The sequence below is a fragment of the Rattus rattus genome, chromosome 1 (assembly GCF_011064425.1).
Source record: "Rattus rattus isolate New Zealand chromosome 1, Rrattus_CSIRO_v1, whole genome shotgun sequence".
NCBI lineage: Eukaryota > Metazoa > Chordata > Mammalia > Rodentia > Muridae > Rattus > Rattus rattus.
This window is the reverse complement of record NC_046154.1, coordinates 39107093-39247361: the sequence shown is the minus strand read 5'-3', so window position 1 is coordinate 39247361 and position 140269 is coordinate 39107093. Positions and strand designations below refer to the sequence as shown.

The window sequence follows — 140269 nt, the reverse complement described above, 5'->3', positions numbered from 1 at the left end:
AGCTTGTGGAGGATTCCTTCTGGGGTGCTTGGCCTCTTCCTGTCAGGGGTAGCCCTCTATTTTCCAAACATTTCCCACCAGTTCTGGTTCCATAATGTTCCCCATGTTCAGATTCTCCTCTGTAGGCTAAGGCTCACTATTTAACCCCTCACTGGATTATCACAATAGCTTTCTAAGTATGACCTTCAAGTGAGCCTCCATATTCTCTGAAAACTTCTGGAGGGAGTGTTTGAGTTAGAGGCTTTAATATTTCTGTTATTAAAGACAGATGTGGTGACACACACCTTTAATCCCACCAAAAAATAAATTAAGCATAATGACACACCCTTAATCCCAGCACTTGGAAGGCAGAGGCAAGCCAGTCTCTGAGCTTGAGGCTACTCCGGTCAACATAACCCAGAATAGGAGGTTATGTTGACCTAGAGACCGCGTCTCAAAATAAATAAAATTGTTAAATTTTAAAAAATGGCATGGTGACTCATACCTTTTAATCCCAGCACTCTGGAAGCAGAGGCAGGTAGACCTGAGTCTGAGGCCAGCTTGGTCTACAGAACGAATTCCAAGGCAGCCAGGGCTACACAGAAGAACTACCTACCTTTCAACCTCCCCACTACCCTAACCACGCCCCCCACCCAAAAAATGCCAGTGGAGTCTGGCAAAGGAGTCCAATAAATAAATGTCCTCCCCAGCATTCCCACAGGACAATCGCTCTCAAAATCCCTGGTCTACCCAGAGTTCCAGGATAGCCAGGGCTCACAGAGACGCCATCTTTAAACTCCTTCCCCAAAAAAAAAAAAAAAGGAAGGAAAGAAGGAAAGATGGAAGGAAGGAAGGAAAAAAGTAATCTACTCTATTAGTGGAGTTTGGCAAAGGGATCCAATTAGTAAGATTTTCCTCCCCACCCTTCCCATGGTACATAGATTTCTCTCTCTAAACTTCAGCTGAACCCTTCCACCTTCACCACCCAACACAGGCTCTAACGCTTGCTTTAAAAACACACTTGATTAACTAACAAGCCTCCCTTTGACTTGGGCCCCCTTCCCCTCCACCTTCAATCCATTCTCCACCAACACCTGCACCACCCTAGGATGGGCCCCAGACTCACCATGGGAGACTGGTGCATAGCCTGCTGCTCATTGTCCTGCTCCATGTCGGCTGAGTCCCAAGTTCAGAACAAACCGGGAGATTAGCCTGGCGCCACACACACCGTCACAGGCGTGGATCCCAACACCGCTACGCCATAATCCCACAATGGCTGCGTGGAGCTTTTATTTGCCCCTGAGCGGCTGGGCGGAGTCAAGGCCACACCCACCCAATGCCTCCCAGCCCATCATCCATCCAGTTCCACAACTTTACTGGACTTTACCACTTTTTAAAGACACTGTGTCTGCCCTTCTCCACCTAGACCCTCTAACCTACAGTTTTGAGCAACTGTTTGACCCAAACGGGTTTTGGGGAAACCGCGATCTGAGACTTCAGTCAAGACAGCCTCTTTAATCTCAGTGGAGAAACAGAAGATTTGATGACAGAGGCAGGGCGGGTACACAAGCCTCTGCAGACAAAAGAGACGCCATAATCCCTCCAGACTAACGCAGTAGGTTTTCATAGGGCAGGATCGATGGTTCCCGCTAAGGATGAGCACCTCTGTCCTTTCTCCACGCAAAGTGAAGCCCGGATGCCCACACCATACAATTTAGGCATCCCACAGTATTAACCATACCTTGTGTGTGGGCACTGATTCTCTGTAACTCCAGTTCTAGGAGATTGGACACCCTCTTCTGATTGCCTTGGGGACCAGGCATGAACACAGTGACCATGCATACATGCAAAATACTCATCATAAAAATAAATGTTAAAAAAAAGATTTCTGGAGAGGAATAAGCCAAACAGACAGATCTCTGAGTTCAAGACCACCCTGACCTATATATTGAGTTCCTGAATGGCCAGACCACATCGCAAAATTAAAATTAAAATTAAGTTAGTGATATGCTTTTGAATCGGCATAGTGGCACACAGCTGTAATCCCAGTGTAAAGACAGGAGGATGCTGAGTGTGGGAAGTCTGTGCAGTGAGGACAGTGACACTGTCTGTGCAGTGAGGACAGTAACACTGTGCAGTGAGGACAGTAAGACTCTGTCCCTGCAAAAACAAACAAAAAAACAAGCAAACCATTAGCAAAACAAAAAGGGGTGTGTGTTCATGTGTGTGTGTGTGTGTGTGTGTGTGTGTGTGTGTGAATGACTGTCCTTGGTTAGTGTGTGACATCCTAAGATAACAAGCAGAAGGTTGTGCTTTACTGGGTTGATGGGGGAGAGGGGACTGTGGGGGACACTTCTGAGTCCTGGGAGGTGGCTGGTGCCCTTCCCCTTTGCAGGGAACACTTACAGAGAGGCACTCTGTAGGAATGGACTCATTTGTCTATGCGGCATCCAATCGGGAAGCAAATCAGGACGGAATGAAGAAATCAGACCTGAAGCTGTGAGGATGGATAGAGAGGGAGGGGGCTCAGGCCACACATCTAAGCCAGGCTTGACCTGTGGGAGACGATCAGTGACAGGCAGCCAGACAGAGAGGAGCTTTAAGCAACGACAGGTTTTCCTCACTGACCCTGTTCTTGTTTGTTTCAAGACTTGGTTTTTCTGTGTAGCCCTGGCTGTCTTGGAACTTACTCTGTAGACCAGGCTGGCCTCCAACTCAGAGATCCACCACCTGCCTCTACCTCTGTAGTGCTGGGATTAAAGGTGTGTACTGGGGTTGGGGATTTAGCTCAGTGGTAGATAGCAAGCGCAAGGCCCTGGGTTCGGTCCCCAGCTCCGAAAAAAAAAAAAAGGTGTGTACCACCAGGCTCTGGCAAGTTGTTCCCACCCCAGCCTCCACTCCCTAGAGACTCTCACTTTGTAACCTAAGCTGGCCCCAGACACCCTCCTATGACCTGTGGCTTGAATTATTTGTCTGATCAAATCATTTAAACTGGGTTGCTGCTGTTGCTGTTATCTGTGTTTTAAAGGCTCGTGCCTTCAGTCCTATGCCCTTGGGGAAGAAAAGGAGCCTTTTGTGAGCAAGACTGGGGGTTTTTAGTCTGTCACGTGATTAGGGAGTGAACAAGGAAACCACAGCCCTTTGAGGAAATAAGCATCTTATTGGGGACACCCAGCACATTCTCTGCCTTTCTGGGAGTACGAAAATTAAGGACCTCTGTTTTCACTGGTTTAGCAAGACTAATGAGGACTATATAAATCCAATTTTGCCCTCCAAAAGACAAAGAAGCTAAACTTCTAACACAAGTGGGATAAACAAAATGAAATCATTTCTTGTAGAAGGTGCTAGCGGGATATGTTTGGTTTTTTATTTTGTTTTGTTTTGAGTCAGGTGTGGTGGTACTCGCCTGAATTTCAGCCCTTGGGAGTCAGAGATCTCTGAGTCTGAGGCCAGGTCTACAGAGTGAGTTCCGGGGCAGCTAGAGAGCTACATGGCGAGAGCCTATCTACAAAATCAAAGCAAAAAACAAAACTTTTTCTCTTAGTTTTTAGTCTCTTAGACATTTTGTGGCTGCCTCCTGAGTGCTGGAATTAAAGCTGTGGGCCACCACTGCCCAGCCGAATCCCTTTTTCTTTGCTTTCCCTATTTTTTTGCCCTATTTTCCCTATTTTTCCTGAAAATTGAGGGATTTTCTGTCATGATCACATTTAAAAAAAAAAAGACTTTGAGAAAAGACAGAGAACCATGAAGTAGAGCTGGAGAGAAGGCTGGACGATTAAGAAATGCTGATCCTGCAAGAGCAGTGTGTGCTCTGGGCCACCAGGCCATCCCTCTAGCCCCACTCTCATGTTTTCCAACTGTGCGTGCATTTGTGCATGCGTGTGCGTGTGCGTGTGTGTGCGTGTACAGGTGTCCTCAGAGGCCAGAAAAAGGAGTCAGGTCCCGTGGAGCTGGACTTCCACATGGCTGTGAACCACTCTATGTGGTGTGGGACACGGAACTCAAGGCCTCTGAGTTCCGCTCCTAAGCCCTGAGCCATCGCCAGAGCCTCCACTTCTATTTTCAGGACAAAACTAGCATTGGGAATTATTTCATGACTGTTTACACAGATTCTTCCCCTGTATCATCTCATTTCTGTCAGTGAACCCTCATGAATCCAACCATTGTTTTCCTTTTAATATTTTATAGTTGCTGACAACGATGCACTGAATAACTTCGTACGTACTGTGTCTTCTCGGATGTGGGATAATAATCCTGCACATAGTGTGTCTTCTATACATGGGATCGCAAACTTGCACACAGTGTGTCCTCTAGACACGGGATAATAACCTTGCACTTCTGTATATTACCTATATCCATGAAGGTGAAACACTTATACACATAAAATAAAATAAAATAATAACTGGTTTCTCACCTGCTTGACTTTGCATCCTGTTGGAGAAGATGAGGACACATCTTGGAGTTCTCATTCTAACTTCGCTTTCCAGGTACCACTAGGCTCACTCAATCTGTAAAATCCTCTTATTTCCAGATCTTCCCTTCCCGCCCTGCAGTGGTTTGAACAGAACAACTCCCACAGCCCCGTGTTAGAACACTCAGTCCCCGGTTGTAGAACTGTTTGGGACGGATTAGGAAGTGTGGCCTTGTTGGTGGAGGTGTGTGACTGAGGGTGGACTTTGAGGTTCAAAAGCCCTCTCTAGGCCCAAGGGTTTCTCACCCCACCCCCACTTCAACTTCCTTTCTTTCTTTCTTTTTCTTTTTTGCCCCGTGCCCCCTCCACTTCGACTTTCTAATTCAAGTTCTTAGCTACTTCTCCACTACCACACCCGCCTGCCTCCATCTCCTTCGGGGCCTGGAATCCACGCCACCCTGCTCCAGTCTCAGGAGCTGGAGTGTGCACGAGTTTGGGCCTTGACAGGAGAAGCAGCTCATGGTCATTTCTTTTATTTTTCTCCTCTAGTGTGTTCAATGGTCCCTTCCTTTGAAGATGCGGGTTTGTGTTTTTAATATTTGCGTTTCTATTTCAAGAGGTCTTTTTCTGAGTGTTTGTTTTATTTTTGTTTGTTTGTCTTGGGGTTGGGGATTTAGCTCAATGGTAGAGAAGGCCCTAGGTTCGGTCCCCAGCTCCGAAAAAAAAAAAAAAAAAAAAAAAGTACAGTCTTTCTACATAACCCTAACCGTCTTGGAACTTACTGTGTGGATCAGGCTGGCTTCAAACTCACAGAGTCCATCACCAACTTGGCTCTCAAGAGGTTCTTCTGAAATTTTTTTCTTTTTATATTTATTTTACTTTATGTGTATGAATGCTTTGCTTACATGTCTGTGCACCGCGTGCATGCCTAGTGCAGACAGAGATGAAAAGAGGGGGTTTGGGAGCCGCCGTGGTTTCTGGGAAGCAAACCCAGGTCCTCTGGAAGAGGAACAAGTGTTCGTAACCCCTAAGTCCTCTCCAGTCACCTCCTGAAACAACCTACTTCAAGAGTTTTGGTTGGTTTTGCAGCAGGATCTCAGGTAGCCCAGGCTGGCTCAAGGCTCCCTGTATAGCTGGAGGTGACCTTGTCTGCTTCTGTCCTCCAAGTTCTTGTATCTCAGGGTGGCCCCACTATATCCAGCTTCTCTTTGGCACCCCAGATGTTTGAAGACAGTCCAGCGTGGTGAGTTGTGCCACCTCCCTTGGCAGTGCGCCTGTGGTGGGCTGTGGAAATGTTCTTCACATTTTGGGCTATTTTGAGTCTCGTTTTCTGTTTTCTTTCAGAAATTCTGATTTCATCCATTTTCATCATTTTTAAAACTTTCTAAAAAATATTTATTTACATACCTAAGTACACTGTAGCTGTCTTCAGACACTCTAGAAGAGGGCATCAGATCCCATTACAGATGGTTGTGAACCACCTTGTGGTTGCTGGGAATTGAACTCAGGACCTCTGGAAGAGCAGTCAGTGCTCTTAACCACTGAACCATCTCTCCAGCTGCCTTAAAACTTTTTTTTTAAGTTTTTTTTCGTACAATATTTTCGGATTATGGTTCCCTTCCCCCAACTCTTCCCAGCTCTTCCCCACCTCCCCGCCCCCTACCTACATCCACAGCTTTTCTTGCTCTCCTTAGAAAATAAGCAGGCATCTAACAAGAAAATAAAAACAAACAAACAAACTTCGATGGAACAAAACAAACAACAGAAAGAAAATTAAAAAGAGTCAAAGAAGCACATGTAGACACAGAGATGCACTTTTACATCCAGAGATCCCACAAAAACTCAAAACCTTCAGAACTATAACACATAAGCAAGGCTTTTAAAAGTATCCAGACAAAGCATTATTGTTTGGAAATAGCTTCTGGGTTGCAGATGAGGCTTGTGTCTGCTTCTCTAAGCTCTGGGCCCTAGACCAGTGCAGACCCTTGATTTTGCAAGTTTTTAGAATTAGGGTTGTGTCTTAGTCAGGGTTTCTATTCCTGCACAAACATCATGACCAAGAAGCAAATTGGGGAGGAAAGGGTTTATTCAGCTTATTTCCACCAATTGCTGTTTCATCACCAAAGGAAGTCAGGACTGGAACTCAAGCTCATCAGGAAGCAGGAGCTGATGCAGAGGCCATGGAGGGATGTTACTTACTGGCTTGCTTCCTCTGGTTTGCTAAGCTTGCTCTCTTATAGAACCCAGCCCAGGGACGGCACCACCCACAATGGGCTGGGCCCTCCCCTCTTGATCACTAGTTGAGAAAATGCCTTACAGCTGGGTCTCATGGAGACATTTTCTCAATTCAAGCTCCTTTTTTGTGATAACTCCAGCTGGGTCAAGTTGACACATAAAACCAGCTAGTACAGGTTGTTTCCAAGATTCTTAGTTCAATGGTGCCCCCTTCCGTCCAGATTGTAAAGTACAGCTTTTGAATGCTGCCAAGGGCTCTCAAGGTTTGACAGTTTAGGCTACTTTTGTAACAATACAAAAATGCCATTCTCCCTCTTTCTCATTTTCTCCTCCCCTCATCCTTAATCTGTCTTCCTTCCCTCAGTCCCTTCCCCCTCCTTCTCCTCCATCTCCTTCTCTCCCTCCTCTTCCTCTCCCGCCTCCTCCTCTTTGGTTTTGGTGTTTTTTTTCCCTGAAACAAGGCCTTTTTTTTTTCTTTTTTTTTTTTTTTTGGAGCTGGGGATCGAACCCAGGGCCTTGCGCTTGCTAGGCAAGTGCTCTACCACTGAGCCAAATCCCCAACCCCTAGGCCTTTTTCTAAAATTACTTCTTATGTGTATGTCTGTGAGTGCAGTGTATACACCATATGTATATGGTTGTCCATGGAGGCCAGAAGAGACCATCAGACCCAGTTACAGGTTGTGAGCTGTTGTTGTACAGTTATATTAAATGGCTTTCTTTTACCCCGCTAGGATCCGGCACTATAGTGCCCCAAGATATCTGCTAGATATCTTGCCAGAACTACACATCCCAACTCCGTGGCAGCCCAGTGCCTCTAGCCACCCCACACTCTCTTACTCTTAAATCACTACAAGAGCTGGAGAGATGGATGGCTCAGCGGTTAAGAGCACTGACTGAAAAAAAATAAAAAATAAAAAAATAAAAAAAAAAGAGCACTGACTGCTCTTCCAGAGGTCCTGAGTTCAATTCCCAGCAACCACAATCATCTGTAATGGGATCTGATGCCCTCTTCTGGTGTGTCTGAAGACAGCTACAATGTACTCATACAAATAAAATAAATCTTAAAATAATAATAATAATAGCTCGAGAACATTAATTTAAAAAAACATTGCTACAAGAAAGAACACACAACAACCTCTGATCCAATTGATAAGATATAATCGCCCACCTAAACATACAAAGGCCGGGACACATCCATCCCTTAGGAACATTCATAACAACCTGTAAAAGTACAGCGTGGAATCTTAATGTCAGCTTCCATGATGTCCCACAGCTACTCTGCCCTCTCCTCTCTCCTCCTCTTCCCTTAAACTTTTCTCCCACCCATCCTTCCTTCTCGTCCAATGACAGGCTTCTTTCTATCCTGTACCAGCCCTCACCTGTGTTTTACAAATTTAATGGGGAGAAGGTTCTGAGGAAGTCACCTGAGTCCTGAGTAGTGATGGGGCAGCAGAATTAGCATCAAAATACAGATAACTCCAGGGCAAACGACAACAGTGAGCTACCTGGTGTGGGTGCTGAGACCAACCCCAGTCCTCAGTAAGAGTAGGAAATAATTCTATACCTCTGGGCCATCACTCCAGTCCCTTCAGGGTCCTTTCAATCTCTCCCTGTGCTGTTCTGATTTGCCAGAATTCCCTCTGTTAGAGATGGTTCCCTCTTTCACATTCATTTATCAATATCAGAATGGATGGATAGATAGATAGATAGATAGATAGATAGATAGATAGATAGATAGATAGACAGACAGACAGACAGACAGATAGATGACATACAAATATTTTTCCCGGATTTCAACACAGGGTTTCACTGTGTATCCCTGGCTATATTGGCACTCACTCTGTCGCCCAGGATGAGCTGAAACTCAGAGATCAGCCTGCCTTTGCCTCCAAGTGCTGCCATTAAAGGTATGCACCACTGTGCCCAACTAGGTTTTGTTGTTGGTTTGGTTTAGTGTGGTTTGGTTTTTAATGACAGCCTTTTACTATGTGGCCTAGGTTAACCCCACATGCGTGGCTGAAGCAGGAGGCTAGTCTGGGCTATATAGTGAGTTTCAGACCAACCTGAATGAGGCCTTATTCAGTATACAGTATACAGTATGAGGCCTTATTCCCCAGTCCTAGAAAGAATTGTGGGCTCGTGAGACTGCAAACCAGTCGATACCTATTGTTCTTTTTCTCCTGCTGTAACATGGAGGCCGGCTTAAAAACCTTCTGAAGCAAAGTGGACATGACAGTGATTCAACAAATTTTTCTTAGCGCTGTGTGTGTGTGTGTGAGTGTTTTGCCTACATGTATATCTATGCACCACGTGCATGCCTGGAACCTGTGGAGATCAGAAGAGGGAACTGGGGTTACACATGATTGTGAGCCATCTGTATGCTGAGACCCTCACCAGGGTCCTCTGCAAGAGCAGCAAGTGCCTTTAACTACAGAGCCATCTCTCCAAGTCCCCATTTTATTTTTCATTCAGGTATTTGTGTGTCTGGATACCGCATGTGTGTAAGTTTCTTCAGAGGCCAATAAAAGTAAGTCAGATCCCTTAGAGCTCAAGTTTGAGCCTCATGCCAAGGGTGCTGTGGCCTAGACTCTGGTCCACTGCAGGATTAGTACTCTTGCTTAAATGTTGTTTTTGTTTTGTTTTGGGGGGCAGGGTCTCTCTACATAGCTCTGGCTTTCCTGGAACTCATTACCTCGACAAGGCTAGCTTTTAACTAACAGAGATTTGCCCCGCCTGCCTCTTGCGTGCTGGGATAAAGGTATCTGGCACCCCAGCCAGCTTCTCTGACTTTGGTTTCTATCTTAGGTATGTGGGTGTTTTGTGGGTGCTCACATGAACTCAATACCTGCAAGCAACCAGAAGATGTAAGATTCCCCCCGGGACTGGAATTACAACCCATTGTTAGCCATCATGTAGGACTGGGCGTGGAACTTGGGTCCCTCTCTCATGCCCACTTTTAAAAATGAATAATTTAGCCAGGTGGCGGTGGTGGCATGTGCCTCTAATCCCAGCATTTGGGAGGCAGAGGCAGGAGGATCTCTATGAGTTTGAGACCATCTTGGTCTACAGAGCAAGTTCCAAGACAGCCATGGCTACACGGAGAAACCCCGTCTTCAAAAAACAAAAACCAGGGATTGGGGATTTAGCTCAGTGGTAGAGCGTTTGCCTAGCAAGCGCAAGGCCCTGGGTTTGGTCCCCAGCTCTGAAAAAAAAGAAAAAAAAAAAAAAAACCAACAGCAAAAAGGAGTAATTTTATTTGTTTAGTGTGTGTAGGTCAGAGGAGTTGGTTTTCTCCACTCACCATGTGAGTCCTCAGAGGGTGAACTCCGGTCTTCAGGCTCAGCAGCAAACACCTTTACCTCAAGATCTATCTTTAATGAAATTTTTTTACAGCTTAAACATGAAGGTTTTAGAGAGAAAGAGTTGCTCAGAGGTAAACACATGGGAGAGGGGTATGGGCTTCTCTAAAACAGAGCCTCTCCCCTCTCTCCCCCTCCTCACCACTCTCCTTTCTTCTTTCTTCTTATTCTTCCTTCCTTTTCCTTCTTCCTTCCTTCTTTTCTTCTTTTCTTCTTCTTTCCTCCTTCTCCTCTCCCTCCTACTCCTCCTCATCACCATCATCCTCATCCTCCTCCTCTTCCTCCTTTCCCTCCTCCTCCTCTTCCTCCTCCACTCCCTTCTCTCCCTCCTCCTCTCCTCCTCCCTCCTTCCTCCTCTCTCCCCCTCCTCTCCCTCCTCCTCCCCTCCCTCCTCCTCCTCTTCCTCTTGCTCCCCCTCCTCATCACCATCATCCTCTTCCTCCTCTCCCTCCTCTCCCTCCTCCTCCTCCGGCTGGCTCACTGAGTTACCTGTCTAGCTTTGAACTCATTATGCAGCCCCGTCAGGTCTTGAATTCTCTCTCCTCTTTCCTCAGCTGCACCACTTTGCATGTGTGAGTGGATTCTGAGGCAGGAGAGCAGTCTCACCTGTCATTACACAGAGACTGTCTCCTCTGCTGTTTTGAGATAGAATCTTAAACTGGGACCTAGGCCTTGCCAGGTAAGCTGGACTAGCTGGCCAGTGAGCCTCAGGAATCCTCACGTTCATCCTCTCTCGTGCTGGGGTCTAACATGGGGCAGGCCACCAAACCCAGCTTCTTATAAGGTTACTGGGGACCAGATGAGTCCTCATGCTTGTGTGACAAGCACTTTACAACCTCCTCCAGTGCCTGTATCTTCTTGATCTTGATTTCCAACTTGCAAAACTAGGAGGGAATGGCTATCTGCTCATCAGCCGTTCTTCAGAGTTCAGACTAGCAGTCCTCACTGACTAACGATACCCCCACACCCCAGCCACCATCAAGCACAGCAAATGCGTTCACTCCCCTAGCTGAGTCTCGGCGGACGTTACTTGCTTGGTAAAACTGAAACTCCAGTGAAACCCAATTCTTTCTCTCTGTCTGGGGGTCTCTGTGGCCATGACAGCTAGCAGAGTGCTGATCCACGGAGGGAACAGAAAAGGCAGTTTGGTTGGACATGACTCAGTACCAGTGTTGGTTCAAACTGAGAGTCTGACCCGGAGAAGAGTAGTTTAGTAATATTCAAGAAGAACACCGTTTGGTGAAAACATTGCGGTGATAAATCAGCTCAATCTGGTGTACACAATAAAGCATTCAGAACTCTCCTTGAGGAACAAAGGAAGCCAAATAAGGATCGGACGTTACAGCAGAGAAACTCCTTGTTAAGTACGTGTGACATCATCCATAAAGCTGGGTTCCACGGGTTGACTGAGGAAAAACAAGGGTCTGGGGGAGGGGCCAGGGTGGTTTCTGCTCCTCAGCACAAAAGTCATCAGGCTAGAAAACGTGTCCACTCACAACCTACCAGGTAGATAAAAGGTACTACATTGCTTCCCTTGAAGAAACAACCCTGAGTGGTAACATTTCAGGTTCCCCTAGCATGTCCGTGCCTCTTGCATGTACGTATGTATGTATGTATGTATGTATGTATGTATGTATGTGTATTTGTGTGCATGTGTGTATGAGTCTATGTGTGTATGTGTGTGTATATATGTGTATGTGTGTATGTATGTGTATGTGTGTATATGTGTGTGTGTGTGTGTGTATGTGTGTATATGTGTGTATGTGTGTATGTGTATGTGTGTGTGTATGTATGTGTGTGTATGTGTGTGTATGTGTGTGTATGTGTGTGTGTATGTATGTGTGTGTGTATGTGTGTATGTGTGTGTATGCATGTATGTGTGTATGTATATGTGTGTATGTGTGTCTCTGTGTATGTGTGTATATGTGTGTATATTGTGTATGTGTATGTGTGTATAAATGTGTGTATGTGTGTATGTATGTGTGTATGTGTATGTGTGTATGTGTGTGTATGTATGTATATGTGTGTGTGTGTCTGTGTCTGTGCACACACAGCATGCATCTGTCTAACTCTCCAGCTATCCAGGTAGCTAGCTAGCCATTTTGGTATTCTGAGGTAGAATCTTACATACCCTGGGCTAGCCTTGAACTTACTTTGTAGCAAAGAATAACCTTAACATTTCTACTACATTTTAAATTATTTGTGCATGTATGTATCATGGGCATGCTCATGGCACAGCATGCGTGAAGGTCTGAGGACAGTTTGGGGGAGTCAGTTCTCGCCTTCCACCTGTGTGCCCTGTGGATTGAATTCACGTTGTCAGGTTTGGTAGGAAACACCTTTCTCTGCTGAGCCATCTCACAGATTTTAAACTCCTGATCCTCCATCCACGCCAGGTTCCAGTGAGCACCACCATGTCCATCTTGGAAACCCAGTTCTGCCCGTCTGCATCCGTGCCGCAGAGGAAGGGTGAAGAAAGCCTTGACTGCTATCCTTTAAACTCATGATGCTCACCCTGTTCACGCTTAACTCCTTAGACTCCACATCTTTTCTAGTCCATTTGCTCTCCTCACCTCTGTTCCTTCCTAACTCTCCGCTGATGGTCGCTCTTCTTTCTTCACAGGCCACACACAGGCCCTCAGTCCTCAGCTCTCCAGGAATACACCTCACTCCTCCCTTGTAGTTTCCCCAGCCTCCTACATAACTGAGACCCACTGTCTAGGGAGTAAAGATGCCGTCTTGGGCTGAGGTGTAGCTCAGTGGCAGAGTGCTTTCCTGGAATATGGAAGGTTCTAGATTTAATCCTCAATACCAAAATACTAAGTAAATTATAGTTTTCTCTGTGTGTGTGTGTGTGTGTGTGTGTGTGTGTGTGTGTGTGTGGAGTGCTATGTGGGGAGGGAGTGCTCTCCAGTGGCTTGTTAGTGTTTATGTGTATGTGTGCACACACACATGTGTTCCTGAAGATGACAGAGGTCAACCACGGATGTCACATCACCCTCAGCACTGTCATCCATCTCCATTGAGATAGATCTTCTGTGGGCCTGGACCTCAAGAATTAGGCTCAGCTGGCCAGCCAAAGGCCCTCTAATCTCTGTTTCCTAGGAATCACAAGTGTGCACATCCATACCTGTCTTTTATAGGATGCTAGGGATTGAAGTCAGGTCCTTGCCTAGGATCTGAGACAGGAGGATGGCAAGTTTCAGACCAGAGTCAACCCTGGTCTCTCTCTCTCTCTCTCTCTCTCCTCCCTCCCTCCCTCCCTCCCTCCCTCCCCTCCCTCCCTTTTACAAGATGATTACCCTATGTGAACATGACACAATGATACAAGGATCAGAATCTGGGTCTGACAACAGCAGCCTGGAATCCCAGAACCTAGGGTGCTAAGGAAGGAGGGTGCTAAGGTCTGAGGCTAGTCTGAGCTTCACACAAGTTCTAGGCTAGCCTGGTCTAAATAATGAAATCTTCCTTATATTTACAAAAAAAATAGTATCAAAGCACTGTACAGCAACTCATAAATACTATAATTTTTTTACTTAAATTTTGTTTTGAGACAGGATCCTGGCTGCCCTGGAATTCACTGTGTAGACCAGGCTGGCCTTTAACTCACAGAGATCTACCTGACTCTATCTCCCAAATGCTGAGAGTAAAGATGTGCACCACCACACCTGGCCTTATTTATTTTTTAACTTATTTATTTTTAAACACCATGTCAACTTGCCCATAAAAACAAATAGCTTAGCTTCTACCACAAAGGATATCTGTAAATATTTAGGTCATTTATTTGCAAGAATAGAAATGTTCAATTGATTATGGGTTCATAATTAATGTGTGTGCTTACAACAGAAAAACTTATCAAACCATCATTAATCAGAAACTTCACTTTCTGGTTTTGGCTACTTTATTCCATTTGTTTGTTAGTTTGGATTTGTTTTGTTTTAAACAGGATCCCTTGTAGCCCAGGATAGCCATGAACTCTTAAGAATCACTCTGCTTTGACTTACATATATTGGTGGGTGAGAGAGCCCACGGGTAAAGGTGGCCACAGAGGTAAAGCGGGGAGTATCCTATCCCCTGGAGCTGGAGTTTCAGGTTTTGAGATGCAGTGTGTTAGGAACCAAACTAGGGTCCTCTGCAAAAGCAGCGGCTGCTTCTTAACTCCCGAGTCATCTCTCCAGTTCCTACCTTGAATTCTGGATCCCCCGGCCTCCACCTCTCGAGTGCAGGCATAGCAAGTCTACACCACCACACCCAGCTCAAATGTTTAAAGACAGCAAGTGTGTGAGTCCCTCCGCACACTGAGGAGACCAAACGTTACCTCAGTCCTTCCGCCGTAGCACTGTCCCTTCTGAATGTGCCAGTCTGGCTTGAGGTCTCATTTCTAAGGTGTGGGAAACATGCCACTCCAGACTGAAAAGCCTCATCCACTCCAGAGAGAAAATGTTAGCTAAAAGATTTCAAAGAGATCCAAAATGGCTGAGGGGGCCTTTGTCTGATCAGTTCTATGTGGCTTTTGTGAGTCAGGAAAATCAAGGCTGGAGAGACATTGTCCTCCTGTTCATAAGAAAAGTTGCATCTCTGCTAGATCAGCTCCCCTGACTGCAGTGGCTCTCCTCTGGGGACATTTTTAAATCTAGGCCACAAAGAAATTGTTTTGACTGCTACTGGTATAGGACCATAAGCCCTTCCCCACCTCGCCCCCACCCCTCTCCCCCTTCCCCTCCAGCCCCACCCCAGAAACGTGCCACTATTCCTAGTGTCATTTCCAATACCTCCATTAAAAGGCTTTAATGTTTCATTCCAAATGGATTAGTTCCTGTGACTAATGGCCAATCTAATGATAATGAATGTTGTGTTAATCCTCGCAATATTTCCCTGAGTTCAATACATCACGGTATCTCAATCTTTCGCTCTTCGGCTGCTCAATTACCCCGTTAGGCTGTTGGTGGTCTTTTATTGGGACTTATTTCATCTGTGGTCCATGAGCTTACTTTGGGCTCCGAGGAATTGGCCTGGCTTGTGTGATGAGGAGGATATTATTTTGGTTGTGCATCACTTCCAGTCTCTCCCCTAAGCCACATTACGGGATCCCAGAGAACCGGCGGAATGCGAAAGCTTTGGACATTAACTCTCCCCACAGATGATACCGCCGGGTCCATTAAGAAAACGTATCTAACGTCTTAGAACAAGGCGATGATGTCACACAGAATAGTGTTCTCGAAGATCCTGTAAAAGAAAAAGACTTCTGCCACTGGCAGTGTGGCTCACTGGATATTTCAAACAGCCCTCCTGCTTAAAAACACACTGACACTAAGTTTAGACATATAAATATTCACAGACTTTATTAGGGCCACGAGAAACTCAGAGAACGTCTAAGAGCCTAAAACAGAGCACCCGAAACGAAAGCTGAGACCAGTGTGGTCTTGGAGGAAATGCTGGTTAGTACAGGTCCTAGTGTGTGAGAACTGGTCTCCACAGACTGTGAGACCAAAGAAAGAGACAGGCAGATCTGGGATCACATAGAGTACAGTTAGCTGGGGGCAGGCATGGGGGTCACCTACCTGTTATCTGAGTCAGAATGAGGAGCAGACAAACCGGTTAGGAGGACCTTGCCTAAGTTGCAAGGTACCAGGTTTATCTTAAACTGATACAAAGAGTCAGCATGTTCATGCAGCCAGGGTCTGGGTGCAGCTCTACCCACTACTCTGATGGAGTTGTCTAGTTATGATCTGCTGGGAAACTATTCAAGATAAATAACCAGAGTTACATTAAGGAGGTCATGGCCGTTATGACACAAGATGGCTGCAGTCATGTCAAGTTGAATCCATACTGGCTCAAAGAAGGCAGAAGGAGCAGCTAGGGAGATGGTCCGGTCAGTAAAGAGCGTGCTGTGCTTGCACATGAGGACCTGCCTTCTGATCCTCATCAACCACATGAAAGGCTGGCTGTGGCGGCAGGGGACAGTGAGGGGAGATGGCATCCCGGGGCGCATTAACTGAATTGATGAGTTCCACATTCAGTGAGAGATTCTGCTTCAAAAGCCAAGGTGATCAGTGATCGAGCAAGACGCCTGCTGTCTCGGCCTCCACATAGGACACACATCATCATGGACCCAGGAGCTAAGGAGAGTGCTGACTGGTGACTAGGGACTTCATCCAGTGCAGACAGCACTGTGTGATTCCTCAGTGGATTTATAAAATATAAACCCATTAAAAAGTGTTTGTTCCAGTGCCAGGAAGATGGGTAAAGTCCCTTGCCACAAAAGTTTGTGAACATGCACATGTTCAAGACATGCACGCACGCACGCACACACACACACACACACACACACACACACACACACACACACACAGAGTACTGAAGACATACAGGCAGAGACAGGAAGAAAGGAGGAAGGGGAGAAAGGAAAAAGGAAGAAAATAAGCAGGAAGTCTGCCACACCAGGAAACAAATCATTGAGACACAATCAGCAGAGCACTTTACAGCAAAAGAAAATTTTAATATGAATATAATTCACCATAAACAGAAAAAAGCCTGTGTCTACTACAGTAAAAGCAGCTAGAAGCTTTGGTAAAAGGGCAGCACGCTTGGGTTGCAGCTCAGGGGCAGCGTTGTTACCTAACACGTATGAGACCATGCCCAGGTTCAACCCTCAGCACCACAGATTTTTCTTTCTTTCTTTTTTTTTTTTTTCCTTTTCTTTTATTGGACTTTTTCTTTATTTACATTTTGAATGTTATCCCCTCGGAAAAACTTTCATCCCATCCCCCAACCCCCTCCCCCGCCTCCATGGGGGTGCTCTCCCAACCACCCACCTACTCCCTCCCACCTCCCTGCAGTGGCATTCCCCTACACGGGAGCATCGAGTCTTCACAGAACCAAGGGCCCGACATGGCCATCCTCCTACATATGTGGCTAGAGCCATGGGTCCCACCATGTGTACTCTTTAGTTGGTGGTTTAGTCCCTGGGAGCTCTGGTGTGTCTGGTGTTGGTGGTTGATAATGTTGTTCTTTCTATGGGATTGCAAACCCCTCAGTTACCTCAGTCCTACCCCCCACCACCACTGCTGGAGCTGAGGATTGAACCCAGGGATTGCTAGGCAAGCGCTCTACCACTGAGCTAAATCCCCAACCCCCTCAGTCCTTTTGCTAACTCCTCCCGTGGGGACCCCATTCTCAGTCCAGTGGTCAGCTGTGAGCATCCGCCTCTGTATTTGTCAGGCTCTGGCAGACCTCTCAGGAGACAGCTGTATCAGGCTCCGGTCAGCATGCACCTCTTGGCATCCCCAGTAGTGACTGGGTTTGGTGGCTGCATGTAGAATGGATTCCCATGTGTGGCAGTCTCTGGAACAAAAGAAAAAAAATCCAATCCACATTTTGTTTTGCTTTTGTTTCATTTTCTTTTTTCTCTTCTTTCTCTTTTATCTGGCCTGGAACTCGAGGCCCTCTTTTGCCTTGGCTTCTCCAGGACTAGGAGTTACAGATGTGTCCCACCACACTTGGCTGCCAACATAGTTTGAAAAAGTAAAAACGCTGGACGGATAGCAAGCTCCAAGCTTTGTTATAAAATGGGACAACTCAGACACAGAGGCGGGGGCTGGAGAGTTAGCTCACTGGTTAAACGCACCGGCTGCTCTTTCAGCAGAACCTGGGTTCAAGTCCCAGCACCCACACGACAGCACACACTGTCTATGACTCCAGTCCCAGATCCAATGGCCTCATCCAGCTTCTGCAGGTACCAAGCCTTCATGTGGTGCACAGACAGGCAGACAATCGAGATACCCACTCACATAAAATAGAAATAAATAAACCTCAGAAAGCTATTTTAAAAGTACACGAAGGCCTTGGAATAGTTCTAGACAAGCAGAAAAGTGGGACGCCACATACGGACAGCCAAGAAGCATAGCGGAGCCTGTGCTCTCCTGATGGGTCAGAGGGTCGTCACTGTAGAGCAATGGGGTGAATGAGCTTTCCTATAAATGCTTCTGAGACAAGTGGCTGTCTATATGGACACCCGCTTCACGTCGGGTAGAAAATCTTTTCCCGCTGATTTGTCGGTCTCTAATAATGAGAAGAAAACATATCCAGAACTTGGGTGTGGGACATTGAATGACAATTGGGCCCAATGGCAGAAGCCCCTAACCCCAGCCACTTGGGTGACTGAATAAGGAGGACTGTGAATTCAAGTTCTGTATCCTGAGCTCAAGGCTAGCTTCGAGAGCTTAGTAATGGACCACCTTTTAAAAGACAGCATGAAGCAGGTGAGGGGTGGGGAGACTTAGGCTGTGGAGAAGCTTGCCTAACATGTGCAAGGCCCTGGGTCCAATCCCCACTACCATACAAGAGTTACAACTGCCGTTGTTATAGGGCCTCAGACCTTAGTAGGTTCTGAGACCCTAGCACAACTGATTCCATGGCGGAAATACCTACCATTCAGGCTGTAAAACTCAGCACGTGGACGGCAACACCTACCCAAGCTAAAACAAAGACCTAATCCATCAAAGTCCATAGTTATGAAAAAAAATCTCGGGGTTGGGGATTTAGCTCAGTGGTAGAGCGCTTGCCTAGCAAGCACAAGGCCCTGGGTTCAGTCCCCAGCTCCGAAAAAAAGAAAAGGAAAAAAAAAAAGAAAGAAAGAAAAAAAAATCTCTAAGTTGTACTAACCTTGCTCTTGGCTTCTGTCCTTCCGATTGCATTACCTAACGGTTCTTGCTAACTGACATTTGTTAAAGCAGGACATGGCTTTTGTGCTTCAAAGTTCACACTGAGAAAGGCTCAGTGCTACACTGGGATCCTGAACACCCAGCGGAGTTATCCTCTGGCTAATAAAGATTTTTGTATTGGCTTAAAGCCATGTCCGAGCAGTCTTCTCTGGTGACTACTCCCACAACACACTGTCTCTCCAAGCACAGAGTAGATTTTCAAAGCTAATATAGGACTGGCAAGACAGCTCAGACGCTAAAAATATCTGCTGCCAAAGCTGATGATCTGAGATCAAGGCTGGGACCTGCATGAAAGAACACAGATTTCTTAGAGAACTAGGCATGGTGGGTGTGCATGCATTTGTTGAGCGCCACTGGGGCACATTTTGCTGAGATTCATAAACATACTTCAGAAGACTTCAGGAAGCTATTTTTTATATCTGAAATAAGTTTTACAGATCTTGGCCCTGCCACCGGCCTTAGGACTAGGGGCCCCAAGCCTAGGAGATTGAGATAGTCTCTGAGGTGAAGCGTGATGATTTCCCAGAGCTTAACAAAAATGTGCCCTCAGTGGCGCTCCAACAACGTGTGTCGTCCAGGCTATCCACGCAGGATCAGTGCAAAAGTCCAGGTGCAGAGGGGCTCACTTGGGATCCCAGGACTGGGAAGGCAGAGGCAGGAGGGTCCCTGGTTCTTGTTGACAATCCAGTCTAGCCAATCAGCAAGCTCCAGGTTCAGTGAGAGACTTTGTCTCAGAAAGTAAGTAGGAGGGCTAGTGAGAGGCTCAGGAGGTAAAGGCCCTAACCTGACAGCCTGAGTTTGATCCTGGGAACTCACGGCAGCATGGCACTGTCGTACATGGTCAAATACGCCACAGGGTTTCTACTGTTGAGATTAAACACCATGACCGTAAGCATCTGGGAGAAGAAAGGGTTTATTTTACTTCCACATCACAATCCACCATCGAAGGAAGTCCGGACAGGAACTCAAGGCGGGAACCTAGAAGCAGGAGCTGATGCAGAGGCCAGAGAGGAGTGCTGCTCACTGGCTTGCTCCTCAGGCTCCTTCTGCTGCTTTCTCCCTGCATCCAGGACCACAGGACCACGGATGGCACCATTCACAGGGATCTGAGTCCTCTGCCCACAGGCCAGTGTGGTGTGAGCATGTTCTTGACTGAGGTTCCCTCGTCCCAAAAGACTCTACCTTGTGGCAAGTAGTCAAAAATAACCAGCATAAACATGAAGGGCGGGCAAGATAGTTCTGTGGGTAAAGGTATTTTTCATGCAAGAGTGGAAACTTGAGTTGGAGCCCAAGAACCCACATAAAGGTTCAAGGAGAAAACTGACTTACAAAGTTGACTTTTGACACATATACACACGTATCTACTGTAGCCTGCAGTCCCTCCAACACACACACACACACACACACACACACACAAATTACTATCTCTGGGATTTTTCTTTTCTTTTACAGATTTATTTATTATATGTAAAGTACACTGTAGCTGTCTTCAGACACACCAGAAGAGGCCATCAGATCCCGTTACAGATGGTTGTGAGCCACCATGTGGTTGCCAGGATTTGAACTCAGGACCTCTGGAAGAGCAGTCAGTGCTCTTAACCACTGAGCCATCTCTCCAGCCCAGGTTTTACTTTCAAGAGAGAGTTTCTCTTTGCGTAGCCCTGGTTGTCCTGAAACTCAGTTCTGTAGACAAAGCTGGCCTTGAACTCACAGAAAACCAACAGCTTCTGCCTTCTGATTGCTAGGATTAAAGGCATACACCATCACCACCCAGAAACAAACAAACGAACACACAAACGAATAAAGACTTATCAAGTAGAAGTTTAGACCTTAATTCGATTGACCATTGACACAGTGGTTCACTTCCTCCTCCTTCAAACACGTGTTTCCTCAGCTCCCATGAATACAGTCTCCCTCTGTTGCCTGGGTTGGAGCGCAGGTCTCACCTCAAGTGATCCTCTCGCCTTAGCCTCCTGAGTGCATGGCTGTGACTCCAGGAGCATTAGCCAGCCTGATCCCAGGCGTGACATTATGCTCTGTCTCCTCCTACGTGGTTATCTTTCCCTTCTCCAGCTCCTCTGTGTGGCTGGCTCCTTGGGTCTCCTTTGTTCTCCTTGTCTATCTTCTTGGTGCTGGCATCCAGCTCTGGTCTGGAACCTCACCGTCCCACTGCTGACTCAGCACAACTCCAGCCTGCCCCCCACCTCACCTGATTTCTCCTTTTCCTCTCTTTGTCCAGACGTAAGGTCTGACTATGTTCAAACGTAACCCCCTGCCTCTCCCTCCTTGGGCTGGGATTTCAGTTACGCACCACCACGCTTGGCTCTCTAGCTGGCTCTGTTTGGTTGGTTAGTTTGTTTGTTTATTTGTTTGTTTGTTGGCTTGCTTGCTTGTTTGTTTTTGTTCCACAAGACTCAGGTGTCCTGGGCCGACTTTTAGCTAACTCTACAGGTGAGGGCGATTTTGAACACCTGGTCCTCCTAACTCAGCCTCCACCTGCCCAGTCACACATGATTGATGTGGTAATGAGGGGGGTTCTAACCCAGGGCTTCGAGAATACTGAGCCAAGTGTTCTACCAACTGAACTCCACTCTCAACCCTTTCTAACCAGAGTCAACATCTCCGTGAACACATTCTAGACTGGCCCCTTAGCCTCCCACCCAAGCCTGCTCTTGCCAAAGGAGAAAGAGAAAAGCAGTAACTTTTTTTAAAATTTACTTTATTTATACGAGTACATTGTAGCTGTCTTCAGACACACCCGAAGAGGGCATCAGATCTCATTACAGATGGTTGTGAGCCACCATGTGGTTGCTGGGATTTGAACTCTAAACCTCTGGAAGAGCAGTCAACCCCCTTAATTTTTTTTTTTTAAACAGGCTTTCTGGAACTGTCTATGCAGACCAGACTGGCCTTGAACTCATAGAGCTCTATCAGCCTGCCTCTGCCTCCCAAATGCTGGGATTAATAATGTGCACCCCAACATCTGGCTAGTTTTGGTTTTGTTTTGTTTGTTTCTTTTGTTTCTAATAATGAAGGCTTTAGTATAGTGATAGGCTACAGAGCGGACATAGTATTGACAGATTCAAGAAAGAAAGACAGAGCCCAGGAAGCTGAGGAGCCCAGCTGTTGCCTCTCACCCACTCTCTAAGCCAGAGAGCAGCCATTGACCACAGCAGCCAATGGGAAATGCACCGGGGCATGCTGGGACATGAAGTCCGAATAGAGCAGCAGAGACTGACAGGACTAAGAGCAAAGGTTAGGCAGGCAGCTGGCACCTTTGAGGTTGGAATGTGGTGCCTTGACCCAGATCCACCCAAGCAGCTAGGAGGAAAAATAGCCTCCTTCCTTCCTACAGTATCCCCTAAGGTGAGGAGCAAGGAGAGACCCTACTGAGCCTCGTCTCTCCAGGGTCACCTCTCTAGGGGAAGTTCTTGTCCTCCCTATGTCCCTTCACTCTCAGTTAACCAAATGTTCCCTACTTACTGCTGGTGTGATGTGAGATCTAATGAGTATTGTCCTGAAGTGTCTCCTACCCAGGTCTACTTCAGCCTACGAGTCTGACACACGAGTCGACTGGCTTTGACCTGAGAAGGGAGTGAGCACAGAAATATAAAGTTCCTGCAGGAGTGAACAGACAGTATGTGCCTAGGGAGGGGAAACGCCTAAAATAACACGGCAAGGACAGAGGGGGCCACTGTGAATGGTTCTACCCTCTGGGTCAGGGCTCTTACCCGCACTAGTTAGCAGAGAAGTGGGTTCCTACTAAAGAGTCTGCTTAGTCATCTCTATCTCTGAGGCGCCTGGACTCCCTCACGTGTGGTAGCTCAGAGTGACGCAGAAGAAGATCTCACCAGAGTCTGCCCTCCATCTTACCCTTCACAGCCCCCACAATAGTGAGCCTAATACATTTCCATTCACTGGAAATTACCAGTCTTTCGTATTTGGCTTTAGGCAGAGGGAATTGAGGTTTCTTTCTCAGCCTTGATTTTAAGGCTAGGAACCCACTCAGTTACTGATGTCACTGGTGGTGACCCCAGAAGACCTCTGTAGAAGAGTTTGGGTGGCATTTGTGTTTGAAAGAGGGATGGGCAAGGGAACACACCGTTTTCACTCGGATTGTGTCTTTTCTTTTTATTTGTGCATGCGTGTGCCTGCACATGCATGTGTGTCCGTGCATGTGTGTCTGTGTCCGTGTGTCACATATGTTTGTCATGGTGCACACAAAGAGGTCAGAGATCAGCTTGCAGGAGTCATTTCTCTCCTTCCACGATGTGATTTCCAGGGATAGAACTTAGGTCCTCAGGCATGGTGGCAGGTCCCCTTACCCACTGAGCCATTCCGATGGACTGTTTCTCAAAGGCCTGACTGGAAAGTGGAAGTCTGTGACCTCGTTTTGGTGTCCCTCTGAAGTAAACAATTGTCAAAGCTGGGATTCTGACCTTGGAGACCTTTGCCAGCAGAGCACAGATTAAAACGTCCTGGTGTGTCCTCCTGTGAGGACGGAATGTTCTGCTCCAGAGTGAGACTATTTAGGAAAATCCACCCATCACCCAGTGAAACATACCCTCAGCACTTGCGATCAGAGCCAGGGAGGAGGGGAGGAGGGACAGTGATGAGAGTGAAGCCTCAGTTCCTTCTGCCTAAGTAACACAGAGGATGGGGGTCAGGGGTGGGGAACGATTGACCAGTAGGCTGGTGTACACAGTAAGATGAGGGCTTTGCAAGGAGCTCCGCCCTTCAAGCCACATCTTGCTGAAGCCAGTCAGACTGTAGGGAGATAAGGGACCTCCAGAAGACACAGCGAGGCCTTGGAGCACGTGTGTAATCCCTGCACTGAGGAGGTAGAAACAGGAGGAACAATAATTCAAGGCCAACCTCGAAGTAAATTTTGGGGACCGTCAGGGCCCTATGGCATCCTATCTCAAGATAAAATTTAATAAACCATAAACCTGGTGTGGTGGTTCAGTAACCCCAGCACTGAGGAGATAGACGTATGGGACGCCTCTAATGATGTCAGCCAGGTTTACATAATGAGTTCCACGTGAGTGTGTGGTATGCTCAGCTGTGGCCAGGATGGGAGACTCAACCTGAATTTCCACTGACAATGGAAAAACGGTATGTGTTTCGGGGGAGGGGACAATCCAGCCTTTAAAAGATGGGTTTTTGGGGTTGGGGATTTAGCTCAGTGGTAGAGCGCTTGCCTAGCAAGTTCAAGGCCCTGGGTTCAGTCCCCAGCTCCAAAAAAAAGAAAAGAAAAAAAAAGATGGGTTTTTATGATTTATGACAACACAAATAGAGGACATTGCTAAGTGAAATAAGACAGGCACAGGAAGACCAATACCATGTGGATTAAGTGTAGGAACTCACAAACTCAAAGTCATAAAAATGGAATGATAGTTGCCAAAGGCTGGGGCTGGAGGGGAATTGTTGGTCAAATAGGAGACAATTGCAGGTAGACAGGAAGCATGAGATCTGATGCACAGTGGGGTGACCACTGTGAATTTCAAAATAACTAAACAAGTACATTTCATGTGTCTTATTTGCAACAGTGATAAGCACGGAGAGAGGTTTCATCAGTTAAAAGCACAGACGCTCCTGCCATTCCCAGCTCCAGGTGAACCTACGTCCATTTCTGTGGGCACCTGCCCTCGGTTATACACACACATTTAAGAATAAAATAATAAGCTAGGTGGGGGCTGGAGAGATGGCTCAGTGGTTAAGAGCACTGGATGCTCTTCCAGAGAACACAGGCTCAATTCTCAGCACCCACATGGCAGCTCACAACTGTCTGTAGATCCAGTTCTAGGGGATCTGACATCCTCACACAGACATAGATGCAGGCGAAATGTCAATGCACCAAATAAATAAATAAATAAACAAATAGGGCTGGATTGTGGCATTTCATAAAGTGAAATAAATCAGTCTCAAAATAAAATAAAATAAAATAAATAATAAAAAAAGTGATGCCGGGGTTGGGGATTTAGCTCAGTGGTAGAGCGCTTGCCTAGGAAGCGCAAGGCCCTGGGTTCGGTCCCCAGCTCCGAAAAAAAGAACCAAAAAAAAAAAAAAGTGATGCCAGATGGATGTGGCAGTGTGCATCTGGAACCCAGCATTCCTACCATGAGTTGGAAGATCAGGCAGAAGGGTTGTCTGGAAGCTCACAGCCGGGCTAGCCTGGGGTATGTGTCTCAACAGAAATTGCCAGAGACTCAAAAAAGAAAGTGGGGCTAGCTATATGGCTCAGCTGGTAAGGCGCTTGCTGCCAAGCCTGACAACGTGAGCTTTGTTTCTTGAGACTCACATGGTGTATGGAAAGTTGTTCTGTGGCCTCCACATGCATGCTGTGCTATAGGCACCTGCACACATACACACACGAACATATATACACAGGCGCACTGATGGGAAACACTCTTAAAAGACTTACATTGGGGTGAGGGAGATTGTTTAGTGGCTCTCGTGGACCTGAGCTGCATTCTCAGCACAGCCCCTACATGACCTATCACAACTATCTGTAACTCATTTTAGGGGCTACAACACCCTCTTCTAACCTGAGGGCACTACGTGCACATGGTACATTTACATGTACACAAAGCACCCATACACATAAATTTAAAAAAAACATTGATACTGATTTGCTGGCATCTGCACAGCTTTGGGGTTGACCTGCCTGGGCAGCAGAGAATGAAGAAACGCAGACACACACAGACACACACAGACAAGCTGAGACTCTGAGAGGCACCAGCAGGGGTAACCTCAGCCCCTCCCTGATGGACAGCTGGAGGAGGGGGTGGGGCGGCTAGTCTCAGTAGAGGATCTCTGTAGGGGATGCAGTCTTCAGGGAGGAGACACTGTGGCTGACACTTTCTGTACGTACTGTACTGTTTTTAGCTAAAAACCAACCATTCACCAGCATCCCTCCTCCAACTCAGCCTTGCCCTTCCCATGAGTCAGAGGCACTGGCATCCTTGACCTTTGACATGGTAGTGCTCACTCATACAGGGGTCCATTTGCTCCCCACACTGATTAAAACCGCCAATGTAGAAAACAACACTTTTAAAAAATGCCCCTGGGGCAGGAGAAATGACTCAGTGGTTAAGAGCACAGCTGCTCTTCCAGAGGACCCAGGTTGTAGTCTCAGCACCCACATGGTGACTCACAGCTAACTCTGACTCAAATTCCTAGGGATCTCACGCCCTCTTCTGGCCCTCAAAGGTACTGCATAAACATGGTGCACAGACAGACATTCAGGCAAATGCTAAAACACATAAAATTAATAAAACCAGCCGGGCAGTGATGGTGTACACCTTTAATCCCAGCACTTGGGATGCAGAGACAGAGGCAGAGAGGCAGAGGCAGAGAGGCAGAGGCAGAGGCAGAGGCAGAGAGGCAGAGGCAGAGGCAGAGAGGCAGAGGCAGAGGCAGAGAGGCAGAGGCAGAGGCAGAGGCAGAGAGGCAGAGGCAGAGAGGCAGAGAAGCAGAGAGGCAGAAGCAGAGGCAGAGAGAGAGAGAGACAGAGGCAGAGGCAGAGAGAGGCAGAGGCAGAGGCAGAGAGAGGCAGAGGCAGAGGCAGAGAGACAGAGGCAGAGGCACAGGCACAGGCAGAGAGGCAGAGGGAGAGGCAGTGACAGAGACAGAGACAGAGAGGCAGAGGAAGAGAGACAGAGGCAGAGGCAGAGGCAGAGACAGAGGCAGAGGCAGAGAGACAGAGGCAGAGGCAGAGGCAGAGAGAGCAGAGGCAGAGGCAGAGACAGAGGCAGAGAGAGAGAGAGACAGAGAGAGAGAGGCAGAGAGAGAGAGGCAGAGGCAGAGAGAGAGAGAGGCAGAGAGAGAGAGAGAGACAGAGAGAGAGAGAGACAGAGGCAGAGGCAGAGAGGCAGAGGCAGAGAGAGAGAGAGAGGCAGAGGCAGAGAGGCAGAGAGGCAGAGGCAGAGAGAGAGAGAGAGGAGGCAGAGAGCAGAGAGAGAGACAGAGAGAGAGAGGAGAGAGAGCAGAGGCAGAGAGAGAGAGAGAGAGAGGCAGAGGCAGAGAGGCAGAGAGAGAGAGAGAGAGAGAGAGAGGCAGAGGGAGAGGGAGAGGGAGAGAGACAGAGGCAGAGGCAGAGGGAGAGAGACAGAGGGAGAGACAGGGAGAGGCAGAGAGGCAGAGAGGCAGAGGCAGAGAGGCAGAGGCAGAGGCAGAGAGGCAGAGGCAGAGGCAGAGAGGCAGAGGCAGAGGAAGGTGGATGTCTATAAATTTGAGACCAGCCTGGTCTACAGATTGAGTTCAAGTACAGCCAGGACTGCACAGAAACCCTGTCTCAAAAGAAAAAAAGCAAAACAAAAACCCCAAAATAAGTAAATCATAAAATGATAAAATTCCCCAGGTGTCACCCCCTCAAAGCAATCATTATCAACTAGAAATTGTATTCTCATTCTAGGTATGTTCCGCACACATTTATTTTCCATAGAAGGATATCCCGAAGCACTTCCCAATGTGCCATGTGCAGTAGTCTCTGGTAGGCCATGCATCTCAGCTGACGAGCAGACTTGGTTGACTTCAGCTGACTGGCAGACTTGGTATTTGGCTCACATCTGCTCTCCCATCTGTGACTTTGGCCTGGGCCCTTAGACAGCTCAGGAGCCAAATGTATTCATTCTCATTTCTGACATCTCCGTCAACTGAAGGCTACATGTAATACTTCAGAGTAAAATGTTATCGCGGCAGTTATTTAAAACCTGCTAAGTGTATGCAAAAAAAGCAACGAGGAAGGATTTTCAAATATGGATTTAGTCTTATTTTTTTGACATAGTTGTCACATAGCCTAGGTTGTTCTTGAACTCAATGTGTAGCCAAGGATGACCCTGAATATGTAGCCAAGGATGGTTCTGAATTCACCATCCTCCTTCCTCCAACTCCCAAGGGCTGGGCTTAGAGACCTGTGCCACCATGCCCAGCCCTCAAATACTTAAATACGAAAAACAGATTATAGTTTGCCACATTTTTTATTCTTATGCTGGAGATGAAATCGGGAACTTGAATATACTTGACAAGCACTAAACGCCCACAATTAAAATGATTTCTTATATTGTATGTGCATGACACGGTCGCCGCTCAACTTTACGTGGAGCTGGTTCTCTCCTTCCAGCTTTAAGTAAGTCCTGTGTGTGGAAGCCACGTTGTAAGAGAAAGTGTGTTAGCTAAGTATCTGTAGGGAGAGCTTTGGAGCTGAGGGTGTAGCACTGTAGCATAACACCTGCCTGGCATGTTCTGTAACCCTGGGCTGCAGTCCCGTTCCCAGCACTGCCAAACGATAAAACAAGACAATGGGGGCTGCAGAGAAGACTCGCAGGTTCAGAGCACTGGCTGCCCATCTGTAATATCAGTTCCAGGGGCTCCAACAGAGCATACGTGCACTCAGGCAAAACCTTCATATACATAAGGTAAAGTAAGAAAATGTAAAAGAAATTGTGTGAGTGTCACTGCCTTCAGACACACCAGAAGAAGGCACTGGATCCCATCACAGATGGTTGTGAGTCACCATGTGGTCGCTGGGAATTGAACTCTGGACCTCTGGAAGTGAAGTCAGTGCTCTTAACCACTGAAGCTATCTCTCCAGCACCCCCCCCAGAAGAAATTTTAAGCCAACAAAACTAAGCCTGTATATTGTCTTATAGCCAAGAACTTATTTGCAAGATCTCAAATAGTGCAAATTAAAACACTGGCATTATTGCATATCATAATTCTAATAGCCAGATAATTGCTTGAATAATGCTATTCATGAAAGTAATAAATACTCTCCATAGTTATATTGGTTCTGTTTATTACACCTAGGAAAAATAAAAATATAAGCCACACACCAAGGAGACATTTACAGTGTACTCAGTAAGGCATGAATTAGTCTATACAAACAGCACCCATAAAACAGTAAGAAAAGGGGAACTCATTCAGCAGAAACTTGATAAAAAACAATCTCAGAAAAGGGAACATGTACAATTGATGAAGTAATAAAATATTCACTTTTATTAATATCAGAGGAATGTAAATGAAGACTAGCCTAAAATACCACACAACGCACTCCATGAGTCAAAAATAACTCTAACAGGGTCTCTCTACCCAGCCCTGGCTGTCCTGGAACTGTGTAGACCAGGCTGGCCTCAAATTCACGGAGCTCCTTCTGTCTGTGCTGGGATTTAAGACTGGCTTTATTTTACTTACTTTTACGTTGGTTCTGGAGATGGAACTGAGGTTATTGGCCTCGAGTAGGAGGTGCCTTTACCACTGCGCCATCTTGATAGCCTCCGCATGTCTTTTAAATTAAAGTTTACTTAAGACTCTTTTTCACACTTGCTATATATAATTGCTTATTTAACAATACACTTGACTGGGTTTGTAAATCTTTGCTGTTTAGCCCACTATGCCTTACTGAGTTTTCAGCTGACTTTCAGCATTCGTTTTTACTTTTTTCCTTGTTTTGAGACAGGGTTTCTCTGTGTACCCCTGCGGGTCCTGGCACTCCCTCTGTAGAACCGGCTAGCCTTGAACTCAGAGAGCCTCCTGTCTCTGCCTCCCACGTGCTGGAATTTGAGGCACGCGCCACCATCACCTGACTCAATCTTGTTTGTTTTTTTTTGTTTGTTTGTTTGAGACAAGGTCTCACTACGTAACCCTGGCTAGCCTGGAACCCTCTATGTAGATTAGGCAGCCTTGATCTCACGTGATCCACCCGCCTCTGCCTCCTAAATTCTAAAATTGAAGGTATGCGCCCCTAGGTCCAACCTCTCATTCTTTTCATTGTTGGACTTGTTGGGCAGTTGGGCTGATATCCATCGGCTCATCTTGTCACGTTCTACCTTTTCCCATCCTGCTCTATGTCTCCCAGTATAGTTCCCATCAACCGTTCTTGCTAACAGCAGCCCATGCGGGATTGGCTTCCGCTTCTTGGTCAGGACCACCCAACACAAATCCAAACCCAGTCGGGATAACTAAGAGGCTAACCCAACAACCTCTGGGATATGTGTGCCCACCCCGCTGCAGCCAGCAGCAAGCCACATGTCTGTAATGTTCTTTTTTTTATTATTATTATTATTAACTTGAGTATTTCTTTTTTTTTTTTTTTTTTTTTGGTTCTTTTTTTCGGAGCTGGGGATCGAACTCAGGGCCTTGCGCTTCCTAGGCAAGCGCCTACCACTGAGCTAAATCCCCAACCCCGGTATTTCTTATTTACATCTCGAGTGTTATTCCCTTTCCGGTTTCGGGCAAACATCCCCTAATCCCTCCCCCTTCTTTATGGGTGTTCCCCTCCCCATCCTCCCCCATTGCCGCCCCCCCCAACAATCTAGTTCACTGGGGTTCAGTCTTAGCAGGACCCAGGGCTTCCCCTTCCACTGGTGCTCTTACTAGGATATTCATTGCTACCTATGAGGTCAGAGTCCAGGGTCAGTCCACGATAGTCTTTAGGTAGTGGCTTAGTCCCTGGAAGCTCTGGTTGCTTGGCATTGTTGTTCATAAGGGGTCTCGAGCTCCTTCTAGCTCTTCCAGTTCTTTCTCTGATTCCTTCAACGGGGGTCCTATTCTCAGTTCAGTGGTTTGCTGCTGGCATTCGCCTCTGTATTTGCTGTATTCTGGCTGTGTCTCTCAGGAGAGATCTCGTCCGCTCCTGTCGGCCTGCACTTCTTTGCTTCATCCATCTTGTCTAATTGGATGGCTGTATATGTATGGGCCACATGTGGGGCAGGCTCTGAATGAGTGTTCCTTCTCTGTCTGTTTCAATCTTTACCTCTCTCTTCCCTGCCAAGGGTATTCTTGTTCCCCTTTTACAGGAGTGAAGCATTCACATTTTGATCATCTGTCTTGAGTTTCATTTGTTCTAGGCATCTAGGGTAATTCAAGCATTTGGGCTAATAGCCACTTATCAATGAGTGCATACCATGTGTGTTTTTCTGTGATTGGGTTACCTCACTCAGGATGATATTTTCCAGTTCCATCCATTTGCCTATGAATTTCAAAAAGTCATTGTTTTTGATAGCTGAGTAATATTCCATTGTGTAGATGTACCACATTTTCTGTATCCATTCCTCTGTTGAAGGGCATCTGAGTTCTTTCCAGCTTCTGGCTATTATAAATAAGGCTGCTATGAACATAGTGGAGCACGTGTCTTTGTTATATGTTGGGGCATCTTTTGGGTATGTGCCCAAGAGAGGTATAGCTGGATCCTCAGGCAGTTCAATGTCCAATTTTCTGAGGAACCTCCAGATTGATTTCCAGAATGGTTGTACCAGTCTGCAATCCCACCAACAATGGAGGAGTGTTCCTCTTTCTCCACATCCTCGCCAGCATTTGCTGTCACGTCTGTAATGTTCTTAACTACAGGTCTGCCCCTTAGAGCCTTCTGCCTTTCTGATCTAAGCAAACTCATTCCTCCTGAACCTGCGACTGACAAAAGAAAATGTCAAATAAAATATCAGAGCATGCTCAAAGCTTGTTTGCCTGTTTTCTATCGCAGCACTGGGGTCATCAAATCCAGGGCTTTGCAGGAGAGAGGCAAGAACTCTACCTCTGAACCCCAAACCCAGGTCCACAGTAGAAGTGGTAAACGTGTCAGGCGGTGCTGTCAGGCCTATAATCCCAGCACTCGGGAGGCAGTCAGTTGGATTCCTTGAGTTCGAGGCCAGTCTGATCTACAGAGCAAGTTCCAGGACAGCCAGGGCTACACAGAGAAACCCTGTCTCCAAAAACTAAAACAGAGCAGGCAAAAAGGAAGGCATAATTTTAGCCCTGTGAGGCAGGGCAGGCGGGTGCAAATGAGGGCCAACAGAATGGCTCGGCAGATGAAGATGCTTGCTGCCAATCCCCGTCCCAGGCACTTGAATTCCTTCCCTGGAACTCACATGAAAGGAGAGAAGTGACTCCCATAAATTGTCTTCTGATCTCGAAACACACACAAAGTAAATAGATAAACTGTTGAGATGGTTTCAATGCCAGCATTCACAAGGTAGAGGCAGGAAGATCTGTGAGTCTGAGGACAGCCTGATCTATATAGGATGTTTCAGGACAGTCACATAGGGTCGGCCAGATGGCTCGGTGGGTAGAGTCACTTCTGCAGAGCCTGACAACCTGAGTTCAATGCAGAACCTACATAGCAGGAGAGAATCATCTCCTACAAGCTGGCCTCTGACCAAAAATAGATAGATAGAATTTTAATTAAAAAGCATGTAATTATTTTATTGTTGTATTTGACCTTTGGCTAAACCCAGGCAAGCCAAAACTCAAACTATGCCCCAATGTTTTGTTTTGTTATTTCAGTGTGCATGCGTGTGTGTGTGTGTTGTATAGATCAGAGAACAGGGCTGGAGAGATGGCCTCAATGATTAAGGGCACTGACTGCTCTTCCAGAGGTCCTGAGTTCAATTCCCAGCAACCACAGCTCACAACCGTCTGTAATGGGATCCAATGCCCTCTTCTGGTGTATCTGAAGACAGCTACAGTGCTACAGTGTACTTATATTTAATAAATGAATAAACCTTTCAAAAGCAAACAAACGAAAACCAGAGAACAACTTGTGGAAATCAGTCCTCTCTTCCTGCTGTGTGAGTCCCTGGGGTCACACACTCGGGCTGATGACAAGCACCCTCACCTGATGCGCTGCCTCTCCGGCCTTCATTTGTGTTTTAAATTATATGTATAAATTGTTATTTTTAAAAAACAGGATCGGGGTTGGGGATTTGGCTCAGTGGTAGGGCGCTTGCCTAGCAAGCGCAAGGCCCTGGGTTCGGTCCCTGGCTCCAAAAAAAGAACCAAAAAAAAAAAAACAAAAAAAAAAACCCAGGATCTCAGAAACCCTCCTGCCTCTGCCTCCTGAGTGCTGAGTGCTGGGTTTAAGGATAAGACGCCCACCCCTACTCTTAGCTGATTATCTCACTTTGAGAAAAGTAAATTTTTGAGGGTAATACAATTTCCAACTGTTTTCCTCTTCATTAGTTTTACTTTATAACTTTTGGAACTCTCTAGCAATATATATCTAGCGCACACACGCGCACACATGCACGCGCACACACACACACACCTATATACACCATAGTGCTTATGGATTGACAATGAATTAACACTAACCAGCATGTATATATGATCTTTGGTTCTATAAAATTTTTGGTTTAAAATTTTAATTTTTTGAGGTTTATTTTATGTATGCCGAGTTTTGCCTGCATGTATGTCTATCTGTGCACCAGGCGTGTGCAGAAGACCAGGAGTTAGATCTCCAGGAACCGGAGTTACAGGCAGTTGCTAGCCACCATGTGGATGCTGAGAATCAAACTCAGGCCCTCCAGAAGAGCAGTCAGTGCTCGTAACCACTGGGCCATCTCTCCAGCCCCTACTTTAAATTTTTTAAAGAGGAAAATTTGTCATCCTAATGAGCTTTAACTGTTAACTTGGCACAGCCTAGAATAGTCTAAGAGGAAACCCTTGGTTGAGGGATTATCTAGATCAGATTGGCTGGTTGGGGTTAAATTGATATTAATTGATGCAGTAGGGCCTGGCCCACTGTGGGTGGCACCATTCCTAGGCAGGTGGTCCTAGGCTGGGGGAAAGCTAACACATGAGCTTGTAAGTGGCTGAACCTGCAAACAGCATTCCCCCCTGGCCTCTGCTTCCCTCTGAGTCTGAGGCCAACCTTGTCTGCATTAGAGAGATCCTGTTTTTTAAAAAATAACAATTATACACATAATTTAAAACACAAACAACGTCCCTCTTTAATTTCTGTTCCAGCTTCCCCTTGATGGTGGACTGTGATCTGGACACGTAAGCCAAATGTTTTCCTCTTCTAAGCTGCTTTCAGCCAGAGTGTTCTCACCTCGGCAACAGAAAGGAAACCAGGACAATGGTATTTCCATGATGACACTGCGATGTCAAGTGAACATCGGAAAAAGACAGGGCTGTCCCTAAAAGCATCAGTCAGCATAATTGGCAGTTGTCTCTGACATTACTCTGAATAACTGCCAACCGTTTGATTTTTTAAAAATTTTTATTAGGGCATAATTTAAATACAATTGAACATACAAGTCGATTCTGCCATCACCTGGATCCAGACTGGAACAATCCCAGCATTCAAACAGGCTCTGTCCTCTGCAAGTTAGTGCCACTTTCTAGGTCACCCCGCCCAGTGTGCACCCCTATGGACGAGTGGTACGAGGGCTCAAACTCTACGGGTTGTAATCAATCATGTGATTGTGTGCACTATTCTGTGTCTTCACTTCTTTTTGGTTTTTTTTTTCCCGGTTTTCCTTGTTGTTGTTGTTGTTGTTTCTTTTTTTCAGAGCTGGGGACCGAGTTGCTAGGCAAGCGCTCTACCACTGAGCTAAATCCCCAACCCCCGTTGTTGTTTTTTGAGACAAGGTTTCTCCCCAGCTATCCCTAGCTATCCTGGAACTCACTCTGTAGCCCAGGCTGGCCTTGAACTCCGAGGAGATCTGAGTTCTTGGAGCTCTGAGAACTCTGCCTCCCAAGTGCTGGGATTAAAGGTGTGATCTCTCCATTCAAAGTAGGAGAGGTTTACTCAGATTTTTTTTTTTTTTTTTTTTTTTTTTTGGTTCTTTTTTTTCGGAGCTGGGGACCCAACCCCGGGCCTTGTTCTTCCTAGGCAAACGCTCTACCACTGAGCTAAATCCCCAACCCTTACTCGGATTTTACTATTAACATTCCATTCTCTTTTTTTTTTTGTAAAACCAAAAGATAACATTCCTCTTATCTTTTTGTTTGTAGCTTCTGTGTTTTGAGATACGACCTCCAGTGACTCAAGCTGCCCTTGACCTTATGTAAATGGAGCACAACCTTGGATTTGTGATCCTCCTGCTGAGTGCATGTATTTGCCACCAGGCCTGGTGGCCCGGGATCAGGCGTACGGCTTTGTGCATGCTAAGTGTTGACGGCTAATCTTGTTTCTCAGTTTGGCACGTGTGGGAAGAGGGGCTCTCATTGGAGGAATTGCCTCTATCATATTGTCTTGTGGGCAAGTCTGTGGGGCATTTTCTTGATTGCTAGTTAGGTGAGAGGGCCCGGTGGGCGGCGCCATCCCCGAGTGGGCAGACCTGGTCTGTGTAAGGGAGGTAGCCGTGCTGGGTGTGGTGGCCCACATGTTTAATTCCAGCACTGTGGCAGAGCCAGGATCTGTGTGGGTTTGAGACCTGCCTGGTCTGGCCAGCTAGGAATACATAGTGACACCCATCTTAATCGCCACATCCGCCTGCCCTGGGAAGGGGGTTGGGTATCTAAACAAGCCAGAGGAAGAAAGCCAGAATGCTGTGGCCTTCATAGTTATTCAGCCTCCAGGCTCCCTTCTCGCTCCAAGTTGTTTATCACAGCAACAGGAAACCAAACTAGAATACTAGATAAGCACTCTTCCCACAGAGCCACACCCAGCCCCACCTTTTCTGCTCTGAAGCCAATGCCCAGAGTATACTTGACCTTGGGAGACTGCCCACCCCCAGGTAGGCTGCTGGCTCACTAGCGTGAGGCCTCCATTCAATCTCCAGTACCACAAATAGAGTTCAATTAAAAATTTTGAAAGGGGACTAGAGAGATGGCTCGGGGGTTATACACACTAAATGTTCTTCCAGAGACTCCAGGCTCAACTCCTAGCATCCCATAGTGGCTCACAACCATCTGTAGTTCCAGTTCCAAGGACTCTGACTCCCTCCTCTGGTCTCTGAGGGCACCAGGTATGCAAGTGGTGTACAGACATACATGCAGGCAAAATTCCAATACACATAAAAAAATGAATGAATGCATGCATGCATGCATGCAAGGGGTATTGAGATGGCTCAATCTGGTAAAGGTGCCTGTCTCCAAGCCTGGCGGCTTGAGTTTGTTCCCAGGGAGTCCAAGGTAGAAAGAAAGAAATGATTCCTGCAAGTTGTCCTCTGACCTACATACAAAATAAATAAGCAAGCAAACAAACAAAAATTGTTTTTTTTTAAAGCCCTGCCCATTCTACTGCTGATGGACATTTGAGTTGTTCAGAGCAGGGTTGCTCTGAACCTTTTCCCGGCCTTCTGATGAGAGATACACCCAGGAGAGCATGTCTGTTATCTACGGTGACATGCCTGGCTTGGAGTGACCAGACGACAGAAGCCTTGCGTAAATACTTTTGCCATTTTGTATGTAGTTTCTTGCAGCTCCAGCTGGGTTCTTCTCCAGTGTCCCCTCCAGATCTGACTCTCATTTTATCAGTTCTTACACTAATCCTTTGGGTAATGGAGCGATTTTGTGTTTATGTCTTGGTCAGGAATCGCTTGGTCCAAAGTTCTTTTTTTTTTTCCTTATTGCAATTTTTTTCTTTGTGTGACACAATCTCATATACCCTAGGCTAGCCTCAAATTCACAAGGTAGCCCAGGATGACTCTGAACTCCTGATCCTCTTGTTGCCTCTACCACCCAAGTGCTGGAATTACAGGACCTCCCTGCCTACCCGGCCTGGTCCTGGAACTCCTGAGAGAAATCATGGCGAGGATAGAGTGAAGCACACACAGAAGGATGGCGGAGAAAGAAAAAGAGGATTTGTAAGGGGCTGGAAACAGAATGTCCTCATTTTTAAATTTGGAGGTTTGTGTGTGTATATATATAGATAGAAGTATTCTATAAAATAAGACATGTCTGACTTAAATAGTTAGGCTTGACAAAAAATTAAGATATTTTCAACTTCTGCTTTACATTAGAATTCTAAAAATATTGAATAAAAATTTTGAGTCGGGGTGCTGGACTCAGTGGTTAAGGTCACTTGTTCTGTGCCCAGAATCTAAATGGGGGCTCACTGCCTGTAACTCCAGTTCCAGGGATCCAAGACCCTCTTCTGACTGACCTCTGCGGACATCAGACATACAGGCGGCAGACATACATGCATGTAGGCAAAGCACACACACACACACACACACACACACACACACACACACACACACACACACAACATGGCACATGCCTGTAGTCCCAGCATTCAGGAAGATTGTTGTAAGCTTGGGGCTAGCATGGTCTAAAGTTCCAGGCCAACCAGAGCTATGTAGCAGTCCTGTCTCAAATAAAGTTGTTTTGCATCGGGAGCTGGGTTTGTAACATAGTGATTAAGCACCTGCTTATCATATGTGAAAGCCTCGATTTTCCCAGCAAGCCCCCCCCCATTAGTTAATTACTAAATATTCCTCTTTAGGGAGATAAAAAGGCTGATACCACCAAAATGGTGGAAATGTTGGAATTGTGTGTGAGGGAGTGTTGGCTAATAACTAACGCTCTCAGGAAAGTAGTCTGTGAAAGGTCCCAATTGCTGTGCTGTGTAAACGGAAGCACTTTTTACCATGACTGAATGGCCAGAAACTGCTGGTGGGACTGTCTTTGGTACAACCCCCTTATAAAACCATTTGACGCCAACTACAAAGGTAAACAATTTTAAACAAATCGGAGGCAAATTCTACTCCTAGGATGTGTGCCAAACGACAACGTTCTTTACAACAGGTTAAAACCGAAAGACTGAGCCTGGCTTGGTGGCGCACGCCTTTGATCCCAGCACTCAGGAGGCAGAGGCAGGACAGTCTCTGAGTTCAGAGGCAGCCTGGTCTACAGAGAGAGTTCCAGGGCAGCCAGAGCTACACAGAGAAATGCCCCCTTGAAAAACAAAAAACGAGGGCTGAAGAAGTGGCTCATAGGTTAAGAGCATTGGCTGCTCTTGCCGAGGTCCTGAGTCCAATTCCCAGCAAACACACGGTGGCTCATAACCATCTGTAACGGGATCTGGTGCCCTCTTCTGGCCTTCAGTCATATATGCAGGCAGAATGCTGTATACATAATAAATAAGTAACATAATAAATAAATCTTTTTTTAAAAAACCCAAGAAACAAAAACAAAAACAAAAACAAAAACAAAAACCCTAAAAACAAAACAAAAGACCTGAAAAACTAGAATGCACACATGACAACATAGCCACGCAACAGAACACTAAACCACGGTGAAAACGGACAAGCAACCACACATAACAAGATCGGGCCCGTGGAAACAAGAGCCTACGCTGTCTAACCTGAACTATATGAAGTTCAAAGTCAGCTGCAACTCCCCTGGCTACTGGTTACCTAGGGAGAACCGAAGGGGGCGTGGCTAGGGGGTGTGCCCAAAACTCGGTTCTAGTTAGTGACTGCTAGCAGCTGAACGGTGCATCCTCCTGGCACGGGCAGAGGCCTCATCCAAGCGTCCTTAAGGGCTAGAGCCATTGCTGGTTGTGATCTGAAGGCGGCCTTGTGCAAGCTAAGAAGAAAGCCCTCACCGGAAGCCCGCCCTTTCAGCACCTTGCTCCTGAATGTCCCAACCTCCGCAGCTGTGAGAAATGATGCACTCCCCAACAGACTCAGCCAGTCAGGTTTACACAGATGTGTTCAAGTGGTAATTATGCATAACCTGTGATTAAACAGTCTTCTGCATGAATTATTTACTTCAGTAAAGTTCATTAAATTAATGTATTCATGTACTATTTGCATACAAAAGAAAAAGCGTCATTATCATACTCAACTTTTCAACATGTCTAATTTGTAGACAAATCTTACTGTGATTCATAAATTAAACTCATTACACCTCGGCCAAACACACAATTTTTTTTCTTCCCGGAGAAATTTAGGTTAACAAAGAAAAGCTATTCATTTCCGTACTTAGTGGAAGCCACCCAGATGAAGCCAAAATACACAGTACTAAGCAAGCCATTATAAATCTAATCATATGGAAGACAGGCTCAGTCTCCAAACATTTATTTTAAGACAAATAATTCCCCACTGAGGAAGAACCATAACTTATCTTCTCTGACACCCTGCCCCCAATGAATTATCTTCCCTTTGATGGCGTCTGCCAAGTCCCCAAGCTGATACCACTTAAATTCTGGATGCTTCCATGAGAGGGCACTACAGTCTCACTTCTAACAGAAGTAGGATGAAGGCTTTTGTGAATTTTTTTTTTCCAACCTACCCACACAGATCCAGAGAATTGTACCTCGCCCAGTGAAGGGACCATTGACATAACAAGAAAGCCAGACCCAGCTGTCCCCCAGTTCCCACTACCCTGGGTCTCCTCAGCAGGACCCTCACGATCTGACCCAGGCATCTTTCCCTAGGATGATAGGACTGACCCTTGGCCTGCCTGTTGTTAGTGACATTGGTTTCACCATGATGACTCTTTACTAACAACCCAGAGAAAGTCACAGTGTTGAGCTGGGTCTTGGGTCATCATCGAAACCGTAAGAATGACCTATGTAGGGGTTGGGGTTTAGCTCAGTGGTTAGAGCGCTTGCCTAGGAAGCACAAGGCCCTGGGTTCAGTCCCCAGCTCCGAAAAAAAAAGAACCAAAAAAAAAAAAAAAAAAGAATGACCTATGTACTTAGCTTGTGATCCAGCACCTGTCTAAGCCGAGTTGGTCTGGTGCCACCATGGCCTCCTCACCTCCTCTTCTTTCTTTTCTCCTACCACCCTTCTTTCCAAGACCAACCCTGGCTGCCCCTGCCTGCCAAGGTGTTGTCTAAAGTCACCACAAGTCTCTTATTTGTCCAGTGAGGAGAGTCACATGGGTGGCTTAACGCTATTAGGACAACTTGATCTTAGAAAAACAAAAGAATGAGTGAGTCTTTGTATTGTAAGCATGTCTGTGCCTGAACTTTGCTCACTGATAGAACAGTACCTCTTGTTAAGGAAGTGAGCATCAACCTGGCCTAGCTGCCCGGCATAAATGCATTCAGGGAGGGGTCCTGGCGCTGAAGGTGCTTCTAAGCCAGGTTACCTCTGCTCAAGCCCTGGCTCTGTTGATTACCAGCTACACGGACTGGGAAAAGCCCGAGCACTTTTCATATCACTACCTTATGTTGAATGGTGAAGGCAACCCGCAACACTTATTCCAGAAGTTTGAGGACCAGCCAGGGATGGTGTGAAACCTCAGGTCTTATGAGGCAGGAGGATCACAAGCTCAAGATCAGCCTGGGCTAGAAAGCAAGATTCTGCCTAAAATGAAAAATAAAGAACCAGGCCTCCACCCCAAGACAGACAGACATACAGACACACACACACACACACACACACACACACGCCAGCACACACACACAACTACTTAGAACTGATCCAGTACTAGTAAAGACCCAGCACAAGTTGGTATTGCTGTCTTTCATTAAATCTTGTAGAAAATTCAAACTGGGGGGTTGGGGAATTAGCTCAGTGGTAGAGCACTTGCCTAACAAGCGCAAGGCCCTGGGTTCGGGTCCCCAGCTCCAAAAAAAAAAAAAAAAAAAGAAAAAAAAAATTCAAACTGACACCTGACACCCATTTTTTCTTATATTCCAAAGTAAGATCATCCTAAATAGAATAAGAAATTATAGCCGTACGTCAGCCCCAGCTAACATGAATTGCATAAGGAGTGTCTGGATGATTAAAACCTGCGCCACATTAGCTGCTGCTGACCTGGGTATAATCAGCCAGTCATCTGGGGTGACACTCTGTTGTTGATGACAGTCTGGAGTAAAGATAGTATGGGAGATACAGTCTGGATCAAAATAGATGCAGGGTTAATTAAACCGGAGTTACAACCGTATGGAATCAAATGGTTGTCGGGTAGAAGAGGGTTGAGCATTGCTTTACCAAGGCTCCTTGTTAAGAACACTTCAAAGGGGAGGAGCACTCAGCAGGAGTGGTTCTGAGGCTGACGGATCACTCTAGTTTGGAAGATGGTGGTCCCGTAACCCTGATGGATCAGATGCTTTGTCACCCCAAGCTCCCCACAACCCTCAAGTAAGGACATAACCTCTTTCACTGACTGAGCTGCTCAGCTCCCTTCTCTAGTCAGGAGGTTCTAATGGAAATCTCAGTGCCCTGAGAGACCACTGACAGATGCAAGCTTCTCTCTTTGCGAGACGAAAACGTCTTTAACGTGGGGAGCTGTCCAGGACTTTATAGACCAGTGGGCAGCACCCACGGCCACTTCCTGTTAGAAGATAGTGCCCAGTCTTCGAAGTCTTGACAGGCAAGCTACCCCTAGGGTTCTACAACTAAAACTGTGTCCAGTTACAGGCAAACATCCATGGGGCGGGGCTCCAACTGCCCCAGTTAAAACTTTCCGCTGTTCCCTAAATTCCTTTCGGATGGTTATTATTGCATCATTGGGATAATCTTGTATTAGCTACAGTTCAGAACCACCCAATCTGTGTCAAATACAAATGATCCAGTGTTCCTCAAACACCACGTCAGTCACACACACAGACTGCCATTTAAACTCTGTGTGGCCTAATACCCACATCCCCTGTAAGTCTGTGTCCCCGTGTCCTGTCCCCAATCACAGTCTTGTCCAGGAGACTCGTGTGACTCTTTACCCAGTGCCATCCATCATCACCAACAGCTTCAAAGGCGGAGGCCCAGGACATCAGCAGAGATTGTACACAGGAAGAGGCACGGATGCGCATGCTCAGAGGCAGGGAGTGGCAGGAAGCTCACAAACGCAAAGATGCTCGCGGAGACAGCTTGTGGACTTCCCGTGGCCACTACTGGTGGGGTGCTAAGTCAGACGCTGGAGACCCACTGAGGCTGCTAAGTCCTGCTTGTGCCTTCAATCCCCCTACCTGTGGATTAGATCTGGGGGTTGGAGAAACTAGATTGGGAGGGTAAGGAGCTTAGACCCAACGTGACAGCTAATCACCCACACGAGGCCTCTGTCTAGGTCAACAAGCCCTGAGCATCCCCACCCCCACCCATGCAGTAAGGCACAAGTGCAAACAGAGGAAGGAGTCTAGACGCACCCCAATTCTTTGTCCCCAGTGAGGAAGAAATGTCCACAGAGGGGCTCTGAGGGTGCAGGGACAGAGAGCTTGCGTCTTCTACTAGACTGTCGGAAGAAAGGTGAGATTACCACCAGAGACATGTTCCTCTCTAACTTGAGAGACACCGTGAGGGCCAATAGTCCCTCCTCTTCTGGAACATTCCAATTTGCTCAGCCTCTAAGTTACTAAGAGAAGCAGGCTGTGTTTGGAGGGGGCGGGGAGGAGGATGCAATAAAAGACTTTAAAGAGCCCACCCCAAGCTTGCCTGGCATGGTTGCCATGACGATGCCCCAGATCCTCCAGAGGCAGTTGCTGGTCCTTGAAGTGGGGATGGCTGAGGCAGTGGCTTTTCACACTGAGGCGGGTTGGGGTGAGAGGTCAGGGGTGTTTGGGAACATTCCTACTGAGAAAAGGGCTGGGGCTGATCTCCCCGACTTGTTCAAGTCCCTGTCTCTGTCCCTCCCTCTTCTTCTAGCCTCAGCAGCACAGTTGCTCCCTGGAGAGGGGGTCAAAGTCTTGCTCCTGTGAGGGCTTTAGTGGCTCAGCTGGGCAGATGTGGGTAGGGGAGATGGCCTCACAGGGGAGGATCGGGAGGATCAGGAAGTTCCAAGGTAGAGGATGATGTAACAGAGTTTTAGATTTTAAAAAGCCAGACAAAGTATCGCTGTTAAGAACTTCAAGTTTGAGGGGTTGGGGATTTAGCTCAGTGGTAGAGCGCTTGCCTAGGAAGCGCAAGGCCCTGGGTTGGGTCCCCAGCTCAAAAAGAACCAAAAAAAAAAAAAAAAAAAGAACTTCAAGTTTGGGGGCTAGATAGGTCCTGAGTTCAATTCCCAGCAACCACATGTTGGTTTGCAACCATCTGTAATGGGATCTGATGCCCTCTTCTGGTGAATCTGAAGGGAGCAACAGTGTATTCATGTACATAAAGTATTTAAAAAAAAAAAAAAAAAAAAAAAGCTTGGGGGGTTGGGGATTTAGCTCAGTGGTAGAGCTCTTGCCTAGGAAGCGCAAGGCCCTGGGTTCGGTCCCCAGCTCCAAAAAAAAAACAAACAAACAAAAAAAAGCTTCCAGTTTATTGACCATAAGCATGACATTTAGCTTCGTTGAGGCTGGGGGTAAGGACCAGAAAGTAGGGGTTCAGATGGAAATTCAGCTATTAAGGCCCTGGTAAAGGTTAGATAATGATTTTATATGTTACTTATTTTTTTAAAGATTTACTTATTATTATATATAGGTACATCGTAGCTGTCTTAGGCACACCAGAAGGCATCAGATCCCATTACAGATGGCTGTGAGCCACCAAGTGGTTGCTGGGATTTGAACTCAGGACGTCAGGAAGAGCAGTCAGTGCTCTTAACCACTGAGCCATCTCTCCAGCCCAATGTTACTTATTTTTTATTTTAAGTTTATGGGTGTTTTGCTTGCATGTGTTTGTGTACCATGTCCATGCAGTAGTGCCTAAGAAGGCCAGAAGAGGGCGATAGATTCACTGCAACCACAGTTACAGACAATTCTTAGCTACCTTATGAGGTGCTGGAAACTAAACGAGGGTCTTCTATAAAACAAGTGCTCTTCACGACTGAGCCAGCTCTCCAGCCTCAGGTGAACACCTTTTTTTTTTTTTTTTTTTTTATTATTATTAAACTTGAGTATTTCTTATTTACATTTCAAGTGTTATTCCTTTCCCGGTTTCCGGGCAAACATCCCCCTAATCCCTCCCCCTCCCCTTCTTTATGGGTGTTCCCCTCCCCACCCTCCCACCGTGAAAACCTTTTTAATGTATATATTTAGCAGAAGTAAAAGTCGTCCTTGCAGTTTACTTTTTCATTAAAGAGGATTTAAAATCTGTCCATCCATTCTTAAAGGCGGCTCCTCGTCTCTTGGGTTTTACGATTTGTACAGTGAGCAGTAACAGTGTCTAGCTCGTACACTCTTGCTTGGGATTAAACGAGACATTGAATGTGAAGTTCTTAACATGGATGGTGCTCCATAATTAACGGCCTTTTTAAAAATTATGCATTAAAGAGAGAAGAAACAGTTAAACAAGATCAGCTGGGGGATGGATCTGGGTAGGCAGAGGCAGATGGATCTCTGAGTTTGAGGCCAGCCTGGTTAACAGAGCGGGCTCCAGAACAGCCAGGGCTACACAGCAAAACCCTTGGTGTGGGGGAATAATTAAACGAGATCACTTGGAATTGTGTAACTCTTGGCTGACCGGCCTGCAGCCATATGGGTCCTGGAGACAGTAACTATGGAAAACACAATTTCCTTCCTCCTTAAGGAGGAAATCGAGGGGCTGGACCACGTGGGGAGAAGGTGACAGCACATACATTCTGCAAGGCAGAGGGAACTCTGCCAAGTGCACTGGGAACGAGCTAAAGAATTTGGAGCTCATCTGCCTTGTAATGTAAGCAATAATCCTGCATTCAGGAGAGCGAGGTCTAAGGATCAGGCCAACCTGGGCTACAGATCAAAACTCTCTCCCAAACACTAATTAATTAAAGAAATTAAAAAGAAATTAAAAAAATATTCGACTTAACTACGTGTATGGATGTTCTATCTATGTGTATGTCTGTGCACCATGTGGGTGCCCGCCTGCTTTAGGAGGAGGCCAGAAGGCATCAGATCCCCTGAGCATGGAGTTACAGATGCTTTTGAGCTGTGGGTGCTGGGAATCAAACCTGGATCCTCTGGAAAAGCAGCAAGTGCCCTTAATGGCTGAGCCATCTCTCCAGTGCTGTCCTCCCCCTGCCATAATTCTTTAATGTTGCTCTAATAGTAACAACAAAGTTCTAAGTAAAATAAAATAGAGCTTTTGTCATTTGGGGGTTGTTTTGTGAGGGTGGGCTTGAAACTCACAGCCCTGCATGTACCAGACGAGTGATGTAGTCCTGAACCCAAGATGTTTTTGTTTTAAGATCTTTTAATTAAGTGTGTGTGTGTGTGTGTGTGTGTGTGTGTGTGTGTGTGTGTGTGTGTGTGTGTGTCTATGCTGGGCAGAGTCTACAAGACAGATCATGTGCCTCCAGAGTCCCGAAGAGGGTGTCAGATCCCCTGGACCGGAAGTTACTTAGGACTGGAGCTGAGAGACTCCTCTGTTGGGAACCAAACTGGCCCTCTCTGAAGCACTCTTAGCCACTGAACCTTCTCTCCAACCCTTGTTTTCGTTTCTTTTCCCGTTTCCAGACTGCATCGTGTAACCAGCGCTGATCTGGAGTTTACTATGTAGCCAAGGGTGACCTTGAACTCCTGATCCTCCCACTTCTACCTCCCAAGGGCTTGGGTTGCAGGCCTGTACTATAATGCCGGGCTCCTGTTTTGTTTTTAAAGTAATTATCTAAGCCCTTCATGGCAGTTCCCACCTGAAATTCTAGAACTTGGGAGGTGGAGGGAGGAAAGTTGTCAGAAGAGTCAGGCCAGCCTGCACTTGGTTAAATATATCTTCATCCAGTGAGAGGTGGTAGCACATGCCTTCAATCATAGCACTCAGGGGGAAGAGGCAGGTGGATTTCTGTGAGTTCAAGGCCAGCATGATTTCCAGGACAGCCAGAGCTACACAGAGAAGCCCTGTCTCAAAAAACAAATTAATTACTTAATTAGTTACTTAATTAGAAATAACATCAACCATTATGAACTGTTAACGAAAGGTGTCTATTTTAGCTATGTGTGTTATATTATGACGTTGTAGGGATTAAACCCAGAGCTTTGCATAAGTCTGTTACATTTATTTATTATATATATATATATATATATATATATATATATATATATATATGCAGCACACAATTGTATGGGCATGTTTGTACTAGAGTACGCCATCAGTTTTGTCAACTTGACCCAAACTGAGTCACCTGGGAAGAGGGAACCTCAACTAAGGAACCACTGTCATCAGCTTGACACGTAGGCCAGTCTGTGAGGCATTTTCTTAATTAATGATTGATGTGGGAGGGCCCAACCCACTGCGGGTGGCTCTAACCCCAGGAAGGTGGTCCTGAGTTGTAAGTGAAAACTTAGGGCCTGTGAAATGACTCAGCAGGTAACCCTGAGAGGACCTGAGTTCACTCCTGGGACCCACATGTCGGCTTAGAGTTTTCAAAACCTACTTTAATAAGGGTTCTCAAACGATTCAGGCCCCCTTCTGGCCCACTGTCCAAAGGTAGGGGAGAAAGATGGTAACTAGGACAAGGGAATGAGAACCTGTTTAGAAGGAGTTCTTTGCCACAATTCCAATCTCCATTTTTCAGGATACCAGCAGTCCAGTTCAGTAGTGTCAGGATGCCAATAGTCCAGTTCAAAAGTGTCATCAAACATGAACCCGCAGTGGTGGCATGATCCAGCAGAAACTGCCAGGCCACCACCAAGTCGGCAGAAGTCATCGAGCAACCAGGACCAGCCAGAGTGCCAGGAGCCCTCTGCCGTGGCTCTCTCAGTGCAGTGAAGATCAGCGAAGACATGAGACCAAGAAGCGTCACTGTTTATACTCTCTCCAAACATCACGTCTCCTCTGATAGGCCATGCCTCCGCAAAACACCACGTGAGTCTTCATCACATGACTCAACCAGAAATGGCCGTGTGGCCCACATGGTGGAAGGAGAATACTGACTCTGAAAGGTTGTCTCCAGTCACAGTCCCTAGCCACAACCACCAATGCTGGGAAGCACCTTAATGAGGAAAGCATTCTTGTATAGAAGGCAGCAGCAACTCTTTTTTTTTTTTTTCCTTTTCTTTTTCTCGGAGCTGGGGACTGAACCCAGGGCCTTGCGCTTGCTAGGCAAGCGCTCTACCACTGAGCTAAATCCCCAACCCCGCTGACCTGGCACCTTATCTGTCACCTCCTATACTGCACTCCATCTGAAGCACACAAGAGCCACCACTGCGTAGGACTTAGGCACAGTTCTCTCCAGCAACCTTACAGCTCCTTCTGGTACCACAAAAGCTAGTCCACAGAGAGGAGCTTTTTGATTCAGTCCTAACATTATTTCTTTAATTCTTGCAGTGAAACATCTTTAGGAACAGACTCGTACCATCCGGTTCTAAAAAGCGGCCAGCAGCGATGACTAAAGTCTGTATCGCTCTAGGATCTCAGTCATCGACTCCTGGAATGTAACTGACACCAGACACTGGGATGTTTTTCGGAGTTTTAAAGTTTTTTAAATTACATGTGTGTCCATGTTTGGGTATGTGTACATGAGTGCAGGCACCTGCAAAAGAGAGGTGTCAGCCCTCCCTTCACCTGGAGTGGCAGGCAGGTGTGGGCTGCTTGATGTGGATGCGGGGAGCTGAACTCTGGTCCTCTGGAAGGATACTATGTGCTCTCCCCTGTGGGGCCGCCTTCCAGCCCTTCGAACTAGGATTTTTACTGACAACCTTTTGTCTTTTGACACCTGTTTTTGCTTTTTGTTTTGTTTTAAATAAAAATTTTAAATTTAAATAAAAATCTTAATTTTTATTTAAAGACTCAGGCTGCTGTAGAATTTTTATAAAATCACCTCGGGGTATCCCCTGTGCCTTCTCCCACAAGGCCCAGAATTTCACAGATGATGCATGCAGTGCTCTTATCTTTCAAGGACTGATTTTCCATCTTCTCGTGTGCTCAAATGGCTGTCAAATGGGTCTTACATCTGCAGAACACTTGCGGGTGAACATACTGTCTTCTATATGCAATAAGACACAGGACGGGCAGGACGACAGTCAAGTCCCAGCCCAAACCGCCATCCTGTAACAAGTAGTTACAGAGACACCCTTGGAGAAGCATCCGAAAGCCCACGGTCATCCACTCTGCATAAGCATCAGGGGATCACAGATCGCAACGAAGAAGTCACTGGGTCTCTACTGACATCGAATACAACGTGAAAACATTTCGCCTGTTTTAAAATCATTTTCATTACAATTCTTGGGGTTTTTTTATTTTTAATTGAAAATTTTAAATATAATTACATCACTTCACCTTCCTTTGCCTTCCTCATGTAACACCTCTCCTGTGTACCACCCCCTGCCCACTGTCTAAAGCGTGGCCTCTTTTTCCTTGTTATTGTACATATATGTACACACACACACACACACACACGTGAAGTAGAAACTTCTGGTTTCTTCAGAGACTCAGTTGAGGCGTGAGGTGTTTCTGGAAGCTGCCTGAGAGGATGTTTTGCTGAGGCAGACACGTGGGAGGACCCAGGTTGTATGGAAAGAGAATACAGTAGAGCCCAACAGTCAGTGGAGGACACTCTTCACTCTTGCATTGGCTCGCCTTGCAACACTGTTGGTCTTCACTGATCTTTGCTTGTCCATGACTTTGTAGAGAAAAAGTGCACCACAGAACTTCTCGTGGTTTTCTGGCTGCTTCTTGCCGATTCCTCGGACTCACGCTGATTAGACAGAGCCTCGTGATTTCTTTGGATCGAACTGCTGCTACTGATTCATGTTTGATGTTTGCCAATTGGACTGGACTTCTGCTACTGAATTGTGTTTGATGTTTTTGGACTGGACTGCTGATATCCTGACAACAAAGATTGGCCTCACCCCAAAGAACTACTTCTAAACAGGGTCACATCCCTGTTAACCTATTAACCATCTTCTGCTACCTCTGGTCGATGGGCTACAAGGGAGGTTGAAGCATTTAAGAACCCTAATTAAAGTAGGTTTTGAAAAACCTAAGCCTACATAAATGCCTAAATATATACCAGTAGACCTGATAGTTGGAAGGGGGGAAATCCCACAAGCCCCACCCACAGACAAAGAACTACTGGCAACTAAGGAAGGCTGGGAGTGGGAGAAACAGTCTTTCCCAGAGACGAGCCCCTTAACTGGGTTATCTAATGCCAAGTGGTGAGGCCTGGAACCACATATACAAGTAACACTGAACAGACTCAGTGAGTTGCATTTATGGTTTCATTAAAATCGCTCCTAAAAGAGCACTATCAGGTATGACAGCATGGATGGGGGAACTGCCTTGTACAAAGGTCTTTGTCCTTTGTCCTCAATTGCCCAATGCTTTGATCCTGGGGGATTATCATGGGGCCCGTTCTGATCAGCCCTCATCTGCCTCCTTTGGGCTCTCCTGGTACCCAACTTCTTAGGTTAAACCTATGTTTTCTGCCTTATGCTACACCCGTGTTTGCCCCATCTGGGCTAAGCAGAACTTAGCTAGGACTACACTCTAGCCAGCCAGTGTCTCCCGAGAGATAAAGCTGCCGAGAGGTCTCCTGGCTGAGCAAATAATCTTTATGTCCAAGAGACAGATGTACTTGGTCTCCTCAAGGGAGAGAGCTGCCAGCCCTCAGCCAAGCTTAGTCTCCGTATTATTTTATGTTCGTGGCTACCAACGGATGTTTATTGACTCCGACACTCATGGGGGCCCCCAGGAGCCAACACATGTCTGCTTCCATCATCTGCCCAGCGCCCCCCCCACCGTTATTTATTTTTTGAGGGGTAGGGTTTCTTTGTATAGTTCTGGCTGTCCTGGAACTCACTCTGTAGACCAGGCTGGCCTCCAACTCAAGAGATCCGTCTGCCTCTGCCTCTCAAGTGCTGGAATGAAAGGCGTGCACTACCATGTCTGGCCCAGATATTTTAAACATCAGAAGTCCAGGTATCCTGCCTGACCCTCACCTCCGGGTACCATTAACCTAACCCCGACCTCCTTCAGGGTAAGGAGAGGAGTGTGCAGTAGGGATCACTCGTGGCTTTTGGTTTGGGAATCCCTCTTATGACCTTGTTTCTTTTTCTTTCTTTTTAAATTATGTGCCTGTGTATGGGTCTGTGTGCCGGAGTGCAGGTGCCTACAGAGGACGGAGGAGTTAAGTCACCCTGGAGCTGGGGTCGTAGGAGCTTGTGCGCAGTTTGGTGGGGTTTCTGGGGATCTCACTCAGGTCAGGTCAAGAGAGCAACTCATACTCTAACTGCTGACTTGTCTCTCCAGCTGTGCCTCCTCCACCCCAAATGATGAACTGTTGGTCAGTCCTTATACAACCTTTCAAAGGCCCACCAGCACCAACTCTGGGTTTCCTCTTGTTTTTTGTTCCCCTCCTAAGGAGCCCAGATTGGTGTAAATCTACCCACACTGGAATCCAAGAGTCACAGCGCAGTCTCTTTGCTTGGTTTCCTCTCATTTTATCTGTTTTAGCACCTGACAGACCTACACACATGCTGGTCTAAGTCACTTATATCTGGCAAAGCCTCTCCTCCCTCCCAGAGATGATTATGTCCTACCACAGGGGCTCAGCAACATCAGGGCCCCTGTAAACATTTGTAAACAAACAGGTCATATTTGGCCCCCTAAACTGGGCATCAAATATTTCCTCTCACATGCCCACTTCTCTCTGTTGTCCTCCAGTCCCTGGCATCCATGGGGGACCTCAGCTGGTGATAACCAGGAGTCTCTAACGGCCCATATAAGCCAGTCTACAGCTCATTAGAGACTAACTCTACAGCTCAGGTTGTGCAGCCTTCGTCTCAAGATGGGACTCCTAGATTACTTAATTTTCCTGCTTTGCAGTGCTTAGACTACTCCCATTGGCCCGCATTCCCCACAGTCTCACAAGCCAGGTGAGAGGCTCCTCTGACTGCTGTGTTTAAAGTCTCAGGCAGCTCAGGCACTGCATATCCCATGATTAACATGGGTTGCTGTGCTGGACCACTGTGAAGGCCTCCGACTGCCATATTTTTTAAAATATTTATTTATTATGTATATGAGTACATTGTAGCTGTCTTCAGACACACCAGAAGAAGGCATCAGATTTCATTACAGATGGTTGTGAGCCACCATGTGGTTGCTGGGAATTGAACTCAGGACCTCTGGAAGAGCAGTCAGTGCTCTTAACCCCTGAGCCATCTCTCCAGCCCCCTCCGACTGCCATATTGAATCTCGGATATTTTTTTCTTCTTTATTAAAGGTCTGGCCTGAGATATTTCTATCTTAGAGTTTCTATTGTTCTGATCAGACACCATGACCAAAAGCAACTTGAGGAGGGCAGGGTCAATTTCACTTTAAATTTCCAGGTAACAGACCATCACTGGGGAAGGAGGTTGGGGCAGGAACCTGAAGGCAGGAGCTGATGCAGGGAAGCCATGCTGGCTGGTTTGCTCCTCATGGCTTGCTTAGCCTGCTTTCGTGTAGCATCCAGGACCACCAGCCCAGGGGTGACGCTGCCCACAGTGAGCTGGGCCCACCCACATCAGTCATCAAGCAAAGAGATGTATCACAGGCCATTCTGGTGGGGGCGTGTTCTCGACTGATACTCCCTCCTCTAGCTTGTGTCAAGCTGACCAAATAGTGACCAAGACAGTATCTTTTATTTTGTCTGCTGTGGACTTTTTCTCCTGACTCTGACTCTTCCTATGGACTTTAAGGTTTTGAAGCCCATGAAAGGCTCCTTAGCAGAAATTTAACTTACGCCTTCTTTTCTGAGTATCCTGCTGGCTGTAAGATCAGCCATCTTCCATCTGGCTGCAAATCTCCAACTGAGTGGTCTCCACCTTACAGCTTTTACTACATATAGCAGCGGCCATGTAACCTCAAGCAACCTGTTGACACGGTTGTACCTAGGTGTTACTCTCAAGGCCTGAAATCTTTGTTTTAAAACTTTAACCTTGGGGGTTGGGGTTTAGCTCAGTGGTGGGCTTGCCTAGCAAGCACAAGGCCCTGGTTCGGGTCCCAGCTCTGAAAAAAAAAAAAAAAGAAAAGAACTTTTTTTTTTTTTTTTTTTTTGGAGGGGGGGGCCGAACCCAGGGCCTTGCCCCTCCTTTGCAAGCGCCCTACCACTGGGCTAAAACCCAACCCCTAACCTTTTTTAAAAAAATGTTTTTATTTATTTTTTTATTTTTAAGGATACCTCTATACGCAACACACTGGACTCCGATGGCCAAGCAAGTGTGCCATCCCATAATACACGGAGGAAGCCTCCTTCCCTGGGATTTCCCTCATGATCTCCTCGCCCAGACTGCCCCTTCGGCACCACTGACGCAGCAAGACGCACACTATCTCATACAATATGAGGACATTTTATCCCATAACATGTCAGGATCCCCACCTCCGTCCCTGCACGCCTAAAGGTGCTCTACCCTCAGATTGTGTGGCCTCGGTTCACAGCCGGGACCGTGCAGTCATTCCTCTCAAACTTACCTCTGGTTTGGTCAATCTGTTAGGCTGTGCCACACTACGTCTGGAGAAATATAACAAACATCTACTCACCGGGCATAGGGAACCTCTGACAGAACAAAGTATGGGTCCACCAGTGTCCAATCTGGTAAGTCAATGCACCTATTGGCATTACTTATAGGAATATGGGTGAGGGGTTACTCACAGGATGAGAAACGACTGAACGACGGCTGCATCACAAAGTCCACCCCAGCATCCAGTGCTGTGGTCATGAAAGCTGGACGCCTGGGGCCCACTGGACAGCCTGCGGGCTCAACGGCGTCTCTTCTTGGCAGCTCAGCTTGTCTGAGAATATCTCTCAGTCACTCTTACTGCTGATGTAAGCTTGAGAAGCGAGGAGCCTAGTCAGTCTGGTCAGTTTCAGGGACTTCTTGACGTTTTTAAGTTGTTTACTTCCCAAGTCTAAGCGGCTTCCCCGAGGAATGGAGTGTTTCACCTCCCTTTAGACAGTGGTTCTCAACCTCCCGAATGCTGTGACCCTTTAATACAGTTCCTTATGCTGTGGTGACCCCAACCACAAAGTCATTTTTGTTGCTACTTCATAACCGTAATTTTACTACTGCTGTGGATAGTGGTGTAAATAATTTTGGAGAGAGGTTTGCCAAAGGGGTTCTGACCTACAGGTTGAGAAACACTGCTTTGGAACGTCCTGCACCTTAATGTTTTATCTCATAGGAAATGACATGCACCAAATAACCTTTTCAGCTAATTGTGGGTATTCTTGATGTTCCCGGAAGGCTGGAGACGATATCTTCCTGGAGATAAATAGCAATGAAAACCTTTCATAGTTGAGTACATTAATCGGTCTATCCTTGTGCAGTGAGAATCGTGAGAATGGGTAACATGCAAGAGTCTCTCTCCAGAAAAGTTTCATTGGTCTGTCTTGTACTTTGAGCAGCTCATTCACACGGCGTGATTTTGTAAGAGGAATTAAATCACTTGAAGAATCCTGCTTGACCAACTCGCACAGCTAGCTCTCTCTTCTCACCTCCCTTTCCTCTCCCCCTCTTTCCCTCTCCCTCTCACCACAAAATTTCTCATGTAGCCCAGGTTAGTCCGGAACTCACTATGAAGCTGAGGCTACTCTGAAGTCTTAATCTTCCCACTTCCGCCTCCCAAGTGCTGGGATCACAGCCACATGCTATCACACTCATTTCCCCTTCTTTTTTTAGGCAGGGCCTCTCAGTGTAGCACAGGCTGGCCTAACTCAGGATTAAATAGAACTCATAGAAATCCTCCTGCCTCAGCCTGTTGACGCATCTCATTATACAATATCAAAAACTCATCAGATACGCACATTCAGAACACCACCACTAGTCTCACCAGGCCTGGGAAGCTTTAAATGTCATGGCATCAAGTTTGCCAATTCTAATTTTTATGTGGAAGCTCTGATTTCATCTTTGGCAACCAACACTAATACTTTATTTCTTGGACTAACACGCTCATTTCACTCATTTTAGAGAAAAGGTCTGACAAATACCCCAGTCTGAGAATTATAGCTCATCACGTTGGGGAAAGCCAGCTCATGAGCTTCCAGCCATCCCAGACCCTGCGCACATCTCAGGATCTGCCTCCTCCTCAGGGATCCCCACTCTAGTAGGTGGGCACTCTGCTTTCCATGTGGGTCAGCAGCCCAATATTCTGGTAAATAAAGTATACTTCCCATTTACCATACACAATACTAAAAAGGCATGGGAAAGGGTTAAGTACAGTCAATCATTGAGCAGGGTATGGAAGCACACACCTGTAATCGCAGCACTTGGACACCTGTTTGCCCAGCACTTGGACGCCTGTTCTCTCAGCACCTGGAATCTGTTCTCCCGGCATCTGCACACCTGTAATACCAGCACCTGGACACCTGTAATCCCAGCACTTGGACACCTGTTTGCCCAGCACTTGGATGCCTGTTCTCTCAGCACCTGGAATCTGTTCTCCCGGCATCTGCACACCTGTAATACCAGTACCTGGACACCTGTAATCCCAGCAGTTGGACACCTGTAATCTCAGTACTTGAACACCCGTTCGCCCAGGAACTGGACACCTGTTTCCCCAGCACCTGGACACCTGTAATTTCAACACTTGGACACTTGTTCTCCCAGCACTTTGGACCGGACCTTGGCTCACAAAGCAAGTTAGTTGGGGCTGGAGAAGTGGCTCAGAGTATATTTTACTCTTGTAGAGGACCGAGGCTTGATTCCCAGTCACTGCATGGTGGCTTCCAACCACCATGTAACTCCAGATCCAGCCAGGGATCTGATGCTCTCTTCAGGCTACTGCAGTCAACACACGCACACACACACACACACACACACACACACACACACACACACACACACACACACACACACACACAGGCCAAAACATGCATACACATAAAAAAATCAGGACATCTCTAAACAAACCTAGCCCTCAGACCCCTTCCTTTGAAAAAACAACTCAGTGCATAGTCCCTAGTCAGGTGCCAAGTTCCTCGACCCCTGCTTACATGCCAGCCATTTTACTCACTGTCACTCTGGTGTCCTAAGTGACAATATCAACGAGTCAAAGTGACAGGTAATGATTCGTTATTGTTAGCAAAAAGCTGTTGTCTGTGGACACCCTGAGAGAGTCTTTGCACTCACCAGGGTCCATTAACATCTCAGAACTGTTCAAATTAAAGAATTACAACCACTGACCCAGGCATGGCGGTGCATACATATGACCCCTGCAATCTCAGCATTGCAATCTGTCGAGAAGGAAGGATCAGTGTGAATTTGAGGCCAGCCTGGGCTTACATAGTCAGTTCCAACCATAGCCTAGGTAATAAGAGAACACAATAGCCATATTTACTTTTTAAAATATTTATTATACATGTATGTGTGTTATGTATGTATGTGTCTGTGTGTGAAGGCATGTGCATGTCACTGTGTGTGTTTGTGTGTGTGTGTGTGTGTGTGTGTGTGTGTGTGTGTGTGTGTGGGTCAGGACAATCTTGGATATTGGTCCTCCCCTTCCACCTTGTTCAAGGCAAGATCTCCTGTTTACTACTGCACTTCATGCTCTGCTCTGGGTTAGCTGACCCGTTTCTGTGGACTCATTCTCCTGTCTCTGCCTCCCATCTCACCATAGGCACACTGGTATTCCTGACCTCCGTTACCGCTTTGGGCGTCCACAGAGGTTCAGAATTCACCTCATCAGGCGTGTGCCGCGAGCACCAGGCACTTTCACCTGCACAGTTCTTCGGCCCATTTACTTTTCTCTTCAAATGACTCTTTTAACAAAGCTCTCACTCCAAGACATGAAAAATGCTTTCACAAATATCTCATGGAAAAAAATGAGGACCAACTCCATCCGCAGTACTATTTGCTTTACTTCCTCAAAAAAATAAAAAGTGGGGGAGGAGAGAATGAGAATTCGGCCCCAGGGGACTGCATCAGGCATGTGAAGCCATTCATCATGTATGTCACAGGGAGCCGACACAGTCCTGGGACTCAAAAGTCTAGTGGCGCTGGGAAATCAGGGCCCTCTGTCACCTTCTCTCCTCCCACAACCCCACTAGCTGCAGAATGTCCACAGTATAGTCACACAGTTATGCTCTCTGTCTGTCTGTCTGTCTGTCTGTCTGTGACATCTGCCTTTGTCTGTCTGTCTGCCTGCCTGCCTTTGTCTGTCTGTCTCCCTGTGTCTGTCTGTGACGTCTGCCTCTGTCTGTCTGTCTGTGTGTCTGTCTGTCTGTCTCTCTCTCTCTCACACACACACACACACACACACACACACACACACACACACACTGCTGTGGCTACTCTCACATAACATAAGTAACAAGCTGAACCATGTGTCTATTACAGCTGCACAGTCACATAAAAGCCAAAGAAAAGTCCCGACAGCCAACCTCACAGTGTCCAAACCAGTTCTTACTGTTTCATAGTCACAACCAGGGACCCTCAGTCACAGACTCATTCCTGACCCTCAGAGACCAGTATGGCCCCTCTGTTAAACATCGTCTGCCTCGAGCATCCATGTACACACACTCTCTAAGCAGTCTGTGCAGGCTCTGATAGCATAGACTTTGGACACGTGCCAGCCTGGGCTCAAGTTCAATCTTCACCACTGATTAATTGCAGAATTATTTAACCTGTACGTCTTCAGTTCTAGAGAATGGAGATTATTTTTTACTTTACAAATTTGATGCGAAGATAACATGAAATAACCGGGCTGATGATAGTACACTGTCTGACCTGGTGTGACCTGAGGAGTCATGGTAATTGCCATGTGTGGCTCTTGTCACCAGAGGGCACCAGGGCTCCAAGGTGTCTGTGGAATTTGTTGGAAGCACATGTCCCAGGAAGGCTGGGATTCCCGGAGTTTGGGGAGCTCTGCAGGCAAGGGAGGTGTACCGGTGTGTTGAGGCAGGGAAGGTTCTGGAAAACCCAGCTACGGCTCCTGTATGTTTCTGGGCAAGCAAGGCACACTCTAGGGGAAGATACTGATTGGGACGGAGCACGTACAGTTCCCATACACCAGGCTCCCTTCTCCCACTCCCCCACTGGGCAAATCCTTTAATCCCACACAATGCCAAGCTTCAGACACTGCTCCCAGCATGGAGGCAGCCTGAAGACTTGGGTTCCAAGTCTCAGGAGTAGAGGACCCGGGGTGCCAATGCTGGGAGGCAGGATTCTGAGCACCAATTCACAGGCCTCAGAGAGACAGACTTCCTTCCCTTTCCTGGGTAGTGCCACAACTTCTGTCCCTGCTGTCTTTCCTGGTACTGAGCCAGCCCCAGCTGGCCTTTCCCCTCTTCCAGCCGGCTCCACACCTGCTCCCTGGGGCCAGGCCCTGGTAAGAGGCTTATCAGACATGTGTCAGGGACAGATAAGGCACACCCCCCCCCACTGTACCCCACATGCCTTATCCAGCCCTGCCTTCTCAGCTGCTTGGACTTGTAGGAAGATTTGCCAGCAGAAGAACCCCACCCACCTAGGCAACAGGCCACCCTGTCTCTAGCCCTCAAGGGCTCTCTTCCCAGCAACTTCATTCCCTGTGATGTCATCACTTGTGGGGAAGCTTGGTCCATCATTCAAGTCCAAGAGAAGCTGGGAAAGTGGGATCAGAAAGAAGTGCTCCCCAGGCACCAGGTCAGCAGCTGGACTGGGAGCAGGGGGTGGTGTCACAGGATCCTCCCCCAGGGTAGAGAGCTATTTTGGTGTTGGCTGCTTCACACATAGCCACTCCTCTTCCTGTCCTCCCCATCCATCGAAGCTCTGGGTTCATTGGGAACAGGAACAGTGGAAAGAGTTTATCCCACCGTGGGGAAGCACTGGGTATCAGCCTCAGGTCTGGAGCCAGCCCTGTCCTCCTCACAGAGAGACTCAATATTTGGGAGTCTGAGGGACCTTCCATCCCATCCTTGGAACAGCATCAAGGAGGGAGGGATCATTGGAACAGCCAGTCGGGTGAACACAGAATCATAGCATAGACTGTTGGTCACACACATCGACGTGTGGATACTGCTCCTGGTCACCCATCACCATGTTATATAATGCATGCCCTAGTACTCATTCTCACAGCCATGCCCTTGGCCACACATGGACTCCAGATGGCCACATATTGGACTACACAGCAACACTCCAACAATGATACACATCAAACACCCCATGTGTGTGTGTGGGGGAGACCCCTCTTACTCAGGGCCATATTCTCGGAGAGGGACACAATTCTCAGCACACAATAGATACTCAGCAAATACTTGGTAGGTGGTCGCTGCATTTTATAGGTCTTGTGACCAGAGGTGGGTGGGGCCTGAGGAAAAGCCATTCTTGCAGCAGGCCCTCTCCAGGCTCTCGGTGGGAGCGTGAGGTGGGCATCTCCACTTTTGTCATCACTACCTCCAGCCTACTTTAGCCACGGCTACTCCTCAGCTCACACAGTCACGTAGAGCCACCTCTTTTCTTCTCCAGTGACCTGTGACAATGGTGTTTTGCAAGTTGGATGCCAAAGGAACATTTGGAGGGATAACTGTACTGTGAGCATGGATTTTTTGAGTCCCCCACAGGTCTGGGAATGCTGGCTCCTGTGGCACTGTAAAGCTCTGATAAAGGTGTTTAAGAATCCAGGTATTGACTGCTCTGGGGGGTTGGAGGACTACCTGGACAGGGCCAAGGTCAATGCTTCCTGTCTGCATGCCTGGTTTCATTTGTGGTCACTGAGGTCCTGCCTAGATTGACTTAAGCTGTCATGAGTGAGGGTGACATAAGATGACCCAGGAGGCACGTGGAGCCCCAGAGGAACCCGTGGATTTAAACAGCTGTTCCACACTAGGTCAGGGCAGGGAAGGTGTTGTGTAATGGTGGTTGGGTTTCAAGTTCAAGAGAGGATGATTCTGAGAGCAAAGCCAAGACAGGATCCTCCTGGCGATGCTGGGACTGTAAGGAGGTAGGGACCACTAAGCAAGCCACACTCAAATTTAAAGTACAGAACACTGCCGACTTCTCAGTAGTGTGCTGGGCACACCTCCATCAAGGTGCCTCTAAAAGTGGCTCAAGTCTGCTCTCCCTCTTCTATAGCTATTTGGACTCCGGTTAAGCCTTCAGGATTTAATCCTGCTGGCTGGTTGGTGACAACAGACAGGCACCTAGCCAGCACTGGGGGATCTGCTGCCGGGTACAACCCTCCCAGGAAATAAGGCTGTAACAATAGGTTCCTGGGGCACGCCTCAGCAAGCAGTGGGTGTGGTCCAGCGCTGCCTGCCCGCTTGCCGTCCTGTCCTCAGGTAGCAGGCCACTGGGATCTGTCCCCATCCTTCCTCCTATCTATCAGACCTGACCACCCTCCTCTCCCACTGGTTCTTCCTCTGGGCCAGCTGCCCAGGGCGGAGACCTCTCCATTAAGCATGAAGGCCATCCCAGCTCTGACCTGGGCTAGGCCCAGACCTGTCTCCCCTGAGAATTCATTCTGATTGGAAAAAAAACCAGAAACTCTAGTTCCTGTCTCCCAGAGACAACTTTTCACCGTGGAGTGTCTCCCTCGAGCCTCTCTTCAAGACCTACTGCAAGCAACTGTGTGGCTGTCTGAAGCTTTTTATTAATCAGATGCATAACACACACACATACACATATCTTTTTTGCTTTGTCACTGTTAACTAGCAAAAAACCTCGTAGTCAGCACGTCCAATTTCTCCAAATGCCCTTAAGATAATAATCTTTTCCTCAAACCCTGAGCTTAAGCACTAGGTTGCTCCTCAAATCCCAAACTCTCTGGTAATACTAATTCTGCACTCCTCCTCTTCCTCAAACCTCCCTCGGCCTCAGCCCTGGGCTGGTGCGTAGCCTTGGTGTCTAGCTCTCAGTATCCTTATATCAGCTCCCCTTCAAATGGGTTCCTTAGAGTGGATAAGGGACCTACTTCTCACTGGGCCATCAACAAGAGAGGCAGAGGTAAAAGAACTGCCAGAGGTTCAAAGCCGGCCAGGAGTACATAGCAAGATTTGTGCCATCCAGAGCTGCATATATATGGTCACTGTCTCAAAAAGCAAAACAAAACAAAAACCCCCAAAAGCAAATAAACAAACAAAAAAATACAAGAACAAAACAACCCCCTCCTACACACACACACACACACACACACACACACACACACACACACACACAACGCAGCATAAAAGCTTTTAACCCTAGCACTGTGGAAACAGAAGCAGGTGGATCATTGAGTTGGAGGCCAGTCTAGTCTCATACTGAGATCAGTGTCAGCTAGAGCTACATAGTGAGACCTTGTCTCCAGGAAAGAAAAAAAAAAAAACATTCGGGGATGTGGAAGGGGCTGTGTGTGAGGGGGCACCAGGAGGAGGGACCGCAATCTGGATGTAAAGCGAATAAGTAAATAAGTAAAAATTTAAAAAAAGGAAAACTTCAAAATCAAGCTTTAAACATTTTCTTAGAGCCCTCTTCATATCTTTTAGGTCCATCTCATCCCTATATGGTGGACTGAAGCCTCTCTCTCAACCCCAAACTTCCCTTTACCTGGCAACTTCTCCCGACAGCCTCCTCTCCACCTGTCTTGGGAAGGAGCCGATTTGGATAATCTAAGAGGAGGCAGGATCTGAGAGACTAAACAGTATGTCGAGGGAGCTGACTCCTGGTAGGAAAGACGAGAAGTGTTTAGATACTATCAGCCCAGACCCAGGACTTGAGCACACACACAACTACACAGCCGGCTGAAGGACCCACAGTTACACTTCCAGAAGCTTCTCTACAAGCACAGTCAAAGGCCACAGACACAACAGATTGCTTAGGTAGATTGACATGTGTGTGTCCCCTCCCTACTCTGTACAAAACTCGTACAAGTTAGTTCATCGGAGACTATAAACCCCAAACAGACTGTATCTGCTGTGTTCAAGGGCAAACTCAAAAGGGACATAAGTGTCTTCCTAGATCTGCTCAAATCTCCAGAATGAACAGACTGTGAGTTCCGTGACTGTAGAGAGCAGTATATAGAGGTAGTTCTGGAGAAAGGCTGCGGATGACCTGTGTGCTAGAGAGAAGCCGAGCTGAAGGGAGTGTGCTGGTTGTTGTCTTTTTTCAGTGATTATAAATTAATAAGGTGGCTTCTCACACCAGTTGGTCTTGTGCGCGATTTTAACATGGGTGCACCTGCTTTTTGGAGACTGGATGTCAATAAACAAGCAAGTTTCCTGGCCAGAAATTTGATGAGAACTTGGGGTGCAGAGTGGAGTCCGGAACATGTCTCTCCAGACTAGGGCCTTTTGCCGGGCACCTGAGAAGCCACAGCAGTCTTCTGGCAATCCTCTGGTTTGATGGAAGGTTGGCGGTTTGCTCAAGGTAGGCAAAAGTGGAAGCCTGTTCCAGATGCTAGGCACCACTGCCAGTCTGAAGCAATGCATTTCATGGGGGTATGCATTTCCTCAGTTCATCCTCTCCACTTTGCAGAAGAGGGAACTGAGGCTCAACAAAGCACCTTTTGGCAGAGACTGCAATCCAGGCACCTGAAGTAGGCAGCCTCAGAGAATTCCGGGAGAAAGGGCTCCCCAGCCTTGCAGTTTCAAGGACTGGGTCCCAGGCTTTACTCAGCTGTGCCCACAGGCTCTAGCGGCGCTACTCCAAAGGGAACGGAATTTGCTCTTGACTTCTCTCTAGGGAAACGCAGGCGCAGAAGGCCAGGGGCCTGGCGGGCTAACTGCAGCCCCAGCCCCCCAAAGCGCCCCAGGCCTTTTGGCTTCGTTCCAAGCCTAGCCCGAAGGGGAGGACATCTGCTTCCTCCAAGGATCCCAACTGAAGGACAGAGAGGCAAAGGAGATGGGGACTCCTTTGCTGAGCCCCACTCCTTGGGCTTCGTGAAGATCAATCATCTGAAAACTAGAGCCACTTGTAATCTTATTCCCTGGTAGGAGGAGCCTGAGTAGTCGGCACGCGGGAGGGAGGAGATGGGACCAGGGCGGGGGAGGGCGGCCAGGGGAACCGCTCAGGCAGGGGAGGGACTTGGCTAGGTTTCTCAAGCCTTCTTCACTCTCCAAACTTTCACCAAACTCTTAGCCCCCGCCTCCCCGAAACCAAAACACAACAAGCTCTGGCGGAGCGGCGAGCAACGCGGCGGGGCGGGAGGACTGGCGGCTGCAGAGAGCCTCGGGAGGCTGATGCAACTTTCCCTTTAAGAAAGCCACCTGGGCGCACCGCGGTGCGGACCCAGCACGCCTGGGCCGGGGGCTGCAGTATGGTAAGAGAGCTGGGGAAAGGGGGCTTTGCGACCCGTGTCTTGATCTGTCCAGTCGTGGTTCTGGGCGTTTCTGTGACTCTGGGAGGCTGAGCCCCAGGACCAACGTTTGGATGTGTGTGTGGTGCGTGGATGCGATAGCGTTTGCTTGCGGGCATCTGTGGCTAAGAGTGTGAGTGCTCGCACCGGGATGTCTTTCTCGCCACGAAGGTCTGGGTAGGTGCGTAAGTCTGTGTGTCATCGTTGTCACCAAGGAACTAAAGCAGGCGGGGGGGGGTGATTTCGGAATGGGGGGGTGCGCTGCGTGCCGACGCCGGCTCGGTCGGGGGCGGCTGGTACACGGCTGTGCGCGCAGCGCCGGAACCGAAGAGCGTCTTCGGTCTTTCTGGGGCGCCGGTGGGTCTGCCGCGGCCGGGAGCCGGCAACGGGGTCTGTGCTCCGCGTGCAGCCTCTCGCCCCACCTCCTCTCCCAGCCGTCCTGGCTACCTATCTGGCCGCTCCAGCCGGCGGCCTTCCTAATCTGCCCGCCCACTCGCCCGCCGGGTGCCGGTTCCCGCGCGCCCGTGGTTCCTGGGAAGCAGCGAGGAAGAGCCCCAGCACCCTCCGGTTCTCTTTTGTCCGCGGCTCGCGTGGCTGCAGATTTGGGGAGGGTCTGAGGGGTGGAGAGTGGTTTTGGGGGGCTGTTACTTTGGGGGGAAAAATCCACGTCCTGCCACTCGAGCCTTTACTCTAGCCTTCCTTCTGGGCGTGCTTGGGGCGAGTGCGGGCGGCCACAGGTGAGGCCTGGTCTCCCGCAGCTCTGGGGCGCCTGCCCCCAGCCTGTACCCCGCAGGAGGCAGCCACGCACGGGCGGTAGCTGAGGCCAGCGAGCCGGGAGGGGGCTCGCCGGCAGACCCGGGAGGGGCCGAGGACGGGCGGGGGCGGGGCAAGGGGGCGGGGACCTCGGCACCCCGGTACTTTTCCACCGCGGGGGGCGGGGCGGCATCCTTCTCGCCAGCTGAGAGATGCACACGTGGTGGCTGATGTAACGCCCGCCCCCCAACACACCTTGCACACTGATTAAAGCGAACCGGTCTCATTTCGAGGAAGTGGGCACTCCGGGTGGTGCCAGGTTTCAAAAGTGACCGCACCCCGTACCGCCTGCCCGTCCCGGGCCTCCAAGTCCTGGCCCAGCAGCTACTTAAAGGGGCCGCACCCCCTCTCGGGCCTGTTTTTCGTAGGCCACGCCCCTCACCAATCACTCTTAAAGGAGCCGCATACCCACCCAGCCTCTGACAGCTCCCTCACAAAACCTGTTCTATTTTTACTTCTTGTTTTTTTGCTTTTGTATTTTGAGACAGAATTTCTCTGTGTAGCCCTGGCTGTCCTGAAACTTTCTCTGAAGACTAGGCTGGTCTTGAACTCAGAGATCTGCCTGCCTCTGCCTCCCAGATGCTGGGATTAAAGGCTCGTGCCACCACTGACTGGTACTATTTCTTAATTGAAGCAAATCTGAGGCTATAACCACTAGAAGATAAAGGATAGAGGGCAAAGCATGGGCAAGAACACCTGAGAGGTTAGAGACATCTGCAAAATGAGAGGCAAACGGTTAGAGAGTAGGCGATAGGATTGGGTAGGGACCAGTGGAGAACATTGAGCATGCCCAAGTGTTTCAAAGACCTCAGAGAAAATGCCCCCCTACTCCTTATGCTCAGCGAGACTACGACTAAGGTAGTATAGTTCTCAGGACAGTGAAGAATCACACCTCTGCTCTGGCAGAGCTCTTCAGAGAGAGAGAAGATGGGACAGGCATAGCAGCCTGCACTTTCGATTAGCGATCAAGCATGCTGTACTGCATTCTTGAGGGCTACTGTGGAAAGAATGACAGCAGAAGAAGGTGGAGGAAGGCGTCATGAAGATAATGGCATGGAGACTGGTTTTGATGTGGGTAGGCATTGTATCGGTGAAAACTGGGGACCAGAGAACCTTAGAGAGGGAGGGAACTATTGCCTGAGCAAAGGTGGGGAGTCAGGGAAGCCTCTGAGAAAGCTGAAGACTGCAGCACATAGCTGACTTGGGGCCCCAGACAGAACACTTTGTTCAGAGAGATCCCTTAAATTGATCTACCTCAGGGCTGGAAAGATGGCTCAGTGGTTAAGAATGCAGACTGGGGCTGGCTGATCTTCCAGAAGGCCAGGCAGGACCTATAGTTCCCGGCACCAATGTCGGAGGCTCACAGTCGCTTATAACTTCAGCTTCAGGGAATGTGATGTCCTCTGTTGGCGCTCCCTCGACCTCTGTCCCTCCCCTGTATGTATGCGTTCACACATACATGCAAACAAAAATTAAAAATAAGCTGGGTGGTGGTGGCACGGAAGACTTTAACCCCGGCACTTGGGAGGCAGAGGGAAGCAGATCTCTTGAGTTTAAAGCCAGCCTGGCCACAGAGCTCTAGAATAGTCAAAGCTACACAAAGAAACCCTGTCTCAACAACAACAGGAACAAATAAAACAACCACCAAAAAAATCCTTTTTAAAAAATGCCTGCATCCTGCCCTTGCAGGAGACACGAAGTTTCCCAGCAACCTTGTTGTGGGACTCATAACCACCTGTAACTCCAGTTCTAAGGGATCCGGCTTCCCTGTACTCACATGCATACACTCACACATACACGTATGTAATTAAGAATACAAATAAATGCATGTTTATAAGTTGGTCCACCTGGCTGTTTCCTGCTCACCAAGAAATCGAAGCTTCCTTCCCGAGGGAACCAGTAGACCAGTTCTACAGTCAGTACTCCAGCCTTTGAAACCATAACAATAAGATAGCCTTCCCTCTTTAAAGGGGGAAGAAAGAGGTGATTTGACCATCCCATTTAGGGAAGAGGAAAGTCACAAGTACTAAAGGGCTCTGGGACCCGCTCAGCATCAGTCTTGGTGGCTCACAGAGTCCAAAGCCATGTTGTCTACTTCAGACCTCCTCTCCCATCTTTAAACCTGTAGCGAGCGTCTTGACCCTGGTACCAGCTTCCTCTCACTGCCTCAACAGTAGACAGAGGCCCTTCATTCTCTCTTCCTCTCACTGCACCAACTATAGGCAGAGGCCCTTCATTCTCTCTTCGACACCCGCAGGAAGTCACTTCATCTCCAAGTTCCATCTTGTTACTGTCTAGATCTCCCTTACTGGTGCCCCCTTCCTTCCCCGTCATCAGTTTCGCCCTCTAAGCCCCTTCCTCTCTGTCAGGGCTCATTCCGGTCCTCATCAATGGTTTTCTTCCACAAGTGTTTCGGTCTTTTCTCACCATTCTACCTACAGTGATTCATAGTCTCTCTCTGATATTTAAGTGTGTGTGTGTGTGTGTGTGTGTGTGTGTGTGTGTGTGTGTGTATGTATGTGTCATACGTGTGCAGTGCCCAAGGAGAAGAAGGCCTCAGATCCCTGGGACTGGAGTTACAGATGGTTGTGAGCCCCCTGTAAGTGGAGACGCAAACTCCAGTTCTTTGAAGGAGTAGCCAGTGCTCGTAACCACTGACTCATACATATCTCTCCTTTTTTCCCCCTCCATTTTTGTTTTTGTTTTTTGTTTTTTTTTTTTTCATTTTGTTTTTGAGACAGGGTGTCTCAGTGTAGCCCTGGCTATTCTGGAACTCATTCTGTAGACCAGTCTGGCCTCAAACTCAAAGAGCCTATGTCCACCTGCCTCTGTCTCCTGAGTGCTGGGATTAAAGGTGTGAACCACCACATCTGACTGTTCCCCTTTTTTGTTTGTTTGTTTGTTTTGAGATAGGGTCTTTCTCTGTTGCCCAAGCTATTCTCATACTTGTGGGTGCAGATGACCCTACCTTCTTAGCTTCCTGAGTATCTGAGACTATAGGAGGGCACTACCACGCCCAAGGAGTGGCACTTTCGAAATGCCCCTTCCAGCAATCCACTCTCCTTCCAGTTGTTCTGCCTAAAAGCCTTTAATAGCCACCAGTGGCATCAGGACGAAGATGGACATCCAGACCCCAAAGGTTCTTGTCCTGCTTATCTCTTTTGCCTTCCTCTTGGGCCACCAGAGCTGTGCCAGTTTCATTTTCTCCAGTCACCTCTGCCCTCTTCACTTCCTGCCCACTGCCAATTGTCCTTTTGCCCAGAGAAGCCTCACCTGCTATGGCGTGCATACAGAGAGTTCCTCCAGCACCTGTTTATCCACATCTGTGATTACTTGGTTTGACTTCCCACTGCCTCCCCTAGGATGCAGGAAGGCAGAGAGACCTTTGTGTGCCTGGTGCCAAGCACAGGCCTGCCCGGCAGTAACTGTGTGTGAGCAAATGAATATAGTTGTAGCCAGCCCTAAAATGCCCGTTAACCAGTTCAGGCCAGTTATTGTTGGCTGTGTATAACCCTACCGGGGGATTGAAACTTTAGGGTCTTCAGAAGATGAATGGGGTTGGGGACTTAGCTCAGTGGTAGAGCGCTTGCCTAACGAGCGCAAGGCCCTGGGTTTGGTCCTCAGCTCTGGGAGAAAAAAAAAAAGTTGAATGGATGGAAAGGGAAGGAAATAGGAAGAACTTGTAACAGACACAGAAATTGGGCAGAGAAAACCCTAGCCCTAACCCCGAGTCTTAAGGGAATTCTCAGCTACATCCTCCAGACTGAGACTATTCACTTGAAGAGGTCAGAAAACACCCAGAATCACAGTGGTGAGTGCCTGAGACCAGATCCATCCCAGGCCTATCAAATCCCAGACCTGGAGTCTTCATGATACTCTACAGTGTCCCTGAGTGACCTCCTGCTGGTCGGTGTTACTCCATGTCTGGGTTGGAGCAGGTCTGGGTACTCCAGCTCCTCGGCACCTGGTGGGGTGTCTGGCATAATGTAGGCATTTGATGGGTACTTTTCCCCCCTCTCCACTGCTGTGGCTCCAACCCAGGGTCCCAGCATGCTGATCAAGCTCCTCCACTGACCTCTACCCCTGGTTCTCCACTGATTCCTTTTGAATATCCAGATGTTCACATGGATGGGGTCATTCCCTGGAAATGGTAAAGGCAGGAGAAGCAACAGAGCCTCATACCCCCTCGTTCTTCTGCTATAGATGTAAGCGGTCTTAGCCTTGCTGGTGCCCAAGCCCCCAGAGGGCAGGGACTATTCTGCAGTTGGTCCACTGACTGCCTGGGTGTGATGTGTGGTGTAACAGTTCGATCAAGCCTTCCAGGCTAGCTGTTGGCCTCTCTGAGTCTCCTCAACTGTAAGCCTCAGAGTAGCCCGGTGAAAAGACTCTGTGGATGCAGACTGAGGACATTCTCAGTTTACCGAGCTGCCCAGAGGACATGACTTCCTCTGGATCATAACAATATCGCCCGCCACCCCTGCTCCCATCTTTGTCATTATTGGTCCTTGGCAGAAAGGCAACTTTGGGAAGTCAAGTCTACTTGCCAAAGGGTTGAGTGATTGAAGAACTCAAAGGTATGATTGCCTTTTGAGGGGCATAGCCCTCTTGTGACTGCCACCAAAAGGCCAAAGCCTCGAGCATGGCTTCTTTAAGTGAACACCTTTGAGAGGGGGAATCCAGCCCTAGGCACTGGATGCTTACTTCCCCCCTCATCCCTGCCCAGAGAAGAGGAAACCAAGCGAGGGCAACAAAGGACTAATGAGTCAAGGGCTGATTTGTATAAATAAACAGTGGCCTACCTTTCCTCCGGACTTCTGTGACTTCCTGTGGGCGAGAGGTGGCCTTTGACAGGTGGCTATTGGTGAGCAAGTGACTCTGAATAGACTTAGTGGCAGAGCCGGGACTGGCCCAGTGAGAGTTGAACCACCTAGTCCACCTCACCCCAGGTTTTCCTCCCAGAACTCTTTCGAGAACTCTACAAGGCTCTCTAAAGGTTGACCCTTCTGAAAAGTATTCTGTCCACATCTGGCATTGCTGGTGTGAACTTCCCCATGTGGGTCGCACCTCCTGTTTTCCCTTCCTCCTCTCCAGCTCACCTGCCCACCACATGGCCCTTAGATGCTTCCTGTACACCATACCCCCACCCCCACCCCCACCCCCACCCCTGTTGGCAAGAACCTCATTCCAGGACCTCTGATGCACCAGGTCCCCTTCAGTTTAGCTCAGCTTGTACTTGCTAGCTGACCACTGTGCCAGGACCTAGGCCCAGAAGAGTAAAGGAAACTCAGTTCCAAGCCCTCAGGTAACCACTGACTCAGGGCCCATAGGCTTCTGACCCAATGTATGTACCGTGAGGTGATAAGGACCTAGTAAAGATTTGTACAAACCAGAAAGGAAGATGTGTGCTCGTTCTGCTGGAGAAGTGTTGGGAGGGCCACGGGAAGGAGATGGCATTCAGGCCTCGTGATAAAGGACTCGCAAAGTGCCATTGGATAGCCGTGTTGTAAAGGTAGGAGGTGTGACTACATCTGGTGTGTCCTGTATGACCAGTGACACGGCCAAAAGCCCAGCCACCCTGGAGCCCAAGCTGAGTGGCAGGCACTAGGGTTGGAGGCAGGCATCGCGCTTGCCTGACTGGGGAGTGCCACTGGATCCAAGCTGAACGCCCACCCCCCTTCCTGGGGAAAGGTTGCAGTCACTCACAGATGATGAGGGACTTGGACCCCATCCCAGTTCTGTGTTCATTTTTTTTTTTTTTTATCTTTTATAGGATTGGGCATCTGGAGAGTCAAAAATAGACCTTTGCCCATTGGGACAGGAAGCCTGGAGAATAAGGGATCTGGGGGGAGGGCTGAGAAGGCAGCGAGGAAAGGGCTGAACCCCAGGGTCATTCAGAAGGGAGTTGGATCAGGAATGGCCTGGCAGAGCGAGTGGGTACAGAGAGAGGGACATTGGGTTCTTCTAGCTGGTGGTGTGGGCTCCGTATCCTAAGAGTGTTACCTTAGAACCCAACCTCCGCTTTGACTACAATATCTGCTGAGGCTTCCTCTCACAGATACCACAGGTTTATGCTGGAATACTGTGAACCCCTAGCTAACAGAGATCCTGGCCAGTTCTCACCTGGGAAGTCCACGCTGGATCTCGGTGTCGTATCATATTCCTGTCCTCATTGCCTGCCTCCTGCCTGGGAATGGCTTGAGCTGTGAAACCAACCCCATGCTCAGAAAAGTTAAGAAGTGACTCCCGCTTCCGCCATGTGGTGTCTTTAGAGATCCTGCCGTTCCGCCTCTCTGGTGCTGGGACCTGAATTGTCTTCAGAGGCCCCACCATGCCCTTCTATGCATCTGTCTGTGGCATTAGTGACTTTTCTATTGTCTGTTTTTGTTTTTATATTTGTTTTGTCAAGGGCTTCTCTACTTAGCCCTGGCAGTCTTGGAATTCACTCTGTAGACCAGGCTCACCTCGAACTCCCAGAGATCTGCCTGCCTCTGTGTCCGAAGTGCTGGGCTTAAAGGTGTGCACCACCCACACCCAGCTTAGGAGAATTTTTCTAATAAACTTCTTAGTCCCCAGTGAACCCCCTCAGCCCTACTTACCCCCTCCTCCCAAAACAAAACAAAACCTCTTACATTCTACTGGTTCTGGAAAGCCCAGAGGGCATGCCTGGTCTCACCTCACTCTGTTTTCCCCACAGCTCTTGAGGCCTCTTGTCTGAAAGGCACTGAACGCAGGAGTCTGCAGGTGTGGTCCAGGTCTCCAGATCCCCCAACCCACTGCCACCATGGTAGGAAAAGGTGCCAAAGGGATGCTGGTAAGTACAGGGGCCAGACTTTAGGGAGGAGGGGGTTACTATAAACGATACCCTGGGAGACCTCCTGCCAGCTGCATGCCTTGACACGGGGGCCTCAGAGGTTCTACAGGGCCAGAATTGGCACTATTAGGGCTCCCAAGTGCCAGGGCTGCCCCAGGCCCGGGCAGGCAGCCCCTCACCCAGCAGGTTAGACAGCACTGGGCTCCAAGCCTGCAACTGGACAGGTTCTACCACAGACCCAGCAAAGGTCTGCCAAGGAGCAGAGGCCACTTAGCCCATCCTGGTCCTAAGAGGTACTCTAGAGTAGACACTGGGTGTCCTGCCGAGAGGACAGTAAGACACTTGTGATTGTACCACATGCCCACTCAACGTTGGGCATGCTCAGACCCCTCCAGTTTTCCCCACTTGTCTGTGGCCTTCTCATCGCAGGATGTAACAGAAGCCCTCCAAGGTTTCTCAGGTAATTTCATTCCTCTATGTCCCCTGCCACAGCCTTTCCTTTGCTCTTGACCTTAGAGCTCAAGAAAGGGTTAAGTCCCTCCACACCCTCACCTTCTTGAGATAGAGTTTCACTGTCCCCAGACTCTCTCTGTGGATGGGAGCTGCCTGCTTCTGCCTCCCAAATGCTAGGAATAAAGAGAGGTTCTGATTCTTTCTCCAGCCCTGTTCAGGATTAGATCTGTCAGTCCCAGATTAGACGCAGAGCTAGAAGAAAGTTGCACGTCCCATCCCAAGTGCTAGGTTGTACGTTTTCCCCTTGGGATCCTGTTTCAAGGAGAAGCTCTTGAAAAAATGGACAGTTACTGAGGTGGAAGCCAGGGACAAAAGATAGCCCCTCCCTTAGCGGCCCCCACCCCTTCTGTGCCTTCTACTGATTTCTATATTCAGTTAAAGGCTGGTTGGCTCGAGGTCTCTACTGAGCCCTCTCCAAATGAATTCTGTCTGTCACCAAAGATTTCTGTCTCTCAAGGGCTCTCTGGTCTGGGAAAACAGATTGAAAGAGGTTCGGATCCTTCCCCTAGCTCTGTTCAAAGCCTTTAGACACCAACCCTTGACCCAGCCCCTAGAGCCTGCTCTAAAGTGACCCACCCCACCTCCTGTTGGTGGGAAGACATGTACCTGGGCCAGTTTGAAATCAGGGTTCTCAGGATACACACCGATGGGAAATCACCACACCTGCACACTCAATAGGGTGGACTCTGTCTTAAGACCCAAAGAGGACCCGACCTTTTCCTCTGAGAAGTCTTAGATTGTTGTAGACACAAGTGAGAGGGGACGGCTCTGCCTCTTCCTGCCATGGAGATTCTGAACCAAGTGAAACCCTCCGAACATTCCATGGCCTTGCTCCTTTTCTCTGGCTCAACCCTGGACAGCGTAGACAGGCAGGAAAGCTGGGGTTAGGGGGTGGGGTATGCGCGCGGGGCGGGACAGAGACACATCAATCACGAGGTCCTACCATCCCTGCCCTAGCTGAGCTTCCGGGACCAGGCCGGTCTGTCTGTGGGAGGGAATGCTGCCTTGGGACTCCCATTCCCAGCACTAGGATGTGCCTAAAGATAGCTGAGGCTTGCTTCCTTTAGTGCCCTCTGCCCTTTGGCTTCTACCCATTGCTGCCTTTGAGGCTCATAGCATCTGTCCCATGGGCAACCCCTGTGGATGCGTTTATCCCTGCCTCCGTTCAGTTCTGCTGATGACCTTGGGCTACTCTATTCTTGGGTCTGTTTGGAGCAGATGCTGCCTCCGTTTCGTGTTTGTCTCTAGGATACAGCCTCGGAGGTATACCGGGCAGCCGTCCCCTGCCAAGCCCCACTCTTCTCTCTAACCCAAGAGCTAAGTCAGCACCTCTTGGATGCTGTGTTTTCCTAAGGCCAAGGGCATGGACTGAGGGAGTTCCTTCCCAGCAAGCTGTTCCTGGGGATGCCCGGGGAGGTGGGAAGAGGATGTTGAGGGATGTACGTGTGAGCTGATGGCCCTTGGATCTTTCTGGTTCTCTGTAGAAGATCTGCTCTATCTGTGGCCTACCGTGTAGAGTTGACAGCCAGCATCCTACTATGGAGCCCTCTTTTCTGTCACCCTTTGCTCCAAGTCTGAGTACGAGGAGCTGGACCTCTCAGGTCTCTTCTGTGTTATCCTCAGTACTTCTGCCTGGCTTCTGGAGCAGGTGTCCCACGGAGGAGCAAGTCACCTCCCAGCACGTGCCCAGGCCCACATGCTTGCAGCACGTGTCCCTCCCCCCACTTTCAGCCCAGATGGTCTCTGCCAGGCCAGCTCAGCTGCCTTCCTCACGGCTCAGTGGCTCCTAGGACAGGGCCGCAAGAGAACCCAGCTGGCCAGGGTGCCTCGAAGCAGGGGAGCAGCTGGGACGCTTGGGGCCACAGGGGGTGGATGAGGCGGTCTTTGCATGTAGACCTAGAGCCTCTGTACACGTGTGGAGCAGGGCTAGGTCTCCAAGGACAGGAGCTGAGGAGGACAGGCTAAAACAGGCAACACAAGCACCCCCACCGCCTCACTGTCTCACGCTAAGTCTCCACGTCGGCCATCTTAGTCAGGTGAGGTGGGCCTTACTTCTTCCCATGTCTGTAAACACACTGATTGCCTCTGACACTGGGAAGCTTCCCAGTCACTCTGACCCCAGGGTCCTTGGTGCCAGAGTTTCTAACTCCCAGAAGGCTCTGCGAGTGCCACAGGCCACCCGAGGCTGCCCCACCCTGACCTGTTCCCTTATATTTTGGCATGAGGATTTGGGTACCTCCCGTCTGCAGCATGCAGCATCTATGCAGGGCCTGGCGCACGGTGGGTACTGGCTCACCGAGCCTCGTCTTGGCATTTAGCAAGTGCTCAACTAGTACAGGCTTGGCACACAATGGGAGATCACCAAGCAGAGAGGGCTTGGCACACATTGGACACTCCCTTGGTAAAGGGCCTGACGGGGTCAGGTATAAGTCTCAGCATGTAGCCAATACCTAACTAGTACAGACTCAGTACATATTGGGTGTTTCCCCTTAGCACAGGGCCCACCACCCAGTGGGCACTCATGAGCATGGTGCTGGGTACATGGTGGGTATTTGACCACATCTGGTTCTTTCCTAGAACAGGATTCAGCACACACAAGTCATTCATGTAGCGAGAGACCTTAAACAATAGTTTATGCAACATGAGCTGACACACAGAGCTCTTAGTATTGGACCCGGCACATAGTAGGCACCTTCCTGACAGAATGGGGGTGGGAGGGGGTGCACAGTGGGTGCTTTCCTACCTAGTCCACATCTGGCACATATACATTCTTCAGGCCTTGGGCTTGGCAAACAGCGCATACTCTGCTATTGCAGGTCCTAGCGTAGAGTGAGTGCTTTCCTAACCCAGAGACTGCACACAGTGTGGGTTTTTTTCTCAGTACACCCTTGGATCATAGTGTATTTCTTCCAACATTACGCTTCACACTCAGTGGGCACTCTGCTAACACAGGCTGTGGCTGTGCTAGCCTGCTGTCCTAGCTTAGGGATTGACACATGCAGAAATTCTTTTGGCTCAGAAACCACACTTGCGGTAGGGAAGTGCCCTTCTGGCCCAAACAGACTAGGCAACAGCCTTCCACTGATCCTGATGTGTAGCCCATCTTCTCAGCTCTACAGCTTCACCCCCTCTCATACAGCTTCTGCTAGCCCTCCCTACTCCCCACATGCCTTAGTCCAGCTCAGCGGGACCTTCTCTCTAGAGCCATAGAGGACAACAAGGTCCCTAGACTCCATGCCCCTCTGGGAGCATGCCCACTCTTATTAAGAAAAGTCAGAGGCTGGGCTGGGGGAGTCGGCTTCCTTAAGTGGGGACGGAGCAGCTGGATTCCACTAATGAGGCCTCATTACGGCCAGGACCCAGCTGGGCTGCTGCCTCCTGTCCCCATGGCCAGAGCCAGGGAAAGCCATCCAGCCAGGGCTGCCTGTTCTGGGCAGCCAGCCCAGCCCAGCGCAGGGCAGCCAGAGCCCACCCTGGGTGGAAGTGGGCATTTGGGCATCATGGGTGACTGGGCCTTCCTGGAGCCAATGGCCCAGCCAGGGCCTTGGCCTTCAATCTGTGCCTGCAGGAAGTCAGGGAGTGTCTAGGGGCCTTAGTCCATGACACAGACCAGCGAGCAGCTGTGTCAGTGGGGTCTGAAGTCACTTAGGAGACTGACTTATGCAAGGCCCCCAGAAAGTGGGCGCAGACTGTGCTGAGCACGTGGGGCTCCTGAGAGGCCAGTGCTGTAGGTATGGAATGTCCAGGCAGAGCCTGGCTCATAGGAAGCACCTAGTGGGCGTCGCCTGTCTATTCGCATCAACACAAGCTGGCTCCAGTTATCCTATTTTAGAGAAGCAGAAACTGAAAGTAGACAGTTGAGCAAGCTGCCTCGGGTCCTATGTGCTGAGAGACTGGACATCTGGGGTTCGAACCTAGGTCTGCCTCATGATTGGTTTTGCTTGTTTGGTTTGGTTTGGTTTTTGAGATAGGGTTTCTCAGTCTTCGATGTCCTGGAACCTGTTTTGTAGACAAGGCTGGCCTCGAACTCAGAGATTAACCTGCCCCAGCCTCCCCTCCTGATTGTTGGAATGGAATCACCACCCCATGGCTAGCCTACCTGATTTTAAAGCCTGTGCTTTTTTTTTTTTTTAAAGATTTTATTTCTTTAAATCATGTGTCTGCTGGGGTCGGGAATATGTGCAGGGGTCTGTGGAGGCCAGAAGAGGGTGTTGGCTCCTGGGAGACACCTGATGTGAGTGCTTGGAACCAAAGCTGGGTCCTCTCTAAGAGGAGTATGTACTCTAACCACTGAGCCATCTCTCCAGTCCCTGGCCCTATGCCGTTATGACTTTCTTCCCCCTAAGTAACATTTCCCCATGAGGTCACACTTACAGACTCCCGAGAGAGCTGTACTTGTGCTGGAATTCATCCATGCCCCTGTTTGTTAAGACCCCCACTGTGCCAGGCCTTTGAGGTCTTAGCAAGCTTCAGAGAGTTGTGTACCTCCTTAGTACCAGGATGTTGTACCTACCTTCCCAAGTCTCTGGCTTATGGTGTCTGGGTGCCAGCGAGGAGCTGACCAATGAGTATGGCCTCAGGGGAGAGCGATTACATGGGTTGCATGATGGAGCTCTCTTAGAACTGGCTATGGCACACAGAAGGTGTTTTCTAACACAGAACCTGGCATACAGGTCAGGTGTGGACTAACGTCCACTGCAGTCAGGAGGCACTGCTAGAATTTCCCAGCCTATTCTTCAGATGTCAGGCAGTGCAGCTCAGCGCTCCACTGGTCCCTGTTCCACACCCGCCTCCCTTTGTCTGGACTTGGCAATGGCCACTGTCTAAGTCAGTGCTATTTTCCTTTAGATAATGGCACAGTCACTAGGCCCTCATCACAGTCGTCTGTGAAGACACCCCGTCATCTTTATTGGTTGTTCACCAGAGGGGCAAGCATGGGACCCCATATCTCCTAGTCTACACCACTCACTCACTCTAAACACTCTGTTTGCTGTGGACTGCGCCCTCCGCCTTCCTGTCCCGGCACCATCAGCGGATCCTATAGGGAACAAAGCCCGTCACTCATCTGCAGCCACCAACCCTTCTAGGAACCCACTGGTACCCAGCCTGCAGGCTCAGCTCTAGAGGACAGCTCTTGGAAGGGATAAGCCATCTCACTGCCCTGTCCTATGCTCATTCTGCGTGTGCATGCGTGTGCGTGTGCGTGTGCGTGTGTGTGTGTGTGTGTGTGTTTCTAGTTACTTGCTGGAAACAAGGGAACACCACAGCCCCACGCCTCCTTCTCCAGCTCTGGAGCACCCTCGCTGGGCTGCATCAGGACTGGCCAGAGGGGGAGTGCCAGGGAGGGGGTAGGCTGAACTTGGGGAGGAGATGAGGTGAAAGTAATTGACGCTGCCCAGCCCGGCAGTGGGAGAGGCAGGGGATGTGTCGTCAGTGTCAGTGTCAGTGTCGTTCTGGAGCTGGCAGAGGTGTGAATGAGCGGCTGAGACACTCGTGCTTTGAGTGCTCTTCCCCAGGATGGCTGTGGCTCACGGACCTGTGGCCACCTCTTCCCCAGAACAGGTCAGTCACCTTCCAGAAGGTCAAGGCTCCCTCCCTGGTTCCAGGCAGGCTTGATGGCTAGGTTGGTGGAGGGGCAAGGGAATAAGTGGTCTGTGCCAGGAGGGGCAGGCAGAGCCAGTGAGTGAGACAGACACCAGCCAAAGTGACCCAGAAAGCTGGGACTGCAAAGGAGTGCAGGAAGAGTTAGTTGTGTGGTGGGGGTGAGAGGGAGGCGAATGGGGGTGTTAGGGCTCCCCCAGCCCAAAGACCTGCTGAGAATCTGCCCTGAGTATCAAAGCTACATTGTCCCAGCTCCCGGGGAGACGGGCCGGAGGTGCCCAGGAATTGTACTAATCAATACAGCCTCATTGTCTGTGCCACGGCAGTTACTCCTATGGGGAGAGTGGGGGGACAGGGAGTGTGGTACATGGGCTCAGTGGTGAGAGCTGGGGGGAAGGGGACAGACCGAAGTCTCGGCTGGAAGGAGAGAGACCCTTCGGAGCGTTTGCCAAGGTCCAGGGCAAGTGCCGGCATGGGGTGGGAGCTGTGTATCCTCAGCCCTGGGAGTTGAGACTTGAGCAAAGATGATAGCCACACTACAGCTAACGGCAGCGCAGCAGTGAGGGTGAGGGGGCTGGGAAAGCCATCATTCTCCCCTGGAGGACATCCTGACTTGACCTTCTAAAGGCAAGAGAAGGAATGTCCTCCGAGGCTCTGTGGGCCGGTTTTGGAGAAGCATTATGTAGGCTGTTCTCAGACTTCAGGACTGCCTAGAGCCAAGGACCCAGGGCCACTTCCCAGAGTACCGTCCTGCTGCCAACTGATGAGGCAGAGGCTGCCCACAGCTGCCTCTGTGCAGTCTTCCAGGCTTCTCCAGGAAGGAAGGTGAGGGCATAGCCAGGCCTACCCGGCCTCCTCCATCACTCTCCGCAGGACCTGGAACGGAGCTGTCATGCTCAGGGTGCCGGTCTTCTGTCTGCTGCCTGCAGAATTGGCAGGTCATGCTGTGTCAATCAGGTCTCTGTAATGAGCCAGGACCAGGTATACCCCTGTCTCTCTTAGCTGCCACATGCAGGCCTGGCCTCTGCAGGTGCCTAGAAAGGGGTCCTGGGAGGGGCCTAGCCTTGTTCTGTGCGTTCCTTGAAGTAGAATACACTCAGAACCCTGCAGGATGGGCCACGTTTTATCACTTCTGTCCCCACTGTTGCTCCAGACTCTGGCCGTCTCAGAGCGAGGTTTCCAAGGCCAGAGATGAGGTCTGTGGTTGAGAGTCTCCAACTCACGTGATGTCCGGCAGGTGAAGGGTGGAAGCCTGCTATGCTCATGTACTGCTTGGGAGCCACTGTGTGCCCTGAGCATTTGGGAGAACGAGAGCGGGGGTGCCTCGGGGTGCCTCGGGGTCTTCTGAGGCAGCTCTGACTGTAAGAGCTGCTCAGCCTCCTTTCCCCACTGGGACTCCCGAGCAAGTTGCCTGTGATCTGATTTGGTTCCAAGTCAGTCTGGGATGTGAGGTCTTGCCTGCTCTCCTCCATTGAGTTTGTCTTGGACAGACTTCATCCCATGAGCAAACCCTGGGGCCAGAGAGTCCCAAACAAGAAGCCTGCTGGGTCCCAGAGGAGCCCGCCTTGCAGCGCAGCTCCAGAGTTCTTCCATATCTACGGAGGGCAGGCAGAGGGAATTCACAATTCACAAAAATATCCACCGAATGCTGACCTCGGAGGGTGGGAGTCCCCGACCAGAGCAGAGTGTAGTTTGGGTTCCGGGGCTGGGCTTCTGTGTCCATATGAGGAAGAAACGAGGGGGGCTCCTACCTCATATTGGCAGGAGTTACGTCAGACCTGGGCCTGCTTGCTGTCCCTCCATGATTTCTGGGTTTTCACATGAAACTTGTTGTTGTTGTTGTTTTAAAGCCAGGTGTAGTGACTCACACCTGGAATCTTAACATTCAGGAGGCCAAGGCAGGTTCACCGTGAGTTTGAGGCTAACCTGGGCTACAGAGTGAAAGCTTTGAAAACAAAAAAGCAGTCTATAAAGCTGGTGGGCACTAATGGGAGGTGAGGAGACGTTCAGAAATAGCTGAGGCTGTGAGATAGCTCAGCGCATACAAACACTACACAGGTCTCACGTCCTGAGGTTGATTTCAGGATCCCAAGACAGAAGAGGAGAACCAGTTCCTGAAAAGTTCTCCTCTGACCTCTACAAGTACACTGGGACACACACACACACACACACACACACACACACACACACACACACACACTTAGTATTAGTTAAATATTTAAAAGGTGTTGTTGTAAAGAAATAGCTGGATTGCAGGTAAGGTAGAGCCACAGAACATTGGTAGACCTGAGGGACTGCCTGGGCTAAAAACCTAGCAGGCCCACAGCAGACTGTCCCCTGGTTCTTGAGATAGGTGCACTGAGGTATCTATGGTAGAAGGGGCTTGCCCCAGGCTGCTAGAGAGCAGGTTCTAGACTACCTAGGTCCTAACCTCACACTTCCTCCAAGCCTGGAGCAGAGTGGAAGATCCTGATTCCAAGAGCTCCCCCAGCAAATAAGCCAGGCAGAGGTCTATGCAAAGGACTCACATGAGCAACTGGACTCGGCTCAGCCAGTCTGGTGCAGACAGTGGGGTGTTAACCTAGCGAGGATCACAGTCCTGATGTAAGGATGGATACTTCAGCCTTCATGGCTGGCCCCGAGAGTATGTACACGGAGGAGTGTGTGTACACATGTGTACACATGTCTATGCATGTGTGGATGGACGTGGCAGTCAGGTTTCCCCACTCAGTTGTGGGAGGAAAGCTCTCAGTCCACGCTGCCCAGCCTGGGGGGGCTTAGGTACCTGGTAAGGGACCCTTTCCCGAAGAAACACCTACCATGGTCTTTCAGGCAGTGGTCTTTCGAAGAGCTGCCAGGAGGGGCGGCAGCAAGGCACAGACAGTGTCAGAAGAACTTGTGTGCCAGATCACAAGGGGAATCCGCCTCAGCCGTCTCATTCCCCACGAAAGAATGAGCAGGTGGGAGAGAGGAAGGGCGTCGAGGGGCAGCCAGGGTGACATGTGGTGGGCAGGACAAGACTGGAACTCAGCCCATCCAAGTTCTTAGGCAGCAGCCAGGCAGACAGTCTGGGTCAAACCGTGAACACAAAGGGGTTCGTTCTTTCGTAGGCATTTCAGAGCCAAAGGAATGGTTAATACTGGTGACGAAGCAGGTCAAGAAAAAGGAGGGTCTTAAAATAGGAAAGATGATTCAAGGAGGGCAAGAAATTATACAGCATTGGAAGTATGGAGCTGGGCTAAGCCTGTGGTAAAGTGTTTGCTGAGCAGTCATGAGGTTGGACAGATACACACACACACACACACACACACACACAGTGAGGGGGTGAGAGTGAGTGAGACCTTTCCTGGATTGATTCGCTGGGACACGGAGAACCCTCCAGAGGAGAGTTAGACAAAGAATCAATCTGGAGCACTCAAGAAGCCCCATAGAAAGGCGGGCTTCCTCTGTCGACTGAGAACTTAGACCATGTAGCTACCTAAGACGTACCCAGAATGGAGGCCAGGGGCCAACGATGAGTGAGGCTCCTCACGCGGGTACCACCATGCCATTGGGATGAACAAGAGAAGGGGACCCTGTCTTCAGACAGCCCTAATTTCATCAATAACTTCTTGCCAGTGCCTAGTGACAGGCCCCAGTCTAACTCCTATCCTGGGGCGTCAGCTTCCCTCATTGCGTGCTCGGTTGAATCCGTTAGCACACGGCTCACTGGTGTACAGGCTCAGTGGTATTTGTCGTGCCAGTTAAACCCTGGCTTTTGAAGACTGGAGGAGCCTATGGCATATGGCCGGGGATTTGACATGTTCCCCCCAATCATCCTCTGTCCCCCTCTGACAGGGAAGAAGTAGGATTTAGGGGTTCAAATATGGTCCTGCTGTACTTTGTTGGAGAGGCTAGGAGTCTGCTCCTTGTGGTCCTAGATCAGAAAAGAGGCTTTGAACTTAGCTTTGGAGAGATGGGTGTCTTTCAGGGGCCTTGCCCTTTCCTTGTTCTTGGACCCTCAGTTGTCCCCTTTACAACGGGAACTACTGTCCTGTGACCCGACCCTTGGACTCTGGAGCTGCTACAGTTCTTCATTGTGCTCCTAAGTAAACAAGCCCGGGACAGAATAAAAGTGTTATTGTAAGGCCGACAGATAGGAGCCCTGTGTGGCTGATATTTGTTTGGGTGCAGATAAATCACCCCTAGCAGGCCCCATACCCTTCAAAACATGGTCCCCTGGCCCTGTGGTATAGATGCACCTGCTCTAAGATCCCTAGAGGTGGTGATGTAGGATTCTATAGGGGTGTGTCACAGAAAGCATACCAAAGCCTCCCAGTGCAGAGTGTGCCTCCGTGCCCCATACCAGCAAGCCTTGACTGGACCTCACCCTGCATTCTCTTTTTGGTCTCATGTACTTTGGGGCTTTGAGGAACGCCATTTTGTGATCATGCTAACACTGTATAGAGGATGGTATGTGCTTTTTGTTTGTTTGTTGATTTGGTTTTTCAAGACAGGGTTTCTGGGTGTGTTGTATAGCATTGGCTCTCCTGAAACTTGCTGTATAGACCAGGCTGGCCTCAGATCCACCTGCTCTGCCTCCCAAGTGCTGGGATTAAAGGCGTGTGTCACCACGCTTGGCGATGTGTGCTCTTGGTCCATTAATGTCTTCAAGCACTGTTTTGTTTCCAACCAAGTTGCCACTGCCTAGCACATAGTAAGGGATTTGTAAGTCTTGATATTTGGTGAGTGAATGAATGAATGAGTGAGTGAGTTAATGAATGCAGATGCCTTTAGCTTGCCAGTTTGCTCTGGATGCTCTGGGAATGAGTCCTCCTCCCTAATTCCTGGTGCTGTGCCCTGTAGCCCCCTTTGAGGCTTGAAGGGCAACATTTTCCTAGCTGAACTGGATACAGGGGACAGTCCTCCCCACCAACAGTGCTCATTTACCAGGCATGGGTGCTACCCAGGTCAGCATTCCTTACAGGCCTTTTCAAAAGGCACCAAGCCCCAGCGAAGCCATTCAGCTTTGTCCGCCAATATTAGGGTCTGAGAGTGTGTCAGAGTGACAGGCCACCTTTCTGATCATTGGCAAGTGGCTGCTGAACTTTGAGATGTCACTTTCACATGACAGCGTCATGCCAGTCTCTTGGCCACGCCGCTCCAACCCTGATCCAAATGTCTTTTGGAGGAACTCCTGTTTTGTTTTTTTTTGTTTTTTGTTTTTTGTTTTTTGTTTTTCTCCTCTCAGGGTCGTGGTTCATCTCTGGGAAGCTGTTGGTGCACAAGTACTTTGTGTGTATTTCTTGACTGGTGACTCCCGGGGTCCTTACGCCTCCTAACGATACTCTTAGGCCCCTCGAGTCTGGCTTACAGTGGTTGATTCCTACTCATAACGGGAGAGGGCTGGGCGAGGAGTGGGACACACACTAAGGGAGTTTCAGAGGTAGTTCTACATCTGAAGAAGAGACTCTTCATGGAGTTCTCAGTGGGTCCTGGATAACTTAACCCAGTACTTCTCACACACAGGCAGAGTAACCCACCAGGGATTCATCTGTAGGCCACCCTGTCATTCAGTCCCACCCTTTCCTGGAACCACCTCTGTTTCCTCTGGCAGAGCCTGTCCTCAAAGTCTGGCATGGTGCCCACAACTCCGGTCTCCTATCCTATCTCATAGCACAGCATCCCCTGCTGTGGCTCAAGTCAGTTCCCTCTGATCGCCAGTATCCTGCCCAGATCTGGCCTAGCCCAGCTGCATAACCCCCTCTTCCACGCAGGCCTGCTTACCATGTACCCCCAGGAAGAAGCCTTCACTAGGGATCAGTCTAGCCACTGACTGCCCATGGGCAGCGTGCTTAGCCTGGCGATGTGGTAGGCGGCGGGTGGGGGGTAGCTGTCCAGACACAGGCCCCTTTGTGCCCAGCTTGACTTGGCTGCTTGGTATGAGGCTCAGCTGCTCCTGGGTCCTTAGCCTGAGAGGAATGGCAAGGGTTTAGAGGGGTTAGGGGGCCCTTGCTCAGGCTCCCTCCTCAGTGTCCCCTTCCTGCTGTTACTAGTTCCTCAGGTGGGCTGGTATACCTGGCATAGAGTGCCGAGAGCTGGGCACCATTTGGCAGCTGTACCTCTCCTCTCTTCTGCCAGGCCAGCCCTCAACTCCCGCCAGCAGAGAGGAAGCCCCAGGGAATGTGGCGGGGTGACGTGGAGGTTCAAAGAAAAGCCACTGGGGGAGACTCAGAGGGTCAGACGTGGGGCAAAAGTGCCTTTACTGATGGTAGCTTCTTTCCTGTCCCCACAGAATGGTGCTGTGCCCAGCGAGGCCACCAAGAAGGACCAGAACCTCACACGGGGCAACTGGGGCAACCAGATCGAGTTTGTACTGACGAGCGTGGGCTATGCCGTGGGCCTGGGCAATGTGTGGCGTTTCCCATACCTCTGCTATCGCAACGGGGGAGGTACCCAGTGGGCACAGGGCAGGGACCACCCAGTGGGGTAAAGCCCACCCACCAGGGCTCGGGCCACCATCTCCCCAGAACAGACACCAGGAAGAAGCTGGCCTCTGGCCCCCCCGGTGTTCATCCCATCCCTTAGGCATATTCTGCCTAAGGTGCAGACCACCCTCAGATCTTGGCAGCCTTTTCTCTGGTCCTGATCGGCTAGCCTGCTCTTTGAAAGCTAGAAGTAGAGCAAACCACTTGAATTTCCTGGGTTTTCTGTCTTAGCACCCCAACTTCAGCCGCCTCCCCTCAGATAGTACAGAGATAATTGAGGATCCCAGTGATGTGCGTGTGTATGTGCGTGCGTGCATGCGTGCGTGCGTGAAATCAGTTGGTCAAAGCATCAAATCCTACCCCAACATGGCAGTTCTGGGGCAGGATTTTTCTGCAGAGCAGACTTCCTGGGAGCCTCTGTTCAGTTCAAAGACAGGGCAGAGTGTGTGTCAGCCCCTGACTGCTTCTCAGTGCTGGCATGCTCCTGTCCCAGCACTAGTGAAGCACAAAGGTTTTACCATGGGTTTGGAGAAGGGGACCCAGGGAAGGATACCTCAGGCCCACCCTGAGCCTGACCTCTCTCCTCCATGCCAGGTGCCTTCATGTTCCCCTACTTCATCATGCTGATCTTCTGCGGGATTCCTCTCTTCTTCATGGAGCTCTCCTTCGGTCAGTTTGCAAGCCAGGGCTGCCTGGGGGTCTGGAGGATCAGCCCCATGTTCAAAGGTGAGGTTCTGGTGGGGGCATGTGCGCACCGGTGCGCGTGCACGCACACAGAGGCTGGTTCATCCATCTGTACAAACATGAGCATCCCCTGTGGAGATTCCGGGCTGACCCCAAGCTCAACATCAATGGCTGGGGCCATGGACACATGCTGGCTGGAGCACATTCGTATTTACTCGGCCCCCATCTTTGCCTCCTGCCGTGCATATACACAAGACTCCTTTCCTCCCCTAACTTGTCAAGGCCTGGACCTTCCCATCTGTAGGTCTCCATCCCATGGGCCTTTAGGGACTGTTAACCTTTAGCTAGGTCAGCGGGGCTGTGTCCTCCCTCAGTGGTGCTTACTGCACTTTTCCCGCAGGTGTGGGCTATGGTATGATGGTGGTGTCCACGTACATCGGTATCTACTACAACGTGGTCATCTGCATCGCCTTCTACTACTTCTTCTCGTCCATGACGCACGTGCTGCCCTGGGCTTACTGCAATAACCCCTGGAACACACCCGACTGTGCCGGTGTGCTGGATGCTTCCAATCTCACCAATGGCTCCCGGCCCACTGCCCTGTCTGGCAACCTGTCTCACCTGTTCAACTACACCTTGCAAAGGACCAGCCCCAGTGAGGAGTACTGGAGGTAAGGGCACCGGGGGTGGGGGGTCGGGGGCAGCCCTTAGACCTCCTATCCCCACCCGGCAGTCACGTCTTCATCATCTGCATGTAGTGTGTCTGCTACCCAGGGGCTAGAGGTGGGTTGAAAGGGCCGACATATAGAGGGCTGTGGAAGACTTGAAGGTGAGCTGGGAGTCCTTATAGAGTAGCAGTAGAGGAGGACTCTGGAAATCTTAAGTCTCCAGAGGCCAGCCAGGCCGAAGGGGGATAACATGTTATGGAGAGCCTCTTGAGGGAGGGTCCCAGAGGACCAGAGGCCATTCCCAAAGCGATAGGGAGCTTACTCCATTGAGACTCACATGGATGGACGGACCGTGTGGGCTTTGAGGTGGCCTTGAAGGGGCACTGTGTTCACAGAGAACTAACGCAAGTTAAGCTTCCTCTCCGTACTGTAGAACAAAAGGATCCATGGACATTCGCTAAGCCAGGGATGCCAGGACAGCCGGACCCATTCTGTTCGGAGGTGACAAAGAGACTAGTGTCTCTGGGCCCTCCGAAGGGAGGCAGCTACTGGAGGTGTCTGTCTGGATCACCTTATCCCAAATGGCAGAGGGAAGGAAGGCACGGTGGAATAGTCTTCCTACATCTTACTGGAGAGTCCCGGGGAAAGTACCTCTGGATGTGAGAGGCAGGGCTCATCTATTCATTCCGCAGGCCTCTGTGGCATCTGCTGTAATCTGTGTGCCCATGGCAGGTATAAAATGGTCCTGAGCCTCTGCCCCAAGAAAGTGTAGTCTGTGGGGAAACAGTTGAGTATATTAGGAGTGGGTGCCCTGGCACTGAGGTGGTGGTGACTTCTGAGAGATGGAGACACGGGGAGCTGATGACAGCTGCCCAGACATGGGAGAGGAGGGTCAGGAGGAATTAGGAGGAATTCACGAGTAGGTAGGCAGAAGCCACAAGGAGGCAATTTGAGGCTGGGATTGCGAACAGATGGGACGCTGAGAAAAGAGACAAGAAGGGCATTAGTCACATGGCACCAGCTTCTACGGCAGCCTAAAGGCTTGGTGCTCTCTCTGCTATGTGATGGGAGGCCAAAGGGGAGGTGCACATGGCCCTGGGCACACTGTAGTTGTAGCAGGTCCTCTTAAGTCCAGTCCTGAAAGTGCAAATCCCACTCAGTTGTGGGATGGGCCACTCCCTGAGAGGAGATAGGGAAGAGAGAGAGACAGAACTCACACCCAGTCAGATGAACACAGTGGGTGTGCTGCACACTGGGCAGCTTGACCAGGACTGAAAGGCAGAAGATGGACATCCCTGGACCTCCCCAAAGCACAAATCCTGCATTCCAGTCTTAGCCCGGGCAGATGCTACAGTGTTGCCTACCTCTGGGGCAAAGCTCCGGAGACTTTAGCCAGTGAAATCAGTGGGGAATAGCTCTCAGAGAATCTGCCTAGGGAGGCAGGCATACTGAGGGGACAGCTGGGCCCTGCTTTGCACCTGGGGCTGGCTGGGCCAGGCCTACCTAACTAGCTTAGTTCCTACCCCCAGTGGCTCCCTGCTGCCACCTCCTGGGGAGCCTGGAAAGACATTCTTCCACCACCCCCCCCACACAACTCCCTACACACACACACACACACACACACACACACACACACACACACACACACACACACACACACACCTGGAAAGACATTCTTCCTCCCTCCACCCCCGACAACCCCCACACACACACACACACACACACACACACACACACACACACACACACACACACACACACACACACACACACACACTCTGGTGATTGAACATTGTCCCATGCCCACGTCCATGCATGCTAGGCAAATGCCTTACCCCGCCATGCACGCTAGGCAAATGCCTTATCCCGCAGCTCTATCCTGAGCCTTCTTTTTTACATTTTCATTTTGAACTTGTGATCCTCCTGCCCAAGCTCTAGAGTAGCTAGGATTGTAGGCCTGCATCAACAGGTCTGGCTGAGAAATGGTCCTTAAGAGAGCAGTACGGTCGGAAGGGGCCAGTGGGCAGAAGATTTGGCTAGCCCGTCTGCAGCCCGCCCTGTGTTGGATTCCCTAGCACCAGAGGAGAATAGAGCTGCCCAGGCATCACTGATTAGAGGAGGAAGGGCGCACTGCTCACCCACCTACTAGATAATTCTCATTAAGACTTGTTAGCTCTGTTTTCAGATTTATAGACGGACATCTGAGGTTAAGAAACCAAATAGTTGTGGAGGTGGCTGGGCTGCGTGCACCAGGCCCGCCCTGGCTCTGCCTTCTTGTCCCGTCCTAGGCCAGCGGTGCTCTGCCAGTGTTCTTAGTCCGAGGTGTTCCTTTGAAAAGTGGTTCGCAGTTTATGAATGAAGACAGCAGGCTACAAGAAAGAGGACGGCTGGGGTGTGGCTCCTTGGTAGAGCTTGCCTAGTGCTTGAGGTCCCAGGTTTGATCTCCAGCACCTGAACAAAAATAAATAGACAGACAGACAGACAGTCTTTAAAGCGAGAGCATCTAGAAGGTCAGGTTTCCAGCCATTCCCCCTGCTCACCCTGCTTGCCCTCTCCCCAGACTTGCTTTACACTCTCCTGTGCTCGACTGAGTCTAAGCTCATGACCGGCCTCCACAGTCTCTGTGGCAGCCAGCAGCACCCGACACAGTGGACTCTGATCCCAGCCCCACCCTCACCTACCCTGGTATCTCATGCCAACTTCATAGTCACGCTGACACCCCAAGTCCTGAGTCTGCCACGGGCCCACTGTATGTTTATGGGAGACACCAAGTCTCCCTGAAAGTCTCGGGTGTTCGCCCCTCAGATTTGGATGGCTACACTCCTTCCCTCATTGCTGCCGAGGTGAAATGTGCTAACATGGCATAAAAAACAGATCAGCAGCAGCAAGGGCTCAAGGGGCCGGATCTGTGGAGAACCAGATGAGGGGGTCTCTCTCCCCAAGCCAGTTACTGTCCACTCAAGGGAACAACCGCTACATATTTCCAGATGTCAGGAGTTAAGGAGTTAAGGGTTTTGTTTGGTTGGTTTTGGTTTTGACATAAGGACTTATAGAGCCCTGGCTGCTTCCTTCGAACTCCTTATGTAGAACCAGGCTAGCTTTGAACTCACAGAGATTCTCTTGCCTCTCTGCCTCCTAAATGCTGAGATTAAAGCCCCCCCCCCCTTTTTTTGGAGAATTTCTTTTTTGAGACTCGTATCTGGAGAAGCATCAAGCAGGAAAAGAGGTGACTGTGGTGGCATGCCTGGAATCTCAGCTAGTGGGAGGCTGAGGCAGGAGGGTCATAAATTTAAAAGCCAACCTGTGCTAGCTAGTGGACCTAGTCTCGGTAAAGGAAAAGGAGGATGGGGGTGGGGGAGGCAGAATGATTCTTGAGAGGGCATGCATCGAGAGCCAGCTTATAAATAAGTCACGTTCCAAGCGCTCTGAGGTTAATTGTTTGATCTCAAAAGCACATGGTCCCAAGGAAAACAAGAACTAAATGTGGTGCAACCTAAAATAAAAGCCAGAATTCATTCCTCGGTTCCCAGGCTAACCATCTAAGCTCTGCGGTCCCAGTACAGTAATGCTGTGCTTGTGCAATAAAAATAACATCAAATACTGCCATTTTAGCGCGTGTTCTTAGGCAGAGTTTGTTTTTTAAATCCTTTAAGTGAAAAGGGTTTTCTTGACTTGAATGTTGGCACTTGGGAAAGGTGATTCAGTAGAAGCAGAGGGAACCTGTGGTTATTCTGAAGGTCTCACCTCCCCAGCACTGGTGTCTAACATAGGAACACCCAGGCAGGCCTGGCCTACATTGCCAGGAGCCCTAGTCCACTGCCTTCAGCTATGAATGGCCTTGCCCAGTAGTATTGTTTTCCGCGTGTGCTCTGAAGAGGGAAAGGGCGGGAAAGCAAAGTCAATGTGACCCTATGGCTCCTGGACTTCACCCCTCTGCCTGCTGATTCCTGTGTCACTGAGCAAGGAGAGGGTCACGTCAGCCTCAGATATTGACAGTTGGGAGAATTGGGCAGAAGGGGGAGGAGCCAGACAGCACCCTCTACAGGCCATGCTGTTAAGGGTGGGCTGGGAGGAAGATAGGAAGCCAAAAGGAGGCAGGTTAAGTACACTTGGGTGGTCAGGCAGGCAGGTCAGGCAAACACCAAGTTCCAGCTCTAACGTCGTTCCCTGAAGATCCACAGTTATTAAACACACCTGCATGAGGTTTGAGAGCTGATGTGGGCATACCGAAGGCTGCTGAGCAGGGGAGGGGGGGCAGAGGGCGGGAGGAGCCTCCAAATGGGACCTTTACATAGGAAAGAAAGGAGCCTGTTTTACATAGTTATTCCCCGAGTCCCGGGCTGGAGTTGTGATCCTATTTGCAGATGAAGAAACTGAGGCCGGAGAGTATCTTCCTTGCCTCCTTCTCACTCTTATCCTCGAGCGTTTATGGGGCCCCCTCCTTTCCGCCTCCCAACCCATTTGCCACAGTGTCCACTCACTCAAGATCAAATACTGACTCTGTCCGTGGCAGGCACTGGGGAAGTACAGCCAGGAACAAAGCGAGCAGAAACTCCTGAGATCAGGACCGCAGACAAAAGCCATAAAAAGGGCGGCGGTTGCAGCTCAGTTGGTAGAGTGCCCTCCTCACATGCATGAAGCCCTTGGGTCGATCCTCAGTACCTCATACAATCTGGCAAGCTGGTACATACCTGTAACCCCAGCATTCAAGCAGAGGAAGTGGTGGGATCCTAAGTTCAAAGTCATCCTCAACTACAGTTCAAGACCAGCCTGGGTGACATGACACGAGCCCTTGCCTCACATAAAGCAATCAGACCACCAATAGCAAAACATGAAACGAGAGATGGATGTGTCTGCTGTCAAGGAACTCGGGGAAGGGGGAGGCACGCTGGGCTGGGGTGAAAGCTGCATTTTATGCTATCGTCACGAAATGGCCTTCTGAGTAAAAGACTGGAGGAAGTGGGGGTCACACAGACAAGGCCAGCTGTATCCTATACAGGGATATAGTGTAAAACCTGGCCTGTTGTACACATGTGAAAAAAAATCTCAAGGTGGCCCAAGGCCTTATGTGCACATAGCTCCCTACGGGGAAAAGAAGCTACTCCAGAGATGGTAGCATGTACAAAGGCTCTGGGGCATGCTAACACGTTTGAGAAAAACCATGTCCCGTCAGTTCAGGTAAAACTGAGCAAAGGGGAGGAGCATGAGAGATCGGAGATATGGCAGGTCTGGGGACATTGGATCCTCTAGGGCCTGTAGCCAGTGTAAGGGTTCTGAGAGCCACTGCAAGACTTGGAGCCATAGAGAAGCCTGACTGTCCCAAAGCCAGCCAACAAAAGCCTCCAAGCTATCCCATTGCCCTCAGGAGGAAACTGACAAGTTCTTTAGCTTCGCTTTCACAACCTCTTAGAACGAGGCCCCTTCCTGTCCGCTGCCCTTCTATCCTGGCTATCTTCTCTTCCTGCTCGAGCTAACCAGCATGCCCAGGCTGGCCGTGCTAGCTCCTGGCCCCCTGCCCCGACGCTCTGCCCACTATCCCTTCACCCACATGCTCACCCACTAATCCCAGCCTCATCCCTCCAGGGAAGTCTTTCATCCTGGCTCTCCCTTCTGTGTCTCGTCCGCTCTTCGGTGTCCCTCTCACCCACAGCAGATCAACTTGCTTTCTTCCACAAGGGCAGGAAGAAGCCTTCTGTCCAGTGCCATTCTAGGGTCTGGCACGCTAAGTATGTGATTAATAAGCACAGCCCACCTGGCTGAGGGCGCCAGGTGGAGCCACGCCCACGTGGGGAGGAGTTAGAATGGCATCATCAACTTTGGTGCCTACATAGTTCGCTGGCAGAGCTGGAGCAGACTGTCAGGGTGAACCTCTCTCTAAAGGCTCCCTGGAGGGTGTGCTTTTGATATGACGAGACGAGCGGGCATGCCTACCGTGGACTGCACGCGAAAGGACCTAAGCTAGGCTCCACCAGAGACTGGAGTCTTCCTGCTGCAGGAGAGACGACTAGCTCAAACTTGACTTAATCTCTCAGAGTCCTTGAGGGTCCCAGGACAGCCTGCAGGGCAGAAGGCCAGAGTCCTCAAAGCAGCTTCCATTCTCCCGCAAGCAAGCTTCTGGGATCTTGCAGCATGGGTCACAGATTTTGAGAGTTGGTTGCTGGGCATCAGAGGCTGGTCCTCAGTGACAGTCACTTCCCCATCCCCAGGCTGTACGTGCTGAAGCTGTCGGATGACATTGGAAACTTTGGAGAAGTGCGGCTTCCTCTCCTAGGCTGCCTCGGCGTCTCCTGGGTGGTTGTCTTCCTCTGCCTCATTCGAGGAGTCAAGTCTTCAGGGAAAGCAAGTACCCTTCCCAGGCCGGGTTTGTTCCCACCCTGCCTCTCCTCCCTGGGTTGCTGGGGTTAGGGAGGTAGTTCTGGGGGTTGGAAAGGGCTCTAGGGGAATCCATGGAGCCTGTCTTGTCCCAGGTGGTGTACTTCACGGCCACATTTCCCTATGTGGTGCTGACCATTCTGTTTGTTCGTGGAGTGACCCTGGAAGGAGCCTTCACGGGTATCATGTACTACCTGACCCCAAAGTGGGACAAGATCCTGGAGGCCAAGGTGGGATGTGGGGGGTTGACCCCCTAAAGGGACCGGGGCAGGTGCATCCAGCATCTGCCTGCAGCGGCTCACTGACCATCCTCTCTGCAGGTGTGGGGGGATGCAGCCTCTCAGATCTTCTATTCCCTGGGCTGTGCATGGGGTGGCCTCATCACCATGGCATCCTACAACAAATTCCACAACAACTGCTACCGGTGAGCAGGCGCCCCCTGCTGGCCTGGAGGCTTCCCCCTTTCCCATCCTCTCCACAGCCTGACCCTCTGTCCACATGGCCACTGGGCTCCAGTGCAGCTGGCTGCCTCCTAGTGACCTCCTGTGCACTCATGACCTTGAAGTCTTGAGAATCTTGTATCTCAAGTGTGAGGAGAGCAAAGCACCGGCCAGAGTGGGGGATGGGTGGATGAGGGGTTCAGGAACCCTGGACTCACTTTAAAAGACCCAGAACAGGTAGAAAGGGAGTTAGGGGCACCTTTCTTTCTAGAAAATCTGATCGCCGTGCCTTCTCTTGGCCTCAATTGAGGAAAGGGAAGCAAGCCACGTCTCCTAAACTCCTGTTTCCTCTCCCTCAGGGACAGCGTCATCATCAGCATCACCAATTGTGCTACCAGCGTCTATGCTGGCTTCGTCATCTTCTCTATCCTAGGCTTCATGGCCAATCACCTGGGTGTGGATGTGTCTCGGGTGGCAGACCACGGGCCCGGGCTAGCTTTCGTGGCTTACCCCGAGGCTCTCACACTGCTTCCCATCTCCCCGCTCTGGTCCTTGCTGTTTTTCTTCATGCTCATCCTGCTGGGACTCGGTACTCAGGTATGGTGTGCGTGTGCGTTGGGGTTGGGGAGGGCTGTATGGCTGGCAGCTTGGGCAGGAGGAACTGGGACAGAGCGCAGGCCTGTATTCTGATTGCTGTGGCTGTAGTTCTGCCTCCTGGAGACCCTAGTCACTGCCATTGTGGATGAGGTGGGGAATGAGTGGATTCTGCAGAAGAAGACCTACGTGACCTTGGGTGTGGCTGTGGCTGGCTTCTTGCTGGGTATCCCTCTTACCAGCCAGGTAAGAATGGAGCCGTGGGGAGGGGGTAGGGCTGCACTGGTCTATGGCACCCTGGCTCACCCGTCCTCTGGCCCACAGGCGGGCATCTACTGGCTGCTGCTGATGGACAACTACGCAGCCAGCTTCTCCTTGGTTGTCATCTCCTGCATCATGTGCGTGTCCATCATGTATATCTATGGTGAGTGCTACCTCCCATGCCCTTCCGTGTCCCTGGCTTGGACTGGCCCACTCTGTTCTCCTGAGCTGCCGATGCTACCCCGTCCCCGTCTCTCCAGGGCACCGGAATTACTTCCAGGACATTCAGATGATGCTGGGGTTCCCACCGCCTCTCTTCTTCCAGATCTGTTGGCGTTTCGTCTCCCCCACTATCATCTTTGTAAGTTCCTCGGGGGCCCTCCCTCCCAGGTAGCTCTGGCTTTGGGCATCTGAGAGGCCCGGTTAGTCAGATGTGTGCACGCTCAGAGGGGCCGGGGCCTGGCCTTGGGTCTGGAAGGGGAGATTGAGTCCTTTGTTTGCCTGAAGCAATGACGCATGCTCAGAACTGCAGCGTCAGGGACACAGCCTCGCTCCCTGGCATTACTGCCCGGCTGCCGCCTCCCAGGGGCCTCGGGAGTCATTGATATCAGTATCAATGTCTACCTTACTCTTCTTACCTAGGCCCCCCTTGGAGGCTGTCCCTAAGCAGGGAGACACATGGGAACGTGGCAGTGTTCCTCGTAACCCCAAGGACCTGTGGGTGCAGGGCTAGGAGTCAGTTCGGCTCTGTGATAGGGGCCACTTCCTAAGCCCCCAAAGGCTGGGAGGTTGGATGGCTTTGAAGGGAGCACCCCCATTTCTTTGAACGCCAAGCATCAGGGGACCAATCAGAACACTGCACTCCTGTAAGGCAGGGAGCTGGTCCTTCCACCACCATTCATGTGTTTGTTAACTTAAGCAACACTTCTCTGGATTATCACCATTCTCCCCCCTCTAAGGCACAGGGATGCTAAGTAAGCCCACCATAGCACACTCAATAAGGGGCAAGAACCCTGCTGCAGGCCAGTGTGCCACTGGAAACCATGCTATGGGGGAACGGCCTGTGGGCTAAAACAGGCTCATTTTGCTGCTTCTGTTTGAAATGAGGGTGGGGGTGGTTAATAGCATAATAGTCACTCTATGAGAAGAGGGTCAGAGGGTCCTCTCAGTCACTGTATGAGAAGAGGGTCAGAGGGTTCACTCAGTGGCAAGGCAGTGCCCAGAGCTACCTGTGTCTTGCTCAGTTCCTCAGAATTGTGGAACACTCTATACCAGACTTCCACACTGGCTCATGTTTCTGAAAAATGGTCCCCGGAGGCCCGAAGCCTCTGCCACATGGGGTGTGGGATGTTCCTGGGCCTGGCACAGACAACAGTTCTGGCCACAGGCCCAGCATTGAAACAGGAGGAGCGGAAGTCTCCTTTCAAGGCTGAGAGGCCAGAGAGGGCTGGAACCACTGCCCAGCACCGTGCCTTCTGGGGGTGTGGCATTGGCCCAGAACCAGGACTCTCTCCTGAGGGTTGGGAGGCTGCACTCTAGTACCTGGGGTTAGCTATCAAGGGCCTTGGCCTGGGTCCTGTGGATTCTCTAGGCAGAGAGATTGAATGAAGCAGGCAGTGACGGGAAAGCTGGTCTTGGAGGTACCTTAAGGTAAGGAATTCAGGCTGTGTAGACATACTTCTCTTTGGGGCTTCATGGGCCTATGAAAGCTCTTCTTGACAAACCCCATTCTTCCATAACTCCAGTGAAGGAATTCATCCTCACATACATCCAGCTTTGTTCAGCCAGGTATGGTGGCACTCATATTTAATCACAGCACTGAGGAGGCAGAGGCAAGCCAATATCTGAATTTGAGGCCAGCCTGGTCTACATAGAGACTTTTAGATTAGCTGGAGTGACATAAGTGAGACCCTGTCTCAAAAAAAAAAAGGCAAAAAACACACACAAAATCCACTAGGTCAGTAAACATGTGCACGACGTGTATGGGGCCCTAGAGGGATGCCCTATGTTCAGTGTGGGGAAAGTCAGAGGAACTTAAGCTCCAGGATGCCCCTAAAGGCCAAGAGGCATGTTGAGTCCTTCCACAGGCCCTCTGGGTGTGGCTTCTGAGCCACCTGGCCAAGTATCCTGTTTTAGATCCTTAGCTTGCCTCATCCACCTCTTTCCAAAGAGTCTAGTACTGGACACTCAGCATTTGTAGCCTCTGGGCACTCTCCAGGCTGACTGCCACTTGTTACCACAGCCACAGTGAGGCAGGACCTTACCTGGCTTGCTCCTCAGTCCCCTTCCCTATCCGAGCATCTCCTGGTACAAATCAGCTCAAACAGATCTAAAGCACCTTAGACTCCGAGTTAATGCAATATTCTCAGGCACTCCGGCCATGCAAAAATAGGACAGAGGGGGCTCTGAGGAAAACAGATGCAAGCTGCCATGGAGGCCATTTAGGAGGCAGGAAATCCAGACAGGCTTCCTGAGAGAGGTGGCAGTGGCCCAGGGCTTGACAGGAATACTGAGGGTGGTTTGCAGAATGAACAGAGAAGGCAAGACGGTTCTGGGTGTGGTGAAAACCCAAGGCAGGGAGATGTGGCTGGCAAGATAACAGGTTGGTCATCAGGCAGAGCTGAAGCCTAAGACTAGGAAATGGTCCTTATCTCTCGAGGCAGTACAGGGCTGAGAGAGACCGGCTGCTTTCCAAAGGTGACTGCAGCCTGCTTGTCCTCTGCCAGTTCAGGACTGGCAAAAGCATACCTCTTTCTGTTTATGGTGCCTCCATGCCCAGCCCTTCCCTGGGGTCCTACTTCTTTTACACAGGTGTGGACAGTTGTCTGTGCCCGAGCAAACACCTTTTGTTGGCCTGGGAGTCTGGAGAGGAGGGGTTGCTGCGAGGAGGGCAAGCCTGCGGTCCAGGAGGGGCTCTGCTCAACCTCATCCTCTCTACCCTCTGTAGTTCATTCTCATCTTCACGGTGATCCAGTACCGGCCAATCACCTACAACCACTACCAGTACCCAGGCTGGGCTGTGGCCATCGGCTTCCTCATGGCTTTGTCGTCTGTCATCTGCATCCCATTGTACGCATTGTTCCAGCTCTGCCGCACAGATGGGGACACACTTCTTCAGGTGAGGAGTAAAGATGGGCTGGACGGGGACACTTAGAGCGAGCATAAAGGTTCTCTCCTGACACACTTTTCACTGCGCCCCCTGCCTGCAGCGTTTGAAAAATGCCACAAAGCCAAGCAGAGACTGGGGCCCTGCCCTCCTGGAGCACCGGACTGGGCGCTATGCCCCCACTACAACCCCCTCTCCTGAAGATGGGTTTGAGGTTCAGCCACTGCACCCAGACAAGGCCCAGATCCCCATTGTGGGCAGTAACGGCTCCAGCCGCCTCCAGGACTCCCGGATATGAGCACAGTTGTTGCAAGGGGAGAAGCCCCACCCAACCCTTGCTCCTACCACAGAGACTGAGGAGGTGGTGGACCGGTGTGACTGCCTGCCCCATCATGCCCTGGCCAGGGTGCCTGCTGTCACCTTGGCCACCACTGCTCATGTCCCCAGTGTTTACACATCCTTTGGATGCCAAGACAGCAGCTGGGGGTGGAAAAGTGATGGGGGTGGGGGGGAAGGTGCGTGGGGGTGGGGCATGGGGCGGCAGTGTCCAAAGCACTTTGGAGGAGGTCTCAGGCCATGTCCCCAGAGGCCTTCCAGGCTTCATTATCCCTCATGCTCTGCCCTGAGCTGTTTCACTACGGGATAAGAGGTTTTGTTTCCACACCCCACCTGTTCCCCTCCAGCCTCATGACCAGTGTTCCTGACCCCACAACAGACCCTAGCCTCTTGCCCAGGCAAATCTGTATCTTCCTACTCCGGACAAGGTGAGGGCCCCGGGGGCTGTACAGTGTTATTGTTGGACTGCACCACTTAGCCCTGTTTATTTGTGTAATTATTTTTTTAAAAAATTGTATTACCTGTGGTTGCCACCCCCCTGCCCCAGCCTTGGGTCCAGTCTGTCTTCCAGGCCTGCCTGCACCTCACTTGGCTGCTCCAGGGTCCCTTGTCCTTTGTTCCAATCCTGGTTGTCAGGCCCAGCCAGCAAAGGCCATGACCCAGCAGCCTGCCCAAAGCACTTGTTTATGGAGGGAAAGAAGGGGACTTATCTGTAGAAAGCTTGAGCCCAGAGCCCTGGGGAAGGGGACCCTGCACAGCATTCCCTTGCCCACCCTCCACCAGGTTGAAGGCCCAGTCTTCCCAGACGTGCTAACCCCATTCAATGTGCCAAATGGCCCCAGCCCACGTGCCTGTCCCCCCTCTGCAGTCAGAGCACCTTCTCCCAAGACCTGCAGTCCGTGTGTCCGTCCTCTGTGCCCTCTGCAGTGACAGCCCTGGCCAAGCCCCTTCTAATCCTCTGTAGCAATAACGGTGTGCCGCCCGCCGCTGCCCAGCGTGCAGCACTCGGGTTTTAAAGTCCGTAGGTTTTAATGAAATTTCTATTCCTGTCTCTGAGCTGCTGATGTGCTTTGTCTGGGTCCCTAGGGGACAAAAGTTGAGCTGGGATGGGACCTCTGTCCTCCAAGCCTCTGTGGAGGCTTGTGTGGAGGAGAAGGGGCCAAAGGCTTTGATAGTTAGAACAGGTGTCCTGACACTCCGTTCTAGAAAGCAGTGACCCGACAAGGGGTGGGGCCGGGACCAGATCAACACACAGCTTGGGGGAGTGGGGGGATGGCGGGGCCATGTGAGCTCATCCGAGAATGGAGCAGAAACGGAGCTGTGGCAGCTGGAAGCAACAACAGATGGGCGAGTCTCAGCAGAAGCAGAAGCCTGTTTTGTGAGCAGCCCTTCAGGTCGGTGCCTGGGATGCTGCACTGGAAACTGATGTGGAAGCTGTCTCTTTGCAATAGCTGTACCGAAGTTGCCGGCCCCAGCGGCGGGTGCTTGCCTGACCTTGAGGGTGGGGGCAGCGCTCCGAAGGAGGTGTAGGCATGTAGCCATGGAGACAAGGAAGGGGTCTAGGGCCGGGAATGGATGGCCTCAAAGACTTCTGCCTGCACAGGATGGGTAGACGTGAGGTGACCGTGATCTGAGCTTCGGTCTATACTGCCCACCCTGTGGTTTGGTGTACCTGTGCTTGGCAGCTGTATAGGAAGGCCCCAGAGAGATCTGTAGCTCCTGTTCCATTGCCTTCTTCTGATCCTTTATCTCTGTGGAAGGGCACAGGTGAGATAGCACCGGTCTCCTCTGGAGTATATACAGTAGTATGTACAGTATGAGGTAAAGGGAGGGGACTGGGCACCCTGGGGGCTCGCCTGGGGTCCTTACCTCCCAGGGTGGGCATTAGGGCTTCCTTGGAGGGCTGGTGAGCCTGCATCTGCTCCATTTCCAGACAGTGCTGTGGAGAGAGCTGTTTCAGTGGCCCTGCCTAAAGTTAGAGACCAAGAGGCCTAGTTATGGGGCTCAGGACCATGGAGCCCCTTGGCCTAACTATCACGAGAGCATAGCCTGTGGAAAGCCAGGCTTAGCAAGATGGCAACTAGGCATTCACTCAGACTTTAGTGAAAGGATGCGGGAGACCTGGGGCTGTCAAGTCTAAAACTGCCAGCCATGGCCTGGTAGGAGAAATGGGCACAGGACCCACAACCTTGAGATGCACATATATACAGACACGCAAACACAGACCCTGCTAAACAAAGAACCTGGGGGGAGGCTATGGGCTGTGCTCACCTGCAGGTGAGTGATCTCTTTCTGCAACATGTGACACTCCTCCTCCAGGAGGCTTCTAGACAGGAGCATGAACAGCCAGAGCTAGTGAGGCAGGACCTACCCAGCTGAACCCACTAATGGCCCCGCCCTCTAGAACCACCAGAGCAGAGGTAGCGCCTCCATCCTCAGGCTACATTGTCCTCTGGGTGCTGCCTGGTCTTAGACTTCTAGCCCCACCATTCCCAGTCGCTCCAGTGCTTACACCCCTACAGCACTAACCTCTTCTGTATCCTGACCCCATTAGCCCCATATCATAGCCTGCTTATAACCCTCGCTTGGCTCCCCTTTGACAGGCTGAAATCCTAGGACCCTGACCCCCACCTCCCATCCCTGTAATTGGCTACTTGCTGGTATTGTAACTGCCCACCACACACAAACACAAAAATCTACATTTAAGGCAGTCCCAGCCCCTTAAGATCCACTCCTGTCTTCTTGCGCTCAAATCTATACACTCAGGTGCCTCTAGGTCTCACCTCAGGTGTCTGACAACCTGGTCAATGTTAGACACATTCAGTTGGTCCTTGATGACGGTGAGGTCCCTGGGGCAGCTGCTGACGGGTGAGGTTAGCGTCACCCTCTCTGTACTGCTCATTCCAGTCCTTCAGGGAACAAATGCCACTTCTAGAGACTTTAGTCTTTCTCACACAGGCCAACAGAACAGTGCAGACAATAATAGTTCCAGAGCCCAGGCTTGCACCTGGTAGTCTGCCACCTTCACTGTGTGACCTCAGGGAAATTGTCCTTTTGAGCGTTCACTGTCTCACCTGAAAAGCTGGGGACAGTGCTCAGCTTATAGGATTGTGGGGGGGGGATTTGAATAAGAAACTGACACAGTCTACTTATGAACACGAGGACATTCTTTTCTCTCTCTGTCCCCAACTGAGACTATCATTCGTCACTTCCTCTCAGCTCTTCATGTACCTCCAGCCCATGCCCTCAGTCTCGTCTGCTAGGTCTGAAAAGAACTGTTCACTGGACATGGCCTCCTGTCCTGTCATGTTCCCCCACCCCTTGCCTGCAAAAACGCTCCCTTTTATCAGCTTGGAAAACTAATCCTTGTCACCAAGCTGGGTGGGTGTCCCCTAAGGACTTTAGCCCTCATGTGCTGAGCCCTATCCCAAGTGGCTCTAACAGCGTCCAGCCCCAGTTGGGTAGAATCTTCTTCAGGGACAGAGCTCCCCTCTTTACCTGGGCTCACCAGCTCTCATCGGGAATGGATCCTGTTGTGTTGACTCAGACCTGGGCTCCTCTAGGGCAAAGCGAAGGACCCTGGGACTATACTGGGCCCACATCTGGGTCTGGTCCCTGAAAGCGTGTGCATGAAGGGACTTGAGGACCTCCTTTCAGGAAACCGCCAGGAAAGGTCGCCCTGGCTCTTTATCAGGGGCAGCCCATCTGGTGTCCGGGCGAAGAGGCCATGGCTGAGAATCCCACCTGCCCTCACTGATAGCCTTAAGACGGAGGCCTTGGAGCAACTGTCGGAGTTCTTGGCGCATGAGGTCCCTCAGGAGGGGGGGTGGTGCCAGTAGGGAGGGAGAGTCAGAGACTTGAGAAGACTGGATGTCTTGGAGCAGCGCCTTTAGCATCGCCACCTGTAAGGAGAGCTGGGGTACCTTGCCACGGGGCAGAGGGGATGGGTCTGTGTGTCTTGGCTGGGGGTTGTCAAGGGATGGGAGGAGCTAAACAGAAGAGAGCGAGGGCAGTGAGAACAAGGTGTTAGGGGGTCACCAAATAGAGCTAGGGACCTGACCTGGTGGTGGTGGGAAATCACTCAAGTTGCAGGGCAGGCCTGGAATGTGACCCGCCCCCACCCACCGGACTCCCACCTCCTCTCGCAACTCCAGGCTCAGGTCCACTGCTGCCTCTCCCAGAATCCTCTTCACTTCAGGCCGCTCCGGGAGTGGAACATGCTCCTCCACCAGCTCCCACAATGCTGGGGAGTCCCCGGGCATGGCCTGCGTGGTGGGTCGTGGTCCCCTGATCAGACCTACAGGCCGGACCGCCCGCAGGTCAGAGTGCTAGATTTCCTGGGAGACGCCTGGTTGCTCTGGACCAGAGCCACGCCCACCAAGCCCCGCCGCTGACATCGATACCCCACCCCTTTCTGCCTATGTCCCCACACAGGAATTGCGCTGTCCTTTGGTGGCCTACTATGGGCAATCCCTTCAGGGTGCGGGATCCCTGGCCTCTTCTTGGGGAAGCCTGGCTGTGGGAATCGGGCCCTAGCCCCTCCCCTCCTAAGAGTCGGTCACCTGGGAAACCATCGCGCCCTGGGATCAGCCCTCGAAAGAGGCCCTGCCCTGCCCTGCCCTCAGTGTTCTGAGCACCTTGTGCTTATCCCAGGACACCTTTCTGCCTCTGAGGGAGAAGAGCTGAGAAATCTGGCCCCATTGGTTCACTATTTCCTTATCCCTACTAGTCTGAAAGCAGTGTCAAGATAAACTTTCTCCCTAGGACGGGGCTAGGAAATTTATTAAGTCACTAGAAGACCCCTAGCCAGGTCACCTCCCACAACACAAACTAGCTTCAGGGAACCAGATCCCTTTCACAAACAGACAAGGAGCTGCTCCGTTAACGTTTTTTACTAAAGCACCCACACAAGTTTCTGTGCAACATAAAAACAGAGCAGGCCCTGGGGCTCCTGCCTCCTCTCTAAGGGAGGGAGGCCAGAACCATTGACTGATCCAGGCCCACCTGTCCCCCATGCAAAGGCCAACCCCATGATCCCAGGAAACAACACAGCACCCCTTCTGGTCCCCTCCTGGGGGCGCTCCTCAGTAGGTGGCTTGCCAAAGCTTGCCCCCTACAATGTTGAATGAAAAAGGTTTCCCCTCCCCTGGAAGCATGAGGGGTCTCCAGATCTGAGATTTCCCCCTGGAAGAGACATTGCCCCCTAGTTAAACCTCCCACCTTTCCAGGCCCTAGGGGACTCGAGGGGAGTGGGGAAACTGAGGCACAGAGAGGTGGAGTGACCTAGCTCAGGCCACTCCGCGAGGCAGTGCAGGGGCTGGCCCAACCCTAACAGTGAGGAGGTTTGGGCTGGGAAAAGTAGGACAGGAAGAAGGGTTGACCCCAGAGAGGGCCGTAAAAGGGGCTTGCCCAAACGCCCCTCAAAGTGAGTTCTGAAACTTCTAGGTGCGCTGGCTATTAAGACTCAGAAAACAGCTCACAGTCTCAGTCTTGGGGACACCCCTAGAGCAGCTGTCAGCCAGGTTATAGGTCAGTCCTCTGGCAGGCAGCCTTCCATACCAGAAGGGCATGGAGGGCCTTTGTCCATTAGTGTCAGCCTTGAGTGAGCCATGACATGGGCTGCCCAATGTCCACTGTGATGTTGGTGAAGAGTGGTTGCCGAGATACTTCCAAGACGCGGTACCGCACGGATCCAATGCCGTCCCACTTCATGCTCATCTTTGTGTTTTGAATCTTATTAAACCTAGGAAGGGAGACGAGCTCAGCTCAAGTCTAACAGTCTGCTCAATCCTGAATCTCTGAGGCAAGGCACAGGCCATCCTCTCCCTTCAGGGACAACTCAACAGAAGCCCACTGCTCTTCTTTTTGCTCTCAAAATAGAGACCTCAGCCCCTTCAGCCAGAAAGCGTAACAACCACCTCTCACAGGTCTCGCCGTTCCGCCCTCTAATATATATAATTATTATTAGTATTATTATTAGTATTATTGGGGGCCTGTGAAGCTGGGCCTTTCCCTCTACCTTTACGTGGGTTCTGGAGACTCGGGCTTGCCCTGTACTCACTGACTACCTTGCTGGCTCGACTCTAGTAATTGTGGCATCTCACATGTACCCTCAGTGCACTCTGTCCCCGAGACATGTCATCTTTCCTCTAACCCTTATCGTCTTGTTTCTCTTTCCTTCCATCTTCACTCCCAGATGCCAGAACAACTCTGAGCAACAGGGACACAGCCATGAATGGGACATGCAAGGCCCTTCCTCTCACGTCAAGTCTGCTTCTCTAAGGGAGACGAGGCAAAAGAAACATCAGAGTGTATAGGTATGAGGTTGACTACCTTGGGAGAAGGATGTGACACTAAGCTGAAGGCAGAGGGAAAAACGTGTCATGCAGAGGTCAGAGCACATGGTAAAGGGAAAAAACAGTCTAGCTTGTCAGTTAGAGCATGTATGGGCAGGTCTCTGTACATCATAATGAGTACTTCATATTCCATGAGCAAGACAACACCAAGGGATTCCTAACTGAGTTTCGGCAGAAGGGTAGGATGGTGAGGAAGAGGCAGGAAAACCCTAGCAGTCACCAGGACAAGGTCACAGAGACCAGACTAAGGTAAAGATGGAGAAGGGGACAGCAAACAGGCTCAAATGCCTTGAGGGTGGTCTCGATGTGCCTTGCTGATGACCTCAACATGCAGCGTAAGGAAAGAATCCTAATTTATGTTTTGTTTTGATTTTGTTTTTCAAGACAGAGTTCCTCTGTGTGGCCTTGGATATCCTAGAACTCTCTCTCTCTCTGTAGACCAGGCTGGCCTTTAACTCATAGAGATCCACCTGACTCTGCCTCACTACCAGTCTAACTGCTGGGATTAAAGGCATGCACCACCACTGCCTGGTCCCTGAATAACTCTTAAGTTTGAGGTACAGTATTAGAATCATCTTCCGGACTTAGCCCTGTAATTTCATGCTGTCTAGCCATATCCACACCCAAGCAGACATCACTAATCAATGACTAGTTAAGCCTGAATGAGACCAAGGGTCCTGGATTTATCTGCCTGCTATTCCTTCCCTGCTGACCATGGTTTCATCTAAGCCACTTGCTTTTCTATTAGCTCCCTGGCTTCCTAGGGGTCTTCTGAATTCCAACCCTGTCAGTTCACAATCCATCTCTCCATTCCTATTGTCTGAGATTAGAGCAGAAAAGTCAGAGACATAGAAGTCTCCCCTGCCAGAGTCCCTCAAGTTGTATGAATTCAGGCTTGGTCAAAGTTCCTCCTGGATACACCAGCAGCTAGGTCATTCCTTCACCTTCCTTGAGCACAGAGAGTAAGACCTCCAAACAAATCCAATGGTGTCTCTTTCCCATTAAGAGATTTTCCAAGGGCCTCAAAGCCTTCTTGGAAAAAAGTTAAAAAGTCCCCTGGTACTTAGCTACACAGCACTAAAGCCCCTACTATCTGCTCCTCTCCTAGCCTTCGATGTTTAAGAACCAAAGAGCTTTAAGGTTTCAGTAACAGCAGGCATGCTCAGAATCAACTCTTACACAGACAAGTTCCTTCATCCACTCTGGTCTTCTCCATCAGTCTGGCAATACAGCACTGGTGAATGTGTATGCTCAAGGGAATGTGAGGCAGATCTCAGTAAAGGAGTAACTTTTATGTTCCCACTACCTCATCCCTCTGCCAGGAGATCACCTGTTTCCATGACCCATAACATAACTATTTTCCTTGCCTAGTGTAGACCTCATGAGGGAGAGGAGGACGGGGACTGGGTGCAGAAAGCTTGGCACCATTCATGGATGCATCTGGAAGCTCATGCCTGTCAGACCTATCCCACCCAGCCATGAATACCTAATGTGGTTATCTCAACTCACACAGGGGTTGGCAGGGAGTGGGGGCGGGGGAGCGCAGTCAGTGGTTAAGAGCACTAACTACTCTTCCAGAGGTCCTGAGTTAAATTCCCAGCAGCCGCATGGTGGCTCACAACCATCTGTAATGGGATCTGATGCCCTCTTCTGGTGTGCATAAAGATGGTGTACTCATATATACTCATATACATATCTCTTTAAGAAGGAGTTAGTTGTTCTGATCTCAGAGGGGTTGGCACTGTCTCAAACCTCCCTCCCCACACCTCCTGTGCTTGGCATGCCTTTGTTGGGTTCCTAGAATCTATGGCTAGCATAGACACTATCATCACGCAAAGCACCTCAGTGAAGTCTTTGGGAGCACTGATGGAAGTGTACCTGTGTAATGACAGCACAGGCTGGAATTTAAATTCTAATCACCTCTAGAGGTCAGGGGGTCAGGAACATTAGGGTCATTTCTAGGATCAGTTGCCTCTAGAAAGCACTTGTCAGGGGCCAAGGATGCTCAGAGGCCTCCTCTATGGGGTCAGAGTATTTGGGATACTGGAAGTTACATCTAGGGATCAGGGACACCCAGGGTGGGGGCGCTGGTCACCTCTGAGGGTTGGGCTCGTTATGTTTGTCCCGGTCGTGCTTGATCATGCGGTAGCGGCCTATCCGGACGTCTGGGCGTGAGATCTTCATTCCAGTCAGGGAGATCCTAGGATGGGAGGCAGGCAGACTTTGAGGCACTGGAAAGGGTCAGGAGCCCCATGCAGTCTGTGCCTCCTCACTCCCTGGCCAGCCTGCTCTCTGCCTCTGTCTACTTACCGGTTGAAGATGTCATCGTCCTCGCCGCCCCAGCCCCAGTACTCGTTGGGAAAACCATTAATCCTCAGAAACTGGGCCTTGCTCAGGCCTGACACACCTCCAAAGTAGCTGGCATAGGGCAACCTATGACGCGGGAGAGCAGTGTTAGGATTGCAAGGGAATTCAAGATACAGAATCACAGACGGTGTGTAAGGACCGTGTGTAACAAGGATCCAGGGAGGACCTGCATTTCATAGAAGGATCCCAACCAGGAGCCAAAGGACACTGAAGCTGGGACTAAGGGCCTGGGTGAAGTGGGGGTGGGTAGGTCTGAGTCTCACTAAGAGAGTCTCACCGGAAGCCAAACTTGTCCATGGCAATGGCGAAATGGCGGGGCTGGTCACCACAACGGTACAGATTGCGGTCATCCATAGGGACCAGGTCCACATCACTGAAGATGAAGCAGTCATAGGTAGCATCCTCTTTCAGTGCCTCTAGGAAGCCCACGTTGAGCAGCTTGGCTCGGTTGAAGGTCTCCTCGCCATGCTGGTGGATGGGCGGATGGATATGGATTAGTTCTGGGGCCTGACCCACAAGTACTTGCCACTCAGATTCCATGGTGATCCCAGGGGCCCCACACATTGTCCCCCACCTCCACAACTCCCTCAGATTCTCAGGATCAAGTCCAGCTTCTCACCCTACCTCCCCCATTTACAGTTTGGTTCCAGTCTCCTCTTGGGTATTGTAAGAATCTATGGCCCAACCACATTACACTGCTTAGGCACCACAGAACATGCTGGACTTTTTGGATACCACACACTGGGGTTGATAAGCGCTTCCCCCCCATCTAGAAAACTCATACCTGGGAAGGCTGACTTCCAAACAAACCTCCAGGCCCCAATACAATTCCACCCCCTTCTCTCTGGGGCTCCATTTTACCCATGTTTACTGAACCACTATTTAGAGTGCTCATCTCATCTCACTCATTCATTCATTCATTCATTCATTCATTCACACCCTGTGACTTTCCTCTTTGTACCAGGTGCACCTCCTGTGTGCCAGTGGAAAGTCTAGTGACCAGGAGCCTGGTTTATCTCCCTGCTGAGCCTACGGTTGTGACGTGAGACAAACGAGGAATGCCCTAAGTGATCGGTGCTGACGTAGCTCCTCTGGCCTGAGTTGATCCACTTTCAACTCCCTGGGCAGCCCTGGAGACGATGTGGGAACGTGATGAATGATCTTGTCTTTCCGACAAAGAAGGTGAGCACCAGGCCACTGGCAGTCACGTCTCTGTGAGCTCAGGCCCCGAAGAAACAGGACTGCGGAGCTCCTGGTCATACGGGCCCAGGCAACTCTGGACAGAGAGGGGAGGGCTGGCAAGAATTGGCCCCTCGGCTTCTGCTACAACCCGTGCTAAAGACAGAAGCTTCTGCAGCTGGCACCTGTGAGTGGGTGCCTCCCAAGGACAGGGGAGACAGTGGCCCCTCCCGGCCCTAGGCAAGCCTGAGAGGTGGGAACTGTTCCTCTGAGCAGTGAACGGAACTCCACCAGCCCTGAGAGGGATTGGTCATTTTCTCCTGGCTTATTTATCATCATTCTTCTAGCCTCTCTCACCAGCCAGGAGCCCTCTGTCTTTCCCATACAGCTCAAACATGCTCAGTTCTCTCTCTCTCTGGAGGGAAACAAACAACCTAAACACACACACACACACACACACACACACACACACACACACACACACACACACACACACACACAGCTTCCCTCCTTTACCTTTTGCCATTCCTTCTCAGCAGAGATTTTTTTTTTAAGAGTTGTCTCCAATTAGTTATTTTGTCAAATCTGATTCCTTCTTCAACCCACTGCAATCTGCTTCCGCCCCCACCATGCCCCTGAAATGGCTCTCACTAGGCCCACCGTGTTGCTAAATCCACTGGACATACTTGGTCCACATCCCTCTCACTCCCCCACAGAGCTCACACAGCTGCCACGCTTCCTTCCTGACACCGACTGCTGTGCTTCCAGGATATCTACTCCGGAGGGTCTCCTGACACTCTCTGGGTCCACCTTCTGGGTCTCTGTAGCTGCCTTCCTTTCTCCATCTAACCCTTCAATGCTGGCCCCTGCCCCAATAGTCCATGCTCTGCAGGCATGTCAGATGTTATGGATTTTAAGAAACTTCTAGCTGGCGAGCTGGTTCAGCAGGTACAGTATCCCCGGCCGAAGCCTGATGACCTGGGTATGATCCCCAGCAGTGCACAGAGTTGTCCTGTGACCTTTACAAGGGTTCAGTGGTGATGTGTGTGTATAAACAAAACCAAACAATTATAAAAAGCAGTCTCTAAATTATGGGCTAACGAGACAGCTCAATTGATGAAGCATTTGCCACACAGGACTGACAATTTGATCCAAGGAACGTCAAACCCAAAACCCATGTAAATCAGGGAAGGAGAGAACCCACAGAGTTGTCCTCTGACCTATACATATATGCCACAGTTTGGCGCATGCACACACACACACACACACACACACACACACACACACACACACACACACACACCACCACAATAAAAACGGTGTAATACAGAATTATCTACATACCAGTGTTTCCAGACCCTTCTCTCCTCAGAGAAATCCCTACTAGGTCCTTCCTCTCCCTCTCTCAGGCCCGTATCACTCCAGACAAGAGAGCACCCAAGCCACACTCCTCCACATTTGGCCTAGTTCCTCTGGTCCCCATCGCGCTCACAGGTGTGGCCATGAACACAGCAAACAGCCAAGACTAAAACCCTTGCTTTGTTTCCACACCTCTCTCCTCTCTCACAGTGATGTATCCCTTTATCCCATAAACTGCCTCACCCATGAGCACGTTCACCAGCTCTTTTCTGGCTGCTGTAATCCTTTCCTAATTGGTCACACTGCCTCTTGGCAACCCCTCCCTCTATTCTTCACATGTAGCCACAACATATACAGGTTACCCCCACTTCAAACACGGGCGCCCCACCAACTCAGGCTAGATTTCAACTGTCAAGCACACCTTTCAAGCTTTTCTTGATGTGGCCTTCCCCGATTCCTCCAGCTAACCTTTGCTACCCAGCCTGAAGGCTGAACTCCGCCCCTCGCCAATAGTTCCTAAACGTAAGAACTCTCCTGCTAAACTCTGGTCTCCTAGGGTCCTCTTCGTAGAAGGTTCACTTCCTTCTCCTGCCCCAACTGCCTGCTCATCTCTTTTAAGTGGCAGGGATGAACCAAACCTCTGTGTTCCCACTGCCCTTACTCCAGTTGCAACCATATCCCTTCCTCCTGAGTTCCCCAGAGGCAGTCAAGGTATGTATCAGGTCTTCTCCAAGACCCAATGCCTGATATCCCGAAGAGATGTCAAAACAAGCCATGTACACACCACAAGAGTGCATGCCAACATTTATATGTTCATAGCCCTTCCACACACGTAACCTTCCCGTGTCCACAGATGGACATACACTCTCCATATCCACGTAGACTCACACACCGGTGGGTAGGCAGGGACTCACAGATTTCTCTAGCCCCCGGTGTACACCAACAAGCACAAGGGTGTACATCCCGCGTCCCTGAGCAGGCACATCCACAGGTGCATGAGAGTTCCTTCGTGGCTAGTGCGCCGCCAAGGACTGCATATCACGCACCTGGTTGATGACATAGACACCGTAGCGCAGCCGCTGTCGCCTCAACATGGGGTGCAGATAGTGGAGCCAATAGCGTAGGTGGTGCTCCCGGTGTCTAAAGGGGATGATGACTGCCACCGTTTGGGCTGGGGTGCAGTCAGGTGGAGAATAGCGGCCGCCCAGGAGCACTCCTGGGTTCTCCCTCTGCACCCGTTCCAGAGGCATGGGTGAGGTGAATTCGATGACCACTCGGCCCACTGCAGGCAGGACAGTGTCAAGAGTCAGGGTCTTTGCCAGAATCCAGGGACACTAGCCACCTGGGAGTGGGCAACAGAGCCCCAGGAACTGCCCTCTTTCAATAGACCTGGAGCCTTGGTGCCCCCATGGTTCAGCACTCCAGTTCCCCAGTCACATTGGTAGGATCCTCTTCCCACCCCTACAACAGGTAGGCCCTACTCTACAGGCTCACCAAGACCAGGCGGCACATCAGGACAGGGTGGAATGACTGGAGCTGTGGGGCCAGGCCTGGCACTGGGCACTTCAGGGAGCCCGGAGCTGGCAGCAGTGGTGTTGGGCCGAGAGCAGTTGGTACTGCTGCTGGCTGCAGGGTAGAGGGCATGGGCTGGGCTTCGGGTACTGAAGCGGCTGAAAAAGGCCAGGTGCTGGGCGTAGACGTCAAAGTAGAGGATGACAGCCACAAGGAAGTGCAGCAGGCAGAGAAGGAGCACAGCCTTACAGACCCGCTCCAGCGTACCCCCCAGCAGTCTGCTCATCCCGCAGGTGGCCAATGGCCCGCCCAATGGGACCAAGCATCCGGCTGCCAGCCTGAACAGGGGAAGAGAAACAGATCCCACAGGTCAGGATAGGACGGGCGATGGAACCCACCTGCTTCCTACTCAGCTGCTCCTTCACAGATTCTCCAGCCTCACTTACCTTTCATACACTCACCGGCTTGTTTCTATTCTACCTGCAGACACTCCAGCAGCCGCTGGCGACTCAGTGTCTGCTATCCTAGGCACACCCCAGCACTAAGCCACCTAAACATGCACACAAACCCTCACTGTACGAGTCAGACCCACAGTAGTACGGACGAGTGAGTCTCATTACCCAGGACTGCTCCTCAGCACCGGACCACTTTTATCTACAGGCTCCACCTGTGCCCCAGAGACCAGCTCCCTCACAAGCCAGAGTCCTCAACACAGGACACATGGCTTGGAGAATGGACCTCCTACTGAGTGCCTATCATGTAGGGATACTTTATACTATGACTTCGTTTAGTCCTTCCAAGGGCCATGGTGGGAAGTCACTTAGACCCTTGGTCAGTTTGGGCACAAAGGTCCCAACAGCCAGCAGACCTGGTCAACTAGGACCAGGCTGAGAAGGGGTTTTAAGCAGTCAGGAGCACCCCACCCCCACCCCAAAAGGAGAGGATGTTTAAAAGTGTCCTTCCCACTGAACAAGGGGCGGAAGCACACTGTGGGGCAAGCAATAGAGAGCCCCTCACCTAAGCTCTCAGGCTAGCTAGCTCCGCTTAGCGGAGCTAATTCTGATTTCTGAAACCAAGTACATTTGGACCCCAGAGGAGTCAAGTTCATAGGCTGGCAGAGGTGGTGGTGGGGGTTAGGGGTGTCCTTGCTTGGACCAGGTCTCCCCTGTAGTTCCAAAAGGTCAATAAACACTTCGGGACCTGCTCCCGAGAGCAGAATATCTCAAACATTCATGAAATCACATAGACTGCTTTAGTGCCAGCAGTAGGCATCCACACTCAAGGGACACACAGAGACCTACATATAGAGCTAGACACACTTGGGGCACTTGGGGTGACAGTAACATATGAGCCACATATATCAACAAACCGTGGCTCGGACTTATACAAGCCTAGCCATACACCCAGACCCACGTGCAAGTATCCCCACCCCTCCCTCCAGGGCAGGGGCTCTGGGTCAGGCTAGCCACCGAGCTGAGGGGTGCGTCTGGGCGGGGCTGGGAGGCTGAACACGTGGCACCCCGGGACGGGGGAGGCAGCAGAGGACAGGTGGGTGTGGAGCCCTGGGGAGGGGTGCATGCAGTGGGGTATGTGGATGTGGGGCCGGGGCCGAGCGCCTCTGCTAGACACAAGGCCGGGGCGAGCGAGGACAATGAGGGAGGCCGGATGGGGGCGGACGCCGGAGCCCAGGAGGCTAGCGGGATGGGGGTAGGGTGGGGTGCAGCGCCGGTGCCTCGCTCACCGGGTCCTGGACTGGGATCTGTGGCGGCGCGCGGGCGGCCCCCTAGCCGGGCCGGGTCTGGAATGTCGGGGCCCTGGGTGGGGGGCCGCGCGCGCCCTCCTCTCACGCAGCGCTCGGGGCTCAGCAGGGGGCGCCGCTCCAGCTCGGGTAGGGATCCCGGCTCCAGCTGCTGTGGACCGCTCTGTCCCCCATGGCCCGGCCCCACCGCCCGGTCAGCGGTCCCGGAGGCTCCCGGGCCACCTCCCGCCGCCGCCGCGGGCCATGGAGCCGAGCCGCCCCGGGAGGCAGGGCGGGGCCGGGCAGACCCACGGACCGGCGGACCGACGGACCACTGCGCTGCCGCCTCCCTCCCGCGCTACGGCTCCTCGGAGGGGGCAGGCCAGGCCAGCGCGCCCGCGCGCGCCCCCGCCTCAGTGCGCCCGCGCCGCGCCGCCTCGCCGCCCGCCCCTGCCGTTGGCCCTGCGCGGCCCAGCCAGCAGGGAGGTGCGCTTGCGGATGCCGGAGACTCAGGAAGGGGCGCGGGAATCCATCAGGTTCCTTCACCAGCTGGCGGTAGGGATGGAAAGAGACCCCGGAGCCGGATGGCTAGGCCCTTCAGGTAGTTGGGAGGGGTCTGGATAGTGAGCGATTCAGAGGGTTGGGCCTTGCCAACTGTTTTCTGGGAGCATGAGTCAAGGTCAGCCAACCAGGGCTGCCTGCTGGGTAAGACCCTTAAAAGGTGTTGACTGAAAAGGGTTTATCGGGTAAAAGCAGGTTGGGTAAGATGGGGGTGGGAGGTATCAAGAATTGTATAGGAATGGGTGGAGCTGAACAGGGCCCGAGGAACTTAAGACCAGAGAAGAGGTTTCTGGAAGGGTTAGGTGTTCACAAAGGACTATCAAGAAAAGTAAAAAACTGAGCTCCAGGAAGGGCCAGGTGTGGGGAGTTTCAGGAGTATAGCACCAGGGAGGAGAATTAGCTGTAGTGAATTTGGATCTAGTGCACAGGGGTCCAAGGGCATAGGGCTAGGAGTATCTTAGAGCCCAGACTCTTCAACGAAGAGGCACCAGCATTAATTACAGTTAGCCTAGCACCCTGACCTCCCACCTAGGAGCCTGCACTGTCCAGAGCAGACATGGTGTGTAGATAGAAAGTTACAAGAGGTTGGAGAAAGTACACAGGCCCTTCCCTTCTTCTGTGAAAGGTGTCGCAAGGGTCCAACAGAAACCTCACTGACTGGGACAAATACCAAGTTTATTTCACAAACACTAGGAAGATGGGCTGGATGGGGGTTGGGGGGGCATGGGTGCACAGCTGTACACAGTCACCATCAGTAGCCCACTTCCCACACTGGGATTCAGTCTGGACTGCAATGCCTCCAAAGTCAACAGGCAGCAAGAGGTGAGTGCAGGAGGGCCCTGAACACCAAGCCCCAGAAAGGCTAAGGGACACAGCTCCAGCCGTCCCAGGAAAACCAGCAATAAATAACAGTGGGGCACGGCCCCACCCATACAGGTCACCTAGTCACCCATCTTCACTCTGGAGGTCTGCAAAAGAAGAACAGGACAAATCAGGCAGGGACAGTAACCAGTGACAAGACCAGAACCAGCAAGCCAGTGTGGGTGGACAGACCACAGATGGATGAGCATACAAGGGCAGACACACTATGACAGACAGACATGGACAGTAACAAAGGAGTTCAGCTGCACAACAAAGAAGAGAAGTCCCCTGTGGACAGTGTCAGTGTCCCCAAGAGTCAACCCAGCCAAGCACCCTAAGTCGTGTTTAGACCTTCAGGCCAATCTTTCAGCCACAAACTCACACACTGACAAAATACTAATTTACACATGCTGTTCTGCTGACAAGCATGTCATACACATACAAACACAGACCCTGAGAGAGAGAAATGCCACAAAGACGACATCTCCAGAGACAGCAGAGGGAAGAGATGGGACTAAAGGAGAGATGTGCATACAAAGCAGCAGACGGGCTGGGGGCAGGCAAGAGATGGGAAGGGGCTTGGTAAAGCAGGGAGGCACTCCTGTTCCTCTGAGAGGAGTAAGGCAGGGCTAGGGCCAAGGAAAAGAGGCCACAGCTCCCTAGGGGGATTCACACCTGAAGGATTGCGACGATGACCCCAAAGAGGCCAATGGCACTGCCAAAGATCTCCACGATGAGGATTTTTACAAAGAGGCTGGGGTTCTGTGCGTCGGCCAGGGCAGCCCCACTGCCCACGATGCCCACGCAGACTCCACAGAACAGGTTGGACAGACCGACTGTGAGGCCAGCCCCAAACATGGAGTAGCCTGGAGGATACAAAGTAGCTCAAGTGAGGCCGATGGTCCAAGGTGGGCTACCAGGGCCAATCCCACCACAACCTGGGGAGCACATGAGGCAGCCGAGAGGAGCGTGGAGCTGGGACGTGGGAGCAGGTGCTTAAGCCCAGCCGTGTCCGTGTGGTGGGGGTGTCTCACTGTGTAGTTAGGTAGTGCTGCCCGGCCTCTCCCACTCACTTGGTGCTGCCACATCCCACAGCACCAGCCCTGGCAAGACCCAGTCTACGCTACCCACTTACCTGCGTGGTAGTTTCGATGGCCAATGGCCTTGGGGTCAGTAGCACTGAAAGGCTGTGAGGGGCAGAATAAGTTGTTAGAAGGCATCCCATAATACACCTACCTTCTCTTCCCTCCAATCTTTAGGGAAAGCAGAGACATTTGGACGGACGCCTAATCCCTGCGGATTTTCTCTTACCTCTGCCATGTTGCTGATGACAATTGCCATGATGATGCCATAAATGGCCACTGCTTCACAGAAGATAATGCTGGCCACAGTAATGGTAAATGTTGGGGGAGGGGTAGAGAAAAGAGGTAAGAAGGGAAATCAGCCATTTCTTCAGAAAATCCCCAGCCAACTTCCCTTGACTCACGTACACGCTACGCTGAGACTGGCCACAAGCCAGTGTGTCATCAGACCTCAATCACAGCTAGTTTTGACATTCAAAAGCCTTTACACTTACCTAACCAAGTTCTTGGTCTTGATTCTGGGGGCTTTCACCCCACCCCCAATGATGGAAGAACCGGTAATATAGATTCCCCTGGTGGAAGAATAAGGAACTGATTAAAGGAGCCCAGGTAGTCGCTGTCCCCAGGATGAGTAAGAACCCAGTGGATGCCACCTGCCCCGACTCAGCACCTCCCACTCGTCCCACTGCTCCAACACTCACCAGGCTGCTCCAACCACAGACAGGGAAATTGCTAGGCCAATGCCCAGATTCGACCACATGAAGGGGGAAGTTTCCGTCAGGAACCTGGGGTGGAAACAGGGAAGAAAACGATTCAGCTGTGGTCAAGAACGGGCAACTCAGCTCCCACCCAGCTCTGGCCCACCAGTCCCAGACATTGCATCTCTAGATTCCACATTTCCCAAAGGTCCGTGTGTCTGAAGAGCTGGGCTGGGGGGGGGGGTCAGAGTACAGCCGAGAGGAGGGGCTCCTAGGAGAATCTTCTCCATGCCCTCCCTTACCATGCCACATCAAAGCGAAAGCCCAGGTCAAAGATGGTGTAGCAGATTCCTGCAGCAATGAGGAAAGGCGTTAAAGGGCTGCTCTTTCGAGACACAGTCCCCAACTGTCAAACTGTCAGCCACCTACATCTAATTAGACAAGCGAAGAGTCCCGGAGCGAAACGGCACCTCCACCCAGGCCTCCATTTTTTTTTTTTTTTTTTTTTGGGCCACTCCCTAGGTAACCTGTCTTAATGACAAGCCCCTTCACGGGCTGGAGGGAACGGGCGCTGCGTCCAGGCCGCGCCAGATCCTGCCGGCCGAACTGCTGTTTACCCAACAAGCTGTGAATGGGGGGGAGGGCAAGGAGGAAAAAGAGGAAGCCGGGCGCCCAAATATGCGGCTCGCAGACGAGAGGAGGCCAGGAACCTGGTGTCGCGACTCTGGAAGGGCCAGTGTGGCTCTCGCAGCTCAGGGCCGGCCTTCTCTGTCGCGGCTCCGGCTGCCACCTGCCCCCCGCCCCAACCAGCAGGCCACCTTGGCCGGCCTGGGCCCTGCTCACCCACGACGATCATGCAGGCCCAGAAGGCCACAAAAATCCCGAGGTAGAGCAACTCCAGCCCCGTCATGGCAGCAGCGACGGCAGGGGTCGGATCGGTGGAACCTGAGCTAAAACCGCGTCCACCGTCCGCCCCGCAGTCTGTCGACCCGCCCCGCAGCGCCACCTGACCGGCGCATGTGATGCGCCGGTTCCACGTGACCCCCGCGCACAGTGGCTGGCTGCCTGAGGCCGGGCCCTGGTAGACGTCATGCCGCGGAGCACTGTGGTGGTTGTAGTTTCTTCGGGCGTTCTCCACGACAGGTACTGGCTCTCCACCTGCGCTACCCGTTCCGTAACTTCCCACTGGACTTCCAGCTTATTCTCCAATCACTGCAGATCTTTCCAGTCTGTTCTAGTCCTACCTAGTCCCTCTGCTTGAAGCAGGATTTTGTGGTCTTCGCACTGCCTAGCTAATGCCTGCCGGTCATCGGAGGTCATTCTAAATTCTTTCCTAACCCAGAGGTAAGGTGGAGTGCCAGCTGTGAATGCCCATGGTGTCTAGGTGGTCTTATGAGGCCATTCACTCTCCTTTTCAAATCCCCTGTGGATCCTATGTCACTCGGACAGAAGAGAGATCCTTAGAATTCTAAAGTATACCTGGCAAGCACTAAACAACTAAGCTAGGCCCCTAATAGACTCCGCTCCTAGCCATTCCTCACCAGTCATAGTTCTCCCTTGCACTTGCCCCACTCTCTTACCCATTCTGGTTAATATTCCGATCCCAATCTCCTTTAAACAATCCCTTTTGTTTCCCAGATTTGTGTTTTCCCATAATTCTTATCACTACTTGATAAATTACTTTCCCAGGGTTCTTATCACCACTTGATTTATATAGTACATTGTTTTGTTTCTGTCTGCTCTCTTCAGGAGGAGGAAGCACGATGGTTTCTGTTGTGCTCACTTCTGTTTCTAGTATCTGGCATACAGATGGGTCCTCATAACATGCACACAGAATACATGATGGATGCTGTTTTAACCCAGTTCCCATGTCAGTTTACAGTTCTGCCTCCTCTGCTATTAGTCTGAGCACTACATGATCTGGATAGTGCCAATATAAGATTCTTTGGCTAATGTGGACATTAAGTAAATCTTGTTTTCTTCTGGGATCCAATAAACACACACACACACACACACACACAGGGAATTAAACCCTAGGACCAACACTCTATCAAGAGCAAGCACTCTACCAAGATACACTTCCAGCCCCAAACAATTCCACTTTGGTGGAAGCATCCACCATGTTGACTGAAGTCTTTGTTTAGGCCCAATTTTTTTTTTTTTTGCTTTTTTTTTTTTTTTTTTTAAATTTTTTCCTTTATTATATATAATTACACTGTAGCTGCCTTCAGACACACCAGAAGAGGGCACCGATCAGATGGTTGTGAGCCACCATGTGGTTGCTGGGACTTGAACTCAGGACCTCTGGAAAAACAGTCAGTGCTCTTAACCACTGAGCCATCTCTCCAGCCCAGGCCTAAATGTTCTTTTCACTCCATTTATTCTAATATTTTTTTCTCCACAAGATCTAGCTTAGGACTCTTCTGTTTGGGATGCCTCGAGTTCCCTTCAGGAGCCTGCTATGAGACCCAACTGCCCCTTGTGCTCCCTTCACACACAATTATACTTCTGGGGGTCACTATTTCCTTCCAAGCACATTCTGAGGACAGTAATCTGGTTATATGTAACTCACACATCCATCCATGGGAACTGTGTAGAACCAAGCTTTGTTTTGTGAATAAAGACAAAGAGGAGAAAAAGTATTCGGTTTATTTCAGTTTCTTTGATGTCCCCAAGAAACAAGTCTGAGTCAGTGTCGCCCAGCACTGTCTCATAGAACTTTGTGCCATGGAGGCACTGTCCTCTAAAGTCCCACAAGCAGCCAGCCACGTGAGTGCTTGAAGTGTGATTAGTGGAACCTAGGAACAGTTTTTCATTCACTTTAATGGTAAAGGCCATGTGTCCAATGAATACTGTCTTGGACAGTGCAGGTCTAGACCAGTGGTTCTCAATCAGGAGCAGTTACATGACATCTGCCAACATCTAGATAATCTGCGTTATCCTAGCTGGGGGGACGGGGAGGGAGGAAGGGAGGTGCTTCTGTCAGCTGAACCTAAACATCCTTCTCTATACAGAATAGCCTCTGAAATAAAGAATTATTCTACCCGAACTGTTAACAGTGCTGAGGTAGAAGAACCATGGTCTGGATCATCCATTCCTGCCCCTGACCAAGGGTAGAACTACTCCTGTATACCAGGAACTGGGACAGCCACAGTCCCGGACTGCTGACAGTTGGGTCCAGGAGAGCCCTGGGACCCCTTCCTGAGCCCCCTCCCCGCCCACCAGTCGTATAGGCATTTACTGCACTGATGTGCTGAGTCAGCACCAGCACAGGCTAGACAGCTCCTCAGGGAGAAGCTACCTACACTCCCTCTGTCTAGGCATCAAGTATCCCAGTGAGAAGAGAAGCTGGTTTAGGGAGAACAAGCCCCAGCTGACTCATCACTCTGCGACTCTGGCCTCACACGGTGATCAGCTGCTTCCCTCATCTTCATAGGCAATGGCAATACCTCGTCTCCCTTGGACAGCTTCTTTCACTGGTGTCTGGCCCAAGCGGGGCTCCAGCCCCTGCCAGCTCCGGGAACTAAGGAATGAAGCTACAGAGGAAAAGAGAACAAGCTGTGTGGGCTGGACCTGGACAAGAATCTACCAGGGGGCAGGTACTTGAATGCTTGCTTACCCGCAGGGCTGCTCTCGGCCAGCTCCAGCTGGGGCCTTGGAGTTAGGGCAGAACACTTAGTGTCATCTGACGACTTCCAAGGAGGTGGCGGTCGGAGCTCCCCAGAAATGAGCGACACATCTGGGGTGTCCCACAACTCTGACTCAGGTGGTGGGAGTGGCACATGGAAGGGAGAGCCTGAAATGGAAGGAGAAAGAAAGTGATCCTAGTTTCTCAGTTCCAAGCCCCAACCTTCAAGCCAAGATGTAGCCCCGCCACTCACCAGGCAACAGCTCTGCATAATGGGTGAGGTGGGGAGCCAGGCCTGGAGGGGGCCAGGCAGGGTTGCAGGCGGCCTCCAACTCACATGGTGTCAATATAGGCCGGAAGAAGCCACCCGAAGGCTGGGGGGCTAGTACTCCCAGAGGACATGCTAACAGCACAAAGACGTCCATCTCGGGGAAGTTGGCAAGCTTGGCAGGTGTGGGCTTCCCCAGGGCTAACACATAGCTACGTTTCCCAGCAGCTTCGGTCAGTTTCCGCAAGTGTGCCAGCGCCTCCAGGTGTTGAGCCACACCTAATGTGCCCACCAGCAGCCCTACCACACGGGCATCTCTGGCCCTCTCTACAAGATACAGTCTTCGAGCTCTTAGTCTCCCAGCCTTGGCACCCTGGTCTTGTGTCTGTCCTGTGTCTGGACAACAGGAGAAGAAGGGCCGTCCTGGCGTCCACCCCAAGAGCAATCTGTTCAGATCCGGATCAAGGTTGGGGTCAGAGCTTGTTTGAGAAGCCCCCACATAGAAGGCGCCATATTCTTCCAGACTTCTCCCTGGGTTCAGGGGGAAGTGTCGCCCAAAACGTTCCAGTGACTCAGGCTGTGAGCTCGGGGACCCCACTGGCAAGGGAAGAGCTGGGCTGGAGATGAGCAGATCTTGGTACTTTGGACGCAGGAGAGTGGCCAAAGGCTCTGGAAAAGGTGGCATCAGAGTTGAAGTCTGGCAAAGTAAGAGATGCCTCATCCCCAGGTGCCTGAATGTGACCACAAGCTAGGCCAACCGAGGCTTAAATAGTGGAAATTAAGGCATGCAATCATGGGCCCACCCCTCCCTCCCTCACAGGTATAATTTCTCACCGAGGGCGTGGGCACAGGCTGGCTCACTCAGCAGTACTACCGGTGCTGTGGGATCTGGGTTCTGGGCTTCAAAGGCCTTTGCACAGAGCTCTAAAGCAACAGGACGCTGACCAAGGACAAAGGTGATGGGCAGCAGGGAGGCTGGGGGACTCAAGCAGGCAGGACCAAAGTGTACAAGGGCTTGAGCTCCAGCCTGCTCAGCGCCCAGCACATCCACACAGCAGCTGCAGGGGAGAGAGCATTGGTGAGAGATGCTCCCTACCTGGAGAAAGTTGTCATCAATGGGAAATGTGGCCAGTGGAGAAAATGGCACCAAGCTAGGAATTCACTGTCAGTGAGGGAAGCTGGCATCGGGAGCTTCTCATTATTGCAAACAGTCACTGGAGGCAGACACTGGGAGCAGGGAAACCCCATACCTGCCATAAGCTGTGTCCCCTAAAATGAACATCTTAGATCCCGTGACTTCCTCCAGCCGGGCAGCCACCGCTCCAGCATCTCCTAGTAATTGGTCCGGGAACTGCAAGGCCACCTGTAAATACAAGCCAAAAGTTAGCGACGACCTCATTCCTCCATCAAGAACCTCTGCAAAAGAAGCACTAAATTTTCCAAGCTCCTACTTCCAAAGGGACAGTCAGCCCCACAGAGTTGTGGGTGACCCATGCGACGCGGGCGGACTCCGATTTTCTCAACCCACCAATCCCCACATAGCACTCAAAACCCCAATCTCCGCAACCCATGCCCAGAGGCGAGCCCGCCACCATCCCCCGACCCCCTTCTCTAAGTCAGTCCTCACCCGCTGACATCCTAAATCGCAGATAAATCTCGTGACTCGCTCCAGCTCGTACACTCGGTCCAGGTCTTCAGGAGGGGTGAACTGTCCTGGAACGCCCGCCTCCCGTTGCAGGGCCGCCTCCGCGGGACTGCTGAAGGTAGACTCCATGGGGCGCAGCTTGGATGGGGCGAGACGCAGCTGCGCCCTCCAAAGTCCTCGAGGTCACAGCAGCTTTGTGGATCGGGACCAACGTGTCCACGGGTCCTAGGATCCACAAGGTACGCTTCCAAATTCCCGGTTCTCCACTACACAAGGACCTACGGAGACTGCTTCCGGGTTCAACAACTACCCATAGAGAACCAATCACCAGCCTCGCACTCGGGACCAATAGGAAGTGCCGCAAAGCCTTGTGGGTGTTGTGGTTCCACTGTCTAGAGCTCCCTCCCGGGTACCTGCTGCTGGTGCCCTCTGGGACGTCACTTCTAAGTCACTAATTCAGTGTGAGCAGGTCCCTATCTGCTAGTCACATTTAAACGTACGTGTGTGTGTGTGTGTGTGTGTGTGTGTGTGTGTGTATGTGTGTGTGTGTGTACACGCGCGTGCATAATTGTGTGCATACAGTGAGAGCAGGGGTCCTTGAACATACAACTCAGGTCTTCAGGGTTGGCTGCAAGTTCCCTAGTCCACCAAGCAATTTCACAGCCCCCATAATTTGAGACGGGATCTTGCTGTGTAACCGAAGCTGGATCTCCCAGTACTGCATCATTTCCAAATCAGTGCCCATTGTTTGGGTTTGAATATTTATAGGTAGGTACTTACTGCCAGGCAATGTCTCTATGCCCTTTACCTTGTCTGCTAGAGGATTGTCCCACAACTAACTTTACAGAATAGTCTTTGTTGCCCTCACAGTCTGTCAAACACTCACTGAGCCTTTGCTAAGTTCACCAGGCATGACATTAGGAGCAAGAATTATCCCATATAGATAAGGAAACAAAACCATGTCTGCTGGTTTCAGAAACTGGGCTTTAGAGCCCACATTTATTCTCTCTCCCCACCTCCTTTGGACTGAACCCATCTGCTTGATAGGCAAAGACTATGGCTGAGCTACATCCCCAGCCATACCCTACATTCTCCCACACTACTTTTTGTCATGACGGGGAGTGGGAGAAGAAAACATCTCTTAACATGATGTAGTAGGGAAGAAGGACTGAAATAATGTGGAGCACCTCTGCATCCTCTAAGAAGAGTTGAGAAATCAGGACGGTGAGAATGGGACTGATGGGGCTGGAAAATGGTTCAGTGGCTAAGAGCACTTGCTGTTCTTGCAGTAGACTGGGTTCAGTTCCCAGCACCCACATGGTAGCTCATAACCATGTGTAACTCCAGTTCTAGGGAATCTCTCCTAATACCTGCAGGTAACTACGCTCACATGGTACGCAGACATAAATTCAGCCATACACACATACACATGATTTTTTTTTAATTGGGACTGAGGAGTGGGTGATGACGGGATAACTGATGAAGTGGAAGACAGTGTTGCTACTAACAGGCTCAGAAAGACACTGGATCAAAAAGAATGAAAGAATCAATCCAAACGCTGGGCATCGAACAGATGGGATGCAGTTACCCCACCCATCAAGTGGATTCAGATGTTATGTATGGATGGGAGTGGGGAGAGCTCAGCTCTGCTCTTCTGATTTTTACTGATGGGTAACCAGAAGGGCAGGGCAGACAGAAATATGGCTGAGAGAAAACGAAGGAGTCAAACTGCCGGGCGCTGTCCATGGTCCTGACGGGCTGAACGCATCTGCATTAACGGTCGGTCCTAAGACAGCTAGGGATACACAGGCACTATTAGGTAAAGCTTACTCCTCCTCTAAGGGTGAAAGGCCTTCCAGTTCCTCTCACTCCACCTTACTTTCTACAGCCCCCTTGACATGTGCAAGTTCATGTGTTCCAAAACACCTCATCAGGGTGCAAGTGGTACGCTGGTTGCAGCCCAGCTCTCTGTCCCCTTGAAGTGTACTCAACATAAATGAACATAAATAAAAATAAAATACCATACCACACACCCGTCCTGGAAATCTAATCTCCATTCCATTTCTTCCCACGTGGATCCTGAAGGCACATATTCTCAATAGAAAAGCAACTTCCTCCTCACAGCCGCTATGAGTACAGCAGCTATGGATGGGGCCAGCCTTTGTTTGGCTTAGGGACCTAGTACTCAGAGCTGCTGATTAAATGTATGCATGAACTTGACAGGAGTGTATATGAGTTGCTGATGACGCTGTTCTGTAGCCTTTCACCCTGGGAGCAAGAACAGGTAGCATTTGGTTCCAGGCTAGGCAGCTTGGACCAACCATAGCACCCACGTTGAGAGCTATGTCCCCTCCATTCTTGTTTGTTTGAGACAGGTTCTCATAATTCAGCTCTGGACATCCTGGAACTCACTGTGTAGACCAGGCTGGCCTTGAATTTACACAGGTCCATCATCCTTTGCCTCCCAAGGGCCGGGTTTTAAGGTATTTGTTACTACACCTTCCCTATGTCCCACTATTCTAACCCAAACCCTGGCTCCCAGCATCCTTCCATTTTTCCATCAGGCCTGGGTCCACGTAGGCGATGGAGGACGGAGAAAGGAGGCAAAGGCAGCAGTAAGAGTCCAGGTTTACTCTTTGGGAACAGGAAGGGGTAAGAAGGGGTGAGGTGGGACACACGTGTCCCTCAGTAGTCAGCTGTGTAGTCTGTGCCATGTAGCCCCCGGCACAGCAGTGTAAATTCCTTCACCATCTCCTTCACCCGTCTCTTGTTCACTCGCTCACTGGAGGAGGGAAAGGAGAGCATATTAGCCTTGTCTACCAACACCGTCACATCCACGTCGCAGATCAGGCCCATGCCAGCTCTGCTCACCGAAGTATCTGCTGGCTGAAGGTGTCCTTCTGCTCCGGGCTGAGACGGGCAGATGGAAAGCCAGGTGGCTGTAGAGCCTCCTTGATCCACATGCTTAGGAGGCTGAAGCAGTGTTTGTTCAGGGCGAACAGGATGTCAGCAAAACAGTCCATGAGGCTACGGGAGGCCTGGCCCCCGATGGCCTGAGGAAGAGGGGTTCTCAGTGCACCAGAGCCTGTCTCCTCTGTAGCAAGGAGGCCATATCACAGGCTCTCTGGGACACATGCACAGCCAAGCTGTGCCAGCTGATCCTCACAGCAACGTTCAGACATTTAATCATGGGAGAGACAGTCAGAGAGCTTAGAAAACCAAAGATACAGCACCCCTCACCCCCACACACAATACCAGCTACCTCAGCAGTGAAGGTCTCCCCACACCCAACCACTTACTCCAGCTCACCTCCAGCACTGCTATGAGCAGCATACGGCCATCTTCCTGTACCACTTTCCCCACAGATTCTATTTCCCCACATCGAGGCAGCAGCTCAGTCTGCAGGTGAGAAGCCTGTCAGCCCCAGCTCCTTCCCACCTCTCCCCAGGACAAGATCTGCACACCACAGCCCTACCCTCTCTCTGTACGGGGCCTGGGGAGGAGTTAAGGGTCAGCATGGGACTCACAAAGAAGCCACAGGAGGCCTTGACAGTAGGTGCCTCAGGGAACTTGAGGGCCAGCACAGCTGTGGGAGAGGTGGAGGTAAGTCAGTCAGGGCCTAGTGATGCAGGGAAACCCCAGGCCCACCTTTCCACTTGACCCCCACTTACCACACTGGAACACAGCTTTGACATCCAATCGCTCACACTGGAACAAATCTGGCTTCCGCTTCAAAGCCTGCAGGAGGTGGAGCTGGTAAGCCCAGCCCCAGCCAGTTCCAAGGACCATCCCCCCACTCACCTGCCACCCAAACTCCTAACTTCACGCATCACAGGTACAGGATATGCCACCCAGATCTCTGGGGAACCCATACCACCCCAGAGTTCAGTTCAGTGAGCTGCCCAGGGATACATCTGAATGCACAGGTGCGAGTGTTCAGGTCCCAGTCACTACCTAAGCAAACAGCTTCCCCTCTTCCCTCCCAAAGGTTCCAGGTAGCCGGTATCGTCTATGTTTTGAATCACAGAAGTGGACCCTCTTGGGTTTGTGGAAGGGTAGCAGAAAGAAGAGTTAGCAGTTGGACATGAAGACCCAGCCCAGCATCCCCACTCCCACACCTTCCTCTTCTCCCAACTCCTCTTCAGGAAGAGAAAATGTAGAACAGAAGATCTGGATCCCTCATCCCTTCTGTCCTCCAGGATGCTCTCTGTCCAGGGCCTTCTCAGCCGTCCCCCATCCTAGGAGCCAGTGCTGCCATGGGGGTAGCAGATGGATGGGGGCAGATGGCCTGCCCCGAGTGCTACCAGACTTGGCACACCCTTGAGTCACAGAAGACGTTCGGCACAACTCCAGCAGTCCTTAAACACTGCCCCAGCACACATCACATAGACCCTTCCAACCCCTCATGAATACCCACTTGAATACCCCCGTATTTATATAAGTGCAAACACTCCTACATACGCCTCAATTGAAAGGCTCTACTTACACACCTTATACCTTCACATACGCTCTTCTGCATTTACAGCATACTGTCATTACCGTTACACACCCACCCTCATCCATCCCGAACCATCCACACACAAACAGCCCTCTCCTGTAAGTATACCATCCCAACACACACACAGATACACTGAGACCGCCTCCTGCCCAAAGATACTCCTCCACAGATACCCACACACATACCCACCCAGGACGAGAATACCATCATTCTTCACTCCTTTCCCCACATCCCCACCAGACCGTAGGCTCCAGGAGAGCAAGAACCATACCCACTGCATGTGCTCATATTCTACCAGAGTCACAGCATTACTACAAACTCAGCGGATGCCCATTAACTCCAATCACAGAACCCTTCACTCCACAGGGACTCTCTCACCTAGAACCCACCACACTAACCTCCACCCGCCCATAGCCTGACACACACCTGCCAAGCCATGTTCATCCAATGTTGGCATACCAACAACTCGCAACACATTCTTACTCTCCTCTCCAGTTCACACACACACAGACTGCCAACACATAGCCATATTCAATGTCCATTAACTGTCTATATACCACACATCAACATACATACAATGTAGGGGCCACCCTCATCACGCTCCACACCAAATTCACACCTATTTCAGCATCCAGCACAATGCACATCATGCTTATACCAGATGACTTCTGCTCCCTTCTAAAACCAGACTCCAAACATACGAAATAAGGTCAACACACTTGAGAGCACATCCCAGACACAAACACATCCTAGCGAGGTCTCACAGTGGAGCCTGGAGCCCACCCGCATCTCTCCACCAGATGCACTCAGGACTGCACGGTGCACTTTCACCTTGAACTCTGCTCTTTGGAGGTGCTCCCAGCCTACCTCTTAGGAGCAAGCTGGGAGCACTCAAGCAGGCAGTCCCCGGCGGGAGCACGGGGACAATGAAGCCCAGGCCCTTCAACTTTAACCCTACTCTTCAAAGTTCTGGGTAAGCCAGTCACAGAGGAACTGTGGGGCACAGTCACCGCCCCCTCCCCTCCCTGTCCCTCCCTTCAGGATCAGCCTGTCTGGTCTCTGTAGGTAACTGAGCTAGGTGAGGCGAAGGGGGCACTAAAGGGGGATGTTGGGTTGTCAACTTCCACGGAAACAGATGAAGAAACTCTATTCAACTGAACAGAAAAAAAATTTGTCAACAGAAAGCTAAAAATAGGCTTAAATTGAATTTCAACATAAGAGAAAGAGAGAGAGAGAGAGAACAGAACGTGAATGAATAAAACTAAAACACACCTGTGCCAGGAGTTGCATAAATGAATCAACAATATCAGGATGGTCCCTGGGCCCTAAAATATAATAAAGATGGAACTTAAGAAAAAATTATACAGACAGCAACTCAACCTCATATAGTTATGTGGGACTGAGAGCCTGCGGGAGGCAGCATGGGGCACATGAGCAGCAGGAAGCAAGATAAAGAAACAAAACATACAAAAACCATGAACTGGGAGAAGCCCAACAGAAAGAGACGGCAAAGTGAAGGACGGGCCTGCCCCAGCTCCCTCAGGGCCTGCCACCTACTCCCCGTTCCACCTCAAGCCAGTCCCCGCAGTGATCTCTTGGTGCTCAAACGATTCTAGATTCCACAGAGCTTAGGGATCAGTCTCCACACTCTTGCTGTGACTGACTGGCTGGGGTGACCCTGCACTGCCTCTTGGTATATACTTCTCTATCACAACCATCTAAGTGGAGGGCACAGCTGGTGTAGGTTGGTCCATGGCACTTCATTTTGAGGCTTGGCTGAAAGCCCTAAAAGTCCAGGGCATGAGATCTTGATTAAGTGTCCCTTTCAGTTTGATGGCTTTAGGGCTCTTGGTCTTGGTTGATGCCAATATGCAGTGAGCACCATGAGAGTTCTGTTTGCTTAAACTGAAGTGCTCTTACTTGGACAGGGCAGGCCTCTGGGTGTACAAGGCTGCCCAGCCATTGGTAGGGCCAGGGGAATAAACTGCATCATAAGGCGTGAAAGAGAGCCCCATCCCAGCAAAGTCCCTCCACATGGCATAGACTTGGGAGACAGCCAAACTCAGGGCTCAGGACAGCTCCCAGGATCTGACACACCATAAGGGGAAAACAGTCATTGTGTTGCCCCATGCATGACCCAGCGGGAAGACAAAGGCTTGAGAAAGACTGAAACTGGAATAGCAAAACAGGTATGGGGACTCTCCTACCCAACAAGACAACCAACGACTCTGACAAATAACAATGTTGGCCATCCCTGCCTCAGCTTTGACCATTCCTGGAGTAAGAAGAGTAAGGCATGCACCTGCTGCTCCTGCCTGGGCTTCTTCCCTCTCAGTAGGATGCAGCAGAAAGGCACCTGCCTGAGACCACTGAGTAGCTGTGTGATCTTGTGTAAGCCACGGGTGCTCTGTCTCCCCATCTGTGACACATAACCTCTCCTTTGTCTTCTTCACCAGGCTACTAGAAACCCCGACCTGAGGCGGATCCTCTATCTCTGAAATCTACGCTGCTTAGGTCTTAGAAAGGTCTGATGTGCCATTAGAACAGTGTCCCCACTGTTAGAACAGTGTGGTCAGTGTACGGTTCCCTTCCTGCTTGGGCCAGATAGTGTGGAAGAAAGGTTCTGGGGCAGGGAGCCCTCCCTGATTCGCCAGTGTCTGAGAGTGGCCTCCTTCTGGACACAAGGAATATAGTGGAGAACTGTGGTAGAGAAGATGTGACCCTGACCTAGAGGGTTCATTCCATGAAGAGAGACAGACATGGAGATTGTTAATTCCGTGGCCTGTGCTCTATATCAGCAGTGTAAGTATGGTGGGGTTTTCACACATAGCTGCAAGTGCCCAGTTCTATCTCAGAGTCACCTGTCTGAGGAGTAATGCCTGCCTTCTGTCTAGGGCATCAACTCCAGTCAGGGGCATACGCTTTCCATTTGGAGGAGCAGTGCGCAGAGTTCAAATAGGGCATGGTAATGAGTGAGAGTCAGAGTGGCTGAATTGCTCCCATCAGGAGAGAACCTCAGAGATTCACCAGAACTTGGTCCTGTGGGAATGTGACAATAACCAGAGGGCGATGAGGAGCATCTGAAAGGGTTTTAGGCCAGAGAGGAAAAGTGATCATATTAGTGTTTTATGAAGTACAGTATGCTGGATGCTGGATGGGTTGGAGAGAGGGGTGCTTGTGAATGGAGGAGTTTATGGTGTTAAGTGAGGCAGAGCCTAAACTGAGAAAGGGCTCATAGAGGGGGAGGAGGAGTGGACCCACTGAGGGATGAATAGACCCAAGATCACTGGGACTCATTCAGAAAGGGGGCACAAGGAGTAGAGAGGTGGAGTGGAGGACAGTCTGGATCTGCTCTGCGGCCCACAAGGGACCAGACACTAACCATATGTGTGTGATACAAGCACTCTGGGCTCCAGCAGACACTGCTTGGCCTCAAAGCTCAAATCCAGACTAGGCTCATGGGGCTGACAGAGTAGCCTTGCTTCTGTGCCTGGTTAAAACCCAGGTTAGACAGGAAGCCTGAAGGCCAGTTTCCAACTTTCTTAGGCAGAAGGCCACAGAAAGAGGGCCTGGGACTACCCCTGAAGGCACTTTGGGCTCAGAAAAGACTAAACTTTAACACAAAAAGAGGAATCAGCACTTGAGCACTTCATATGCAAAAGTCCAAGCCAGGACCCAAGGAACCGGAGTCCCTGAGCTAACATGGAAACAAGGCTCAGTGAAGGGATGTGACTTGCCCAAGGTCACACAACTAGTTTGGTGGTTATGCCTTAGACTCTTAAGTCTACCTGGTTTCAAAGCCCATGCTCCTCCAACTTCTTATAATATCCCAAAGGCAATGAGCCAGACTAGTGCCCCAAGTCACTCAGAGTCTGAGCCCAGCTCCCGGGGTATCCAGGCTGGCCTGGAACGCAGGCAGGCTGTAAGACACCACTTGCCGTTTTATCCACTTCACCCTGAAGTGTCAAGTATGTAGGTAACGATTGCACTGTGCTTCGTCCCCCAGGTTTCCCATCAAGTCCCACCTGTGACCAGGGTATCGAGAACAGAGTGGGGTAGCTTTGGCTCCCCAGTGGGGGAAGCAGAGGCAGTGGTGGTAGAGAGACCCTGCTGGGCACTTACCTTGTTGGAAGAGAGCGAGTGTGACGGAGGTCACCAGCAGGAAGAGGGCCTCTATTGGGGGAAAGTGGGCAGGCTCGTGGGCAAAGATGTGGACCAGCTACAACAAAGCAGGGAGGCTGGTGAGCTGAGGCCCCTTCACCAGGATGGATCAACATCCCTGAACACAGTGGGGACCCCAGCCATGCAGCCACCTGACACACTCCCACCCAGGGACAGGTCTCTACCAAGATGACATCCACAGCACCTACTGCCCAAAGCAGATGGCTTACCTGTCGAGTGAGGTCAAGAGCAGAGGCCTGGGGAACGGTGCTGTACATCCGACCCAGCATCTCACAGAGCTGTGGCACCATGGGGGCAAAGTCATCCAGCAGTGTCTTAACAGACTTCTCAAAGATGGCACACACGGCCTGAGGAAGAAAGCAGACAGACCCTGTCAGAGGGTCATGGGAGGGAGGCCTAAGAAAGGGCCTTTACCCAGCAGTCTAGCCAAGCACTGCAAACCAAAGAATGTGAGTACCCTATTCCTTGGGTTGAAAAGAAGGGGCAAAAACTCTCCACAAAGGAGCATGGGCTCAAACTGTGCCACTGAATTCCCGCTACTGACTTCGCCACCATTTCTTCTCAGAGGACTGTAAGAGTAACCAAAATCTCAATTTAGGAGCCAAAGCCAGGTCTCTGACACTACGGCAGACATCTACGACTTGGCCTACGGTCACTATCCTCTGACCAAGCACTTCTGTGCTACTGGAGCAGTGGTGGTCCGGGGAGGGAGCGTGCCTTCCCAGAAGACACCTGTTCCTGTCAGTGTTGCGGTCTTCCCTCTTTATTCTCTCCAGACCACTGCAGAGAGCAGCAAGAAAGCAATCCTTTTGGCCAAAATCAGCGCGGAAGCGGACAGGGTCAGGGCTCACCTCGACCACCTGGGCATCGCTCAGCCACTTGCTCAGCACCTTCTGGATGAGCTGGAAGACCTGCTGCAGCACGACCACCACCTGAGGACACAGGCGCCAGTCAGACGCCACTGCCACCCACCCGCTACCCGGGGCCTGGCAGGAGACAAGGGCTCAACCCATTACCCTCGACTGCACATGGGATTGGGAACATAGGACCCCTGGGGCAAGAAATGGTGTGCCGAACCCCCCAACAATGAAAGAGAAGTGTATCTTGCACTGTAGGTCATGTCAGAGGAAGACTCAGAACTATAAAGCAGAGACATCCTTAGCTCTTGATAAAATTGTGACAGCTTTGCAAACAAAACAAAACAGAAATCACTCTCTCTATCCATTTCTGCTCAGAAAAAACAAAGCAATGGGCTAGCCCCTGAGGAGGAGGTGCTGTCTCACCAAATAAGCCTGGGGTAGCGAGCCCCATGGGGTGCGCAGATACGGGCAGCTTATGGCAGAGCAGAGAGCAGGTGGACGTCCTGGGAGATAGGGAGGGCAGGACAATTACTGCCATAGAAGAAAAGGGGGGTTCTGTGGGATCATGGTGGCCCAGGCTTAGCCTAGAGCTCAAGTGGTAACTGAGGCTAAGGTGTGGAGCTGAGCTGAGACCAGGGTGTCCCTGGCTTCTTTTTTCCAGGAGATGACCAAGGGCATGTAAGGTCAATGGCTAATGCAGTCCCTGGTATTTGTATAGAACTTTGCTGTCTGTCAACCTATCTCACTCAAGCCTTCTCTGCTTCTGCTCCAACAATCCTGCAATGAGCAGCCGCAGACCCCAGTGGCCACAGCTTTGAGATGGAAGCTGAAGCTTTGTCCCATGTCATACAGCTGGAGAGGTCACCTCAAGGGCTGGGGATGTGGATTGGTGGCAGAATGCTTGCCTAGCATGTCCAGGGCCCTAGGTCCTATCTCTAACGCCACAAAAACAAGACTATCAAATTACAAACACCATTGATCCTAGCACTCGGGAGGCAGAGGCAGGAGGATCTCTGAGCTCTTCCAGGCCAGCCAGGGCTGTTTATCAAGACCCTGTCTCAAAAGAAAAACAAAAACCAAAACAGCAAAGAGGTCAGCCCAAATCCATGCCAAGTTATCACAGTGCTTATCACTGCACTCTGCAGGAATCTTTCTGTGCACTTCCTCTCAATGTGGCAACATGTGCACGCATGAGCATCCTGAGTGCCTCCAGGGGACAGTGAATGAGGAAGGAGACCCTAAAGAGAACGGGTTGAACATGAGCTCATAATACCGCTCAGTGGTACCAAAGGATAACGTCAGTGTTCATGGGGGGTGGGGGCAAATAAACCTCAATGACATCACCCCACCGGGCTGAGGACAGAGAAAACATTGTCTACGGGATAAGTGAAGCAATGACATGCCACATAGAAGGTGGAAGGTCAAAGGACAGAATACATGACCTCTGTGGGGTCAGGAAGCAATTCTAACATTACCCACAGACTTGGAGGGAGACAAACACATTGCCACCAGGAAAGGAGCAAAGAAATGTCGCCTACCGGGTTGGGTCCCTGTGGCACTGGCAGCTTCCGGAGCTCAGGGCCTTCGTGATCATCTTCATGATGACTGACGTCCAGTGTGGTAAAGAGGTTGGAAAGAAGCCCCAAGATGTGGACAATGGCCAGCTTGTTGGAGGGATTAGGCTATGGGGAGAATCGAATCAAGCTCCAGATCTCCCAGGCCCAGCCTAGAGGCCAACTGCTCAACACTGGACCTGAGTGGCAATTCTAACATCCCCACTCTTGTGCCAACAGAGAAGCCCCTGGGTCCCAGTGCTGTCCCACGTCCCCAGAGCTCACTCACTATCTCTTCTGCCAGCTTCTCCAGTTGTTGGATGTAGGGAGAGATGAGTGAGTGCAGATTCTTCAGGATCTCCTCTACCTGCAGGGCTGACAGCAGGAAGCCCAGTGCCTGCATCAGCCACATGCACTGGCTAGTCTGTGGGGGCAGAAAACAGGGACGGTCCATCCTGATCACATCTCGTGAGTAGAAAGGAGAATGATCTTTTCGGGAAGGATTATAAGGACAAAGATAAGAGGTAAGTGGGGAGGAGAAGGCAGCATCTAGGGGTGAGCGATTCCCCACCAAAAACCCAAGGGGACCCCTAGAAAGCTTGAGCCATACCTTGTGGATCTGCTTCATCAGCACATCCTGGGGGTAGAGAATAACAGATCAGCGTGGAGCGAGGCACTGTGAGGCCCAGCCCCACCAGGGACCCCTGCATACCTGGGAGACAGCTACAATGTTGGCAGCATAGGGCGGCAGGTCATACTTGCACTCTCGGCAGATCTTTTTGAGGGTCGACACTGATGAGACAGACAGCTCAGGATTGCCTAGGGCATGCAGCACAAGGGGCAGAACGCTGTTGATCATGACGGGGTGGTCAGCCAGCCATTCAGACAGAGCTCCTAGAGGAAAGAGGAAAGAAAAGGCTCTCTGAGGCAGTCAAGACTTTAGCAACGATTAAGTTACAGCTCCAGTACATGAAGAGTGCTTGGAGGACAGTGTGGGCATGAAGGTATTGATGTTTGAGCATGGGCCTCGTCACTGAAAAGCAGAAAGGGATCACTCGACGGAGGCCCAGCGCTGCTGCTCCACTGACTGACAGCAGATTAGCATCACTGAGATGAAGCTCAGTGCACTGCAGAAAAGATCCCGGCACTTGCCAGACAGATAGTTGGCTGCAATGCTGACTGTGTAGGGGAAGATGTATCTCTCTCAATTTGGACAGGACCCAGCAGGCCAGCCATGCTTAGAGATGGGAGCTTTAGCTCTGAGAATGTGGTCATGGAGCTACGCCAGGCCTCACCAATGGTGAACATGACGGTATCTGCCAGCTGCACGTTGCTGATGCTGATCCGTGGGATGAGGCCAATGAGCCCGGGTACCACATCAGAGTAGTTGACATCGATGGTCTCTGCAATGGACTGGAAGCCATAGAGCAGGGCTTCTGTGTGCTGGGGAAAGAAGATGCCACTGGCTTGACTTAGGAGAAGGATGCAGCAAGTTCGGGAGGGCAGAGGGAATCAGGTTTGGGAGGTACCTGCCAGGAGTAGGGCTCCTCTGAGCTGGTGAGCAAACGGCCCAGTTTGTCATAGAGGTTGCTAAGCAGCTCAGCCCCCAGCATCTCATAGACATACATGAGTGTGTCCGAAATGTCCACCCTGAAAAGCAGAAGAAGGCTTTTTATACTGCCTGGGTCTTTGCAGTAAGCCAGAAGGGCCCTCATGACCCTGCAGAATTGCCTAAAGGCTAAAGAAAGGAACCCTAGAAGTCAGGAGGCCTGGCTTCTTCCCTTACTTCATTGGGGTTGGCCTGCTGCCATCACCTGTAGATTCGGAACTGCTCCTTTTCATCTGAGGACCAGAATCCATATTCCTCATCAGAGGGGAACTGGGCCTTGTGCAGAAGCACATCCACCAGCTGGAAGTAGACTGGCCGGTACACCTGCTGGTACACAGCCTGCTTCTCTGCCTCGAAGGACAGAATGTCATCCTGAGAGAGCCAGGGAAGACAGTTACTGCTTCACCAGCAGCCACAGAAGCCCGTGACCCACCCTCCTTCATGAAGGTCCCGTCCGCCTGATGGTCACACAGACATACCTGCAGTGTGTACCAGAAGGTGAGCGTGAGGGAGCTGGTGGTCTCATTGACAGGATAGTGGCCAGGGATGCCTGTGCAGAACATGATCATGTTGACAAGTGCCAGGAAGCTCTGCCAGTGTTCCACTTGATCTAGCAAGGCCCTGTGGGGTGGAGGTAAGGAGTAGAGGCAGAGAGTTAGTTCACTGTACCTCTCCAACGAGGGTCTAGAAGTTGAACCTTTAATAGGCTCTGTCATCCCACCAGCAGCTGCCCCACTCCCTACCGAGAGTGGTTCTCGCCCAGGGCCACAGCAATGCGGCAGATGCCATGGGAGGTCTCCATGTCCCCATTCTGCACTGCCTGCCGCAGTTGCTCCTGCAGTCCCAGCACCAACGGAATGAGTTTCAGGAGTGTGTTCACGTACCTAGAGGCATGAGGTAAGATGATCCATCAGAGATGACTGCCCAGCCCCGCCAGCTTTGAGAGAAAGGCAATCTCCCCGCCTTCCACCAAAGCCTTCCTATCAAAAAAGAGGCCAAGGCTGCTTTGATGCTGCTCATGCTGAGCACATTAGGTCAGAGATCTTCAGGAGAGCTCTGGGCAGGAAGCACAAGAAAGTTCAAGTTACAGTCTGAAGCACCTCTGGTAGAGCTGGAAGTTGATGCTGGCATGGGTTAATGTTTGGATTAAGAGACTCCTTTTCTGTGTATGACAGTGACATGAATTTTGGAGACCCACAGGCTAGATTGTTATAGGTTGGAAATCTCCTACGAAGACATGTTTAAGGGCTGGGGAGATGGCTCCTGTCGTACAATCATGAAGACAGGAGTTTGATCTCCAGAACTCATGTCAGAAAAGCTGGCATATTTGTGATGTCAGTACTGGGGAGACGGAGACAGGAGGATTCCAAGGACTTACTGGCCTGCCAGCCTACTCTACTTTGTAAGCTCCAGCCAGTAAGAGGTCCAGTCTCAAAACATAAGGTAGGCAGCTCCTTAGGAACAACACCAAGGCTGTTGTGCACGTGTGCAAACAGATAATGCTGGCATCTTATCCCCTGTGCCTGAAAACGTGGCGGTGCTTGGAAAAAGCATCATTGCAGATAAAAGTATACTAGACGTGTGCTCCTAATCCAGTATGACCTGTGTCCTTGCAAGACAGCTGTGTCATGGCAGAGACATCATGGGGCAATGCCAAGTATAGAGAAAGGTAAACACTCAAGCTGTACAGCTGCAAGCCAAGGAATGCGAAAGCTGCCAGCAGACCAGAAGCCAGCAAGAGGCTGGGAAGAAGTCCTCTAGGTTCAGAGGGAGCACAGTCCAGCTGACACCTAGATTTCAGACTTTTAACCTCCATAACTGTGTGGCAACTTCTGTCATTCAAAGCCACCTGTGTGTGGTACTTCATTACAGCAGACCTAAGAAAGGAACATAGTGTCAGGGGATACTGGACAAGGGTGTCCATGTCAGGAACACTGTTAAAGAGGACTTTGGAAGGTAGTGACAGCTCTTCAGGGTACCAGTTCCCACTGGCTGCCTCCAAGTCCCAACTCATGCATCTGACGGCAGCAGGATGGGAGTGAATTAGACTTTAGAGCTAACAGGGGAGACAGGCAGGACACGATGGCTAGCCGAGTCCAGAGGATGACCCTGGAGTCACTGAGACACAGAGAAGGCAGACAGGAATGGGAGCGCTTTGACAAGAGGTGAAGCTCAGCATTAGGCAAAGTGTTCAAACAGGAGTGTTCACAAAGATTAGGACACAAAACCCTGATGCCAGTATACAGATCCGAGTGATGTGAGACGCACATTTGGGAATGGTCAGCTGGTAGCTGAAGATACAGGAGTCAGTAAGAGCTGACCAGGAAGAAAGTATGGAGTGAGAAAAATGTCCAGGTCAGAGTCCTGAAGTACAAGGACAGGCAGAGAACACCAGGGAGACGGAGACCAGGGTAACTCCATCCACTCTGTGAGGATAGAAGGAAGCAGAAGAAGCTATACTCTAAGAGATGGTCAGATGTTTGGGACTTCTCTGATGTCAAGCAGTATTACTGTAGCAATTTATGTACCTGGGCAGGAAGGGGCCTGGGGGTCCATGTTACCTGGATTTTCCCTAAGCAAGTTGCTAGGTAACACCATCTGGACCTAGTGCGAAGATAAAAGGACAGAGAGAGGCGGCCAGATCAGGAAGGTTGACTTCCTTCTCCAAACCCATTCTAGATTCTGCTGGCAAAAGCTATCTATACCAGGATACCCCCAGTTCAGAGACAGCCCTAGGGGGTGTCGCCTGGAGACAGCTGGGATGGCTTCAGTCTCAGGATCCTGACACAGGCTGCACCACCAGACAATGGGTACCTTCAGGCCAAGCTCAAGCACAAAGAGTCAGGGGCAGAGCCAAGGCTATGACCCAGAAGCTCCCTAGCAGTTGAGATGGAGGCTAACTCCACAGCATCCCCACTGCCTTCCAAGGTTCCCACTACCTGCCCGTGCATGCAGACAGAAGCGAGGCAGGGAAGGTTCTCAGCATGCTGTTTTGAGTCTCAAATAAATAAATCAAGGATAAATCAATGACATCATAACCTAGAAGGGCTCAGAGGATTGCTCAAGGTCAAACAGCAACCTAGACACAGATCAGATTGAGAAACCCTTAAACCACTGTAGATGTTTCCCTTTCAAGGCCCAAATACAATTTCCTGCAGAGGATCTGTGCAGATCTCAGTTTGTATCTCCAGTCCTTACGATGGGAGCCCCAATACCCCATTCAGTTCACTTCCCCTTCCCCCCATGTGCTTGAGAAGTTATTCTGGCATTAAAAATGTATCTTGAAGATGAGCATGGTGGTACACACTTTAACCCCAACGCTTGGGAGACAGAGGCAAAAAGATAATGAATTTGAAGCCAGCCTCGTCTACGAAGTGAGTTCCAGGATAGCCAGGGCTACACAGAGAAACCCTGTCTTGAAAAACAAAACAACCAACCAACCAAACAAACAAACAAGTGTATTCCAGGGGGAAAATTCAAAAGAGAGAGGCAGGAGGCAGGAGCAAGTGCAGGGAACAGAAAGATGACTTGAGTGTATGCTTGGCTAGAGGGAAGGCTAATACCAGGACAGCAGGAAAGACAGAGACTAGATCACCCAGGGTAATTACTGAAGGTCACTTTCTTAAGCCAAATATAGCAAGCTAGATTGGACAGAGCAGAACCCCAGTGCCAACTCCTGGCTTGTTGTAGCCTACCCACAGGGAAACTGCCTGTGATGTCCTGCCACACGGGCGTGAGAGCTCTGAGCAAACAGAATGAGACTGGGCCTTGAAGGCTTCTGGACTTGCTAAGGAAGCCTGGGAGGATGGCTTTCATGGTTAAAGCAGGTCTAAGAGGCCCGGCTCTAGATGGTCAGCGCCTGCAGCTGGAGCAGAGCTGTTGAGATGTCTTGGCTGCCGCTCACACTGAGCTCAGCCCAGACCTACAATTAGAGCTCTGGGAGCAGAGCTGAGAAAATGGGAAGAGTTGCTAAGCAACCAAGGGGCTGCAACCAATGGGCACCCAGAAGGCTATGGGTTCCCGCACTGGCCCCTTGCTTGCTCATTCGTTCAGAAGAGAAGCGGCATCAATTACTGCTAAAGCCTTTGAGAAGGCTGGGTGGGCAAACTTTGGGTGTATCCAAGGATACCCGACATCATCCTGGTACTTACCCCAATAATTCTCCTTAGCTACTATCTAAGCCCACTTCAGCACTTGAGCTTCATGCTGCCACAAGAGCCCCCACACGAGACTTGTTATCCACCCTGTGCTAGGGAGCCAGCATCTTGCTAACTGTCCTTGCAAAGATAATAGCCAATATTAACAAACACAAGTGACATTATGAAGAACCAGGCAACCACACTCAATATCTCATGTTCTCTTATTTAACCTTCACACCAAAACATGTTTTCAACCAACACCTTTTTACTTCTCTTCCCTGTTTAGTAGTGGGATTGAACCTAGGGCTTGTACATGTTCAGTAAGCATTGCTACTCAGCCTTGACATCCGCAGCCCTTTAAAGTTTTAAAGAACAGCAATTAACCACGGTACCTATGTGTGCATTTGTGTAGGAGCTCTAGCCCACTGCATGTAACAGTTTCTATCCCTTAATTGCTTAAAGCAAACAGCTTTAGTCAGCTTAACAGGAACTGTCTGTTTCTCTCCTAAAGAAAAACCGGATACCATTAACCTTATCACTAATGGTAGAAGGACAAAATCACCACACACAGTCCGCAGTTTAAAGCACGTGGCATATATGTACTAATGGGAGCTGCTGATCTCCCGCCCTGAGTAAAGGCCATATAAGAGCTGCCATTACTCAGGGAATGGCAGCATTCTTTTCTGAATACCAAGGGCTGGCCTGTATGCATCAACCTGTTCCAAGCACTACAATTACCCTGTGTGTTTTGTACGATTGTCTCCATTTTTGCTTAGAAGTGGTTCACCCAAGGTCTCACGGTTAGTAAACACACTCTGAAATTGAAACTCAGCCATTGACAAGGCTTGAGCCATCAGGCACTCCCCAACAGCTTCTAGCTTCCCTTTGTCTCCACCTAGGATTCCCAGAACCCTTCTCTCAAGTATCAGGGTCAGGTTTCCAATCTTTTCTTTCCCCAAAATCTCAACAAACCATTTTCTCTGTATAAAATCCTTCAGGAACTTTATAACTGGCTTCAGGAAGGAAATTAAAAAGAAAGCAAAGTTGGGTTGGAGAGATGGCTCAGTGGTTAAGAGCACTGACTGATCTTCCAGAGGACCTGAGTTCAATCCCAGCAACCACATGGTGGCTCACAACCATCTGTAAAGGGATCCGATGCCTTCTTTTGGTGTATCTGAGGACAGCTACAGTATACTCACATACATAAAATAGATAAATATATCTTAAAAAACAAACACTTAAAAGAAAAGAATCCTCAAGCTTGGCTGACAAGGTCTTACATTTGAACCTGGTTCCCCTCCAATGCTGGCCTTTAAGCCCTGCTATTTAGTCAGACCTAGTAATTTATAACCTACCACTAATTCCTTCACATCTTCCACCTTGCTTGGGCACTTTCTTCTGTCTGGGATGTCCTCCCCAAACTCATCAAGTGCACCTGACTAGCTCTCTGTCTCACACAGCCTTCCACATTCAGCTTGGTTATCAGTTCCTCTGGGAACCTCGGACTGAGGTAAATGCCTTCACTGGGTTCTTCAAGTCTCTGCTCTTCACTGGTGCTGAGCTACTCGTGTGCTTGCCAGACTGTGAGCAGCGGACACAAGGGGTTCAAACCCTCACCTGTGGGCTTCCAGAGCTTAGCCTGGGGCCAGCTGCACAGACCCATGATGGCCGCTTGACAAATGCACGCTTTACCCATCCACCTTCTTTCTGGTCTTTGTACGTGCTGTGTCTCTGCCCACTTTGGGGCTTTGCACCTGAAGCTAGAAGCGTTCCTTCTCACCTAATCTCCTTTACTTCCAGTCCTCCCTCATCAGGCAACTCCCATTTTTCATGCACTGAAAAGCTGGTGGCTTCTCTATTTCCTGGGCACAATGAGAAGAGAATGATGTGTCCCTGGTCTTGCAGTTGAGTGGCTAATGAGGAGATAGATGCACATAGATATATAAAGGAGTCGCATTACAGGCTCGGAAGGAAAGCCAGGCGCCTCACTTAAGAGCTCAGAGATGACACAGTAGAGAAGACCAAGCTTGGCCTTAAGAACCCTTGGGAACGTCTATGGAAGTGAGATGAGATTGAAGTTGAATAGGTGATGTGTCAGCCCTGGAGCAGGGCAGTATAGAAGCACAGGAAGCCAGGAGAGTGACCTGAGATGAAGCTGGGCTGTGTGCCTCGTGGTGGAGGCATCTTTATGAGTTACACTGGTGATTTTGAACTTCCAACACAGAGGAGAGCCCCTGGTCAGAAAGTAAAGACTAGAGCCTCATTTTCAGAAAGTCGCTCTGACTGTTGGGTCATAAAGGGTACAAAGGGTCGGGGAGCAGGGGGCTGCCGAGAAAGCGCTGCTAAAATCTGGGAAAAGAGACAGTGACAGCTGAGATTAGGGTAGTGGCAGCAGAAACTGGAAATAATAGATCTGCAATATGGTCAGGAGCAGAACACCAAGGACTTGGTGACTGGCTGAGGGAAAGAGAACAGGCAAATGTTTTAATAAGTCTACCAGATAATTCAGTTGTTTAGTGTCCGCCCCATGTCTCACCTGCATCCTTGATTTTGTCTCCCTAGGATGAAATGTCTGACAAGACAACCCATTAATGCTTATGGGATGGAGGGAGCTGTCCCTTTCTGGGAAGCTGGAGAGTACTCACCTTTGGGCATCGGGCTGGGAGATAGCATTGACAATGGCCTCCACGCTGCTGTCAAAGAGCTCCGAGTCCTGCAGAGCAGCGAAGGCGGCCTGAATGAGCGCCTCACAGTCCTGCAGGGGCACTTCCAGCTGCACCCAGCTGGAGAAGCACTTGAGCACCTTCTGACGCACACAGCTGGGAGAGCTGGGCTGTTGTAGCAATTGCTCCAGCAATGGGAAGACAGCCCCACACTCCACCGCCAAGCTGGCCCGTACCAGACCTTTGCGGTACTGGGGCAAGCGACTGGTCTGAAACTCCTCAGGCAGTACCGTCAGCAACTCTAGCAGGGCCAGACAACGGCCCTGGCTATCCACCGGAGAGTCCTCAGCTTGGAAGAGCCGGACCATATCTGCCACAGCACATGGCCAAGCGTCAGGCATCATACTGAGAGCCAGTGAGGCCAGCGCCACACATAGCCGAGTCAGCACAATTTTGGAGCCACTGGCAAAGCGGGTGATCTGGGTGAAGAGCTGCGCCTTTAGGCTTTCATACTGGTCGGTGGGGATGTCACTCCAATAGCGAGAGATCTTGATGTGCAGGGCACTGGCCCCAAAGTACTGGATCTCAGGCACCTTGTCTGGCTGTAGTAGCTGCCAGCTGAAATGCCAGGCCTGTGGAGAGACCTGGGCCTGCATCAGCCACTTCTGAGCCAGGTTCTTGTTCTCAATATTGGGGTCGTAGTAGAGCTGGTGCAGCGCCTGCAGGACAGCACAGGACTGAGCAGATGCTGGCTACTCTGGATCCTGCCAGAGCCCAGAACAGAGGGTGTGACTTGATCCTGCAAGATGCTGCCTCTCCCTGACTTGTGGGGAGAAGGAGCGAGCAGGAAGGGAGATCTTGGGGCTTGGCTGACCTTTTGAAAACCTGAATCTTGCCCATGCGCTATCATATTCTCGTCTTATAGTGCCACTGGGTTCTGAGAGGGACTCTCCACTGGAAAGCAGAAAAAGTGGGGGCTGGGCTCTTCCCATAGGCAGGTATGTAAGGGCAAGGCCTAGGAGAAAGGAATGGCTTCACAGAGATAAATGTAAGCTAGAGACAAGTACAGAACAGCCTGAAGGGAGCTGGCCCTTCTAGATACAGCTCCTCCCATTGATTCCAACAAGCAAACTCCCATTGCTCCCCCAGGATCATCCCGAGGTCACTCGGAGGCTGGCACTAAAGCCAGTGTGAAATCTGAGAAGAACTGCTTCAGTCCAGGTAGCCCTGGAACAGATACACTAGAAGGGAGGGAAGGGAACGTCTTCAGAGAGTACAAGTAAGCCTCCAATCAGATGATGCAGAGAGGTCTTGGCCAGAAGCAGCCCAAGCAAGCGCCTACCCAGGAGCTGTCAGCAGCAGAATCCCCAGGGCCCAATTCCAGTGAGACTTCATGCAGAGAGAAAACAATGGCTCATCTCCCTGGCAGCACATGAAGCCATGTGCCACCATGCCAACACTGTCCAGCCCCAAGGGCCAGGTTCCCCAAATGGACTCCATCCAACTAGGATTAACCAAATCTGTACCCCCCTGAAAGCCAGTTATGGCCACTGTCCCTGGTTCAGCCACTCAGGGATGCAAAAGGGGACAGGAGACAGACACAGAAGAAATGCTTTCTCAACATTTGTTAAGCAAACAAGCCTCAAGAACAGCAAATGTGTTTAAGGCTGCCCCTTGCTAGCCATCAAGGTATCCCTATCTCTCCCAAGGTATCCCTGGGAGTATAGGAGTGGGTTGGTGGGTGCATTCCTGCATTCCAGGCTGCTGGGAGAAGAATAGAATAAAATAAGATAGCCTGGGCAGTGGAGAAGTATGGAAGGAGGCCATGGCAGAAAGCCATGTGGGCAGGTAGGTAAGAAAGGAAGGGCCCTGTAAAGTTGCCAGCAGAGCCAGGCCCCTTGGACCCAGCACAAAGCAAGAGAGCCAGACACACTCCCGCCTGCCCAGGACCGGTTTGACTTCCATCCAATAAGGAAAAGACCCTTTCTGAAGATGAATGAAAAACTAAGTCAGACGGTTTTAGTTCCAGATATCTTTGTGTGCCTTTGACTGAAAAAAAAGTGAGTCGGGTCCAGGACAGCTCAGCATCAGTGTGGTTTCTAAGGTGGGGGTGGGGGAATGGCAGATCTTGTGAGTTCCTAAGTCTAAGCCCTTCGGCACCCTAAAGGGAACAATCTAAGATGCTAGAATATCTATCTGAAAGGGGACCTGCGTCTACAGAAAGCCAAAAATAGCCCATTAGGCACTGCAACACTGCCGTCCAAGAGAGACGGTAAATACCAGGTGCTCTGGGGGCATCATCCCAGCGGGCACTGAGCCCAGCCAGGCCTGAGCTCTGGCATTAGTGTCAGTCCCCAGAACTTCTGCTCTGTCACTGAAGTGCCCACCCCAAGGCCCTCATACCTTCTCCACGTTCTCCACAGTGAAGTCCAAGGCTGGTGCTGCTCCAGCCCCTGCAGCCCCCAGCTGCTCCTCCCGCCGCTCCATTTTTGCTCCCTGCCTGGCAGGGAGGTGGACCCTGATCTCTCTCTTGCCCCAGCCCTTTTGGCTGTCAGCCCCCTGCTAGACCCCGGCTTGAGTACCCAGGAAGCGGTGGGATGAGGGGATGCCCAGGGCGGGCATGGCTGCCGAGGCCTGCCCACCTCGTTTGGTGGTAGTGGGGGGGTGGGGGTTGCAGAGGTCAAAAGATGTGCTCTTCGGAGGGGATCCGCTAAGGCGGCTCCCAAAAGGGAGGCGTCAGTGAGGTGCTCCCAGACAAGGGTCCTAGTGGGAGGTCACGGCTCTGTCCCTTGAATCAAAAGTCATAGGGGAGGAAGGCCTACAGGGGAAACAGAGGCCCTGGCCCGTGAGGGGTCACAGGGTCAACGGCCTGTACCCATAACACCCTAGTCTGGATGAGCTTCTAGATGCTGTGAGGTCAGGGGGCTGGGAGATCACCCTGGAGAGAGCCCTTCGCGAGATACGGAGACATCCAAGGAAGCACGGGGTTGCAGTTTCGTGAGTCTGGGGCAGAGTCGGTAGAGTTGAGGGGCTGAGCTAGGTCCCCTCCGTTCTCCTGGCCCGCGATATGTTCGCCTCCCGGCTTTGGCCCCGCTATGGTCGCTGCCTCCGCCCCAGTGACTGACAGACGGGCCGGCCCGGCCCGGACGGGGCGGGGACCTTAGCAAGACGCGGGCTGACCGGAGCGCCTGTCCCCAGTACCACGAATTCAGGCCCCCACCCACGCCTGTCCTGGCCCGGCACGGCCAAGCACATCCAGGTTCGGCATGGCGGAACTGCGCGGAAACTCATTCCGGGTCTTTGGCCCTGTTCTCGTGCTAGCTCGCGCGCCCCGGAACAGGCGAAGGAACGGCACACCGCCAGGGGCCCCTGCCCGAAGCAAGGACCCGCCCCTATGCACCTTGGGAAACGTAGTTTCCGCCGGACCGGAAGGCGGCCGGTGAGGAGGGAGT

At 50.6% G+C, this 140269-nt stretch overlaps 7 protein-coding genes across 9 annotated transcripts in view; 1 reads left to right on the top strand and 6 right to left on the bottom strand.

The window, feature by feature from the left end:
- Klf17 (Kruppel like factor 17) overlaps nt 1-1150 on the bottom strand; it is a 5452-nt gene extending 4302 nt beyond the window's left edge. Inside the window, 1 exon segment of the mRNA XM_032919019.1 lies at nt 1106-1150. Coding sequence (XP_032774910.1) covers nt 1106-1150 — 45 coding nt within the window.
- Nucleotides 1151-75004: 73854 nt separating this feature from the next.
- Nucleotides 75005-95115, top strand: Slc6a9 (solute carrier family 6 member 9). The gene is given in 14 exon segments (XM_032899463.1): nt 75005-75040; nt 75042-75092; nt 81406-81562; nt 82193-82324; nt 82683-82953; nt 89157-89289; nt 89418-89552; nt 89643-89746; nt 90122-90359; nt 90468-90602; nt 90681-90780; nt 90878-90978; nt 93565-93735; nt 93827-95115. Coding segments are annotated over 14 exon segments (1959 nt in total). The 3' UTR covers nt 94022-95115.
- Nucleotides 94559-98330, bottom strand: Ccdc24 (coiled-coil domain containing 24). Of its 2 annotated transcripts, XM_032899454.1 has the most exons (8): nt 98196-98330; nt 97768-97961; nt 97558-97677; nt 96843-96917; nt 96331-96385; nt 95929-95998; nt 95732-95810; nt 94559-95654 (listed from the first exon to the last, which is right to left on the bottom strand). In XM_032899454.1, exons 1-8 carry the CDS (start codon nt 98319-98321, stop codon nt 95450-95452), a joined length of 924 nt encoding a protein of 307 aa, XP_032755345.1. In that variant the 5' UTR covers nt 98322-98330; the 3' UTR covers nt 94559-95449. The 2 variants fall into 2 exon arrangements, with proteins under 2 accessions (XP_032755345.1, XP_032755337.1); XM_032899446.1 differs by having other exon boundaries at nt 96843-96968; nt 97558-97674; nt 97804-98330.
- A 603-nt stretch (nt 98331-98933) lies between these two features.
- Nucleotides 98934-108776, bottom strand: B4galt2 (beta-1,4-galactosyltransferase 2). Its single transcript, XM_032899435.1, has 7 exons — nt 108574-108776; nt 106815-107170; nt 106367-106602; nt 103060-103250; nt 102726-102848; nt 102511-102615; nt 98934-99802 (listed from the first exon to the last, which is right to left on the bottom strand). Exons 2-7 carry the CDS (start codon nt 107116-107118, stop codon nt 99652-99654), a joined length of 1110 nt encoding a protein of 369 aa, XP_032755326.1. The 5' UTR covers nt 107119-107170; nt 108574-108776; the 3' UTR covers nt 98934-99651.
- Nucleotides 108777-109785: 1009 nt separating this feature from the next.
- Nucleotides 109786-112806, bottom strand: Atp6v0b (ATPase H+ transporting V0 subunit b). The gene is made up of 8 exons (XM_032899425.1): nt 112616-112806; nt 112075-112123; nt 111776-111859; nt 111569-111646; nt 111304-111373; nt 111128-111179; nt 110668-110858; nt 109786-110099 (listed from the first exon to the last, which is right to left on the bottom strand). Exons 1-8 carry the CDS (start codon nt 112680-112682, stop codon nt 110073-110075), a joined length of 618 nt encoding a protein of 205 aa, XP_032755316.1. The 5' UTR covers nt 112683-112806; the 3' UTR covers nt 109786-110072.
- Nucleotides 112807-114405: 1599 nt separating this feature from the next.
- Nucleotides 114406-117633, bottom strand: Dph2 (diphthamide biosynthesis 2). The gene is made up of 6 exons (XM_032899415.1): nt 117296-117633; nt 116919-117031; nt 116503-116726; nt 115654-116337; nt 115392-115568; nt 114406-115308 (listed from the first exon to the last, which is right to left on the bottom strand). Exons 1-6 carry the CDS (start codon nt 117440-117442, stop codon nt 115184-115186), a joined length of 1470 nt encoding a protein of 489 aa, XP_032755306.1. The 5' UTR covers nt 117443-117633; the 3' UTR covers nt 114406-115183.
- A 2291-nt stretch (nt 117634-119924) lies between these two features.
- Ipo13 (importin 13) lies at nt 119925-139984 on the bottom strand. 2 transcript variants are annotated; one of them, XM_032899406.1, is made up of 20 exons: nt 139221-139961; nt 136800-137536; nt 130759-130899; nt 130495-130636; nt 130221-130387; nt 129936-130056; nt 129702-129849; nt 129119-129300; nt 129017-129043; nt 128696-128830; nt 128392-128535; nt 126845-126925; nt 126203-126340; nt 125934-126030; nt 123084-123136; nt 120985-121051; nt 120841-120899; nt 120623-120712; nt 120185-120366; nt 119925-120095 (listed from the first exon to the last, which is right to left on the bottom strand). In XM_032899406.1, exons 1-20 carry the CDS (start codon nt 139302-139304, stop codon nt 119999-120001), a joined length of 2892 nt encoding a protein of 963 aa, XP_032755297.1. In that variant the 5' UTR covers nt 139305-139961; the 3' UTR covers nt 119925-119998. The 2 variants fall into 2 exon arrangements, 1 of the variants encoding a protein (XP_032755297.1); XR_004387634.1 differs by lacking the exons at nt 119925-120095; nt 120185-120366; nt 123084-123136 and having other exon boundaries at nt 120655-120712; nt 139221-139984.
- Nucleotides 139985-140269: the final 285 nt, after the last annotated feature.

Coding starts and splice junctions, on each gene's coding strand:
- B4galt2 (XM_032899435.1), bottom strand. CDS start 107,118: ATGAGCAGACTGCTGGGGGGTACGCTGGAGCGGGTCTGTAAGGCTGTG. Junction 106,603..106,814: donor TGATGTGCCGCCTGGTCTTG/GTGAGCCTGTAG, acceptor TCCTGCCTGCAG/TGGGCCGAGTGGTCATCGAA. Junction 102,849..103,059: donor ATGGACAAGTTTGGCTTCCG/GTGAGACTCTCT, acceptor CCCGCGTCATAG/GTTGCCCTATGCCAGCTACT.
- Dph2 (XM_032899415.1), bottom strand. CDS start 117,442: ATGGAGTCTACCTTCAGCAGTCCCGCGGAGGCGGCCCTGCAACGGGAG. Junction 117,032..117,295: donor GCGATTTAGGATGTCAGCGG/GTGAGGACTGAC, acceptor TTGTATTTACAG/GTGGCCTTGCAGTTCCCGGA. Junction 115,309..115,391: donor GGCCGAGAGCAGCCCTGCGG/GTAAGCAAGCAT, acceptor TTTCCTCTGTAG/CTTCATTCCTTAGTTCCCGG.
- Ipo13 (XM_032899406.1), bottom strand. CDS start 139,304: ATGGAGCGGCGGGAGGAGCAGCTGGGGGCTGCAGGGGCTGGAGCAGCA. Junction 129,850..129,935: donor AGGAGCCCTACTCCTGGCAG/GTACCTCCCAAA, acceptor TTCTTTCCCCAG/CACACAGAAGCCCTGCTCTA. Junction 123,137..125,933: donor ACTCGCTCTCTTCCAACAAG/GTAAGTGCCCAG, acceptor ATTATATTTTAG/GGCCCAGGGACCATCCTGAT.
- Atp6v0b (XM_032899425.1), bottom strand. CDS start 112,682: ATGACGGGGCTGGAGTTGCTCTACCTCGGGATTTTTGTGGCCTTCTGG. Junction 111,374..111,568: donor AAGACCAAGAACTTGGTTAG/GTAAGTGTAAAG, acceptor TACTGTGGCCAG/CATTATCTTCTGTGAAGCAG. Junction 110,100..110,667: donor TCATCGTCGCAATCCTTCAG/GTGTGAATCCCC, acceptor CTTCTTTTGCAG/ACCTCCAGAGTGAAGATGGG.
- Ccdc24 (XM_032899454.1), bottom strand. CDS start 98,321: ATGCCCGGGGACTCCCCAGCATTGTGGGAGCTGGTGGAGGAGCATGTT. Junction 97,962..98,195: donor GCCTGGAGTTGCGAGAGGAG/GTGGGAGTCCGG, acceptor CTCTCCTTACAG/GTGGCGATGCTAAAGGCGCT. Junction 95,811..95,928: donor CCTAATGCCCACCCTGGGAG/GTAAGGACCCCA, acceptor GCCCTTCCACAG/AGATAAAGGATCAGAAGAAG.